The sequence below is a fragment of the Manacus vitellinus genome, unplaced genomic scaffold, assembly GCF_001715985.3.
Source record: "Manacus vitellinus isolate BGI_N305 unplaced genomic scaffold, ASM171598v3 scaffold_44_pilon, whole genome shotgun sequence".
Lineage (NCBI taxonomy): Eukaryota > Metazoa > Chordata > Aves > Passeriformes > Pipridae > Manacus > Manacus vitellinus.
The window spans coordinates 5,119,382-5,263,560 of record NW_021940565.1 but is presented as its reverse complement, the minus strand read 5'-3'; the positions used below and the strand labels follow the sequence as shown (position 1 = coordinate 5,263,560).

The following is a 144,179-nucleotide window of genomic DNA, read 5'->3' as shown; positions in this document are numbered from 1 at the left end:
ACTTTATTTGAGTTTTGATGGCTAAAATTAACAAAATATTCTTGGTATACCTTTTTGGACCACTCTAGTCTAAACACTTTTTCCAGCTCTAGTTTAAACTTCTGTCAAGCACTTCCCTGATGCCAGTTGTTTGACTTGAACTTTATAAAGTTATCTTCTATGGCAGAAGCATGATCTGGTCTCAAACAGGAAATTGTGTATGAGCAACTGCACAACCCATACCATCCATTTAGCTATAGAAATGTCTATTTCAAGTCTATGTGCACTTAACAAAATGAAAATAAACAATCCTTAAAAAATATTGATACCAGAATTATAGCATAACAGTCTTACAGAGCATGGTTACCATCTGAAAAGTGCAACAAAGGACTAGTGGAAAATTAATAGTTAGTTTTAAGTACTTCATTAATATTCCAACAAGCATTACAATTTCAGATCTCTGGCACATCTGAAATACAAAAATCTAAATGGGTTTTTAGATCTTTATGCATTGTCCTGTGCTGAGGCTGGGCACAGCTGCACTGTGGTAGGAAGGCAGTGGTTTCCCTACAATACAAGCAAGACTGGGCTTTCCAAGAGGCTGTGGTAGCAGCACTCTCTCCCCTAGGTCTGCAAGTTACCATAGCAGTCCTTCTTGATACTAGCTTTCCAGTAATTGAACAAGGTCCATTCTCATAAAAATCTTGAGTGTTATCTTTTGTTTGTCTCTTACAAAAGGGCCCTGTCTGGATTCTTACTTTTCTGAACTGGAGGCTATTACCTGCAATACTGAAATATTCATCCATTCCTATGTTGCTGGTATATTGCTACTATCCATTAGGGGAAAAGCATACATGTTCTGCATAGAAATACTGTCAGATTGAATATTTAGCATATTGGACATACTTTCAGGAAATAGTGAATGAGAAAGACTACAGACTTATGGGGAATCTGAGATCAGCTGCCTATTAGTTTGTAATGGTTAGTAGTATAAAAATATATCTTAATTTTTTTGCTTTATTGTCTTTTCTTTGCACTCTTATGTAATTGGTTTGTGCTTGGTTTTGGTGAAGCACATATTTATATTACACACTAATTAGAACAGAATACAAGATATTGCCAAAGGTAACCCCTTCAGTTGAATGGTCATTAACTATGAATGGAATGTCTGAATACTGAAATACAGCTGAAGTAGTTATAGTATGGCTGCACAATGGCCAATGATCAACACAGTTCATTTTAGCTATGGGTCTTTGGCTGAGATGCTGGAAATTATTTTCTGCCTATTTCCACTTCACTGCAACTTCTTAATTCCACTTGCTCTCAACTTTGTCAGTCTGATTTATATTAAGGGTTTTCCATCTGTGTGGTCTGTGAACTTCAGGTCTGTTACCAGCTGAATTCTGTGTCTTCTGTTGTAGTCCCATCCCCTTTTTGATCTTCACAGTCTGTTCATCCTTGAAGTCTCTCTTTTCTTCTTCCATTTTGCCCTTTTCGGAAAGATGCTTGCTTTATCCTGACTGGGAGGCATATGGTCCACCTCTGTGTTTTCAGATGCTTGTTGATTCTTCAAAGTGGAGAGAAGATGGAATTATGCCACAAACCACCCAGGATTCTGTGTCACCAAATCACAGCATAGTTCACCTTATATGTCATATGATAGTATTTAATAATAAATATGATTAACAAGACCTCTCTTCTTCATGCTGAAAGATCTATTTCTGACATAATCATAGTTCAGTTTTGAAACCCTACCGGTCATGTTTCTTTAGAGCGAGAGTTTAATCAGCTATTTCTTTCAAATGTTCCTGTTCATTTATAAAATGCACACGTGCTAAAATCCTCAGCTGAATGTAACAGGGCTCTCATTCAAGAATTCTGTTCTTAGATCTGTATCTGTTTGGATACAGATTTCTAATTATAATTTTCTTTTTCTTGAGGACTTCTCCTACAGAGGAGCCTCACTGAGGCTTTTCTTTTTTTGGTGTCTAGCTCATGGTCCAATTCTTACCTATATTTCTCCAATACAGTAACATCCATCTCACTGCTTTTGCATTTCTGTTCCTCCCCCCTCAGAAAAAAAATTCTGCTTTCATAGCTTAGATTCATAACCAGCCTTGCAGTTGGCTTCAGTAACAGATGGGTTCTGGGCTGTCATATTCCACAAACCGCCAAATTGGATTGTATATTATTTTTCATAAAAGAAGTTGCTGTGTGCAGAAGAACATGGTGAATCTTTGGCAAATGATTTACTTCAGTAAGAAAGCTGCTTTGAATAATTTATTGGCATTCTTGAATTTGCTGAGTGATTTTTCCTGAAAATAAAAGGATGTTAAAACCAGTTTTGATCTTTTGAAAGGCTAGATTTTTCAAAAGACCTGGTTCCCTTTGAAAACTGTGGAGATGAAGCTGGATGCTTACACTACACACATTTTATATGGAAAACACTTCTACAGGACAGCTTGTAAAAAATCAACCCAGCTAGAGCCCAGTGTGTCAAGTGGGTGAATTCTGTGGCAAGTAGAGGAATGTATCAGGTTTCTTCTGGCTATATAACTATCCCAGTCACTGGACTGATTGAGTCATTGACTTTTTCACTAGTTTTGTAAATATCGCTAATGTCCCTTCTCTTTCATTATTGAAAGTATCTGAAAATGAAACAGACCGTTTATATTTGCTGTATATTCTGAGTTGTTTCGTGACCATCATGATGAAATTTTTCTTTCACTTTGGCTGCTGGGGAAGGGAGCAGAAAAAAAAGTGGGAACTCAGTGATTAACGCAAGTTTTTCACCTGTTAATTCAGTCAGGTTTTGTTAACTTGTGATTGTAACAGTAAACTATGTAATAAAATGTTTCATAAACACCTGTTCACCAGTCCGTAGTCTTACCAGCTGTGTTAAATAGCAACACAAAATTAGAAAATATCCTACCTGGTGAAGCTGTGACATGTTCAAAGCTGGTAAATAATTTGCTTCAGAGGAGGGGAGAAAAGAGGATGTTTGTCTTAGGTGCCCATGTAAGTTTTGGAAAGATACAATGAAGAAGTTTTTACATACATATATAGTTAAGGTGTATTAAACCTTAGGACATTATAGGTGTAAAGAAAGTATTGTAAGTTAAAAATAAAAAAGCATTTACATGCTGTCCGTATCACTGCCTTTTTTAGTAAGATCTTTAGTATCTTGCAGAATGCAATTTACCTCACATTTATTAAATCATTTATGTACAGTTGTTTAATCTTTTCTTTAGAAGCTTCTAAAGCCATAAAAATTGCATTTGTTTTAGTGAGTTCTAGGAAGCCAGGAATGTTTTCCACCATTGAAGCATGACTGCTTATTCTAGTGAACTGTTCAAATTTTCCTTTGTGTGCTCTGGCCAGAGCCAGCAGCCAAAAATGTCTTGAACTGTGCAGTGCCTAGGAATGGTTTGGTAGCTTGGGTGTCCAAGGAAACAACACAAGCAGATAAGTTGTGTGTAGTCCAACCCCCACCTTCAAAGCATCAGATTTCATAACTTTTCTATATGCTGTTGCAAGATATGTTTACAATTTCAGTCATGGAACAAAAATTTACATTTTCCAATTCTGTAATGTTTTTTCTATTCTGTAAATATGTAACAAGAACATTAACTGGAACTGGAAATACATTTCAAATCCTGCTCCTGTATTGAGATGAAAATTTGAGTCATTTTGCTACAGTATATACTTTAATTATAAAACTATAGAGCTAAATTTTACCTTTGTGCAAGAACTGTTCTTACACTGAGTACTTATAGGATTAAATTAAAATCAGCTTTCCATTCTGGTGTGCTTACTGCATAAATGAACATTACCACCTATCTGGAAAGGAAAGAGATTCAGATAATAGCACACCTCCACACATCACTTGGACAATTGTACACTGCTGGCTGTCATATTGACTAGTGACTCTCAAGGAACAACTCCTGACTGTAAATCTCAGAAGGCACTTTAACAGTCATTTGTCACACTGTGAATTAGTGAGTAAAGCCCTCCCTTTGCCCTTCCTTTTGGAAATCACCTGAGACTGTTGAACTAAAAGGGGATAAAAAGCCCACACATTTCTCATTCAAGTGATTTAAAATAACTGAGTCTAGATTCAACTCGTATAAAAATTCTATCATAATTTCCTCAAAAGAAAATTCTATTATGGTTTCTTCAAAATAATCCTCCTCTTTCCTTCAAAAATACTTTAGTCAAATTGGCCTTCTCATTTTAGAAAACATTTTTATAAATTCTTTCATTTAACAGAGGCCAGAAATAAAAGGGCTTGAGCAGATATTGTCAAATTGATCTTGATTTCTCCTTGTAAGTAAATTTTCAAAATACGTGAAGTGATCAAGAAGCCTAAATTCTATTGTAAAAGCTTGTTTTTTTTTTTCTTTTTTAATTGTTCAAGATCTTAACAAGTCTATTTCACTAAGAGAACAAGGGCTTTCGTATCTGCAATGAGGCTCTGCACAGTAATAGTTAAAAAGTTTGAGTTGCCCTAAACCCTGAAGAGAATTGCTGCATGTACAGGCCAAGCCATTTCTCACTCCTTAAAAAAATGATTCAAGAAAAATATTGGCATTTGTAGAAGTGCTGCATCTCCACACCAAGAGGCCTGAGTTTACACTCTTGTGGCAGGTTTAGGTACCGTCCCACATGAGTGAACTGTTAATATATCTCCATACTCACCTTCCTTCTAAATTTATCTTAGGACTTGATCCCTATTATAGACAAAAGAGGGAATCAACTCACTTGTGTGGAAGGAAGAGGAAGTAATGCTTTGTAGAAGGCAGTTCCATAAGCTTCACGCAAATTTCTGTTTTACCATCATTCTTGCAGCAAAAATGGAGGCAAAAATGCATTGCTTCTATATTCCACTTAAACTAGCACACTGGAATTAGGGAAGGACATGCAAAGAGAAGAGTAATGTTTCACTGCTGGTATAACTGGGTCTGTCCAAGGAACACTGTGGTAGCATGCCCCAACAAAAGTTTTATATGGCAGAAGAGTTTAATAATCTCATCTTAAAAACTCCCAGAAACCAAGTAGTCTTCCTCCTCTGGGACAACATGATGCACAGTTTGTAAACATGCTTGGTACTTCAGTCATTACTTAATTATACATTTATTACCAAAGCACTTATTTTTCCATCTACAACTTGACACATACTACTGTACATCTGGCAGACACTATAATACCCCATGGGAAACTGAAGCAGTTCTTTCCCAAATGGTTTCTCTCTTAATTTTTTTATTATTATTCTATCACAGTCAGTGATTATGACTATTTATTTTATAGTAGTAAACTCTATGCTGCACTGTGTTACTCTCAGAATGACACTTCTATAACAAATGATAACATTGATTCCTATTGTCTCCCTTTTATCCTGTAGGAAGGAAATAGATCACTTGGAGCATGAGAAATGTCTGCACTTTCTTTTGTAAAAGTAAAGTTGTAAAATAAATCTGCCAACCATTCTAGCACTATACATTCAGCTTCTAGACTTCACAATTAAAGGTGATCTTTAGTACTGAATTCTGATGCTTACAGTATGGCCAAATGCTTATACTAATCCACTAAATTCTTTAAAAGTGGATTCTTCATTTTTTTTTCAAGTAAATGAGCAAGTTAAGTCCTTCCTGGAGCCTCCACTCCATGGTCCCATAATCTGTCATTGGAGAGAACGTCATTCAAAAGATGTAAATGTTCTGCAGCACAGATTTGGTACAGAATGCCTTAAAACAGCTGTTAAAGATTTCAGCCTCCCCCATGCAATCATCTGCTAATTATGTTAGCAGTCAACTTCCTGGTGGGAAGTAGCAATAAAACAGAAACAGTCATTAGGAGACAAAACCCAGTGTTTATACTCACAGATAAAACCAGTGATATTATTATTTACTCAGAAGTATCTCGAGGGACAAATCCTGCCTCCACTTACGGAGATATCTGTTGGGAAGTGCTGTACTTCTGTGGTGGAAAGCAGGTTGCTAAATCTGACATCTTTGTGCCTGACTTGCCAAGTACCAAGCTATGGAAGATGTGGAGGGCAGGCATTAGGTTAAAATCAGTGGAAGTTGTCTACTGAGCTAGCAAAAAGGACAAAGCTTTGCCCATCCCTCTGCCTGGGTCTTACAAGTCTCCTGCTAGCTTTAGCCATTAATAACTGCATATCTAACCGGGAGCACAAGGATCACATGCCTGGCAAGGGCAGTGACACGATTCGAGCAACAGTCCTCACTATGGATTACCTCTGCCAGGAAAGTCCAGCCCTGCCTCCTAGGTTCTGTACCCTGAATCAAACCCCCTTTGGCTTTTTGCGCAGAAAAGAGTTTGCCCTTTAGTTTTTTATGATGTTAAAGTTAAAAGCATTTACTGTATTTGTAGCCTAAAGTTACACAGTTCCTTCACAGTATAGTGATTGAATATAGTGATATTCAATAAGAAGTAAACATTATGAAATAGCCTCACTCTTCTATTGTTCTAAATGACCAGAAACTTCTAGAGATTTTATGTTTTTCTCACTTTGTTTTCTCTTCCTTTTGAGACTCAAGAAAACTGCAGTACAGACAAAACCAGTGTTACCAAACCGAATCTTAAATACAGATGGGAAAAAAACCCAACAAGCTGCACTGCAAAAGGAAACCTGAGGTTATATTTGTTCCTTATGAATAACACCTGTTAATACACAACATTCCCTGACTCTGGAAGGGGATTTAGCTTCTCATCTTCACACCAAATTCAAAAGAAGCTAAGGGCACTGGTCACTTATCACTATGGCCTTGTGGTTCTCACCATTGAGCACGGACAGCTATAACAGAGGGACTAAAGGCTAAGCTCTATATTTAGCTGAATGTACCCTTTGGAAAAGTGAGTAAGCTATATTTTCACTGTGTACAACAATCTAGCATTTGTTCATTGTTCAGAGGGGTTTAATCAGTTAAACAAATATCTTTTGGAAAGGCATTATTGTAGATATTGTCCAGTTTTTAATTACTGTTTTATTTTCTCAGTAGTAATTCAAATATAAACACAAAAAGTGGAACAAACTATTCTGTAATGTGCAAATGTTGATTAGTCAAGACTATCAAAATCTAAGTAGATTTTTCACCTACCTAAGAGTATCATAAAAATGAAGCTTATCTCACAAGTGTAGTTCCAGATGCCATGTATCTCGTTGGCACTGAGGAATTCATTTACAAAGTGTATTCAGTGACCCACACGATCATTTATTTTTGTACTGAGATCGACCGCAGATTGCATGAAAATTACAATTTAGCTAAAATGATACAAACAACATTCCAAATGCACTGAATTAATTTTAAAGTCTTGATTAGTTTTTGCTTCCCATTTTTCCTATTTTTTGTCAGTTCACAGATCACAGTCTGAGTCCAGCAAAAAACCCCAACGAAGTAAGTTAAATTTGTACTGACATTATGAATCCATTTAATACAATTAATTGTGGCAGTTACTGTTTGTGACTAGCTGCTGATTCAGAATGTTGGGATTCTAGTGTGGTGTTGGCAGAGCAGTGTGTGTGGTAGGAAGAACACGGCTGGCTACTTGAAATGTTTCAGAGTATGGAGGAAGTATCTCTGAGGGTGTAAGAGAGAGGAAACTTTCAGGAGCCTCTAAAAGGTCATCTTCGGGAATATACCTTGAGCTAGTCTGAGACCATTGTGCAAGACCTCAAGTTTTGCTCTTAATTTCAGATAAAAATGAGCTGTTAGAAGATCACCATTATGAGGTGAAGGTCTTCTTCTAAGGCAGAGATGAAGGGGATGTTGAGTCCTGTAGCAGCCTGCTGCTACTTGACTTTAGGCTAAGGTGAACTGAGCATTTAGAACTGTTTTTCCTTTCTAAGGTGGCAGAGCCACTTTACAGTGATAGAAATGGCCATATGGAGAGAAGGAAGAGCTAGAAGAAGGCACAGTAGTATTTCTATCACCCTAGACATCTGACAATTGGTTATCAGACCTCCTGACATCAATACAGCAAATGCAGTCCATAAACACAGATATCTCCTTGTTGTAGCCATATATTCCACCTAAGTGTGATCAGCTTTAAGATCTATATAAGACTTAAAAACAAGATGGCAGAACAATACTGGTCCTAAACCCGCCTCACCAGTACAGTTAGATAAAGAGATCTTCAATAACCTGACTCTCACAAAAGCCAGCAAACCCTGAAATTTCTGCACTCATCTGGGAAGTCCTATTTAAGAGGAAAAAGTAGTGTTTACATCAACTAGGCCAGTTTTCAACTAGGCCAGTTAAATGATTTTCCAAACACACACAGGACACATTTTGAAAGTGTGAAGTTATGATTCCAGAAAATTAAATACTGGGCAAACTATTCTACCAGCCATATGACTATGAGCAGCATTTTACTTCAGGGAGTACTAAGTGTTATTTAATATGAATAAAGATGATAGAATTAAACTTTTAAAATATTGTGAAACTTGATATTTTAAATTTTTCTTACTCTAATGAAGAGATAATTAAAACCATGCCTTATGATTAATCAGGAAGTGTAATAGCTCACTCTGAGTAAGGAGACTGAGATTTATATGAAGTCAGTAATTATATGTACCCTGTTAGCTGTGGAGAGAACAGTATCAGACAGGTGACATTTTAGAGATAATAATGACTTCTAAAACACTTGTTCAATTATGTGTTCAAAGTTCTTGAATCATTGCCACTCCTTAATGAGACATTTAGAATTAGTATTAAAATTTTGTAATTCTTTTTCATGTAAAACAATAATCATATACTGTGGTTGATGCTGTGCATCAAGATGCATTTGAAAGGAAAAAATCAATTCCACAGCACTGTTAGATATATTACACTGTATACATATGTTAAGCTGTAAGTATTACCTCAGAAATCCTACATATTTTATCCTCCATCTGGATGTCAACACTGGAGCCGAAGCGGCTTTAAATACTAGAGAATGAAGACAGATATGTATCAAGGTGCAATTCTTTTGGAAGGAGTCATCAGCAGGAAATGTCATCAACACTCCTCTGTTGATTTGGTGGAGTAAATGGAGTCTCCAACGTTTCCTCTGTGGGAAGCGTCAGGCGAGACACCTACTCTCAAGTATTGGGCTTTTGTTTTATGTCTTTTTCTGAGTCTCTGCCTAAATGCTTCTCTTTGTATTTATCAGTTAAATACTCACCTTTTGCGGAACTGCTAAACACGTGATTGTGGGAGACTGGAAGCGTGTACAGCTCCTGTAATTTCAGGGAAATTGTTATAATCTGATATTCAGCTCTATGTTACCTCCCAGAATTGTTGGCGTTCTAATGACAGCTTTTGGGGTATTGTCTAAGTGTTTCCAGATTGCAAGTGTGGACTTGTGTTACTTGTGTTACTTGTCTGAACAAGTAACTTTAAAAAGACACTCCTTTTTATAAAGTTACCCTGATCCTGGGCATGTGTAAAAAGCATATGCAATATCATTTTTTTTCTTTTTCACTTTTTAACACTTCAGCTATATATGTAATCTCAGATATGTTCTTTCTAGGCCTGTTAAGGTATCTGTGGGAAGTTCCTGACAAATTTAATTTGACTTTTGACTACTTTTTTCCTTAAAGATTGGGCATGGTTCCTATAATTTCTTACCCTGTAATAAACAAATATTGTTAATCTAAGTAAAGCTGTAGATAGGTGGGGAATTGAGCTGAGTTCAGTAAAAAAAAAAAAGACTTAAAGTTCTAAACAAATTTCATTTATTGGTTGGGATGTCATATTCTTGCTTCCTAGCTAACTCAATATTACTTCTATCAGTAGAAGAAAAAATGTAGCTTGCAGAAGAAATAAATGCACAAGAAAAATTTATTTTAAATTGTCTGATGTAATGTCACTCCATGCTTTAGCATGTTTTGTGATAATAATCAGTACGTATTTTTGGAATACAATCCAAAAGATAATGGCATAATATTTTTAGTCACTAAAAATTCTAAAAATAGTAAATGTAGCATCATTACCTTTAAGTGTGCTATTATTAACTAGTGATATTTCTCCTTTGGGAATACTGCTGGCTATGACTAGAATCAAAAAAGAGTGATAAAAACTAAACTTCATTGTATATTGTTGTGGGTGTTTTTCCTCACAAATAGAGTGATAGGAAGGTGAGGGAAAACCAGAATTAGGGAGATACTTATTGTAGGTAAAAAGCACTATGCTCATTTGCTACACTATTTCATCAGTAAATTCCATAATGACTTTCAGTAACTCTGACAAGGCTGTTTTAATCCTTCCCTCAAAAGAAACTGAAGAAAGGCTAAATTATTATACCGAGTAATGGTTTGATGAGAATTAGCACAAAGCTTGCTTTTAATTGGAATTCTAATCTCTACAAAGCTGAAAAACTTTTTCAGGTACCTTTCTGCTTCTCTGATCAAGTGAAGATTCACAATCCAAGAAGTTCTATATAAATTTTCATTTTAGGAAAAAAAGAAATTTCAGCATTAATCCCCTATTGCAAAACCTAATGTAGATATAACATGTAAAAGGCATTGCTCCTTAGAAATCACACCTAAATGGAAGAACCCAAAACAAATACCAGCTCTATTCCTTATTTGCCATGCTGTTCTCTTCTCCTAATTACTCCTTCACCTCCAACAGATTTGTAGTTGAAACTATATTGTGCAAGCCAAACACCAATGTTTTTTCCTGAGATTGCCATACCACCTAAAGTGGATTTGTACAAATTCTGATTTGTACAGCAAGACTGTAGAATACTACATCAGTATTGTACATTATCGTTTTGGCCAGGGTTGTATTCGCTGTGTCATTAAGCAGTCATCAAAATACTGTAAAACCACTAAACCTAAATGAAGAAAGTCAGCCAAAAAGTGTTCTGACAGTTCTGGAGGATTGGGAATCACATGCATGAGCCACAACTTCTTTTTAAGTAACTTGCAGAGAGATTTTCATCTTTTCACATTGAATATCACCTCCTTCTAAAGAGTGGTGCTGTTTATTTCAGTGGGAATGTCTATGGGTCTTAAACCAAGTAGAAGAGGTTCTTTTCCTTTGAAGAGAAAGCATAGCAGGCAATACAGTGTCAAGACTTATGAGTAATTTAAATTATTGCACCTTGTTGCAGTGTAACTTATTAAGGCAGCAGATATAACTGCAGAGATTTTCAAATATATGGAAAATTCAAAGCTAGCTTCAATTCCCTTTATCTCTGTAATAAGTATAGGCATAATAGGTAAAATATAAGCACAATATAAACAAATTTCCTGTAAATTCATATGCTGATTTTTTCATTATTAAATGTGAAATAATAGCTATTCCATTTGAAGTCTCAGTTTGATAAATAACATGTATGTCTATATTTTCATCCCCTACAAAGTTGGGCTTTATGTGTTGTACAACTAATAATGACTGTTCCCCATTCTGTGCTACTCTGTATTGAGGTTCCTGGACCATTATGCCAGCAAACCCCTCTTATTCTATGTATTTTAAATGGCAGTACTACCAATGCATACTGTTAGTTCACTGTTAGAGTATTTCAGGTGACATCTTAGTGACCAGTGTTTGACAATCTGAAAATATTCTAGAAGACTGAGAAGTTCACAGTATCAGTCCAAATATTGAAAATAATATATTAATTTTTTGTCATTCGTTATTTTAAGGACGGAGATGCTTCGAGTGTTTCTGTAAATACAGCTTCTCTACAAGTCCATTGCTAGACAAAAAGCAGATGCAAAAATGATAACTGTATATCATTGCACTTGGTTTTCTCAAAAATCTTAGCACCAGGTTCCATTTCAAGTACTCTTGCCCTTTTCTAAGAGAATGTAAACTGGCTAATATGGAGTATCAGGAGTCTGGGAAATTTAGTTAAATTATGAACCAAAGCATGTCCAGTATTTCTTTTAATTTCATTTATTTTATTTTGGAAAGTGCCCCGGGCTGAAGTTTACAGTGCCAAATAATGAACTGAAACATTTTTTTTTTGTGTAAAGCTTTATATCAAAATGTAGTTTATTGGAGATAAGCTAGCATTAGAGTAGGTGACTAAGAGGAAGCTTTGATCTCATTAACCTTACAAGGAAAGTTCTCATAAATTACTACATCGTTCTCTAGTCATATACAGAAGATCTAAAATTTACTCTGAAGTCTGAGTGAGAATTTGACAAGATGTTACAAAGATAAGCATAAAAAAAATCATATGTCAAGTTGATATTCAGAATAAAAAAAATTGTAGTCATATGTGTTTAAAGTTAATTCAGTAAATTCATTGAAAGTCTGGTGACTTTTAAAGGCACGACAGAGAAAAGCCAGAGTGGTATAGGAAATATCCCATTGGTATTTGATCATCTCACCCATTATATGGTAGCATAAGTTGGATTGCTGGATAAATGCTGAAATACTGACATCAATAGACTCCACAAATAGAGTAGGAATGCTATTTAACAGTATATTTGAATATATTTGAGATATACTTTTACATTTCCAGTGGAGAAATAGTTCAACGCAGTCAACTGGAATAAAGTTATTCTATTGATAAACCATATTAATTTTCTCTTCAACTGTGCAGACTTGAAAACAATGAACAAAAAAAAAAAAGATTCTGAGAAAAACAAAACCAAAACCTCCAGGTAGACTAATTTATTTAAGCTCTCAGTCTAGACTGAATTGGCTACAGCTTTCTCATCAAATTTCCCCAAGCCAGTCATTATTCCATGGCTTTACTGATGATAAGAATCTGGACCATTTTGAAGACGAGACATTTTACACTCCATCATTTTAACTGAGACTGTTTCATTCACACTAATGATTACGATGTATATTTCACAGCACTCTGAGGTATGAAAGCATGATTTTATCACTTTTACCTGTTTGTAGTTTTTGTGGTAACATTTCAGAGTTTAAAAGTAGAGTGCTGAAATAAGCAAGTGACCACAGAAAATACGAGAAGCCCAGGCTACAGCAGAGATTTGAATGAGGATCTCAAAGACACAAAAGAGAAGGCCATGTTTTCTCTTACTACTTATCATTAGATGAGTACATTAGATGTTGGCATATTTAAAATGTAGGAAGCAGAATAACCATAGCCTTTTTGCTCTTCCAGTGGAGGTGGTAAACCAGAAGTCCTAAGCTTTGAATTGTCTTTTAGGTAATTTCTCAAACTTCCAACTGTAACAATGAGATTTCAGACCCTTTAGTTCAGTCACAGAGGTGCAAGGAGGAGAAGATGGATACATGCAGTTAGAGCTATTAGAAAGGCGGGGGGGGGGGAAGGATTAAAGGCCTCGGAACTCTTGATTTTCCAAATCACACAGTCCTAGAAACTGTTCATACTTCTTTTCTCTTTCCCTATTAAAAATATATATCCTCCATTTTCAGTATAAAATAAAATCATAGAACAGAGTGAATGCAGTAGAATATTAGGAAACCTGAGTTTGGAAAGTTACTGAAATAGGTTCATTTCCTTCTAACAAAGAGATGAAGATTGAAAAGTGAGCACAAATCAAAGTTCTTATATCTGCTCTTGCCTTACACGATATAAGGATGGATTCTTAGCCTGTAGTGAGACAAACTGCAAAAATCTCATTTAATGGAGCAGGATATATATCTGTATATGGGGAGAATGTATATGGGTCTTTTTACCTTCTCTGTGACCAGATGTACAGAAGTCAGAGTCTGATTAATAAATGTCGATGAACACATTTTTACCTAAACAATTAATATATTCACACCATAGAAAGAGAGGTGAAGTACCTGAATTTACAGTTGCTTTCAGTTGCAACTAATTTGCAAAATATTTATTCACTTCTTTTAGTTATTATAGTGCTCTCTTTGTCTGGTTTCAAGGCAAATAAAGAATAATTTTGCCTTGCTTAGCCTACTTCTGCTTTATAGGTGCAACTGCCTCTGCCTCAAAAAGAAGTTATCTGGCTTATTCTATTAGAAGTCTCTCTGTTCTATCTGTATGTTCCTTTATGACAAAGGATTTTGTAATATATTATTTTTCAAGTTGTTATCTTCCTATTCAGTAGATTCTTTTCCTCCTTGACTTTCAAGCTGATTTATTATATTAAAAATGTGAAAAAATGGTATGTTTCTGTAGCCATAATAGTATTTTTTATGATACATTTTTTAAAAAAAAAAGTTTTCTGTGAGGATAGGTACTCACTTCACATTATATCATAACATGTTTATTTTACTTTTTGGGTTGTTTACTTCTTTTTCTTTATATGAGCATTGGATTTTTTTACCTTTGGTATCAATCTCCAGAGAACCTTTTCAAATGCCTTATAAAAATTTTAGTACATGATGTTCACTTCAGACTTCCCCCTTATCTATCTCTTCCAATTATCTCATAATGGAGCAGAGTGCTACAGCTCATAGTCTATTTATATCTGTCATTCGCTTCATTCTTAGGTTGTTCCCAGGCTAAATCCAACTTGTAGATCGTGGCATGGGTGCCATTTAATCTTTTTTTCATCTTTTGCTGACATGCTAACTAGTACTTTATTTTTATCATTCTTAATGTATATTATAAGAATATTTTAGTTTGCCTTTTGCCACGATTTTATTTACCTGCTATTTTTGACTTTACTCTTATCTGTAACACTGTGGTTACTAAATATGTCAATTCAGTATCTGGCATTGTAGCCTGGACTCTGTGCCTGGAAACTCCGTAACATTTTAGCAGTGTTAGGAGTAGGATGACTGGAATATATAAAAATAAGCAGAATTAGTATATCATTGAATAACATTAACCATATATCTGAGACTATTATACCCATGCATGGTATTCACATCCAATTAGAAATTGTGGGAACATACTTGTGCTAGGAACATGGCTGTATGCAATTCCACAGAAATTGAAATCACTCCACACTGAGCATTATCTCCTGTCCCTTTAAACTATTAAGGTGGTCTCCAATGTAAGTTACTATAGAATTGTATCCTTGAGAACCTTATATTTAATTTTTGAAACAAGGCATTCTTAGGAGTTCAGAAAGAGAACAATGGGAGGAACAAAAGAGCATTGGAAGGAAAGTGCTGTGATAAAAAAAAAAAATCTAATTTTGAACTTCATAAATACTTGCCTCATATTTTTATTTCTAATTGTGTTTTGATACAATCCAGAGACCTTGATTCTAGGTCAGGCCATTGTAGAAAAAGCACTGTAGAGAAACAGAGCAGCGTATGATTCCCCTTTCAAAAAGAATGTGGCAGAAGTCAAGCAATGTGCAGCAGGTAGATGGAGCACAGGACCAGGATATATACATCAAATATGAATCAAACAATGAAGAACTCAGGGTACTGAGCTACCCTTAATCCTGAAGACATATACAAGACTGATACTTGAGAGACACTTTTAGAGTGTTTTGAGGTTTGTTTGATTTTTAGAGACATTTGAAGGCAGCAAACATGGAAGAATGAATAAAGGAAAAATAGACAAGGTTACAGCAATAAATGGAACACAGCCTTCCTCTAGACAGAACAGTGGCTTCATATGTAGATATTTGTTTGTGTGGTAGGGTAGGACAGGGGATTCACCTACTGACTGTGGGTAGCTGCTACTTCTCCAGAATCAGTTTACCACAAAAATATGACCCATAAAAGCCTCCTTTTGGGAATTCTGTGTTTATGCATTTTCTGACTTGTATTTCTGCCTATGCCTATGTAAAAGGATCAATTTTGATTTTATAAACACTACGAATTGAAATAGGGATTTACAGTATGCTTTATTTTAGCAAGCTAGCAGTACATAATGCTGTTTCAGTTGATGGTGTAAATTTATACAGTTGAAATGTAATATTCTAAGTTTCCCAACTGCCGTTGTTAAAAGGATGAAAGCTCTTACAATATCCTTTTTTTTTTTTTTTTTTGCCAGCCATACCTGTCTTTGCTTGATTAGGTTTCTTTTAAAATTGAAGAGTGTCTGCACTGAGGCAGACTTAGTCTGTTACTTAGCAGATTGAACTGGTCTGTTTGGTCATTTATTTAGCAGACAGTGGTAAGTGATAAGACAAAATAATGTAAGAGCAGAGCAAGTAACACACTGTTGCTTATTTTAATATAGTTTCATTCTGGTATACCCCCTTTTCAAACATTTCCCTCCATCAACACTCATCTAATTCCCATGCATATTTCCATATTATCCTAATTTTGTTCTTAGCATCAACACAGTTATTATTGAAACAAATAATCAGCATTTCCCCAATGATACCAAAGTGGTCCTGATGCTGTGTTCGGAAATGCTAAAATGTGCTCTGGAACTTTTGTATTAGTTAACATTTACAAAATGTTATTAGACAGCCTAATACAGGGAGTGTCATTAAGAAAAGGTTGCAGAGAAACATCTGTAGCATCTTAGACAGAAGTAACTTATGTTTGTGAAATGGGCTTTGACTGGAGGATTATTAGCATGACCAAATAAACAAGCGATATATTCTGCATCACCTGCCCATTTGGAAGCTCTAACATCCAAACAGAGATATGATTTTTTTTCATAATCCATCATTTTTTAAAAAGACTCAATTGAATATAGCCCCACATACCTATATTCACATTTATGAATGCAATTCCATGAACAACACACTGTACAATCCTAGACCAGAGCTGTCGGTTGTCGTTTCCCCACCCACCCTTTCTTACCAGTATTTTGTGTATCTAGGCTTCTAAAGAATCAGTACCTTAACTTTGTGGCATCAAATTCATACTGTCTTTTACACCAATACAACGAGATAGTTTTTAATCACTGTAAGTTGGTCAAACACTGCAGCTGCACTAAGGTCCTGCCTTCTACACTATCCCAGAGCGCTCACATCTGCTATGCCTTTTCATTCGGTATAATAATCACAGTGAGAAAGATAAGTCTGATGAACCGAGTGATCCAATTGAAAACTCTCTCCTCAAAAGAAAGAATATAGTCATCAATTAGAACAAAGTCCTAGTCAGACTAATCTAGAAGTCACCCCCTCATAAGGGTGATGTGAGCAGAGACACTCCCCTCCTCCTTGTACAGATGGCAGCTTCTTCCACTGGTCATAAACAACATCCTAACTTGACAATGTATCTACTGCTGTCTGCCAACAGTCAGCACAACCCTATTTTACATGGTTGACAGATAAGTGATTTTGTGTTTATATCTAGTTTGTACACAAACCTATATCAGTGGTTGATTTGGTAATAGGCAAATCTGTTGGTCAGTACCGAGATATTTAATGATAGTTGGCAAGCAATTGCGTTGTTGAGAGCAATGAACTATGTGTTCATATATAAACAACTGTCTAGTTCCAAACATAAATCAAACAGCTACTGCATCTATGAAATAAAAATTGCCTATATGACTGTCCTGAAAGCCAGTAGTAAGCTGATAAATACCAAACATGATTCAGTGAAGCCACGCAGCTGACTATTCCTTAATGATTTTGCTGCTTTTGCAGAGATCCCAAATCTAAAAGGCTCCATGCTGAACACGTACATATTTTCCATGTTGTGTATACACTTGACTGCAAGTTTGTCAGTCATACACCACAACATCAAAGAGTGCATCTGGTTCAAACTGAAACTCTTAGACCTGGAAGTGCAGTCAAGGTTTAGCCTCATGTCCTAAACACCTCTGAACAGCCAGGTCTGACAGCAGCTCTTTCTCCAAAGTGTGAGTTAACAGTAATCTCGAACCACAGCCCCAGGCTTGGGTCTCTCCTCCTTTCAGGGCTGCTCCTCTCTCCTCTGCAGGTTGCAAAAGTAAGGAAACTAAGCTCCCCTCTGTTCCACCAGTCTGAGCCCTCTGGCTTTGTGTTCTTGCTACTACTGACACTGGAAACCTGGGCAGCTGCTTTTATTTACCACATTGTGAGGCTTGGCCACCCCTTTACTCCAGCCTGTGCTTAAGCTTCATTGTGTTGGTTGCTGTCTATCTCTCCTTTGTAACAATTACTTCTTGTTCTTCTGGTTTTGTTTGTGTTTTCTTTTAGTTGTGAGGGGTTTGTTTGTTTTTGGTGGGTCGGTTTTTTGTTTGGTTGTTTTTTTGGTGTTTTCATTTGTTTGTTTGTGTTTGGTTTTTGTTGTTGTTGTTGCTGTTGTTTTAAAGACACTACTGGAGAAATAATAAGTGTGATTGTTTGGTCTTTGTGGATTACTACTACAATAGTGATTTGGACTGGCAGACTTTTATTTACACTCCATTGCACTGTAAGGCACCTGGCAAATACAGTTGTCAGGCAATTTCTGTGCAAGTGCAATAATTTTAACTTGTTAGTCCTATATAAATAAGCATACTTATGTTTACAGTGCTACCTAGATGCGTACAAGGATTTACCTTCCATGTAGCACAAGACTCAGCCAGCCTTCTTCATGCTGTATAAACTGCTCCCAGTGAGTTTGCTGCACAGGGAGAGCAGCCTTGGCACTTATTCCACACTCATCATATCCTTCTCTGGAGGGGATTAGAAGGTGACAAAGCAAACTGTGGTGACAGCTGGGGGTGGCAAGAGGAAGTTGTGAGGATTAGGGCTGGAAGGAAAGGAGTAAGTGGCAAAGGCGGTAACAGAAAGCAAAATTGAGCTCTTTCCTTCCTTCACATCTCCTAAGCTGAAGAAACATCCTCCAATTTTGCTGAAGGAAACAGCCAAGAGGTCAAATAATCAAGGAATCAAAGATGTGTCACAGGTATAGAGATGCCCATACAGACTGCAGATGATCTCACTGGAGACTAAAATTAGCAACAACTTCATTCTGGTGAAGTAAGGTCTAAATATTTGAAGGTTCAAGTGTCTCAGGAATTTCACAGCTTACTTTGCTGTGACTTGTTTCTGCAAATGTAATTCATACCTGGATTGCCTTTGCAGAATGGGCACATACGAGTTGTAGACTGAGTGCCAAATTTTCATTGACTGGAGATGAATTTTACCTGCAAGGCTTTTTCTGTAGTAGACATAACATTTTTTGAGGGACTTGTGATTCAAGTTTTGAGGCATCGTGCTAGTATCACAGCACAGGAAATATAGAAGGCATGTTCTGTTTTAATTGGGTCAAAAATCCCAAATAGCACCAGAATTCAAATGAAAATAAAACTACACTTTGGGTTAATGAATGCATTTTCCTTGGAAAAAATAAAAATATTTTCTACTTAAAGAACAGTAAAGGAAATATAAAATATAATAAATCTTACTGAACAAATTTTTCAGAGGGGAAAAAGGACGTGTTTTTGACATGACATGTTGACATTTCTATCTTAGAACTGAGAACATTGCATTTCTGAAACTTCTCTCCTTATGAAATGTTAATCAGTGAGTAAGACTCCATACAGAAATCATGTAAATTCATCTGTTTATATTGAATGCTATAATTTAAGACCACTTTTCATAAACTTCTATTTCCTTTTGGGTAGGTGCACTTAATGCTTCCCTATAGTTTACTAAGTCATGGGTAAAAATGTAGATTAATTTACTGAATCCCAGTATTTCAGTTTGGAAAAAAAAAAAACAACCAAAAACAAAGACCCTTAAAAATTCTTTTTCTGACTTGATATAACTATGCTGTGAATTTTTTCAGGAAACACTGAATAAATTGTTGGCTATAATTGAAGTTGGCTAAGTATAACTAGCATAATACAGTAAAAAAGAACAAAAGCAGAAAAGTCATCAAGCAGAAGTAATAATAAAACAAGATGGTGACAGTAAAAAGCTGTGGAATTATATTGGAGAAGAGTCAATATATATATATGCTCTACTGAATCTCACATTGACCTCCCAGTTTTATGTAAAATACATTGTATAATTGAAATAGGAAGAAAATTACTTTCATTTTTGGAGAGAAATACTAATTAAATACTTAAAACAGTAGAAAAATAATTAGTTTGCATATTTTTACTATTTGATTATTTTACTCAGCTCTAAGTGAATAGAATATTTTCATTGATTTAAGTAGGTGTTGGATCAAATGTACTAGGAAGCTGGCTCTGTGTTTCAGGTAACATATTAATGAGTCCTATTTAAAATTATATTTTACACTTGGTCATGTGATACTTAAAAAATGACAGATTGGGAATTCACCCACAAAGGTGTTTTTTTTTCCTTTTTTTGATTTTTTTAATCCATCTGTTCTTTTTTCCTTCTCCCTTCTGCTGCATTTTCAGAAAACTAAATCTTAATTTCTTATTTTTTAAGTAAAAATAAAACTGAGATTAGCCGTCTAATCTATGAGGATATTATGTACGGACAGCTCTCAGCTTTGTTCTACTGTCTGTTTTTGCGAAGATGAAATCTTGAAAAATAAGAAGTAAAAGATAACTTGCAGAAGAGCAGTAACAGAACGGCCACTTACATTTGTCTTACAAATTAGAAATAGAGTTTAAGTGAATAGAGATTTGAATTTCTCTGGTAATCAGAGACTAACTCGAGTCACTTGCAAAGGACCAAACCAGAGAATCATAGAAATAACCAGGTTGGAAAAGACCTCTGAGATCAAGTCCAACCCTTGATCCAACACTGCCGTGGTTACTAGACCGTGGCACTGAGTGCCACAAAAGAGAAGAGTGTTTGCTCAAAATTTCCTTAAAGTCAAGACATGGGCTCATCCTTTCTCTCATTAAACACGAGACCCATGTTCAGACAGTGTTTTTTGCTGTTTTAAGCTCTGGACTACCACACCTACAGACAAAAAAACCCCAAAACCCCAACCCCAACCAAACAAAAAAAACAAGCAAAAATGACATGTTTCATTCACAGGTATTTTTTTATATGCAAGAAGGGTATGTGGACTTGTGAACTGCCACAGCTAAAGTAAGCAATGAGTCTTTAAGATTTTTATTTATTTAATATTCTACTCTATGACAAAATCTACCAGAAGTGTTTAAGGCTGCTATTTATCTGAACACCTGTTTCTATCTTTATCTGGTTAATCTCCATGACAATGTCCCTCATAGTGTTTACTGCTTGCTTTGTAAGACAAAACTGTTAAATGGGGAACATGCAAACTGAATCCAAACTTAGTAAAATACAATCTACAGAGAAATAACATCACATTGTAAGTGCTGAAGTAGGAGTGACACAACTCCATCACTACCATCCATTTATTTTGAACACACAGTGGATACTTCCATAAGTGGTCACCATTAAGTTTCTGTTGGCTTGAGAAAGTAGTATCTTTTAAGGGCCATAGCACCAACATTAAGAGGCACATACAGTGCCTACAGAGTCTATGCAGTGCTGCAGAGTTTGTTTATTAAAGCCTTGATATTTATGGGCTGTCCTAATGTGCAATACTGGAAGTAGACAAAGTTGATGAAATAATTTAAGAGGAGAGGAAAGGTAAGCATCTCAAAAACAGATTTCTCAAGGTCACAAAACAATAACTTTGAAAGTAGTGAAGTTCAGAGGTACCTGTCACACAGGCCAAGATTTTTTACACTAGAAATTTAGAAGGAAAAGAATGACCTTTAGCTTTACTATTAAGCTAAAAGATACAGTGACAGGAGACGATGGATGATGAAAAGGGACAAGTTGCCAGAGGTAACACTAAATTAGTGACACTTGTTACAGTAACAAAGAACCATGAAATTGTTTCCAGTAACATGGAAGGAGATCTAGAGACAGAAGACTATACATTCTGTTTTGACTGTCATTAGAGTTAGAGATAGTGGTTTTAGGGGAGAGAATGAGTTCGTCCTGCAAAACAAAAAGCAGAAGTAAAAGTAGGAGAATGAGGCTTGGACCAGAGGGAAGGGAAGTTAACAAAAGAGAACAGAAAATGAAAAAGAGTCCTGAGATTCCAGATGGTGAGAGTGTAAAGGCATGTTAAAAGCAAAGGTCCGTGTAGGGAATTAGAGCAAAGGAAAACACTCCAGAAGTGGGACAGTATGCCATTTCCTCAGTGTTTTCAAGTGAAATAGTGAAATTCTGTAGTACCTAGAGGAAGAAAGAACAGGTGAATTCTGAAAGGAACTAGAGAAAAGGAACTATTTAAGGAGGAACTGGAAATACTCTTAAAATTTGGATGGAAAAGGAGGAAGATGGAGGATGAGAGCTGCGCATGGAGTAGCAGGAGAAAGGTCTCAGAGGACCAAAGAAAGAGGCTGGGGGTAAGAAGGTAAATAGATGGAGGGTTCCAAAACTCCTAAAACTAACTGACCCTGCAGACTGCCTTCAGTGAAGACACAAGTGTACCTATTTGGGGAAATAATTAAGGGGCTTTTTTTTTTTTGAGAGAACATGAATCTTAGTAAGGTAACAATTACTGAGCAGTATTACAAGGAGACAATTTTGGAAAGCATCAATAAATATCTTCAAATAAAAGCTTTGCAATGATTAGCTTTAAAATACTGCAGTAGAAATGCTTTAAATTTACATCAACAGCTTGAGGCGTGTTGTTACTCCAAGAACAGTAATTTCTAATTCATTTCTACAATGTGTGCAGGGTACTAAGGTGAGAAGCTTGACCCTATGTATGCCTCACCTATCAGAGTCAAAGAATAGGCTGGATCTGTCATCTAACCTTTGTTTTAGAAGATCCATAAGTGATAGGGACATACAGTTGTGATGCAGAGGAACAGGGCATTTTAGACACATGAATTGTCCTCCTCCTAATGAAGATTTGTTACTCCTGAATCACCAACTGTCCCCTTGCCTTTCATAGTGAAGCAACCTTTCCCTTAAAACCAAACTTAAATGTTTGTTGAAGGGCAAAGTTGGTACAGAAGAATAATTTCAGGAAAGCAACAGAGAAATCATCCAGATGAACAGATAATAAAATTTGAGCAGGAAAAAAAAAGTAGTTACAATGTGTTATTACGTATTTTGATCCTAACACTCCAATGTAGAGTTAAATCCAGGCTGACAGAGACTGAAAGGTGTTATCACAATATGCTTGATATTCAACAAGTTTGTTTCAAGTTTCTTTTTGACAAGTAGTTGCCACCATTAAAAAAAAAATCCAACAAAAAAGGCAACAAATTAACATTTTTGTTATTCAGGTCTGGTTAATTGGCACAACTACTTACAACAGTGCCTGGAATCAAACTCATGAAGCATATCCCATTTCTGAGTTCTTTGATATTCAGACTTGAGCAATGGAAATCCTTGCATAATGGATTTCCATTGCAGTAGCTCTGTTCTGTATATATATCCTACATGTGAATTATTTTTGCCCAGAAGTGAAAAAGAGCTATTTTCACATGCAATAAAATCACTTTAAAATATCTATTTCCCCACCTTGTATGCTTTGGGGGGGGAAAAAAAAGTTTTAAATGAAGTTTTACTAAATTTATCAAATATCTTCCTTCAGTGATTTTCTTTCAAAATTTAGCTGTCAAATGCCCTGTTTCTTAATGCATCATTCATGTTTGATTTATTAACTTTCTCGCCTTAGGCAATAGTTTGCAACAGAAAAGTATATTTGCAGTAAAAAGTCAAGTGTGTGAGGGAGATTACTCTGAGATTTCTTTTCCCCGTAGTAAAACTTCATAGTATTTTCTCCTTTAAAAAAGTTCTAATGACAAATAATACAGAATGTAAATTCATTTTTTATTACTGCACCATTACTAGAATGGTGAATTTCTCACTGGTTTTCATGAGTCCAGGACTGAGATAATAATTTCCTTTTTGAATATGGAAGACTATGAATGGGGGATTTTTAAAAAAAAGTATTACTAATTGATTGAAAAGCATGCATACTACCAATTTCCCTTAAAAATCTTTCCCTCAAAGGAATGAAAATCTGAAGATATTTTCCACAGAGATGTTTGAAAAATAAATGTCATTTCCTATCTCTACTGCTGTAATATTAAATTGCTGCCATGGACCTATATTGGTTTCACAAAGACAGTTTTATGTAACTGAGGCCAGCTGATTGTAAAAAGGAACGTGAAGCTGGCTCACAATCAGATTTTAAAATACATTTCTGTTTATATACATAAAAATATAGACATACTTATACTATTTCAATTGTAAGGAAAAAAATCAATTCAGGGATGAAATTTTTAGCACTTGGCTTTTGAACAGTTAGGTAAAGTTTGCTTTTACATAGAAGGGTTTTCTTCTGATTGCAGGTACAAAATTTTACTTTGTGCAACTTGAAAAATTCAGTTTGGCCAGTTTTCTGATACTGTTAGAATTGTTTCAAGTGAAACAAGCAGCACTTATGGGAAAAATACATAAAAAAGAATTTGAGCACAACATACAGTTCTAAGCTCTAAAGAGTTTTTTGCATCCTTAATCCTTTTTCTATAACTTGTGATCGGGCTGAACTCAGCTCATGCTATTTCTTACTTCATTAATGCAGAGGATTTTTACAGTGACACTGGTAACACCTGATCTCTGTAAATCCATTAGTTATGTTAACATCCAATTACATAATCCAGTGAATATAGATATGACTGGAAAAACATCACTAGATAGATTAACTCAGGTTTACTGATATAAAAGGGAGTTTTTAAGCAAGTACACCTGTAGAAAGAAAAGAACAAAAGAAACGCCCAGGTGCAGATGTCATAGCACACACTCTAAGGATTAAGATAACCCAACATGTCTTTGTGACATTACAGTTCAAATTTGAGACAGACAATTGCACTGCATTAAGTGTTTTAGAGAAGTATTTGTTTTGGGAAAATTAGAGACACTAGGCAATCCTGCATACTACAGTTAGAAAGTGTGGAACCTGTGTTCTGTCATGTACTTTCACAGTGCTGGATATCATAAAGGATCTACAAGAAAATATTGCACGAACACAGTTCTGCAGAGATCTTGGAAATATTCATTGCGTTATTCATAATAAACTGATAAATTCCCCATCACAAAAGGACCTCATACCTGTCAGTTTTAGTTATTCTACACTCGTTAGAATCATCTTTAAGAAAGTGCAGGGCCATATTGCAAGAGTTAGATTTCATCAGCATAGTCCTAAAAAGATGGATTTAAATAAATTTATGTAGTTTTTCTCCAAATTGAATCTGTTCGTACAGTTAATGCCATTTCTTCATTCCAACATCAATAAATAGTAAGCATGAACATTTACAGCTCTTGGCATGCACATAGCAAGAAATCCAACTCATACTTTCATTTTTGAAGTGATTATATCTGCCAAATCTACTGCTTTCTGGCACAAAAGGATAATTTGTGGATTTGAGGGTGCACGGCGATATTGTTACTAAAGTGTGGCTATGGAGTTAGAATGGCATTGTAAATAGCAATGGAAAAATGCAGGCAAAATGAGTTAAGTAACTAGAGTGCAGACAGATGGATCCCAGTGTTTTACAGCCATCAGAAGTGCTTTGCATTAGTGTCCCTGACCTGAATTAGGATTTTTCTGCTATACTTTGTATTACATTAAAATGTTCTACTCAAATTACATCGTAACTGAATTATAAGAATGCAGAGTATACTTGTACTTTGGGTATTCAAGATGCCTCTTACAGTTTGAAAGATCCACTGACATCACTGTTCTTTGGGTTTAAACTAGTGAATACCACTATCAATGGTATTTAATTTTTAGAAGATTAAGACCACTACACTGTGTTTGCAAGACAATCATATAACTTCAGGTTGCCACAGGTATATCAGGTATTTGTGCATTTTCAACAAAGCTGAAGCAAGAGTCAGTAAAGCATAAGAACTGTTCTTTAACCTCCAAACCCAGCATTTCACGGAACATTCAATGCCTACTACATGCACAGAAAAATTCAGAAGTGATTAACTGACTGCATACACAATCCTTATGTTCATCAAATTTCTGTCCCTGTAACCATCATCAAGGGATAACATTTTAATCCTTCAGCTTGATTTCCTTTGGTTAGGGTAGACTGTACTACAGCTCTTTTACAGGAAAATAATAAACATGAAGCAAAAATTGTTTAAACTACACTTTTAAATTACCTACGCTATAAATGCAGAGTAAACCCAAATCTATTCTGTACATCAGATGATCTACATATACATACACTTTCACACAGATCTGCTTGTGTGCCATTTCATCAAAACCATTTGCTTGGAATCAAATTCCAGATAGCACTTACCCTGCAATGGAGTAATCACGTTTTTCATGTCACAATCAATTTCACTCACTCACTTACTTCCTTGTACTAATTAGGTCCAGAAAAAGCTTGTTCAAGCCCTTCACTTCTACTGCTGTCAAATGATCTTAATATTTCAGTGGAGGATCAGAAGTTATTTGTGGTACATTCTCAGAGTACTCCTAGGTTACGCTTCATAGTGGGAAAAATACAGAAAAGAGCAAATACACAAGGTAAAATATTAACCATTAAAAGATTACAAGTGTTCAAGTAGAATGAGTGTTCTCCCTAGAAATGAAAAGCAGAGTCAATATGTGGAGATTTCTGTCCTTATCCCTGCCAGTAGCTCCTTCAGCCATTCACACTTAGCTTTACTTTGCAAACAGTAACCTTAAAGAAACAAAGTGAAATATTCTCTGTCTGGTAGCCAGAGCATAACGAGGGTACATTGATTATAAGTGCATGACAGTGTATTTTCTGCAAATGTGGAAGGCCACTACAATTTTAACTAAAGAAAATCAGGGGGAGAAGGAGCCACAAAAGTGGTATTAGCAGTATTTGTAATCCATTTTGCTATGGAAACTGTTACTTTGTGGAATCCCAGTCTGCTGTGAGCAGAGGTTACCAGGAAAGAAAAACAGACAGCTGTTAGAAGGCTATCAGTGCAATTCATAATGGTAGTGATAGGAGGGTGATTAGCTCCCACATCCTCTTTCCTTTTTATCATTAAATCATGGCATACTGTTAACATGTTGCTTTTTCATAAGTGAAAATTACTGCAATTTTCCAACAGAAAACTCTGAGAGATTAGTTTAGAATGTGTAAAAAGAAAAGAAGGAAAAGAACACCAATACTATGCCTCCTTTAATAACAACCCGTACTTCAATAGCTTGTGCCACTTTGTTTACCTACTGAAATATATCCTTGAAGATTAAGTATATACACTTAGCATGTGGCAGCTGCCAAATCATGGAAGATGTTTCCCACTAAAACTGTCACTGCATTAATGACAGTAAGTACCTTGGAAAATATAGATTCTTAAAAATAAGGTTATGGTTTTGCTTCCTCTGAATAGGAAGCAGTGTAATCACCCATTCTAAAAGGAACACTACAATAAAACAAACCAAAGGTAAATGACTAGTTAAAATTAACCAACCTCACTGAGTGAATCAGACTCTTCTTTATATGACCCTGTCCAACAAACTTCTATGTCTAAACTTCTGGTAATAAGCAGAAGTTTAGAAAAGGTCCCATTAGCTGAGACTGCACCCATTCTAGGCCCATATACCATAAATAATCCTCCAATTCCATAAGTGTACGGAAATATATGGTATAGACAAGTACTTGAGGGGAAGAGAGACACTGTAGGTAACTAGATTATACAAAAATTGTTTCAGCATAGGCTTCACATGCAAGAAGGGAAAAACTAAAGTCAGGATCGTGCTAGAAAAATATGACAGTACATATATACATAAGTAATTGAAGTACACTTATCTGAAGAAAGACTGCTGAAATAAAGTTCAAGCACGCTTATGAACAGAAAAAGTATATGCAGTTGTGCAACAAATGATGATATATAGAAGAAGTGAGATGTGAGGGTCACTTGTGTGATGTCACTTTATTCTTTAGCAATAACAGAACAGTTCTCAAACCGGGGACTGACTTCAGGGAGGGACAGAAATTGTGCCACAGTAGAGATTCATTGCTGGAGGAGAACTGGGCTGGTGATGGAGGTTCAGTAAGTTGGGTAGAGCGGGGACTTCGTGAAAATGAGACTAATACTGCACTCATCCTACAGCGAGCAGTACCCCTCCACAACTCTGGAACAGCCAAAGTTTTTCTATACAACTAATGCACACCTGCTTCCCTTGCCAGTCCCTGCAGCAGTTTTCTCTTCTAGTCTGTATAACTATTGCATGAGTTGTACTCAGACTGAATTGAGGGACAGAAAGATGAAATACATCCTGGCAGATCTGAGGGGAATGGAGGAAAAAAAAAAGATGTTACTGTTGCTGTAATATAATCAGGAGGGGAGTTATTTTCTGTACAATATTGGGAGATTGCACTATAATTTTGCTTTTGGATCTCAGTATTTTATTGTGACAAAAACAAAGTTCAGAGAGAGCAGTTAATTTGGTGCATGAACATTTGATTAAAGGTGAATACAAACAAGTGAACAGAGACATGAATGCTTAACAGAGATGTGAACAAGGCAGAAAAAAGAAGAATCATTAAAATCTCAGTTTTACGGGAAGGGAGTTAAACTGAGATGGAAGGCTTAACCTGAACATCAAGGAAATCTTCCCTACCAAGATAGAAATTTGAGAACAGTCATCCAGTGAAAATACCAAAAGCATAGATGCTTCTTATTTTGCAGTATAGACTGTCCAAGTAATATGAAAGTGATTCTGCATGTAAAGGGGATAAACAAAGAGGTTTTTGTTTGCTGATTTTGTGGTTGTTGTTGTTTTGTTTTTTTGTTTTTTAAATCTTTTAACATGAGTCATTCAAAGCCAAATGCGCTTTTGGCTGAACACTCTATATGTTCCTCTAGTTTTATATAAAGAAATAGAGAACAAATAGAGAAACAAATTTCTTTGAAATATTAATTTATTATCTTTCATATCCAATTCTAATATTTCCTTTTATATTTCAGGGTGCAAGTTGAATTCTATATGAATGAAAATACATTTAAAGAGAGACTAAAGCTCTTCTTCATCAAAAACCAAAGATCAAGTAAGCAATTGCATTAATTGTTAAGCATATCTGTGACACTTTGAGTAAAATCCAGTTCAGTTGAAGGCAATAATATGGGCTTTGGAATTAATTGCTGTTTTTTAACTGGAGAAACAGGTTTAAGAAAGCTTCAAGAGTTTCATCCACAGGGAATGCATTATTTATTACACTTACATAGACAGACATGGGAAATTCATCTTAATTTAAAATAAAAAAAAAAATAAAAACCCCCAAAACAAAGTAGTAAGAATTAGTAAGTTCAAACACTCCTTCTGCTTATCTTACTTCATGTACAAATACTCAGAGCCAGAATCCCCCAAAATATAATCTCCAAAAACCTGCTTCTGACATAGTCACCTGCCACTCATTGACGTGAACTCATTCAATCCTCCCTTGACACTGGAGGGATCTACTGCCCAGTGGTATGAGGGAGCTGGTAAGCAAAGATATTAGATCTTAGTCTGTATTTGGTGAGAGTACTGAAACCCTTCCTTCACAAATTAAAGATGTACGTGCTGTCATTGAGAAAACTGTCACTAGTAGCAGCAATTTTTCAGATAGTATAACTAAATCAAACACGTTCACCAAACAGTTTTTGCTTAATATCAAATGGTTTTGTCAATCAGAGCAGTCAATTCTAGAATTTATATGAGTTTTCTACAGAATACTGTTCTCATCTAAATCACATACAGGCCAGTAGCTTGAAATATCAACTGTTTTATTCATTATTTTTCTGGTTTAAACTGATAAAACAAGCCTTCATATATGTCTAATGTCAACTTAGCTTTCACTCAATCTTCTGCAAGCAAATGTCTAACCAAGTTCAAACAATGTATGAAAAAAAAGAGAAAGATGACATATTTGTATGACTTGCTTGTACTTGCCAAGATCACACACTGCATTATCACAGCCTAAAATAAGTCTTAAAGGGAAAAAATAAGTGAAGTTTCAATTCAGTAAAGAGGGAATAAAAGATAACCATCACTGAGATATAAATTATTAACAGTATATTTTGGCCCAACTCCTAAAGCCAGCTGCTACTGAGATGATTTTGCTAAAACCCAGAAATGTATTAGTGATTTATAAAAGAGGAATAATGGAAGGTGATTGTAAAATTCTCATCTGGTATCTCTGTCACTCTGTTTAGATCAGCTCTCTAAATCTGACAAATAATCTCCAAAAATGCTTGCGAGGAAAGCATCAAGAGTTTATAATAAAAGTGAAAGTCACAGTCAGAACTAGTGAATGCCTGCAAAAACAGCAAATACTTGTTCAAACCAAGCAGGAAACATTAAGATTTGACATAGTTATATTTAGTTCACAAAACAAATAGATAATAACAATTCAAAATCTATTCTTCTTTTAAAGAAAACAAAAATATGTAACAACTTGGTCACATAGACACAGTGAAATTACATTCTCATTAAAAAACAAATAACTGAATAACAGTGTATGATTGATGTAGCTGAATACAAGTTTCTGGCACCCATGTCAAAATACAGAGATATTCTGTGCAAATGACCCTGCTACTTGAAAAATCTGGCTGTGAATGAAGAAAAAGAAATTAAGTCAAGCAGACCATGTTGACAGCATGTGAAATAGAGAACAAAAATAGACAGCAAGCAAACAGACATATGAAATGCTTCCTTTGTAAGAGAATAATAACTGAAAATCTATTTTAGATGCCTTCTCTGGTGATCATCCCCCTCTTTGCCACATTTGAAATCCTAGATCTCCACGACAGTGGAACACACGCTTTGCTTCCAACTCACACGTGACATCCCCAACTATGAGGCTACAGAAGACTTCTACTAGAGAAAAAATACTTCTATTAGTCCTACACTAATTCCCAAAACTTTAGCAAGGGTAACTACATGTGCTCCCTCTGACAGCACACTCTGTTTCTAAAGGCTAAGGCAAACAGAACTAGGAGGGGTGACCTTCTGAAACAGTACAGACTTGAAGCCTGTTCTTTCATATTTGTGTTTTAATGACTAACCTGATCAAGGTACAGGACCTATACTATTGCCCTACTTTATATATAACCCCAGCCATGATATGCACACTGACCAGAACCCTGAGATGAAAGCATGTCTAGTGTGAAAACCTTGCCTCACATTCTGGGAACAGCCATTCCTGTGGAGATATCCAAAGCCTGAGTTGCAGATCTATCAGAACTAAGGTTTGAGGGTTAAGAATTTAAGGCAGCAAGCAGGAACATTGGTCCCTTATACTGATGTAGTTTTTAATCAGAAAAGCACCATTTTCTTTTGGCATTTAAACCAACATGAAATTTCAAATGATGATTAGAAACTGATGTAGAAAACAAGTGTTTCACCCCAAGATTAACATTCACAGAGCAAAAAACCAGAAGAAAAACAACGGACTTCTGTACTCAGAGAAAGTTAAACAACACAAAATTGGCGAGGAAAAGAATTCCTGATAGGCTTTTTTTGTTCGTTAGGTTTTGTTTTTTATTTTTTAAACATTATCTGCTTTTCTAGTTGTAATAGCCTAGTTGTTATGGCAACCATTCATACTCCAACAGACTTCCACAAAAGGGTTAGGACAAACAAACAACTCATGTTTTCTTCACCAACAGTTCAAAAAAGCTGCAAACAAGGATCATAGCGCTCTCCAAGTCAAATACTAGGATGACAACACCTTACACACATTACTTACTTACTTCCTTCCTTCATGCAGCCTCCCATTCCACTTACTACTTCACTCCCTTCACTGTTAGGGAATAAATTGCCCGTGGCTAATTACTCTTGATAGGACAGCAGGAATCATTAGGTTAATGTTCTCAAATCAAATTGCCAGTAACAGCTGTGGGACTTCTCATGGTCCATGGGATTTTAACCCCTAGAATGAAGATGCAATAAAAATCCATGCAGTTCTTATGTGATGACTGCAACTTCACAGTTAAAAATAGTAAGGAGTTTTGTATAATAAACTAAGATTTCTTCCAGCAATTGCATGGTAGTATACTTAAGACTCTGTTTTCTATTTTTCTGTGTTTGTAGCAGATTTAAGTTTTAAAGGGAAAGGAACCAGTAGATATAAGAAGTGATTTATCAGTTTTACCTATAGGGTGCTGATTTTGAACTTAAGACCGAGTAAAGTCAAAAAATATGTAATATAATATAATTATGATTCTTTCCTTAAAAGGAAATGTATGCACACATAAGTAATTATATTGAGTTCAGCAGACCTGCTGAAGTATTTGCAGCACAACAATAATACTGTCCGTACTATGACTAGGTGCAAATGTAGTCACATCTGGGTAAGGCTCAGTCAACAGTATTCTGCTTTGGGCAGAAGGGTTCAGCTGTGCAGAAGTGGACTCTCAGTCCACAAGACTGAAAAAACAATTAATGCTTAAAGTGATCTCCACCCATTTAACATTAGTCAACTAGCAGTTTTAACTTAATTAGTGAATGAAAGCTTAAAACTAAGAGTCAGATGCAAATATTTACACTATCAAAAAAGTCTATTGAATTTAATAGCAATACTGAAAATTTAAACTCTAATCCTCTAATGACTGCAAAATTGCAGAAAAATACAGTGAAGTTCCACTGTAGCAGAAAATGTCTCCAATGAGCCCGTGTGATAGGAGTAAGTGTCCATGTGAATCCCTTTAAAGGAAAATCCTGTCTTTGTGCAGTAGACCTATGTTTGTGGGAAGTACTGTAATATTTTGTGATAGTATTTGTGGTATATCCTTTCAGCTAGAACATTTCAATATTCACATGGTCTGTAGAACAAGTTGTTGATTCAGTTCAGTTGTGCATTCAGCATGACTTTCAGATGTCCTGATTCTTGAATGCATAATGATTCAACTTCAACATTAAATAACTACAGTTAAATATTTTATAAGTTGGAGTAGAATTAATATATTCTGTATGTGAAGCTACTGCATGAGGACTTTCAGATATTAATATTTAAATACTTTCCATTGTATATCCTCTGCCTATGGTTGAAAGTATGTTTTCTTCATGTTTCTGTATCTTGCATCTCAAAAAGCATTATCTAGTTCTGGTTCCCCTTTAAAGGCCCAAAAATGGCATCAGTAAAGATGAATGGCATAGAGTAGTTTTCAAACAAATGCCTGAGTAGTTATTTACGTTAAAACTGACTGAGATTTCTGGAAGATGGAAAAGTGCACATTTGTGTATCCAACATGTCTATTCTTGCATTCCTCCATGTGATGTGCCAATTATCAGGGACAGGTTACTAGCTAAATGGATCTTTGCTTTGTTACCCCATGGCTATTCCAGTTCCTTTTAGTTTTACCTTAAAGGTGGGTTTAAAAACCTGGATTTATTTCATTATTTTCTTTTGTCTTCAAAATAGGTCTGAGAATACGATTATTCAATTTCTCTCTCAAGCTACTAAGTTGTTTCTTATACATAGTTCGTGTGCTCCTGGATGACCCTACACAAGGACTTGGATGGTAATGTTTGGGGTTTTTTCTCATTTCTGCTCTTAAAGCATTGTTTAAGTTATAAGAAATAAATTAACAAATACATGCTTGATATTCTGTCAACAGGGATTTGGTTTTATGTCTTGCAGATATTTTGAATGAATTATAAAGCTAGTCTTACACTGTGAATGGAAATAAGAATTAAAATAACAATACTATTTTTTTCACTTTACTGCTAAAATAATCCTGGCTCTCTGCTTAGATACTGTGCATCAGATATAATTGTGCAAACATATATTTTGGTTGTATTATATTACATATATTGTATATATACGTGTATATATAATACATATATTGTATTATATATATTTTATATATATATATATATATAACATTTCTATGTAAAATTGCAAATATCTGATGGCTAGTTTATGTAACAATTCTTTTAGGATTTTACTTTAGGGCCATGAAAAAGTCTCCCTGAAAAACAAGACCTTCAAAGACCTGTTTTTTACTTTACATGTATCTTAGAATGTCTCTCCAATAAGAGGAAATGGAGGGTGGAAACAAGCAGTAAAGTTTTTGCAAAATTTTTCACAGTGATGGAGAAGAGAAAATCCATCCTTAGAAATTTAGGCATATTAAGCACAGCAACTCAGGGACTTAAAAGTTTACATCTAATCATAGTTTCTGGCATGCTGCTATTCTTTTGTCATGAGACCTCTAGTGAGCCCAAATGAGCATGTTATACTGCAGGTGATGTCTGGGTATGCAGGACAGGTTAGAGCATCAGTACTGCCACAGGTATACTTTGATATTTTCGTGTTTATTGGCAAAGATGCATATTCATAGTCATCTGCAGACTGCTGAATTCCTCACACCTTTCCTAACATGTTTGTTCCTGCAAACCAAATATTTAACAATTCACCAGCTAGAGACCGTATTTATATTTTCTATAGATGTTATTCCCTTATATTGTGTTCTGGTACATTTAAGAGACTAGTTAGTTTGTTCTGTCTCTGAATAACATTTGTCTGGCTCAGAAGTTTCAGACAAGTCCTTCTGCATGCTCACTAAGACCCCAGTCCTAGAAGCTGTGCCAGAAAAACCAACCCTGTGCCCAAATTTTACCCCATTAATATCAATGGTTTTATCCATAGAGATCCTGAGGGCTTGATGCCAAAACTACCACTTGGATGCATTCTTAAAAATGAGGTAATATGAAAGAAAAAATAATTCCTAGATACTGTGTCACAGCCCGGTGAAAGAAACTACTCAGTGTGCCGACATCGTGGCCACAGAAAACATTTTTGCCTTGTTCTTTTTAAAGTGACAAATCCAGGAGGAATATTTCTCATCAGATTTATTTCCTGTTTTTTCAGAAATGCCTGCACAAGTTGGTAGATTTCATTTACTCCTTCAGGCACAGCAGGTGGTACAGGAAAGAGCTTAAGACATAAAGCATCCTTATTAATGGATACAATTTACCACCTGTCCACTGATAGTTGATAAAAATACAGTTGTTGCTAATCTGTGGTCTACAGATCCCTTTCTTTCCCACTGACCTTGCTTGCCAAGCATAAGCAAGGATATTTTTCCTCATTTTGAGAAGTATATATTCCCACATCCTCACATGACCATTTGAGAGGAGGATTTGTTCTAGCAATTCAGGGCAAGTTAACCTCATATGTGTATAGCAGCCAATTTTTTTTATAATTGGGTATCAGTAATTTTGTACTTGAATTACTGCTGCATTAATCTCCGGCTCTCCTCACATCCTCAAAAGAGGATATCAAGTGGAGTTTGCTGCAGTCTTTCCTGCTGAGAGTGTGGCAGGTATATGTGCTCTTTCTATCACAGCCTATCCATGTGATAGGTTTTCTAGTATCTCTTGATCTTCATTATATATTGTATACTTGGTTCAGCTTTACAAAGTATAATTTCAGTTGTTTTGTTTGTAAATTAGAACATATTTGAAGACAAATCTTTAAAAAATGTAACCTGAAATGTTTCATAGTCCTTTATCTATAGATGTGGAGGCACATACAGTTGTCCTTTCTAAAAGCTTCTTTACTTTCAAAAATGTCTGTATCCATTGCCTAGAATTTCAAACTATTGCACATATTTTATAGAATACTTAATAATATAATTAATATCCCTTTCCTCCCATATGTTTTTATGACTGTCTTCCCATATACATTTGATACTGGAAATGGCCTTTGCATGGATGGTGTGATGGTATGACAACATCAGTAAGGAATTAAATCGGAGTTGTTCCACCAATCAAAACTACACACCTGGAACGATTGATTGGTAAGTTCCTAATTTACAAAAGCAAACCAAAAGTCTGCATAATGGTGGGAAGGGGAGGAAAACAGGAAGACAAATCCATTTCCATCTGGAATGGTGACATGTTAACATATAATAGTGATGTTTCTATAACTCTCAAGCAATTGTGTTTCTGACTGTTCAAAACTGCCTTTAATATTGTAATTGTTTCTCTGATAGCATAAATGACCTGTTGGACTGGATACTCTTGTGAGATCTGATGCTTATACATTGCAGTACACCTTGCTGCTCTAATTTCCAGTCACATGTACAACTTTTTTTTCTTTTTTGTTCAAAATACCAGATTTTGATTAATTTCATGTTTATTTTCTTATTTTAATGAACAGGTCTCCCATTATTTGGGTGAACCGAAGCTTACCTTTATGGGGATTACAGGTAATATGTAAATGACCAATTCAATGATTTCCATTTAATAACTAGATGATATTGATTTACAGCATTTGTAGCAATGTTAAAGTTGATATTAGCAAGGAAATCTACTTGAACACCAAGTACAGCAAAAAATAAGCTTATCTGAACTAACTGATTTGAATTTATATGGCTTTACAATATATTTGCAATGTATTGAAGCTTATTAAAAAAGTAGAATTAGATGGTCTTTCTCCTAGAATTATCAAGCTCTGTTGAGTCAAGTAGTCACTGTTTACTCTAGTGATGAGTTTAAATTTCACAGTTGCTTATGAGTAGCCTTTGACATGCTTCATGGACTTCCTTGTTAGATACACTAGATACCTAAAATTACTCCATAATATAGAAGCTTACACATGTAGAGGGGTATGTCACAAAAGAGGCACAACATCAGTACTTTGTGGGAGATGTCATGAAGTTTGTAGTTCAATCCTCAGTGTCCTGAGGCCTGCTCATTTTAGGAACACTTTTTTTTTTTTTTTAAACTTGAGAACAGTGCTGTTGGAATTCTCCCTGTGAAATGTGTTTTTCTACTAAGAATTAATTAAGTTTCCAGAATGGTTATACCATTCCAGTATATACCCCATTATATTCTTTCACCATTACTGGTGCAATGCCATTATGACAATTTTTACCTCTATAAAACACAATTTTTCTAAGGGAAGAATCCCTTAATGAAAATATCTTTCAATTCCTTGCTTAGAGTATACACAGTTTGAATCATTTTTGACCTACACATTTAGATTACTGTAAATTTAATTAAAAAATACTGAGATTTATTTGCTTATGAATAGTCTTATTCTAGTAAGTTTATTTGATAAAGAGGAATTTATACCTAAGTTTATGTGTATGCATGTGTAAATACACATGCATTCCTAATAGATTATGTACAACAGTTGCAAAAAAAGATGTGTTTTTTATTGGAAAATATAACCTGTTTATATAAAACAGTAATAATCACTTGGAGAAACTGATCTACTTTGATTGGATATATTAATCATTTTCCAATCCATAGCATCTTTTTTAACTCCAGCTAATGATATTGTGAGTGCAAATAATGCACTCTTCCAAATTTTCAGTAATAGTGAGCATTAATTTAAAATGAGAAATCATGAGGCTTAATGCTCCAGCTAAATTTGTACATCTTGATAGAATATTCCCACAATATGCATTAAAATATAAGTACCTGCTATACAAATAAGTTTTATAGTTATTTAATATCTCTGAAGCTCTAAGTATTTTTTTTTTACTATTTTCATATTTGACTATTTAAATATTTTTAAATTACGTAATACATACACTAACAATATATAGTCTAAGCGAAGGCTGGTAAGTTGATCTCAGCTGCATTTAAATATTAAAATCAATAATGATTCATCTGTATGATTTTTCAACTTTCTGAATTATACACAGTAAGAAGAGTGTTTGCTTTTCCACACATTCGTAACATCTTTACAGGAAAGTAAAGAGGTGACTGGCTTGCATTTTATACAGCTTCCTTCTTCTCTTTCTCTGTCCTATGAAAAGGTCTTGCTACCTTTTAGGAACAGACAAATGAAACTTGAGAAACTTGAGAAACAATCTGACAGACTGTGTATGCAGCTCTCTGAACACTGTGGAAAGGCCATGCTGCTGGATCTCTGGAGTGTTGTACTTGGAAAAGAGTAATGAGACTCAAGATGCAGCCTGTGTTTTACTCAGAAAAATAACAATATCTAAGCTTCATGCTAAATGCTGTTATGTTTTCAGAGGATACACAGAAAAGCTATTTTATATTATTTTTTATTTTCATTGTAATGCTTAATAGCATATATTCTATAGAAGCCAGTATTAATACTCATATTTTTTCACTTCACTGAAGGTGTCTGTGGCTGTAATAAGTCTCTTTGAAACTCTACTGCTAAGTTATCTGAGCTACAAGGTAAGTACTTTTAGTTTCTCTTAGGCATAATTCATTACAAAAGGTAACTAAGTTAAATGTTTCAGTATAAAGTTCATGTGCCTGTGCCCACACTGATGAACAAGCAAAAAGTTGAGAAAAACACACTTCTAGAGCCTAGTTATTGTCACAGGAAGCCCTGTTTCCTAAATTTATGAGCAAACTCTAATATCTAGAGAGTAAGTGCAAGTCAGAAATTAAATTTTCCTTATTTTCCATTGTCCACTGGCACACTGTAATTTAAAAACACATTCTCTGAAGTGATCTTTATTCTTTGATACTGATTTTTCAGTTGCACAGTTTTTTCTGTCTATCCATAATGCATTGCACACAATTCCCATTGGTGCCAAAGCTATAGCTACTCAATATGTATAACTCAAGTCTCAGGCCTCTAAAACTGCACACCAAAAAAACTAGGCCAAGACAGTACTTTAAAAAAAAAAAAAATCATGGATATCTACATACTTGTGTCATCCATCTCGCTGATGCTACTGGAACATCTTTGCAAAATGCCCTGAAACCATTTGAAGTGAATACGATGAATTTTTGTATTTGCATTCTCCTTTATGTTTTTCCAATGTTTTTATTCAGTTTTCATAGTTTCATTTTCATATGTTCTATCCTAGTGTGTTTTAGGTTCTCTGCATTTTTAGTACCTTCAGGATAAAAGTACTAAAATCATTTAAAATCATTTATCAAAGAAAATACAAAAAGATTTGGTTTATAAAGCTGAAAATATCTTGGAGCATCATCTTTTTTAATTATTATTTTTCATATTACTGACATTCAGTAGCTATCAGAGCCACCACTGAATTTAGAGACTTGTTCTTTAGTTTACTCATCAAGTGATTATGCCATAAATGTTTCCTGTAGTGCCCAATAATACTAAGAAGCTGTCTAAAAATTATTCTTCTTAATCCTTGGAGCACGTATTATTTAGGAGCTGGTGGTTACAAATGCAAACCACTTATAGGCAGAAACTATCCAAAATTTACATGCCTAGTGGCAAAATAGTAAAGGGCAATCACGATTTGTACTTTTCCTGAGTTTATTGGGCAGCATTTTATCCTTATTCATTCTGCTTGTGATCTGCACTAATTTCAATGAGTAGAGAAGATGAGAGAAATGCTGGCAAGTCATCTTCCGTGAGAAGTCACTTACTAGAGTGTGATGGATGTAAAGCTCTGCTGCCCTGATTTGCTGCATATACCTGTCACAGAAGTTAAGGCAATTTTATGATAGCTGTATTTCCACTCCCCACAAGGGGAGGATTTATATCTAAGGACTAAGCTAAGGAAAAATAAAAGTACTGAAATGCAGTTTTGCAATCCACCTGATGCAAAACACCCTCTTTCCTCTAGTCCTATTTTCTTAGTGTTACAGCAGTCTCTCAAAGCCAAGAAGGCTCTTATTTCACCCACTGTAAGACTTGGTCACAGGGTGACCAAAGGTATCTTGGTTCATGTAAATTTGTGACAGATTACTTATTTTATGCCAGCACTTTCAAGACTTCTACAATTTAGGTGTAAGTCAGAGAATTAGACAGGAAGAAAACAACAAGAAAGAGATGACTGTGTTTGTATTCATGTGCACATTAGCAGGATTTCACAAATAACCTGTAAAATAAATAAAGCAAGAGAATAATAAGAGAATACTCTAAGGAATTTACCTTTCTGATACCTGGTTGATGACATATGAGAAATGATTCAACATGCAGAATAGCAAGGACATAGTAGTGTATCATGCTACTACTGTACAGTGAATTTGCATTTGTTATTGCCTTTGTACGGGGAGGAATCCAAAGAACGTAGAACTGTGTTATAGTGCTGATCACTTGGATCCAAGAAGGAGTGGTTTACAATCTGCTTTCTCACAGTTTAAACCACTACACGAGGGTTTGCCCTTGGCCAGAACCCTGAAAGATGTCTGCATCAGAAATCTCCATTGTCAAAACCTGTCACAGACATCTGGCAATCCTACCCTATCACTTGTGCAGAAGCAGTCTTAGCTGCTTTTGGCAGTACCACACATTCTCACTGCAAAAGGCAGATTTGCAGACATGATGCATTTTTATGTGGAAGCCAGAATCTTACAGCTGCACGCATCTCTAATTACCTGGAGCCCATCCACACAGGCATTTTGCCTGCACAAGTGAATTATGTGACATTTCTTCTCTATAATGCAAAGAAGAAAGCTCTTAACATTAAAAACAAGGAAATTAGTGAAATTATGAAATGGATCAGTTTGAAAAATCAGATTTTATTTTGATTATTCTTACCAAAACCCCTCAGTTTACAGCCTCATAATTTCACTGGTATATCTGACTCCCACCAATTACAATTACATGGAAGATGACAATCCTTGCCTCTTAGGTACAATGGCTTCCAGGTGTGACAATTGAAAAATGGGAAAAGAATTTTATTTGCTATGGAGTTTGTATTTAATTTTCAGTGGTTATATCAGATGGTTATTTTAACAGGAAAGAATATGTTATTGCAACTGAAAATGTAATGTTCTACTGCAAATTCTTCTAATACTGCCATGGTATATCATGCATTGTTATTGCTTCACCTATGATGGAGTCTTGATATACAGCATTTGTAAAGCTGTAAGTCACTGAAGTTCAACTACCTTCTTTTTTAAATCTATGGATTTTCATCCCAAAATTTAATCATCCACAGCCAATGCTCAGACACAGAAAAAGAAGTAGTATTATCCTCATCCTATTGCTAGCAGTAAGCAACTTAAGAGACTAATACCAGTTTCATTGAAGTATGTGATAAGACCTCTAATTTCATGTGAGCAAGATCAAGTTCCAAAAAGCCCTGAAATGTACTGAAGTGTCTGTGGCAGAGATACAGAACTCGATGTTGTAGTCCTAATTCAAATATTAAACATTAGATTTTTTTCCTTATTTCCCTCTCCAAAACAAAAGGCAGAGAAAAAATACTGAGTAATGATAATGCAAAGGAAGGAAGGACTCACTATAGAATACTTCTATCTTTCCCTCACCTATCTTCATTCCTCTTTTTAATACTTAATAAGTTAATATCTTAATAGCAGGATTAGCAGTAATAAAGAGGAAGAAAAAGAGTAATAAAGAGTAATAAAAACTCTGGAATATCCAGACCTCTGTGACTGGCATGCTAATGTGACTACCAAATGCTCATGAAACAAGATTAAGAGAAAAGCCGGTATTTTTTCTTTGGAAAATATGACATATTTGCATATTTTGACACAAACTTCTATCAGAAGGATGTACAAGGCATGGCTCATCATTCATAACAAACATGAGTATGGACTACAGGGCAGTGACATGTGTATAGGGGTAATTCGAGCAGTTGATCTGATGTTAAAATTTTCTGAGCAGAGCATTTCCTTTGCACGTATGTCTCTGCAACTCTTAATGGTGTATTGGGGCTTTGTCTCTAGTTTTAAGATGTTCCAAGTCAATAAACGTTATGATAAGAAAAAAATTGGCACAATCAAAAGCTAAAGCCTTGCAATGTAGGATTTTAAAGCTTTAGAGGCTTCCAAGAAAAAGAAGTAGAAATAGTTGTAGATAAAAGAGTTTGCCAGCAAAATAGTCAGTTACTTGTATGAAGATTCACTGAAAAGCAAGAATTATTAAAAAGATAAATTCCTTAGGACAGGAACCTCACCTCCTTATCTGTAGGTGTGCACGTAAAAATAAAAGTAAACTAACCTTTAAAGAATGAAAAAGCAGAGACAGAATGTCTGTGTGTGATTCCAAGGTACCTAAAAGAGCAATAGAATACAAGAGCTTATTATTCTCTGAAAAAATGAAAACTTAATTTAATGAAGCTCTTCATTAGCTGAGTGAATGCGTTGACTAGTTAAGGCAATTAGAATTCATTTAAGTTTACTAACTAGGTCATAGCAAGGAAATATATTGGCATATGGAATCAGAGAATTGCTCTAGTAAAAATATAAATTTAAAAGTATGTGAGGTACATTATGATCAACAGTAAGAAAAAGAATTCAGAGTGGTCTATATTCTATATTCACATCCGTCATATGTGTTTAAATCAGAGATGAATTATCTTCCTGAATTTCAGGTAGTGGGAGAGATTCCATATGTTTCATTGGAATATCACATATATTTCTCATCAGAACTATATGTAATCCTACTGTGACATTGTGGGTTTTTTTCCTTTTCTTTGAAGGGAAATATCTGGGAACAAATTCTGAGAATACCCTTTCTCCTGGAAATAATTAATGCTGTCCCTTTCATCATCACGGTAAACATATTTGAATTAATATATTTGCACATTACACTTTTATAGCTGCACAAATTTCTTTTAAAAGTAAATTTGAATCTTAGGTGGATGGTGAGTTTGTGCCTTTGGGAACAGAAATTTGTCAACAAGATACTTTGCTACTTGAGTGAAGTAATAATACAGATCCCTTTCCTCCTTCCTTTTTGATAGAGCACAAACAAACCCAAAACCCTCTAACACAAACTACAGCACAATCAATAAAAAAAGCCAGCTGATTATAAAAATGTAAGAATCACTCATGTCTGCAGTGAAAACTGATTGTTTTTATTTTATCAAATAATCTTGCATGCAGTTAATCACAAAGGAAGAAAAAATTATATTTAAAGCCATATCTCACACTAGAAACCCATTAATAGTAAGTATTTTTACTAAGTGTTTCATTGCTGCTTGGACAGAAAAGCTCTATTCCTCAGAATATTCCTAGAAAAGCTTGTAATTAATTTGTTAATTTCTTTCAGATTTTCTGGCCAGTCCTAAGAAACCTGTTTATTCCTGTATTTTTAAACTGTTGGCTGGCAAAGCATGCTTTAGAGAATATGATTGTAAGTATGTAAAGGAAATAAATATTTTAGAGTTTCTATTTTTTTTTAGTATATTGTCTTTAGCGGGATTTTGGCAGTACAGTCTAACCTTAATAGGAAGCTAACCAGATCTGTATTTAGATTATACAAATGGTCAACCATTACTAAACTGCTTTGCATCAAAATTAGAAAAAAAATAAGACATGAAATGAAATCTCAATTAGGATAAATTGTTACTGTGCCAATAAAGGAAATGGCAGTGGATGGTTCTTTTGCTACTCAGCCATTCATGCACAATTGCAGGGAACTCAACTGTTAGGCCTTAATTGGTCCTTGCAGCCTGTAATTTGTAAGCTAGACATGAGCAGACAGACCTTAAGGCAGCTTGCACTAGTATCAAAATTGTGCCAGGATGAACAAAGAACCAGTTAAATAATCACAGAATCACAGCTGGCTCTTTTGCACCCTTCTATATTTTCAGCAAATTCTAAGTGCATTTGAATGACTGCATTTCTATAATTCCTCTATAGAATCAGCTCATGGCTTAGTAATTCAAAACCAAAAATAACACCTATTTTCCATTAACACAGAATGATCTTCACCGAGCCATCCAACGCACACAGTCCGCAATGTTTAATCAAGTCCTCATTTTAATATCCACCTTATTATGTCTTATCTTCACTTGGTAAGTGGCCAAAACCCCTTTGTTTTTATTATATATATATTGGCATTGTTTTCTTTACTCCATGGTGATAAAACAGACCTTGTGGAAACCGTGCATTGAAATAAAATGAATAATATACTTCAGTGAAAGTGTTAACTAGCACCTGGCACTGCTGGGGTTTAGATACACTGGGTTTGGAAATAGAATGTGCAGGCACAGGAAAGGGACTCATTCTCACTGTAAGGAAGGAAATACAGATGATGCAAAAACACAGGATAAAGGCGTAGGGGAAAATTTACATATGCACCAAGAGTGCAATCTCAGCAGAAAAGTCACTCAGATGGGAAGAGTACCAACAGAATTATATTGGCCCATACCAAGGTCATCTTCCTCTGACCGGTGTAACAGAGACATGAAAAGTATGCAATTAACACTTTGACCAAGGTTCCCATAAGAAGTACAGGGGATTATTAATAGGTGTTAATAATCCAGATTACAGAAAGTGTAGGATTTATTAATCTAGAATACTGATAGTAGTAGATGGTAGGTTCAAACAACCAAAATGTGTTACTCTGAAGAACATTTTGCTGAAAGACCTGAAAAACTTAAATTTACATGAGTTTGGGAAGCAAGGAGAAAAATCTATGAGGGCATTAAATACAAATAAACTTGGTTAATGAAATTCATGAGCTGCAGATGAGGAGGAAATGGTCTACAGGAAACACCACTTTATTGTCCCATTTTTATAGTATGGCTTAGGGATCTGCTGTTAACCAGGGCTGGAGGCAGATAAAGTAGACTAGGTGAGTCTTTGTTCTGGTTATAAAGTAGCTCAGTAGCTTACTAAACATACAGAATTTTCTCATCAGTAGTGCCTGAGAAGTGAGTTTTGTACACAGGGGGAACACAAGATGGTGTACAGTGTGAAACAAGATGGTATACAAGGGGACAGTAAACAGAGATGATGATTCTGCGTGGAAAGGCTAAATCACCTGTATTTATTTTGCCAGACAAGATGCCTTTAGGTCAGCATACTGATAAAGTTTGGTGTGTCATTTTGGAGACAGTGATTTGATTTTCTCTTACTTTATTTCTCTAGCTTGTGTTTCTGATAGTCACTATTATGTGCTGCCTAACACTTTTGGTAATAACAGTGTAAAATAGCACACGGCCTTTTCTAGTCTTGTCCCTCTCAATCCTTTTTTCAAGAAGAGGAGTTTGCTCTAGCCTGCAGCTAAATGAATGGTCCAGTTTTACCCTTTGTCTTAGGGTGACACATCTGCATAATGACAAATGCTGCCTGTTCTATACACTAATGAACTTTTGTGATATTTAATTTCCTATTGAATATTATGGCCCTTTAATACAAAAATTTATATGAATGAGGACTACAGTAGTTGAATAAGAATGCATAAAATTCTATCATGTAGAACTTGGACATTTTTAAATTACTCTAATTTTGCTTTTTATTTTTTTACAATACAGGGTGGTATTGAGTAAATAAGCCTGCACCTTTTTTACCTACCTACTTCAATATTTTTACTGAACTGCTGCAAAAAATATGTATTATGGTGACCAACAGGCATTGTGGTAACTGACAGTAAAACATGCAGAACATGGCAAGCTCACTTACCATAATTATGTCTGGGGTAAACAGCTGTGGCTACTACCTTATTATGGATCATTATTTACTGACCTAGAACTGATCCTGCTAGACTGCAAAATAAGCCAAGTAAGATGAAAACACCCAGTAATGCAATAACTAAGGAAATGAAGCATTTTTGGAATGACTAAGAATAGTAGTTCAAACATCTGCAGCTTGCCTAAGACTTGAATTCTGTTTAGGTAATTGTTGCTATTGTTTACAAGAATACACATTATTAATGTGCATTTTTGCACATTATTACTTTATATTACTGATTATATATTTAAATTATTAAAAATTATCAAAATTAATTAACTTAATGTCCGATTATGTTAAATCTGTGATGAATTTGAGACAGCGTTTAATTTTAAGAGACATCATCTAGAGCTTACATGAGTTTCTTCATGCTGAGGGAGGACCAAAGTCCATTGCTGGGATCTGTCCACGTAAGAATGTCTTTCACCAGGCTGATCTTTCATATTTTCTGCAGTGGCAAGCAGTAACCAATTATATTGCCCCCAAACACATATTGGAGCCAGCACTAGATTTATCAATACCTTTAATGTAGCACAAAAGACTGGTGCTCACTCAAAAGTTTTGTGTGTTTTCATAACCGTGTTCTGGTTACATTTAGAAATAGTACCCTGGTCCATTAATAAACCCAGATTAGTAGCTTGAATACAGTTTCAGAACACTTTCCCCTCAGAGTATGAGGGACATGCCCATGGTGTCCTTTTGGCACCACTGATACCTGCCCTCATTGTGCCTCCCTGATGACCAGCGACTTTAAGGCGCTGTATGGGTTAAATTGAAACACCACAGCCCTCCTTGGCTCCTGGTTTACAAGCTTGCTTGTACCATCTGCTTCAATAGCAACATTGGCTACTCAGCACTTGTGAAGTCAATGTAACTTCATAAAAGAGGGTTCTGTTCAAAGCCACATTTTTTAACAGACGCCTGGAAAGAGACACAGTGTAGCTTCGTGTGGGAATTACACCATTTTATAAGAAGTCCAAAAGGCTATGAGAAACTCCTCATTGACTTTGCTCCTGTCTGCATATAAGTATTTTCAAAATAACTTTTACCATGTCTAGCAGAAAACCCATAGAAAATTAATTAAATTTCACCTCATGCATCACCTGTAAACCCATCATTTATGTCTCCACATGACAGTCCTATGGTGGTAACACATATAAACACATTCCAACTTATGCCTTATAACTCAGGTGTAAGCTTTCCAATGAAAACAACTAATTGGCTAATCTCACAATTTTAAGATATCATTATTCCAGCTGTCCTTTGCACTCAGGAAAAAGGTCCTTCGTATTTCTGTATACAGTTTACAATTTTCAATATTATTACAGAACAAACAGTAATCACACCGAAGTTTATGCTCTACTCCACTCTTGGATCTTTGGTGATAATTGTTTATGGATTGGGGGTTGGAACTCATTTGCAGATCAATAAATTTGTAAGACCAATTCCATGGATCTGTAGTTTACAGATTACATACAAGGATTTTTTTTTCTCTTTTCTTCTGACTTTAAAGACGGATTAGGCTATCTAATTATTTTTCTTTCTTTAAACACCTCAGTGGCCTTGTGACCAGAGCAATTATACATCTACTAAAACACGTGTACTTCTACATTGCAGACTGTTCAGCAGTTACTATTGATAGAGCACTAGTGAAAGTTACAGACCTAGTCAAAATATATATTGTGTCATTTAGCTAATGGATGTTTGCACTTGTTTGTCAAATGGAATACTTATTATTTCTGTAAACTGTTCAAGAAGACAAATAACAGTGAATGACTATTTCAGGCATCTTTCTGTGACACAGTGAATCATCTATTAAGACCTATTTTGAATTCTAAAGCAGTGTTAGTCATATACCACCGTTGTAGAGGGATTAGCTTGCAAAGAACGTGGCCACGAACTGTTTGAGATGGACATGTATTTTTTTCATACTGAAGTCTGCACAAACTTTGTTTATGCTTTCCTTGAAAGCTCACTGAGGTCAATCAACATTTTTTACACTTCAGTGCTTTCAGCATCAGAAAATAGGGATGTTTCCACAATAATTTACAGCATAAATGTAGAATGTCAGCACTGTAGCCTCAATGTTGATTACACAGTCACAATTCTCATCTTAGTATGACTAAGTTGCTTGCAAGAATGAAAACAAATCCAGACAATGATCTAGTCCAAACAAAACAAATCAAGACCTTGGGATTTGGAACACTGTGTCAGTGAAAAAAAAATGACCAACCAAAAAAGGATTAATCACACAAAATATTAAACAGAAAAAAGCCATCTCAGTGCTCCAGTTCCCCTTATTATCAATAAGTAGATACAAGCAACTCAAAGGTGATCTGAAGGGAACTAAATCACCACATGGAGGTCTGTGCTTCTCTACCCTTCTGTGTTGATCAGGAGCCCACAATGGCAGTTCTCCAAGAAAGATGCCTAACCTTAAGTAGGATGAAGAGTGTTGGTGGATTATGTAAGGTAGAATAAAATGTCGCTTTTTGGGTCTACAGTTCTGTCTGTGAAGTTATGTTTTGTTGTACAGCAGTCTCAGTGCTCAGGACCAATCTCAGTTTGATTTAGAGGGCGGTTTTATGCATTCAAGGACAGCACAAAATAGAACTGTGATTCTGTCTTTTAAAACCTAGGGATTCTAGGGTTGTAAAGTACATAAAGTCTCAGGACCTAACAGACTAAACAGGAGTTGCAGAATTTAAATCCTAGAATATTATACAAGATTAATTGACGTTCTAAGTAACTGTAAATAATACAAAATAAATTATTCAACTATTACAAGAATCCCACAAAGTACTGAAATAATAGTGGTTGTGCTTTTCTTTCTCTGAAATAAAGAAGATCTGTCAGGAACTTGCTTCTTTCAAACAAGGGATCTCTGTTTTCTGTTTTGAAATATTCCTGTGCAGTGCTCTCCAAAGATAAGAAAACAGATCTAGAAGTAGGCCAGGTAGCACATGCAGTACCTTCCACATCCATTGTACCAGCTCCCACCCTTGTCCTGCTTCTCAGCTGCTGGAATCAGGGCAGCCTGTTTGGGTAGTTTTCCTGTGCGTGTGTGCAGTTAGAGCTGAGCTCTATTTCAGACCTTACCTTAACACCTCCACGTGTGACGGAACAATGGCAAGGCTGTGCAGCTTCTGGGAGGTCAACAGCAAAACATTGCTCAAAATATCCATTTGTTATTTGTGAGCACACAACCTGTAAATTCGATTAGAGTTTATGTGAAATACTGCCTTCTGGGAAAAGCTGTGCCTGAACACAAGGACAACACTCTTGTCAGCTTTGGTAGGAAGAACATACTGTATACAGAGTTTATATTTTTTAGGTATAGAAATTTGTAAGGTGGCTTTGCTAAAATCTGCTGGACAAGAAGCATGGGAAAGCAGTGTTGCCACAAACAGTTGGCAATCTAGACTATTTAAATGAAACAAAGTCAGCTAAAAGTCTTAGGGTTTCTTTTGGAATATGAACTTGTGTGATGGGCTGCAATTTTTTCACTTACTGGCACAGGGGACCATTTGCTTACATCCATATGATTAGTACTTAAGAGCCAAAGCCTTTCAGAAGGTGAGCAAGTATAATGAAAAATTACAATGACAAAATGTAATAAAACCTACAACTTGTTTCTTAGATTAATTTTTCTTATTTTTATGGAACTACTGCATTATGACAACACAGAAATATCACCATACACAAATTTTTTTCTTCGTTGACAGCGTGGTATTTGTAATAGCACATTTTAAAAAAATATTTTTACATGTTTAAGTTCAAGAGTTCAGATCTTAAAAAATCATATGGTTGATTAGTTCTCTTGAAGAGTGCTGCTTAAGGAATATAGGATATGGATGTATGCTACCAAAAAACTAGTTAGTTCTTTGTGAAAGGCAGATCAGAAATCGTGTGTATTATAGGGAGAGCAGAAGTAGTGAAGCCCAATCAGAAGTCTTTTTGGCTATCCATCAAACATAGTTTCTATGGAAACCTAGATAATTATACAGTGATTTTCATGCTATTTTAGTTATTAATTTGGTAGTGACATAATATTTCCTTTGTTAATCTTTTTAGATGTTTCTACATAGTTATTTCTAAAACAATTAGGTCAGCATCTTTCCCATGCCTCATGCAGGGAATTCTTTGTGCAACTGATGTAATGGAATATGTAAAACTAGACAGACACACCAGTGAAATTAATAACAATCTGAATAGCCTATTTACTGTGGTCTGTAAAACAAATCATAAAGGTTAAAAAGTTCGATCTCAATTATCTTCTTAGTGTGAGTAGTCATCTTCTTAAAATAACAAATAATCAGATAGACTAAATGATAGCTCAGAGAGCTGCCCTTCACAAAGCCTCTCTAAAATGGACTATTAAGAACAGATTATTTATAAGCAAATCTGCCTATTTTTAATATATATAGAAATATTAAATTAAGCCAGTAAACAATATGATTGAGAGATTTCTGTTGTTCTGTTTCACCCTGGAAAATGAGTCAGGGCTTCACACACTTGTGATCTTTCCAAGTTACAAGCAAACTTTGCTGATTTTCTAGCACAGGTTGCAGATCATTCATTAATCTGAAAATCAGTAGTTCCAAACTGAATTTAGATAGAGGTGGGCCAAGTTAAATTTGAATAAATTTGAAAGACAAAATAAAGTTATGCACATTTTTTGTTCTTTATTGCTGTACCACATGATATTTCAGTATTTCATATGGTGTGTACTCCTACATTATAGGTCAGGTAAATCATCCTTTGACAATTAATGTGATTGCAATTTCACAGTCTAGTAGTGTATTCTATAAATCAATATTTTAAATTGACACTAGTAAGAATTTTCAGTCCGTCTTGCAAGACCTTTATTCTTTGTGGGAGTTAGACATTGAATTACTTTCCATTCTGAAAGTTCCAGCCTCTATCCTGTGAATCATCTTTGATCTTTCTCTTCTAATAATTTTTTTCTGCCATGCGAAGGTACTGAAAATTCAGTAATCAAAATATGCATATTTAAGTAAAGTGTAAAAATAGATTCAAAACCAAACTCCTGCTCAAGAAGGAAATAAAATTTCTTTCAGGTTCTTTCCCAATATTTTCCCCAGTAAGTTCTATGGGATGTAAAAATGTCTCTCAAATACCAAATGCTCCTAATACTTACATCAATAATCTTTTCATTAAAGATGTATTGAGAATATTCAGGAGACACAATATTTTGGAAAACATTATACACTCTGAATATGCCATTGGGAGAACAAATTTTCAGCCTTTATTATCATGACATCTTGTAATACAGTAATAATATTACCAGATACCATGACAAGCAGAGGTTGTTCTGGCAGCAAAGACCAATTACCATTACAAACAGAGGAAAAACATAAACGATTTTGAGTCATATAACATTTGAACTGTTAGAAATACAATTCTAAGAGGCTGCATCTCCATGGTATCCTTTCTTCAGCAATCATATTTTGAATTTTGTGGGCTATAATAGAATCAAGCAATTGCTAATATTAACTAATTAAGGCTTGCCAACACATGTAAAGCAACACATAAAATTCCTCTTAGTCTGAATGCACTCCTGTCCTTGCTCTTTTGCAGGAACATAGCACAAGACAGAGTGACTGTAAGGAATACTTGAAGTCTTAGTAAAATTAGAAATAAAACTGGCAAAATGTGCTTTAATTTTCTGTGTTGGAAAGAGGGGTTTGGGAAAAATATGGAAGGGATTGTCCAAAGAGCGAGATCAAATAAGGAATGTCAAAGAAAAAAATTCCATTAAAAATAATACCACATTTTAATATGCACAATATGCATTTCAGATATGTGTGTTTTCAAAAGTATCAGCACTTGAAAAAGATCCACAGAAAAAATGCAGCCAGAGAAAAGGATTTGAGGATTAAGACATAGGGAGCTAGGCAGGTAAACTCAACAGGCACACAAATTATTGCGATGTGGGTTTTCTACTAAGCTTTCCATTGGTTTGTAAACACACATGCACACATACACACAGACTTGAAATATCTACAGACTTGTAGATACCTTGTGGGAAAATATAATGTTATCTATGCAAAAGATGTATGTTACCTTTGTAACAGGGGTGACAAGAATAACTTAAGTAAAATAGACCGCTAGAATGAAAATTGATCTGGAATATTACCAGAGTCTGCAGGATGGGAAATACTCTATCATCATATTAGTAAAATAAATCTTAGGTTTTGCTTTGGTTTTGGGAGGACTTAAATAAAAGCATGTAAAGTTCCCCTTAAAGGGGCTATTCAATATATGTTTTAAACCTCTGTTTTCCACCTCTTTCATAACAGGAAGGCATTACATTTCCCATGCTTCATTTTATCTTTCCAGTAAAAAGAAAAACCTGATACTCACATGCTGTCTTTAAGAACCTTCTATCACTTTAGACAGTAGCAACTAAAATGCCACATGTAACAATGATGACTAACTATGTTGAGAATGTTACCTCATCATTCAATGGCTGGCAGCAAACCATCATCACTCACAGGTCCTGGCTCAAAAATGAAGTTGTCATTAGCATGCAGACCTAAAAAAATAAATATATCTTTCATTGACTGATTCATTAGACTGACAAACTATTTATTTTACTTTACAAAGATTTGGTGTTCGTGGTGGTTTATGATAACAGACTAAACTGTATTATTAGATGCTATGAGTTATTCTGGTTCTCCAACAAGCGGTAACTCATTATGGTGATTTGTAAACAGCAGCATAACTCTTTAGTGATATGTTCACTTTTAATGTCTGTTTCACATTCCAACTATATTTTAAGGGTGTGAAGTTTAGCAAAGTTCATATTTCTCAAATCAGAAAGTGACGAGTTAAAAAAGATGTTGATGTAACTTTGGCCATACTAACAGAGCTTGGCACCACTAGAAACTTGGCACTCACTCTCTGTTTACATTAGGCATAGCTTTATGGAATGTTGAAAGGACATTCAGAGGTTTTGGCAGAGCTCAGGTTGTGATATGAAATCATCTAAAAAGGATTTTAGTGCATTTACAATGGATTTTGAAAGAAAAAAATCACTTCTAAAATGAATTTTTAAAAGAAAAAAAGTTTATCTTCTGCGTACTTGGTATTCCATTAGAAATTACTATAACTTTTAGACAGATCTTTTTCAAAGAATTGAAGACTAAAGGCATAGTCAGCCATACAGTGTCACACCTGGGTGAAAAAATATGTAAATGCCCATGTACAGGCAGGACAGAGGTACCACCAATTTACAACATGTATGCATATGAAAGAATGATGGCAAATTTATACACATAGCAACCAAAATATTGAAGACAAATACTCATAATGATAACAAAGACCATTGATGAGTCAGTGATTTCATAGCGCAGTTTGAAATGTGAGAAGTGTACACCCCTGCCCTCAGGTGATCTGACTGCAGCCCTTCACCTTAAACACTCTTTCTACATTTAAGTTTTCCAGAAGGGAGAACAATAGAAAGTTTCCCATTACCCAAAGTCCTCACCCACAGAGGTGTGTTTTATCCAACATCCAGAGACGCAGAAAACAGATATGTCCATCTGACTTGTGACTTGGAGAACAAATCTGTCTGCTTGCTTGATTTTAATAAACAGAAAGGGGTTACCACATTTTAGAACAGCACGACCTTATAATTTAAATAATATGCAGCACTGTTATTTTCACTGAAACTTCCAGTTACTATTAAAAATGCTGGACAACGTGTTTATGTTTATTGTATGGTATCTTTAACATTTATTTGAAATACCACCTTTATTTCATAAAAATATACATGTCTACTTAAAAGGTAAATAATAGTGCAGTAATAAAATTGAAAATGGAGTAGTTAATATGCTCATTTAAGTTATCATAAAGTTTTTGCATTCACTGATCTGTAAGTATTCACCTGCAAGAATGAACTCCTTATTGTAAGTGTAAACACTGTCCAATAGAAGCTGCTCATCAGATTACTCTCTCTATGTTCCTTCATACTTGTAACATTTCCTAGTCGTCTTCACATGGGCTTCTGAAAATGTTCAAATTATTCCATCATATTCCATCTGTCTCCTATTCATATCTGCAAACTTCTCTCCTTTGTTCTTGGAAAGATTATATAAAGCACAGCAAGCAGCTGCCATGAGAGAGAGAGATTTCTCATCACTTTCTAGCCTACGTGTCTGGGTCTTCTATTTATTCACCCTTTAGTCTTTCAAATGCACATTCTGTTGTTTTTCTCCAGAAGTGCTTTTCTCTCTTTTGGGTGCCTCATAAAAGCATCCATAAACTCAGTATCACAGAATCACAGAATCATAGAATCAGCTGGGTTAGAAAAGACCTCTGAGATCATCAAGTCCAACCCTTGATCCCACACAGCTGTGGTTACTAGTAAACACTTGAAAAGTTGTTTCTAGGAAATGATAGCCCATGACTAGTTTTTCTTGCTTTGGTTATACATCACATACAAAACCAGTGCTATATGGAATAGTCACTCCACAAGGTAGACTTGCAGGACCTGGAATTAGAAAGGAAGAATTTGTGAGGTAGGTAAACTATAATTCAGGGGGGCCTCAGAGCTCAGGAAGAGCTAACTTTCTGATACCCGTCTTAGTTCTCCACGTCTTCTAATGGTGAAAGTTACCATTACAATCATTATACTGTGAAGTCCTTTTAGATAATTGGAGATGAAAACAAATGTGAATGAAAATTTCTGGAAAAAGATGAGCTTAGTGCAGACCATGAGGGTTGGCTGCAATATCATTTTAAAATATTATGAGATATGAATATGGGAGGGAGAAAGCAGTTTATTCTATGTCTACAAGTAAAATTCTCTTTATATAACTCTGCAACAGAATATATGTTTTATGGAAATTTAAGCTGGGAAGGAAAATATCACTGGTGAGCTTTCCAAAGGGCTGCACACCTAATGGCTATGGGTAAAGGAAATAAGACAAGTGGTATTTGCTTTGAATCGCAAGTTTTAGACCACTCCAGCCTGTATTTGCTATTGGTTTGTGTTTCACAGCAGGATAAGCAGTGCAAGAAAGACCACTCTTCCTGAGTATTGCCTATCTGTTAATTTCTAAGAAATTATTTTTGTTATGGTATTAGCAACCTGAAAATGCTGCAGCTGGAGTAAGGTAACTTGGTTTGTCCTGGAACAGTTGTTTTAATAGCAGCAATGAGAGCAGCAAAAAGCAATTGCACTCAAAAGTGCAGGCAGATGAGAGGCTGTCAAGGAGATGTAAAAATGGATAGAAGTGTAAGGAAGATTCATGTCTTTAAAAATCAAATGAAAAGGCAAAATCTGAAAAGGAGAGAATTTTGACTTAACAATAAAATTAAATCCATTTGTCATTAAAATGTGCTATGACTTGAGTTAGGTTGAGAATTAACAAAAGGTTTCTGTCAGTAGCTTATAGACTATTCTGCACACTGGGTTAGTTTTTTTCTTATGCACATTTAGCAAATATGCAGATAATGAATCTTTCAATTGTTAGTTCAGTTTGATTGAGGGAGCGTGGGTGGTTTGCATAACAACTGTTAGACCCTAAGAATGTTTCAAAACTATTGCAAGAAACATTAAACATGATGTTCCAAAGCATAACATATTGAGTGTATTAAGTTAGAGGTTTGCATTCAAATTTTCCAGCCTAGCACATCTAACTTTTGAATATTATAAATAGATTACCTGATGAATCTTCCTGAGAAAGGATAGGTATGTAATATAACCTAATTCTGTACACACCCTGACGATGAATAGTATCTGGTGTTTAAGTTCTGACTGCATGATTCTGTTTCCTCAATACTGACTCCTTGTGTGAGCAATCCAGAACCTCAGACTCCACAGCAGGCTCTCAGCTGCCAACAGTATTGACACAGTATTGAAGCTGAACTGCCAGACTTTGTTTACCATCAAAGCTCTGGGGCAGGCTGAAAGCATAGAAAAAATACAGGTATTCCTTTGGACTTACAGACTGAAGTGTGTACAGACCTTTTTATGGAAGTACAGAGCTGAATGCTGCCCACAGTGGGGCTCTACTTGTGCAGTCTCAATGACCACAGCCAGTTAATTACAGCTCCACTTCTCATTTCACAAAACACAGCAGCAGGAGTAGAAAGGTTCTCACTCAGATTCAACAAATATTTATATACAGATGGTAATTTCATAATATCCTATTCTGCTTAACAAGATGTTCTTCAGTTTCTGGAAGTCACGAGTTCCTAGAGGAAGAGTTTATTTTTATAAGTTGAGCTTTTGCAACCATTAGCTGTATGTAACATTCTGATCTTTGGGGAAGGAAAATGTTTATGAAAGACCCCATGGGTAATAATCACATAATCAAACACCATCGTGTGGGATAAGGATACAATTGTAATACAAACAAAAGTGACCTTTCCAGCTGAAGGGAAATTCAGAATTAATTTCTGACATGGTGGCATTGCTGTGTAGTGAAAGTTTTGCACTCTTACCTCAACTTGTGTTCCAAGTCCCCCAGAAGTGAAGTTTGATTCAAAGCCTGTCTTTTCCTTCACTATTGTGATTCTGAAAAAACAAAAAGAGGGGGGTGTTGTATGAAAATATACACTGAAAAGAATATATCTGGAAAAATAGAAAGATTCACATTGGACTGTCTGATGCAGTGGCATTAGAGCTGCAAAAATATCTGAGACTTGTTACAACATTAACTTTGTCCTTGAATATTAAGAAGCCACAACGTCCAGCCCTTTTTTTTTTGTCCAGTCAGTGAATACATTTGAGCATGATCTACTGCATTCATAGGATCATTTGTTGCCACCTAAGAATAGCAAGTGTATTTCTCCACTGACTTACTTTAAAGGCAGCAAAACAACCTTCATTCTTTCCAATCAGCAGTTCTCCCTCATTTATTGCCTACTGTCTTGTGTGCAATTAGTAATTTCTATGTCTTGGAATTCCATTATTCCCACAGCATTAAAGCCTTCTATGTGGAATGAAAGGTGAAAATAGGAAATTCTCTTAGTAATGCTTAAATTTGATATATTTTATGTGATATATTGTACCAGATTCTGTCATTTTAACATTTTGAAAATTGTATATCTATTTAAAACTAATAATTTTTTTTTCTGTTTGAATATTGTTTATGGAAAATTGCTTTTCACAAAATAAATTAGCAAAAGACACAGGCCTTATAAATGACCTGAGAAATCATCACAAGGCTTGGAAAAAATGGAAGCATTTGGTTTTTAGCAAGCTAAAACCTCAGCTCCAGGGTGTTTGGATGGGATTGACATTTTATTATTGGTCAGAGTATTTTCTGATTGTTGCTTCACTCTTGCTGCAGTTTCTACTCATCCCTTTTTCTTTGCCTCTTCATTATTTACACAAGAATCACGGGCTCTGTCAGAAAGCATTAGGCTTTTAGGTCACAGATATGTGATTAGCTGCACCTTCACCTTCTGTAAGGACCAGATTACACAGCTCAGTAGTGTCTCAGAGGAAAAAGGTAATTAAAATTCAGGGGACATGTGTTGTCATTCAGAAGTCAACAGACAGCGTTCCCATATGCATCTGATAGAATGAATGAGAAAAAAAATGCTACTTTAATGTCACTCCAGTTATATCAGTATTCAAGCCAGAGTTTGTGAAGTGTAAATTGAGTGTTTAATGATTGTATGGATACCTAGTTCTACAAGCTTTTCCAATAATGTCTAATTTTAAAATATGGGACAAAACTGCATCTGGCTCTACATGAATGCTCTAGAGAAGACTGAACACCCCACAGAGACAATTTCTAGTATGAAAAACTGTTTTCCTCTGTGCAAAGCAGGGCATTCTCCAGATACTGCATTAGTCCTAACATCACCTTCAGTTCAAGGACTTAAAACTGGCACCAGCTTAATATTAATATCTTTGGCAAGTAGTTAGCGCTTTTTGCTGATTTTAAGCAAAACCTCTATGCATTTATCAGACTTCTGAGAGATGTCACATGCCTCCTAGAGTCAGACTGAAGTATGAACTGTTTGATTTGGTGTAAAGATGGAGGAAGTTTCCTTAAGCAGATAGTTACAGACACCACAGTGGTAAAATATGTCTTGAATGCCTGTCTGTGTATTTCCTGGGAAGTTAACATGGTCCTTTTCTTCAGTATTTTGCTATATTTGAATTTTACCCGTAGATATTTGCTACAGTTGGTGGTCTATCAACAATTTTGCTGACTGATAGTTCATACCAATTCTTGTCATAAAGAAAAAAAAATCTGTGATAGTAGCATTAGAAACTTTTAAAATAATATAAACAGCAACTGGCAGTACAGAACAATCAAATCACTGGGATTTAATTTATAATTAGTTTTAACATCACCATTCTTTGGTAGGATATGAGGAAATTGTAAAGAGTTTTGGGTGTGAGAAACTACTTGGGAAAACTTGCTTAAGCAGAATTGCTGTATTTCTGACTTATTTCAGGTGTAACTTCTGTAGTATAAAAGCACTGAGCTCTTACCACAGAATCACACTGAATCTGATAAAATTAGTCCATGTTGATTTCAACACAGTCATTAGCTAGTCTCTACATAAGCAGCTCTGACTTTGGGCTCAGCATCTGGTGCATTATGTTAGACCTGAAGGGGTTGTACCTGTAAACAATAAAAAAAAAAAATTAAAATAATAATTTAGAAATCAAACATATTTGCCAACACCGAGTAATGAATATATATGCTGATATCAAATAGATTGTAAACAAATGATCATAAATAAGGATGGTTAATGTACAGTATTTGCAAATTACTATCCAAATGGTTCTTGTTGTGTCCATTTCTGTGACGTGCTTCTGCAGCATGACAAAAAGCTGACAATTTCAGGGGTTATTTTACTTTACAGTACTTCTGTATTGCATGTGGAGACAGGTTATTTACAAACAGTAGTTAGTTTTGGCACATAAATACTCAAGCAAACAAGGATTCCTGGAACTAGAAAGAAAACTTCCCGTAAAACGAAGATTGAACTCTCAAAAGTTCAAATAATACCTAAACTAAACATTACTAATCTTCAGAGGTTACGTGTTGTTTTCCTTACCTTCTGGTTTTCAAGTGCAGTGGTAGCAGAGTATTTAAAATCATACTTCTGTTCTCTGTAAGTTTGTAAAATGTTTTCTGATAGGGACTTTCTGTGTACTAATTATTACAGTGATTTATTTTCTGCACAAAACCAAGTTGATATGAGCATTGCCTTTACTGAACATTCCTTTCTTGCTTGAAATCATTACATTTTTCCAGGGATGACCAAAGAAACTATTGTTTCTTCGGGCAATGAAAGAGGAAGAGGAAGCAAACAAGAACAAGGAGATTAAAATACCACTAAAAATATGACAGCAGGCAAAACATGAAGCCCAAATTACTGCACATTTCATTATGTCAGTAAACATAAGAATGCAGAAAAGAGCATATGTATTGTTACGTGCAGTATTTATGCTAAAAGCAATGCTTAACACTTAATTTATGAGGAAAAAAAAGAAGCTGATACTACTATTCATCTAAAGAATTAGGTTGTATTAAAAGATGTCAGTAAGTCGTGGGGAATGGAGTAACTAATCCATGTGGACTTGGTTTCATGGACAGCCACTGACATTGGCCTGCACTCTCTATGCAGTATAACCTGGTAACCCAAACAGAGGGGGACATGCTGGAAACACTGAGTAACATTCCTTTAAAGGCATGGGTGGTGAGATGAAAGTATAATATTCTTGGGAAACAGTACCAGAGCAATATTTTATTTGTTAATTAGGCTCCCATAAAATTGTCTCTTTAAAGTCAGGTTTTTCTGCAGTCTTGTGATCTCTGGTTCTGTTGAAGACTAATGGCAGAGCATCAAAACACCCAATCCAAGTATGACTTGGTAACCTGAGTTGGATTTATCATTCCCTCGTTTTCAGGGTTAGGGCTTCAAATACAGTTTAGTGGAACTGCAAATGAGGTGCAAATAATTTTGAGGAAAGTAATTAATTTGATCAACAAGTTGTTAGGAGAGCTGAATTTCTTCCTCAGCAAAGAAGAAATAGCCCCCATGTCTTAGTGACTTTAATATTGTTAACTAAATGTGAGAAGCCCTGGCTCATGCCCACTAAATTCAGTGAGAAACATCTTGAATCCAAAAGATTTTGGATCAGGCACATTATTTTGATAGCTTTAAGATATAGGAATATATAGGACTGTAAGGGAGTAGAGCTGGTAAAATGAAATCTTGATTTCACTAAATTCAATAGGAATTCTACTGTTCACTTAGAAAAAGCTGAAATGGTTCATGATATATTACCTTAGTTAACTAAAGTACGATTGGGTGGGCTAGCTATGGAAAACTCGTGTATAATAATAGTAATTACTGTTATAAAGAAAATAACTCATTCATGAAGACCTGAATTTTCCTACCAGCAAGCTATTAAGAAATTTGTTAAGGTTTTACAAAAAGAACAAAGAAGGAAGAAACAATTCTAATTCCTCAAAAATGTAAAAAAAACCCCACCAGCCTAAGAGGTTTTCATTTTGATCCATCCTGTCAGATACAAAGAGTAAAACTGACCCTTTTGCATATACAAACACCAAGCAATTTCAGAGGCATCATCAGCAGAAAAAATACATTTCTACCAATGATAGGATCATGCATTATCCTTCAATACAACCTCATCTGCAGATAGTAAATACATTGGATGAAGTGGTGTAATAGTCCTGTTACATGGGAGTCGTATCACTGGCTCAGTGAAACTGCTGCTTTCCTGGCTCTTATGGCCTTAATTCCTGAAGTCAAAGTTATGTGTTTGAGGGATATACCCAAAAAAGACAACTAAAGGGAAGAAAATGTACCAAGGCGATCAGGAATAATAACAATAAAAAAATCCATAACATTCTGCTTTTAAAACTACATGTAACTTATGTGAATACTGTTATTAAAATGGGTTGTTTTTCTATACTTTGATGCCTCTACAGTATATTTCATTATTTCAAATTAATACTGGAAGAGGCTTTAGCTGAAAAACTTCCTTGATCTGAGACCAAAAGAAAGCATCATTAGCATAATTTCTTACAGTCCTTCTGTTAGTATTTTCAGGGACAAAAATATAATTATCTTTTTTGTAAAAAAAATTTAAAAAAAAAAACAACAAAAATCACAAAAAAAAAAATCCCCAGAAAAACTGTGAACATAGTGAAATTATGGAAGATCTAGATTACAACTCCAGTGAAAAATGTGGGACGAATTGGATAGAATATAAATATCAGTTCTGACTGAAGCATGAAACTTAGGCAAACAACAGGGAAAAAACCCCACCCTTTTTAGAACATTTTGAGATGTGTGAAAACTACAAATGCTAGAACTGTGAAAAGGAAACTGGGAATTTGATCCATATGTTCTGGAAATGCCACTGCCCACAGCTAAATTATTTTTGGAGAACAGAACAGAGAACAGAAGAACAACTGCTAACACTGTTATAAACACAGGGTCTTCCTGGTGATGCAAAGATCTTACCATGGCAGATATTAGGGAGTTACTGTTACCATTTGGATACCATATATGAAGAGACTATATTTAGTATGTTCTAGAGTAATTACTGTGGCCTGTGATATAATTTATCAATATTTATCTAATTCTCTGAGGACAAATCATTCTGCTGACTCCAAGGGGGAAAACCGCTATTCTGGGTGGTTTGCACTGCAATTGATTTTTTTTTTTAATATAGGTGAATATAATTAAAAAGCCTGAACTCATCTAAACAATTCTACTGTGTCAGAGAAGATCACATTTTAAGCTTGGGAAGCTCTTTATCATGGTATATTTTTACGAAGTGAAATATTTTTAAAATCTACAACATATGAAATAGCAGTATGACCTGGGGACAGATTCTCCTACTGCTTCTCAAAACCAAAAGCACATCATGCTGATTACAAGAGAAGTAACTACCAGTTAACTTGGGCTACCATTTAGTTGTTCTCAGGAATGTGTGACTGGAAGGGATGAACTTGACTTGTTCTGCTGTTAAAGACAACCAAATCCCATATTTCTATTCTGTACTTTTAGCAAGCAGGCTCTTCTTACCAATTGTCATCTTCCACTTTCTGCCTGAAGGCTGACCCTGGATGCTTTTTCCTCTGACAATTCAGTAGCCTGCAATTCTCACATTCTAATTTATTCTAGACAGTCAGTACCCATTTGTATCAACAGTATTCAGATATGCAACACATTCTCATAACTAGTTCACACTAGTAACTCTTGCCACCCAAAGGGGTAGAGACCAACATAAAGAGGGATAGATTTAAAGTATGTACATTTTTCTTGGCCATACCAGCAAACTCTCCCTATAAAAGTTGAAAGATAAATATAAAAAATTTTGAATGGTGGCAGCTATATACCATCTGTTTTGTTCTGGTTTAGAAAGGAATTTCATCAATCCATAATGTTCTATATACCACCTCTTCCTCACAACAGCCACTAAGCAAAGCCTAGCAACAGTTGTGCCTATCATATTGGAATAATCAAAAAATGAGTTTCTTTTATTACAAATGACATTTGGAAATTATATCAATAATGCACTTCTGTTCTGATACTAATTTTTACTCTACTTTGAAAAAATGTCTTTGCTAAGCAATTTATGAATTCTGAAAATAAATAGTTCTCTGCACATATAATCATCAAGCTTGAACAGTTTTTATTTTTCATGTCTTTATTCATTCTTTTCTACATAGTATTTGTGGAATTCAGCATCTGGAACGAGCAGGAAACAGGTTGACTCTCTTTGACTCCCTTTATTTCTGCATAGTGACATTTTCCACTGTGGGCTTTGGGGATGTTACACCCAAGATATGGCCTTCAAAGCTGCTTGTTGTCATTATGATCTGTGTTGCTCTTGTGGTGCTGCCCATCCAGGTAAATTTGGATTTTTCTTCTCTTTAGAATTGTTTTTAAAACAAAAGAATAATAATTGAAATAATTTATTGTTACTATTATTATTGCATAAAAAATGTCAGAAAAAAGAACCATCTTCTATTTTTTTTTCTTTTTCCTGTATGTTCTCCTATATTCTAGATTTATACTTAAAACCAGAGCACTAATAACAGTTTTCAAATGCTGATGAAAGCTTTCTGCTCCCATCATGTACCACAGAGCCCTTCTTTTATCCTGAGATACGGGTTTGTTATTAATGGAGCAATTTAAAAAAAAAGGCACAACAGTAGCCAGCACTTTCTTTATGAGTGTAGCATTTCCTCAGCAGGCTCTCCCTGTTTCTAATCTTGGTTCTCTCCACTTCCTCTCTTACTCTTACAGCTCAGTGCTAACTTGAAAAAAATCTCATTAAATCTGCAACTCCAGCAAACTGGGTTCACAGCTGTGTATGGTACACACACACACAGAGCCAAAAGCACAGTTAGGAATTTTTCATGCCTACTTAGGTTTAGGATTTTCTAACAGTTTTAACAGGAAAAGACTGATTTGTGAAAATCCAAATATTTCAAGGATTCAAAGGGCTTTGTTAAATTTGCACCAAGCATTTTCCAGCTCATTAGGTGAGGCTGGATGACAGAAACTCTGAGGTTACATGGGAAGCCCTGCCAAGATGTTCATTGTTCCACTGATCACCCAGACCTTGTGATAGAAAGAGAGGGTGTGGGGAGACACTGAGCATTTTCATCAAAGCTTATGGTAGACCTGCTAGACCATGAAGCTCCAAAGTTTCTCACACAGGCAGTTTCCAGACTCAACTTCTTTGACAGTGAACTAAAGCTCACTGTGAGCAGATAACACAGAAACTCCGGGAGGCTGGAAGCTCAAGCTCTTAGCATTAATTTTACTGAAGTTATTTGAATGCTTTAATTATAACCTAAATATTTAATGTCTGTATTCACAGATGTATGCGCTAATACAATTATATTCTCCCTCAGTGAAAAATTAGTAAAATATATATTCTATTGAAAACTAAAAGGTGCTCTGCTTAAGAAATTTGCAATTTCCTAGAATATAGATATTTCATCTTTCATACTTCAGAAATAAGACGTCTACATTAGCAGTAAATAATCTAGAATCTACTGGCCTTTCACATAAATTTACCTATTATTAGCTACTTTCTTTTATAACTGTAGTGATAATGGGGCTTCCTTCAGTTTTCCATACACAGAATGTGGGAGGCATTCTTTCCTGAGCTTTTGTCCTGCTATGATATGCAATCAGTTATTATTCATGATTCAACTTCCCCATCAGTTGAACGTGGATGAGAAAAAGCAGCTATCACAGAAACATATAGTTAAATTGAGCTCAGTATTAAGCATGTATTACTTATAAGAAGCTTTGAAATGGTGTTTGTATGTTTTATTACAGACTGCTACAGTATTCTCTTTAGTCTCAGGGATTCAGACTAGTAATATTTACTGTTAGCCTGCCTATATTGTTCAGGTGACAAAAGCAAATTTGCTGTATTAACAGCTGCTGTGTTTTCTGTGGTTTTAAATTGTATCTAAATTTATAAGACAGACTAGGGAGTATACAGTAGGTCACCTTCAGAACATTATAAAATCTCTGGGAAGAGTTATTGCCCAAACTAAGTCAAATGGTGCTTCTATCCAAGTAACGTGTGAAAATTTAACCTTTCATATGAGGGAACCACTTATGTCACATGGCACTAGATAAAGAGAGCCCAGAGGTATAAAATACTTAAAGAAATAAGGTACCAGCCTTCATTCTTTTCCAAAATCTTAAGATTTAATGTAATCTCATGATATTTTAATGAACTTTCACTGCTATTTGTGTGTGGTGGATTCTGGCACTACTGCCATGTTTAACAATCACCCTGTTATTCGTCTCATACACTTGAACATTTTACAAAGAAAAAGACATTGTGGGCTAAGGGCAGCTTTTTATAGAGGCATGAGTCTGAATGATGCAACATTGTCAAGTCATTATACAGTTGTACTGCACACCTACTTGTCTATATTCCACTGACAATTGGCATCTCTTGCAGTTTGAACAGCTGGCATATTTATGGATGGAGAGACAAAAGTCCGGTGGAAACTACAGTCGATATAGAGCTCAGACAGAAAAACATGTTGTGCTGTGTGTAAGCTCTCTGAAGATTGACTTACTTATGGATTTCTTAAATGAATTCTATGCTCACCCCAGATTGCAGGTACTGAGAGTTAAAAAAAAAAAAAAATTAAAAAAATAAGAAACGCAAAATACTGATTTATTTTTTTTTTCCCCAGAAAGGCTTCTGAAATGGTCTTTAATTTGTAAAACTGAATTTGGGAATAGCTAGCAGAATTGGGAATCTATAACTGCAGTAAGAAGCTGAGGTATAGAATTTTAAATTGAGGTAAATAGACTAAAAAGGTAGAATTACTGTCTTGTTGAATTATGCCAGTCCTTTTAGAAACATGAATTTCCATGCAAATTCCTTAGATTCTATCCCAAAGTAGAAAATAAATGAAAGTGGTTTTTTCCCCATTATTTTGGGACTGGATCAAAAAATCCTCATAAGTCAAAGCATCTTTTGGTTTTCATGTTTTGCTTTGTTTTTTGCCAGTGTTTGGAATCAGAATAGGTGAGATTGAAAGGGACCACAGTGGGTCATCTGGTCCAACTTCCCTGCTCAAGCAGGGTCATCCTAGAGCACCCTGCACAGGATTTTAAAGATTAGATCCTTTTGGAATTGTGGAAATTAGGAAATAAGTATTTGTACTTTAAAGGACAAAGACCTTAAAAAATTACACAGAAGAGATTTTCTTAGTGTACACATATTCCCTGGTTACTGCAAACTTGTCATATGACTTGTTTGGAACATCTGAAAGCCTATTTACATGAGACAGCAATTTGGATTTGTTATCATTACCTTTGCTACAGACTATTTCTTTTACTAAATCTTCTCTATGCCTTTTACTAAGTTACCTGTGTACCATGCTTCATTAACTAGTGCAAAAAAATCACACAAATACAATCCTCAATTGGCTGAGCAACAATTTGCCGAATCCCAAATCCAAAATATTCCCCAAAATAATTAGCTAGCAAGAGCCATAAGCAAATGCACAAAGAAATCACATTTTTCATAGATGCAAACACAAATTGAAATCCAAAATTTAGTCAACTAACCTGAAGAATGAGTCAGGTTCTGTGATACACTGGAGACAAAGAAGAAAAGTCCAAATACTACATAGGAAGAATAAAAGAGCTTATATACATTCCCTTCACAGCTGAAATCAAGTTTGACTCAATGATCTTAGAGATCTTTTCCAACCTTAATGATTCTATGAACTGGGAAGCTGAAGGATGCAGGTGCACTGCATTCAGTGCACAAAGCTTTCCACAAACCCTGAGTGTCCCAAGGAAGACTTCTGTGACAGGCCTGTCCTAAGCTCTCAGTTTCTCCTCTCATGTTCCATTTACCCCTCCTTTTAATCTCTGCACACATGTATGCTTCAGACCAACCTTTCTTTTCCTAACAAGGACTACCTGTAGCACAGGAACCAGAGTATGGAATCACCCATTAATGTAAAGGAAAAAAAAAAAGGGGAAATCAGCTCTGACTATCAGTGACTATCAGAGACATTTTTGACATCCCAAGTCACTACTGACTCATTCTCCAGCAATAATAAATGGTAACATAGGAAAATAAGATGACTATTCTCCCTTTTTTTTTATTGACAGGACTATTATGTCGTTATTTTGTGCCCTACTGAGATGGATGCTCAGGTGCGAAGGGTGTTACAAATCCCAATGTGGTCCCAAAGAGTTATCTACCTGCAAGGCTCAGCACTAAAAGATCAAGACCTGCTGAGAGCCAAGTAGGCAAATATTGATCATGTTTTTTTGCTTTTGTTTCACTCATATTGTTTGATAAATAGTTTTAACAAACAACAAAAGCTGTGCTAGAAGGAAATGTGTATTTAGAATGTGTATTTAGAAAGCAAAGCAAAGCTCTTTGATATAATTAGTTTTCCTTAATATCTGAAATTTTTCAAGGAACAAATATCTGTGAGCATTTTCATTTGGCTGGATTTTTTTTACTGTCTTTCTGTCTTAGTGTTTAAAGGTATTGAAACAGAATGCTTGTGATTTCCTCTGAAAAAGCAGAACAGTATATTCCAAAATGACAGTAATGATAGAATATGTCTCTATTTCTTGAGAAAATACGGTAAATGTGATGGTAGTTCTCCTGACCAACTAAAGAGAAAAAAAGGAAACATAATTAATTATCACCCTTTGAACCCACTGTACAGTTTTGCTTTCTTCTTAAGTTCAGCCCGGCAATATTAAGCACCTATTCTGCCTCCATATAGTCTTCCTTCAGGGCCCTCCTCTTACCACATACATCCACCCCTTCTAAGAAATGCTCTCTGCTCTCCGCTAGTTAATAGTGAATGGCGCTTACCAAAACACATCAGTCACACACAGTTCCTCACACACACCTCCCCCCCATTCCTCAATCAGTCGAGCCTGTGAAGGAATTCTTAGTGGAATTCACATAGAATGATTGTCTCTCTACACTCTCCAGAGAGAAAGTTGATTCTTAGCAAATAACTGAGTTAACCTATCGGCATTGCTCTATAATGTAGATGTTGAAAAATGAAGCCAATAGCTGTCTATTTGTGTCATTCAGCCTTCTTTACCCAAAGGGAGTTATTTCCAAGAATCTCATCTGTGAGAAGCCTCATGAGCAGTGTTATCTTCTCAGACTTCTGTCACTGAAAAAACAGCTACTTCTACATCTGTTTAAAATTTGACAAGACAATAAAGCTTTTTTCAGGAATAGAAATTTTCTTTTAGCGAAATTCCTTTTTTTTTTTTTTTTATTCTTGCTGATTTTGAGAAGGAATTCATGTGTGGATTTAGCTGACATTTGTTCCACACATTAGGAGAAGAAAAATTAGGCTGTTCCCTAAATATAATCTTGATATTCACTTATAATAACCTGGAGGTAGTCAGCTGTGGAACTGTGCTTTTTTCCTGCAGAACATGTAATTGAATGTACCTGTCACAGAATAATTTTCAGCCTCTCCTGAGAGAAGCAGCATACTGGGAATTTAATAGAACATTTAATATGAAATATAACCCAGTACCAAGACGTTTGCTGCATTTCTTTTTAATGAGAACATAATGTGCTGAGAAGATAACAAGGCACATGGTAAACTTATTCTAATAAATAATGGTTAAAAGCAACAACAAAACTATTAAGAAGTATCTCATTATCAAAATTTATACATATATTATTTGTGAAATCCAATGTGAAAATAACATGATGGAGGTCACACCACAAAGTAAAGGAATATCAAAAATTGGCTGATTGTGTAAGTAGGGAGTAGTCAGTTAATAAAAGACTGTATTTTTCTTTCTATGCCCTAGTACACAATTTGACTTTAGAAAAATGATACTCATTCTTTCTTCCTGTCTTTGAAGGCATCACTTTGCAAACTTTTGGTGTTCTCTGAACAGTGTTTATGTGTGCAGCTTTAACAAAGAAACTGAATAAATTCTGTCATGAGGTGCCACACTGTTCATTAGCATGACTGGAGACTTTACAGCTACTTCAGCCACTGAAACAACACAGTAACTGGTTAAAACAGTTCTCATTCTCCATGTAGACTAGCACTAGACAGTGAATAACACTACCATGCTTGATTTCTTTCCCCTACAGCTTTCTTCCATATTCTGTCATGACCTCAAATATTTTTTCTCTCTGCCCTCCACTTTCTTAGGTGAACCATATTAATTCTTTTTCTTTGGCTTATACTTTTTTCATTCACAAATTTCTCTTCTGTATATGAAGTCCCTTTAATTTCTGCCATCCCTAAGCAACAGAACTGTTGGGTTTTTTTGCCTCAGAGTCAGTTTACTGGCATGTAAAAATGGTATAATTGACAAAGCTTTTTTAGTTTTAAGGACATTTAATAACACTTCTCTCATACTCTGCGTTCTAATAAATGTTTTCAACACATATGTCATTAATGTTTCTGTTGTCTAAATTAATGACATTCACAGATGTTAGTTGCTGGTTATTATCCTTGTCATATGTGGCTGAAGTGATTCAAGAATTTACAAAAAAACATTGGGGAAAAAGATGAATATGTTCACATAAGGTTTCATTTCCTTATGAAATCATCTATATATACTGTCATCCAAGTTACCTCATCAGCTCTCATCAAAATCTCATCTAATTTCCTACAATTTTGGTAAAGACCCTATCTTCCCAATACTGCTCCCATATTTAGCTGAAATTACTCATACAGCTCCCATAATTTCTTCCTAATCAAAAATGCCATGAACTGAAAATAGTTCATTTAATGCATACATACACAGAAATGTTTTTTAACCCAAACACATTATTCTTGGATGTCTACCCAACTTCCTGCTATCGCTAGGCAAGACAAGTCTATATTAAGTTACCTGCCCCATCTTTTTCATTCTTATCAATAATAACTTGGGCATATCATACCCTTACACACTAGGCAGACTGGTGCTATTTATCCACCTTTTATACTCACAGCAGATACTTATTTTGCAGATTAAGCACGCTTGAGGTCACTCTGCTTTTATTAGTTTGGCACGGCTTCTACTGGCACCAGGGAAAGAAATGAGAACAGAGAGACTAAACTTTCTCTGTGTTCTGTTTTTATATGCAAGATTAGGAACTGTGAAACACGAGTCCATGTAAATACTCTGTTGGAATGTAACAGTCTTGTCTCCTCTCTTCTAGAATGGATGATGCTGAAGCTTGTTTCATACTGAGCAGCCGCTGTGAGGTGGACAGGACAGCAGCTGTGAGTTTGGAAGAAATAACTAGGAATGAATGTGCATGTTGTTATACTGATACTGCCCTTTAGATACTAAATTACATGACTTACCTACCAAAGAAGTTCAGATTTTACACTGTTTTAGTTACACATTTTTTTTAAAAAAGTGGAAATTTATACATTCTTACAAACTTTAAAAAACTTCAAAAAAACAATTTTCACACTGAATAAAGTAAATTTTTATCAGGTTTTTTTTTATGCAACAATGGCAGAATAGCATAGAAGCACTATCATAGTACCTTGTAGATAAATTGATAATTGGTCATTAATCACTCCTAAGAATAGTAGTTTGTCAAAAGATTTCTATTCAAATCACCTGGACTAATATCAGTGTTTGCTCTAGATATTCAATTCAAAGAATTATAGTTATTAAAAAGAGATATATATCACCTGACTGGTATTTTCGTACAGAACTATCGAAGAAGTATTAAAAGTTTACCACTAACAAAGTAAAGACTGAATTCAACTTACAAATTCATATGTGACTAACACCAAAAAAACCAATATATCTGAGAGTATTTGACTATTTTTCATATTGGCCAATTTCAAAAATACAAATGGCAGGACTCAGTTTGTATGGCTTTGCCCGTGCTACTAGTTACTTGCAATCAATTAAGTTAGTGTCCAAAAAGGAAGACTGCTAATACGAATCTTTATTCTGTGATAAAAGAAAAAAACTATTTTAATATAAACTAGAACCCTTCCAGCTCATGAAATTAATTATTGATCACAAAAATCCAGGAAAAAAGTCCACTGAGGAAGGATTTATGAACATAACTTTAAATTTTTCACCACAAGCTATACACAAAATTATTGAATGCTTGCCTCTAATCAGTTCCATCTCAAACTCCAAAGGAAGTTCAGAATAAATCTGAATATTCCCAAAGATGCTTAAAAATTGCCTAACAAGACTGAACCAGTTTATAATTCAGTAAGTAAGATTTAAGCAATCTCAATTAGAAATACTGGTTTGCTGCTACATTATAAGGAATAGCAATTATTTTTCTAAATGTTAAAAATAGAGACAGTAAAACACGGGAAATGAGGGGTTTGCATTACATATCCAGTATTTCTTAATATACTCTCTGTCTGCTATGAAAAGGTAGTTGTTTCCATACCTGCACATGCAGCATATCAGAGAAGGGAGAACAATAAAAGCAACATAAGCTGCAGCTAGCAAGAAAAAAGGATATTTCCTTGTTAGGCAAGTGAACCCTCAGAACAAATTTTATCAAACATAATTTATTTTCCATAGACTATCAGCATGCTGTAAAAAAATATTTTATTCAAGGCTAAAGATCCTGTTCTGGTCCCATCGCTTGCAGAAAGTCACTGAACTCCTTGACAAATAAATCCTTGCTCCTACTAAAACACTGAAACTTAATGAGCTAAGAGCTTTGAATTTGATTCATCAGCACTGGACTCCTGCAAATGCAATAGTGAAAGCCAGTGAACTGGCAGCAAGTAATCCTGGAGTAGTCAAGCAAGGCAAGCACACTGTTTGGAAGGGACAGAGGGTCTGGGTACTTAGGGACAAGAATACCTGGGAAAATACTGGTAACTTCTGAGAGACTGAAAAGTATCAAAAAAGCCAAGCTCACTTGCCTAAATTAGCCATGAGTTCAGAAAAAGTCAGCAACAACATCTCATCTCACAACGTGAGATACATGACAGTTGCGCAGTGGTTAGAAATGAGAAATCCCGTATATAAGCAGAGCACGTGACTTACATTGCACTTGGTAGGTTTATGCAGCATTAAGGACAGCTACATCAGCTGTTCATCTCTGCTCATAACTGCTCCAGAATTTATGCAAAGACAAGACAATTTTCACCTCTGCTGAACCATACCATAGAGCAGACAGTGGACTCTACATACAGCTCACAGAGCTTCCATCCATTCTGGCCAGCACTGTCTAGTTTGGGCTTTGGAGTCATGGTCAGCTCCATCTCTCTCTAGGCAGCCTTTCTGTTCTCAAGGACTGGTGTTTTCCTCAGGAAACACCAAACTGGTATGAGGCACATTTCAGCTGCCAGTACAGACTATTATCAGATCTCATTTATCTTTGCATCTGAAGCATACCAACAGGCATATCTTACCAAGGACACAATCCTGTTACCTTCTTCTGGGACAGAGTGCCCTGCTGGAGGGCTGGCTGGCCAGTCATAATAGTGCAGTATCTCAGCTCTAGCAATGATATTCTGAGGGCCAGTGGGATCTGAAGCTTTTAAACAAGGTGTCACCTCCCTGTCTTGTTTTCTTTTTTATTGTCAGATTACTTTTTCACAGGGAATGCAATTATTTATACTGCAAGTAGAAAACAGGACAATTTTTTGTTTAGTTAGTTTTATTTTACTGCCCCCTAGAGCTTTGAAATGAAATGGATTTAATTTCCTACGTTGTTCCAGCTCTAGTCTTTACTAACAACTTTAGTTGTTAGTTACAGTTTGTCACTGGGCTGAAGGAAGTTCAGCTGTTATCCCAGAATCAATCTTTATAACTACAACTGATTTTTCACCCTGTTGTCATGAAGCTAACAAACTGATTAAGACAGTCTTGGATCCTCTCCTATATCTGACAACTGTCAAAATAAAAGGAGGAGATTCCTGACCAGAACAGCTGTTGCTACTCAAGTGATTTTTCGAAGTCCCTGAGAGTTTTTCTCTCCCCAGCTACAGTCCTCAAGCAGAGGATCTACTCATTTGCCATGGATACTTGACTGCAATGGCTGTTCATTGCTTGCTATTTCATTAGTAAATAAGTTTTAATGACAACATTTTTTCAACTAACAGCTTTGTTCTGATGCTTTCTGAAAATTCAAAGATGGTCTGGTTCAAGCTTGCACCTTTTTTCCCCCTCTTCCATTAATCAAATTGTGTGACACTACTGTACTGGCAATCTAAGTTACACTGTCTTAAGAGCATCAAAATACGGATGCAGACATAGGAGGATATAACTAATTTATCAAGTTGCGTGGCAAGAAGATGATTAAATTAACAGATTTATTTTAAAATATTACATGTATTTCTTTGAGTTCGGGTGATTAAATTCCTGTTGCACCCACTTTAAAACTTAAACAGCTTTTCATACATAAAATTCATTATCACCCCTATATAAACCACCATTTGTAACAGTGGTATCACCAATACTATACGGAGAGACTGAATCTAAGAAATCACTTGAAGTGCCTAACTGTATTTTTGGCTCTCTCTCTCCTTGAGTGCTTCTTCAGGGTAGAATTTGGGAGAATAACTGGGCAAAAAAACTCAGAAACACTGATAACCAGCTTTTGTACACAAACATCTGTATATACTAAGTGAAAAGAGAGAAAAAGAAGCAATAATGCAAGTTATTAGATGAACAGCACATACGCTGAGTTCATTGTATGAAGCTGTACAGGGCATTTAAGTATCCGTTTTATATATATTACATGTTTGTAGACTGTTGCTTCAGTGAGTTAGCAAATGGAATGCAAGGCATATTTTGCAGTGTTACGACTGCAAATGTGCCAAAAAATCATCAAGAGATCCTAATTTTGAAATCTTTTGCTTTTCTATACAATTGCATAAAAATATTTTATGTTGAGATTCCTACTTTTAGTTTTATGACACCCACGTCTATTGATCTATGTTTGTTTGGGTTTTTAATAAAATAGCATCATTTGAATAATTTTATGAAACAATCTTCATTCTTATATTTAACAATTATTGCACATTATGAAAAAACCAGGCTTTTTAGACAAAATAATAAAAAAAAATCAAGAAAATATCTAACATAGAAGTAACTATACTTCTAGGCATGTGGCATACAGAAAACAGCCTCTTCTCACCACTTTTGCCAGCCAGAGTGGTCTGAATGATTACTATGGAAAGAAACGGAGGAAACTGGTAATGGCAAACCCTGTGTCATTAAGCCACACCATCACTGCAAGTGACTGCTTCCCTGATACCTTTTGCATAAAAAGATTAAGTAACATCTTCAACAACACATGATTTTCAAATCTGTCCCTAGTCCACTCCCAAGCCTCTTACTATTCCTGTAATGTATCCATATGACTGCCATCCATCATATGACCCAGCCATTTGCTATTTCTACAGTGTGTTGGCATTTCATCACATTAAGACAAAACAGCAAAACCCCTAATGACCAAAAAAAAAAAAAAATCCTAAGGAGGATAAGAAAAAGTGACTGTATACATGGAAAACTTACAGCAGGTTACATCCAAGTTCTGGAATCTCCTGAATGCGCACAGCAATCCTACATCTATGAAACTATTAATAAGAAAAAAGAGAAATAATGTATTTTACTATTCTCAAAAGGTCTTCCTCTTATGACTCCATTTTAGTATTTCTAGTAGAAAAAGTACTTGCTAACATCTCAATTGACATTAAAATATTATGGTTTGAAAATGTCAATTACGCCCTGTTCCAGGCAGAGATTTTCCCTTGTGTTCAGGAGTCTGAAAGCTTTTCTTATTGCTGATGCTGCAAATATAATGAATCATTCTTTATATTTTATCTTTTAATACCACCAATGCCATGACTAGGCAAGGCATTTCAATCCAAGTATTGTTTCCTAGATGCAGCTCTTATATTCCTTTTTGGTTTTGAAATAACTAAAAACTGATGGCTGATACACTGAATTTAGTCTTATTTCACAAAATTCAAAATATTAATGTATTATCACATAGATTATTCTCTAGGATAGCAGTATTCGTCCTTGCCATAGGACAAAAATAACAGGCTGAGAAATCTCTTGGAATCTTTGGTCAGTAGCCGGCAAAATTCTGACGTCAGTTGTGCAAATGTTTTAGTTGCACGAAAACGTAGATCTGCTTTTAATTAAACTGTTATTTTTTAGATTTAGCCACAATTTTAAACCCTCACTTCCTGATGTCCTCATTTAAGGCTATTTTAATTTTGAGTCTCTTTGGAAAGACATCTCTGCTACATCATTCTTGATTAATTAGACATGACTCATCACTGCCATCTAAGTTTTCACACAATTCTTCCACATCCAAATGTCACCCCTTTCCAAATGACATGATCCCTTGATGACACTTGCAGAAAGATAGGAGACGGTCAAAATACCTTATTAGTGGAAGATTTCTGTAAACAAGCTCTCTATTCTGCGTTCCAACCAATATAATATATTACACTAGGATCCTAGGATTACAAACATTAGAGGAAAGCTGAGGAGGTCTCTAATCTGACAGTCAGTTATGAATGCAGACCATGTCACTCAGGGTTTTACTTAGGTTCGTGTGGAATTTTCCGAGGGAGCAGATAGCATAGCAGGAACTTCACTGTCTGTTTTCATGGGCAAAAGGGTTCTTGTATCCAGCCTGAATCTTTCTTCTCAGTTTACAGCCATTGTCTCTTGTCTTCCAGCCATGCAACATTGTGCACAGCCTGGCTCCATCTGCTCAATAACCATCCCATAGATAATGGAGGTTGCTGTTTCCCCCCCTGAAGCCATCTCTTCTGCAGGCTGAACAGGCTCCCTTCCCTCACCCTCTGCTCACAGGGTCTCTGATTCTGCCTGACCTCCTTGGTGATTCTCTGCTGAACTCAATCCAACTTATACTGCTGTATTGAGGGCCTGCAAGCTGGATGCAATGTCTAGATTCAATCTAACTTGTGCTGAGTAGAGGGGGATAATCACTGCTCTCCACCTACTCACTGTGCTTCTGTTAAAGCAGCCCAGGATGCTGCCAGACCATACTCAGCTCACTCTCTGCTGGGACCCCCAGGTCTTCGCCAGCAGAGCTGCTGCTGCCAGTCAGCCCCCAGCCTGTGCCAGTGCAGGGGGTTACTCAGTCTCAGAGACATGACTGTGCTTGTGCTCTTGCGGAATTTTATGAGGTTCTTGTCCGCCCATTCCTCCATCTTGTCTTGGTCCATGTGAATGACAGTCCTGGCCTCAAGTGTTTTGACAGTTCCTTCCAGTTTGGTGTCATTTGCAAATCTGCTAACCACGCACTCTTACCCCTCCTCCAGGTCACGGGTGAAGATGTTTAGCAGTACAGGTTCCAGTAGAGATCCCTGTGGCACTCCCATTTGCCCCAGGACTTTGGGCAGAGTTCATGCCCTAAGACTCCAGTCATCATTTATCCACATAAATTTTGCACTCCTCCAGACTGTAATGTCTGAACATGGAGGAGAGAATACAGATTTTTCTGGTGTTGTTGGAGACTTCACCTTTCAAAGATAAGAATGCAACTCTTCAAGGACATTGGTCAGCTCTGTCTGTACCCATCTGATGCTGCAGGCTCTTATGGGCTGGTCTCTGAAGCAATCCCTGTCAAGATCATCCCCTCCTGGTGATCCTCCTCCTGCTTGAGCCTGCCTCAAAGCAGAGGCCTGAGAGAACACAGAGTGCCTCAGCCTTGTCCACATCTGCAGAATCACTGGATAGTTTGTCTATGTGTATATGTAATTATGTAATACACATAATATGTAATATTACTTATATAAGGTGTACATAAACATCCACACCAGCTGGTATATAATTACTAGTCTTAAAATGAGTTTTCCTCAGTGGAGTCAGTCTGATAATAGATTCTTTTTCTAATGTGACATGGTTATTTGTCATCACCTCATACTTTTTATTCTAGGATCATCAAACCATTTTAAGAGCCTGGGCAGTTAAAGACTTTGCTCCAAATTGTCCTTTGTATGTCCAGATATTGAAACCTGAGAATAAATTCCACATTAAGTTTGCAGGTAAGTGTGAGATTTCAGTAATTGAAGCACTTGTTAGTATTTGGCAGTTTGTTTCATAAACACACAAGCAAAGTGAGAATCCCTGGACATATTTACTGGTTAGAAGCTGATTAAGAGTGCAGTGTTGTAAAATAACATGTGCTGTATGTGTCCTATCAATGGTAAAATGTCATGTTTTACATTAAACACTTAGTTGTAAGCACTTTTAAGAATTATTAGTCTTATGTCACATAATGAAGAGAGTAGAATTCTTTCATTATAACACATTGCTACTCCTTAATTATAGATCCAGCTAGGTCTCCAGCTTACTATATCCATGTCTGTAAGTCATTTCTGTCTAAAAATCATACTAAGGGATATATAAGAAAATCTACGCAGAAAAGGCCAGATTTAATTCAACAAACAAGTAGGGGAAAAAATCTTCTCATTGGACTATTTTTTTCTAAGTGGTATGGAAAACATTATTTTAATTACTTGCAAACATTTTGGAAAGAGACATATAATTTAATTCTACATCCAGTAAAATGCATGCCTTAGAAACTGGCATAAAATGCAAACTGATGCTAGAAAATTTTAAAAAATTCACTCATATAAAAAGACATTACCAGCTTTAATTTGACAAACTTTCTCTGCAATATGTAGGTAGGTCTCTCTTTCTCTGTCTATATACAAATACATATGTACATACAGACATAAATATGCTTATGTGCAAAAACACAACAATACTTTTATAATGAACTAATATATAATGAGTCTCTCTGAAGTAGAGGAAAAGTTTTCCTTTTCAGCTTTAATTTTGAAAATTCAGTTTTATTGACAGATATTCTAAGGAAGAAAAGATTGCTGATTCATGCAAAAATCAAAACAACTCTATGGAAAAATATTAATCTCCTCCATCATACCAGAATGTGATAAAAAAGTAAATTCTAGTGCAGAACAGTCCCAGAGCAACAGTTAAAGCTGTAATTTTAAAAGCTACTGAATTTACCACTAAGTTAGAAAGAAAAAAAAAAAGCATCAATAGCAGTTCTGAAGTTATAAAAGTGTAATCTCAAACTATGAGATGGCACAGCAGGGAATAAGGCTCATGCTGTGACAGGAATGATAATGCTTTTTCATCTCTCCTTTAAAACCACATAACACAAACATAATCTCTTCTCCCTACCCATGGCCACTTTTCTTTATCAGTAACTGTGTTAATTTGTTGTTCCAAATTGTGTTTTTAAGAGAGTTTCATTATCCTTAATGGCTTGTCTCTGTAGGAACTTACATAAAACTAGACTTGCAAAACAGAGGTAATTTTTTATATCTCTTCTAAGTCTAGGATAGAGAATTTGGACCAAAACAACCAACCAATCAATCCCCCCCCCCAAACCTCTTTTGGTCATATTTCCTTCAACTGAACTTCAGCATCACCACTGGATGCTTCCCTACTGCAAGGGGTTAGGGCACTGACAGAGCCGTGAGAGCAACATTTAATTGCATACATTTTCCTAAGAGGACTCTCCTGTTATTCATCTCATCCAACTCCTCTTCATTCTGAAATATGTATCCAGTGGGAGCTGCAGACAATAGACCTATCCAGAGTGCTTACAAATAAAATTTGTCATAACCATTCGGAACGTTTTTCTAAGTGCTTTTCCTATTATGATTCAAGACTGCTTTTTTACTGCCTTAATGCAAAAGCTTCTTTTAAATTTAATATTCCTTTAAAAAATGACTTCTTTCTTCTGGAAGTTTCCCCAAATAATATTGTGCATTTTTATGGACTGAAATATTCAGTAATAGGATTTCTTTTTCTTTTTTTTTTTCCCCCTCTTTATGCACAGTTTTAGAGGCTATAACTGTCAAAAATAAAGTTTCTGAATTTAGAAAAAATACAACCAAATAGTTCCAGAAAGTCCTCCTAACTAAAGTTGACTTTTAACTACATTGAAAATTTATAAAACACTATAAGCCCAGTTTCTCAGCAGCTTAGATTAGGCTGACCAGTCTTCCTAGATGGTATGAGACAGTCCTGAAATTTAGACCCTGACTGCCTTTACCCAAACAATAGCATCCTGGAGATCTTCTGCCTTTGGCATCAGAAATAGTATATAGGCAGATAATTGTTATAATTTATTCACACACAGAAAACAAGACTTACAGATTCTTCCTGTCTTTAATGAGAGCATGAAAACTTATTTTTGTCATCAAAACAAGAAAATTGAGTTACTTTTGCCAGGGTCATATGGCCTGTCAGAAAGGCAGGTTTCCTGGTTTCTCACCTGAGGCTGGACATACATCCTTGCATTCTGTGCCTTCTGTTAATTTTTACAATGGATTTTAACTACTTCATTTAAAATGGTAACTTATGCTTCTATTAATACAGTGGCATAAGCGTTTGTCCCAGCAAACCCCACTGCAAGTTTAAGGTATGAACCCTCTAAATACACAGTCACTCTAACATGAAAGTTGTCAGATGGGCAAGGAAACACTGTCTTACCTCTTAAACTGAAATTCTTTGATTTCTCCTTAGAAATTTCCAATATATAAATGCCTTGACATGCCCAGGTTTTCTGTCAGTAATACTGCATTTTCCTTTGTTGGCAGTTACATATAGTTTTCTTATGTTTCATATGCTTATGTTCCCACTTTTTCTTCAAACACATGGGGCTACAAAAGGCTATGTATCCTTACTGCATGTCTGGCCTTGCATTTCAGCACAAATGGGAAACTAAAATTGTCCTTGGCAGAGCGATATATGCAATTCAGAGACTGGACTAAATCACATATTTTCTGAGTTGAACTTAAAACTTTTATATATATTTATATATATATATATATATATGCTAGAAAATAAATTAATTACCTTTACCTTGACTGTTTAGAAATTATGCATAATTACAATTCCAGGAAATGGGGATACATTTTGACATTCTCTATTTATTCAAAACGCACCAATGAATTAGCACAGATTGTTGAAGTCTGACGTTAAACCTTCAGTAGTTTATTTGAAAGGAACATAGTCCAGATTCACCGAAATGGATATTGAATGCATCTGATGATTAATCTATCCAATTACAGATAAAAATAGTCTCCAGGTAATGGATGGGCATTTTTCCCTATCTGGTCTGGTAGTGGTTATGTTAATTTATTAAATTGACAAAACTAAGGTTTCTCAGAATAACCGTGCCAGGTCTAGGACATGCTTACCACATGGCTGCTGCTGCAGTCATAAATCAGTATTCTGACTCTGTTTTATGGTCAATAACATTACATAAACCATAACTCACCACACTGCATTACTACATCTGTTTGAGACAGCCTTAGAAACATAATTTCTGTCGAAATATATTTTCAACAGAAACTACAGCTTCTGGAAATTCTAAATGGAATATTTCATTTGTACAAATGCAATCACAGTATTTCTTTTTGGTAAACTGATTTGACATATTTATTATTCATTTCAAGATAAACCCAAGTTTTCCTTGGCTGCTTTACTGTCACCCCAAATGAGCAATTTGCTGATTCTGGTACTTGCTGTCAGAGGACCTGAATGGTGTCCAAGACCTGAGGAGTGGGACAGCTGTCACCCAGCTTCCTCCCTTCTCACTTTAGAAGATAAAGCAGCAGATAAAGTTCTGAATAGTCCTCACCACAGCTCCACAGTGAGTCCTGAACATACATACAAAACAGGGTAATGTTATAGACAAGTTATAATCTGTCAATGAATTGGAGAAATGAGCAAAGTATTTTTTACCTGATCTGTGGCTTATACAAGAACTTAACTGCACCCAAGAGGAGAAACCCATAGTACCTCTCTTTGTGTTTCAAATGGCTACAATATTTCTAGTAGAGGTAATTAGATCACTGAAGAAGCTTTCACATGGTGGTGTCAGAGTACCTCTGAGAAGTCAAAAGCATCAAAACACTTCTGAAGTCTGTGGGGTGTTATTTTCATATACCTATTTTACAGATGCTTAACAAGTCATGAAAGGCATAATTAACTCACACAAGGTCAAAGTCTACAACTGGTGTAGAAATAGTCCTACAAGTCCCAGCATCATGGCTCTTGATGAAAAAACACTTGACAGCACAATGTGGATCTCTTAGACATACAAGATTAGAATGGTTGTTGTAGGACAGCAGTCTCTGTTTGCTGTATACTATATCCTTTGTTAGATAATACTTTACATAAAATCTGTCCAAAAAGTCCACCACATATTGTAGAGAGTATAGAACATACAGAGGATTTAAGTCTAAGTTATACTTTTCATTTGCATTGTGCTATCCATGATACTTTAATTTTCTTTTATATATATTAAATCATCATGTCCAATTTGGCTCAAGTATGTGATCTGAAATAACAATGAAATAATTTTCTTGTGTATTTTTTCTTGCTTGTATTTTCAAAATTATTAGCTATAGTATAAAAACATTCTAAACAGAAAAAATAAGGGGAGATTATTTAGCCAAATCCTATACAAATTAAAAAAATATGTAAAATTCTCATTCCTTCATTACGAGGAAGTTGGTATTCACTTTCATAAATCTTTGCCATCTGACTGATGGTAACAGAATGCAGATATTCCATCCAACCACTAGACTATGTCTTACTCTCTCAAAATCTCTGGTTTGAAATTCAAATAGATTTATTAATGGCATAAGGTCAACTAAAAGAACGTATTTCTATCTGAAATATTTTCTGCAGAAATATTTAATTGCTATAAGTGAAATACATTTACAGGAGGAAAAATCTTATTTTGTCTTATATTTGACAGTGTCTTTATATAACTAAATTCATCCCTTCCCTATGACATTTAAATAGGCCTTGATCTTCAGAAAATGACAGAATTAATTTCTCCTTTCAGTAGTCAATGATTCTGTTACTGAAAAGCCTCTTGATATTTCAAAACAATAGGGAACAAAGAAGGCATACTTTGTAGGCCTTCACTTTAATTTTCAGTAAGTGTCATGCTTATAGCTATATTCTGACTAGAAAGTATATTAGGCAAGGTGGTCCTAAGGATTTCAATGATATATTAATGAAACTAGAAGCATATCTATGTAGATAGCTCAGATCTAGGTGGGGAAATTATTTGCTTACTTTTACTCAGCAATTTTCATATGGCTTATCTTTTGGTAATCAGCTGTACTACTTGTAATATTCTTTCTAATCAGAAGCTAATTCTTCTCCCATTGAAAGGACATAGACTGAATCAAACACTAAATTCAGAAGAAAAACTGACTTAGCATGCAATAATAATTCATATGACACTGAAAGCACATACAGATTTGGCAGTTTAAGTGCAGAAGATACAAACCAGACTATGCTTCGTAGCTTACTCCTACAGCTAGTGCAACAGGAGAGTGGAAGTGGGATTCACAGAGCCACTGCATCCTCTCCATGTGTAAACCCAGGACAGACAGCACAAACTGGATGCAAACCTCGTGCAGTCTGAGAGATAGCAAAGACGGGGTAAATCATACACACCTCATTTCCAAGGTTCAAGTGGAAGATGAAGATCCTGAAGCAAGTGGATAATACATCTTCACTGATTTCCTAGACAAGGAAGTGATAATTCTGTTCAATTGAAAGTATTTTTGTAAAACAATTTATATCTTCTTTTTTTTCCTACAGATCATGTTGTGTGTGAAGAGGAATTCAAATATGCTATGCTAGCTCTAAATTGTATATGCCCAGCTACTTCTACATTAATCACACTGTTGGTTCATACATCTAGGGGACAGTAAGTATTTAGTACCATAAAACCCAAACAACTTGTAAAAGTCATAGCTGATATTCTTTGGAAAACAGCTTACCCTGAATTCCTAAACAACTGCAGTTTTAAAAAAGAAGAAGGAACTTTCTGCACAATAAAAGCACCAAGATATTTCAGTCATGGCATTATAATGTCAAAGGGACACCCCTCCTCCAATATTTAAGTTTGTTGCATGCTGTTGTGCCACTTCTACAACATAAAATATGAAAAAAAATTCCATTTCTAATTTAGTAGATTGAATTGTGGATCTATGCCAAAGTTCTACTTAAGAACACCAGCAAAACCCTATTTCAATATGTTAATTTGCAGGTCTGTTTCACTGAGCTCAAAAAATGTTTTTCTGATAACATATATTATTTGCTATTCAGTTCCTGTACATTAAGAAGCAAACAAACATACATGGTTTTTAATATAACCACACTGCTGGAAGGATACAGAATTACAGTGTCTCTACAGACTGATTAGTCACAGTAGCACTTCTATGTACTTACTAAACTAATGTTACCACATCTGGTATATCTCTGTTATGCTATATTCTTGGAATCATAAGGTATTCTTAATAAAATGTTGTGGGCAGACAGGTGCTTTAAAAAGTAAATCTCAAAATATATCTGTAGAGATGGAATACCTGAATATAGGTACGATATTCAAGTATTTACAAGACTACACAAGTCTTGTAAAAATGCTAACTTTTTTCCAAGTTACCATGGACCAGTAATATCATGATATTTACAAGAAGAGTTATTTAACCTTCTGTGTGGCATTTGTAGTATTCCCCTGTGCCCTGAATGGGGAAAACAGAAATTCTTGCCAGAACTTTTACTATCAAGAACAACAGATGTCAAGATTTTAATGGCACTGTCTGTACCAGGCTTTGTTAAGAAGACAACAACAAAATACTGTTTCCATACCTCCTGAGCACCAAGATGAAATACATTCTTCATCTGCCTACCTTTATCTGACAAGCACAGAATACAGAGCCTTTTTTAGTTATTTCATATGACATGCACATAAAAGAAAAACAGTATTCCTAACAGCTATCAGAGAATTTTCCATCAGCACAAATTCAGACATGTGAAAGGGACTACCTTGTATCTTATTTATAATCTTATTATTGATCTCAATATTATAATCTTATCTTTAAATGTTATCTCATTATCTAATTCAGTAATAGGACTTTATTAGGGTTTGTATTATGACACAAAATATTGACTGACTTGTACCTAATGTGATCTTTGCAGAACAGCTCCATGGGAAGCTTTTAGACAACTAACTGGAACCAAGCAGACTTTAAACAGGTGAACATTTTATTTTAGGGGGAAAAGTCAAATATGGAAAAGTTTTCTGTAATTTCATTTCTAGTTCTGCTGTTCTACACCAAGTGCACTGTTTGTTAAAACTGCTGCAGTAAAAATGGTTTACTTATTTCCATCCTGAAACAAAATGTTTTCACACTGAAGGTGGAGAAACATGGTAAACTGAAGAAAAACAGAAATTGTGTTAAGATATTGAAAACGTACAAATAAGCAAAAAGAAGCATTTCCCAATACCTTGAGATCTTCACTCCAACTGGCAAAACACAGAACATATTTGTCAGTTTTATGACCTATCTGCACTTACATATGTCTAGTCTATATATGTATCCATTACATCCAGTAAAACTCAGGCAGGCAGAACCTTGTTTCACCATGAAACTCTAATAAAAAAGTTCACAGAAGCCCCAGGGCTACAAGTTTTGTTGTTAGCTGAGGTTTGGAACATTTCCACTAAGCACTCCATTTGGATAAAGAACATTAGCTGCACAGAGTAAAGGGTCATATGCTTATTCTCTTGCACTAGAGAAAAGAAGATATATACTTGTAATACTATACAAGATACAGTAACTAAAAATGTCCATAGGATAAAGATCACCGATATGCAAATGCAAAAAATCTTTCTTACAGATAAAGTGACCAAAGAGAAATTACTCTATCTTATGTAAGTTATTATTAATGATTCTTTACCTACTTCAAACAGGAACCAGACAGTCTGCTACAAAGCATCTGAAGACACTGTCTTTATGAGTAGAATGAGCATGCTGGTGGTTTCACCTGTCATCTTTAGATTGCAATGAATCTACTTATTATGGTGTGAATTTAAAGTAATTCAGCTATCTCTCTCCTGATATTAAAGTACATAATCTTATATGCCTATTACTTAGCAGAAAATGCTCTTTAATTCATTAAAATAAACTCTGTACTTACAGTATTACCAGGCTTTGATCTCAAATATTTCTTTCAGATCAGCCTAATGGACCTTTTTAACAGACATTTGTAGTTTCTATTGCCATGAAATACTGTTGTGATTAATAAGAATTTTACATTATATTTTAAATTATTCTGTTTATCTGTACATGTTTCAGGGAGTGTCAGCAGTCACCAGAACAATGGCAGAAAATGTATGGCAGATGCTCTGGTAACGAAGTGTATCATATTAACCTGGAAGAAAGTACTTTTTTTGCTGAATACGAGGGGAAGAGCTTCACATATGCTTCTTTCCATGCACATAAAAAGTATGTTTATTTTCCTGTCAACAGTTAAAAGTTCAAACAAATAATTGCTTGTTTTGTCTGCAACACAGCTATGCACTCAAACACACAGTAATACACATTACTCTGTACCTGGCCACGCATATGGGTATATTTCTGTAAGTTATAGCTGGTCAGGTAAAAGCTCATGTTCATTCTGTACAGGCCTTCTCAGTCTGAGAGAATAGAATGTAAAGGATATAAAGCATAAGCTGGACAGTCAGAAAAAAAAAATGAACCTTAGAGAGGTTTTATGAGAACATCAGTCCTTTTCCATGCCCAAAACAATCTAGAAAAGAATGAGGGGGAGGGTGTGGGGTTTTTATTTATTTAGGACTCAGCTGGAAATCTGGCTTCCTTTGTGGCATAACCATTTTATGCAACATGTTCAATTTAAATGTGGCATATGGTACATTCTGGTGATTGTTCGGAAATAAACCCGTATTTTTTTCCATTAGATGATAACATATCTTCTTTAAGTTCCAGATGATGCATCACTTATTTGATGCTGCTCTATGAGGTAAACACATAAAATAAACACAAATTGCCTATGTTTGTATATATTTAACAAAATGAACATTTATCAAACGCTGAATACAGAGTTTATTCTCATACTTAATGAGTGAAAGATTAGGTTTTTTGCTGTAATTCCTTATTTTCTATCACTAATCGAATACATTTCTAGAAGTGAATCGCAAAAATGAATTAGGAAAATGGTTTCCATTACTTATGAATAATGCAACAATTTAACATGATTAATACTTTTTCATGTTATATATCCATCTTTCTACTAATATTTTCCCAGAAGGGACTATTCATCTGATAGGAAAAAAAAAACAACTAGAACAACATTAGAAGAATATTATGGGGATTAAGAAAACCATTCGATTCAACTGCCTAGAAATTCATGAGCTCATAAAAACTGCTTGATCAGAAGTGGCCTATTTAGCAGACAACATTTTTCAAACATACTTGTCATCCAAAAATCTGCAAATATTCATAATGTGCAAAATATAAAAATATACCCGAGGTTCATTTTTGACAATGGAAATTCTGGTATATGCAGGACTATGCAAAATGAACCATGCCTTTCCTTTTCTAATTAAGGTTTGGAGTCTGTCTGATTGGTGTTAGAAAGGAAGATAACAAAAACATTTTGCTGAATCCAGGTCCTCGATATATCATGAGTTCTACAGATATATGCTTTTATATAAATATCACCAAAGAAGAGAATTCTGCTTTTAAGAAGCAAGAAAAGCATAGAAAAAACCACGAATCAAAATTATCTTACCATGGAGCTTCCAGGCTACCAGTACACAGTATAATAGCCAGCATGGGTAAGTAAAATAAAAAAACCCTCACAACAAATTCTTATTCAATATATAGTACATTAGTATGTTTTAAACCATATTCCTAAAATTTCAAAAACCTATAATCATGTAAATAAACTAAAACATGTAAAAATATTCAACACTTGCCCTCATATTTACAAAAATCCCACAACAACAAAAACCAAAACAAATGGAATTTGGGTATCTTTTTCTTTTACTTGACAATATGGTATTAAACTGGTTAAGAATGGTGTATAATAAAGTAATATTAAAGTGAATGCAAAGCAAAACAATTGGGTAAATCACATGAGTACTTTGGCATTCCTACCTGGTTGTCTGTAGTAAGTTTTCATAAGCGTCTTTGATTAAAAAAATGCCCTTAGGAAAATCTACAGGTTGTTGATGTATATTAGTATGGATTCTTATATAAGGTGTCATTTTAAAAGGGTAGTTAACAAGACAACATATATTAACAGTCAGAAAAAGTGCTTTCCTCAAGTATAGTTTTAATATTTGTTATATTTTAATGTAATAAACACAATCAATATAGTATTACTTTCAATCTTTGGCCATGTAGTTAGAATCCCCACTAAATATGGGAATCTCACTGAAATGTTTTGACAAGCACACTGAGGAAATGTTTTCAATGCTACCTCAGGGACCGTGGCTATCGATCTGCAAGACACAGGATGCCGAGCGTCCAGCGGAGCTACGCTGGCCCTTCCTCCTGACGGAGGGAAGGAGGGCAGACGGCCCAGCATAGCACCAGTTTTGGAGGTTGCAGACTCATCCTCACTTCAGACGTGTGACCTGCTAAGTGACCAGTCAGAAGATGAAACTACCCCATCAGATGATGAAGTCTCTGCAGGCTTAGAGTATGTGTATTAAATATAATTTGAAAAGCCACTATTATGTGAAAGGCATCTATCGATTTTTTTGACATGCAGATCAATCTGAGAAGTTGCAGGAAGCAAGACCCATAAAGCCCAGTTATGGAATTATTCCCTTTTATGAAATGCTATTTTCTGCTAGCAGAATGCCATAAGCCTATTTTGAAATAAAGAAAGCCCCAACAGGTTAACTCTTCTATTTGCTGGAGATTTTCTATCTGCTGTTATAAAAGATCTAGTTGTGTCTGAAATTTTTCCATAGCATTTTTTATGGTCATTTAGTTACTAAGTTAGCACTCAACTAATTTGGAGACAGATAAGTACTCCTGCCATGAGAATGCATTGATAATCAGATCATCTAACAGGCTTGTTGAATGCTGGGGTGAGGTGTCTGACTTCCAAATGTAGGAATGACAAAAAAACCAGTATGAGACAAAATTATCATGTCTAATTTAAAATACTCGTTAACGTATTACTGAGACCAATGATGCATTACCCAGATAAACCCAAAAGATTGAATCATGTAACTGCCATATAGATAAGCAATTATGTTTATTGGGATTGCTGACAGGGATGTTAAAAGTGAAATACACAATTAAGCCAGTGGCTCACCTACCAGTTTCCCATCTCCAACACTGGCAAGCATGAGAAACCCCAGGGAATATTATACAGTTCTAAGGAAAAAAATAATAGAACAAGTCATCTTAAATCTGCAGAATGAAATCTCGGGATTTAAAAGGCCTCTTGCAAAAAACTAAGGCAAATTAGAAATTTCATCTTATCAGCAAGAGGATTTGCCATTTAAAATTTATTTCAGCCATTTTGAAAGTATTTTAATAAAGCAAAAAGGTAATGACTTCACTCATTCTTGATAAGTATTCGAAAGTAAAATTAGAGAAGGAAGAGCAGAAATACAGTTATTGCTATTTCTTTTCTTTCCTTTTTTAACTTCCTCAGAAGTTTCCAGTTCAAAACACTAGGAGAGCACACTATGATATATCAGCCTATTTTCAAAACCCGAAGCAAAATTTCTTTGGTCCACAGAAGCATGACAGCTTTCACTAAGCTGTAGTGAATTCATGGAAACAGCAAAATATATTCCTTTGACCTTTATTAAACAGTTCATTTCACATACTTGACTCTGCAAAACTTAGACATATGTATAAACATCCCATAAAATAGTAGTACAGTCAGCTGTGTTTCAGTTAATTTGCTCTACTGAAAAATGTTTGTTCTATTCTAGGTATGCCAAAGGCTATCCTCCTTACTCTCCATATATTGGAAGTTCTCCCACATTTTGTCATCTTCTGCATGAAAAAGTACCCTTCTGTTGTCTAAGACTGGATAAGGTAAAGGAAGTTTCTCTTACTGGATAACACTGCATTCTCATTTGTCTCTGGCATCTGAACAGAGGTAAATTCTTATTTCTGCTTAGGGATAGGGTTTCTTCAGCACTTGCTGAGCTCTGTTTTCTTTTTCTCCTCCTTTTCATCACCAAGTGTTTATTTATGTCTAACCAGGTCTATATCAGGTCATCTGGTACAATATTCACATCCACTGAACTTGTTTCTTATTTTGATTTTAGGGATGCCAACATAACTACTATGAAGATGCCAAAGCCTATGGATTCAAAAATAAATTGATTATAGTTGCAGCAGAAACTGCTGGCAATGGCTTATATAACTTTATTGTTCCACTCAGAGCTTATTACCGACCAAAGAAAGAACTGAACCCCATTGTGTTACTCCTGGATAACCCGTAAGTAGATTTTTTTTTTCTTTGACAAGTTTTAAACTCATTTTACCATTACTTCAATAGATACTTTTCATATGGCCAACTTAAAATCAAGAATATTATGGCACATTTATCTCTGAGGAAAGTTACTGACAAAAATAATACCCTATGTTCATTGTCATATACAAAATTGAGCTTTTACTGACTGTAAATAGCCATAGTAAATTTAAATGTTGTTATTCTTCACAGCTAATGTTTCAGCTAAGTTTTTCTTAAAAATACCCCAAATAATGTGAATAATACTTTTAAAATCAAAATAATTTTATAAACACTGTAAAAAGTAAGCTGTGTAACAGTTTCACAGCTACATAATTGCACTAACCTCCTTAACACAATGCACTTACTGGCCTGAACCAGCTAGGTATACTTTTAATAATTCTAGACTCAAAGATAAACAGTTATTTAAGCCAGGAGAACACCCACAGACACCCTTTGTCTACAATTATATAAAATCATGGAAGGAAATTAAAACCTGCAATATAGTTGTCACTACTATATCTGTCTGGGGATCACTGGAATTTTTAGGCTTTCTTGCATTAGCTGTTCAAAATTTCAGACAAATTCTACTCTGTCAAGACTGGTACATTTATAATCTGACAATGAAATTTATTTTTTTTCCACACTTTAGTACTTCTCAAGTACTTAAAATCACAATTTGAAAGACACAAAAATGGAGGTTAGCTGTATACAGAAAATTAGAACAAGCTATGACTCTAAGAAAGGACAGCAGCAAAAACGTCTTGTAGGCTGTGATTCCAGGGCTGACACATCCCTTTGTATAGATATGTTCCAGGTTAAGGGATTATTTTTTTTCTACAAAAGCCTGCTGTGAAGTGTCCCACTTTCCCTCAGGCAGCTCTTCAGTCACCTGTGTTTGCAAAACAGAAGGTTTATGTTCATACTATGGCATACAGTGAATTACACAAGTTGGTAGAAGCCTAAATGAGGCTAAATCACTTTGCAATGTCAGACTGAAGCCGTGAGCACACGATGCCCTCTAGTGCTTGCTCTTTTTGCCAGCAGAGTGCCTGAGTTTACACATTTGAATGCTGTTGTGATATTTAATGGCTAAAACAACTTTTGATTGACATAAAGTAAAAGCTATGCTTACTAATTAAACTAATACCCTTAGTGTTGTGTCTCTCTATGCAGTGTTTGCAGTGACTCCTCTAAAAGGAGGTAGAACTCAGGCTGCCATTCAAGTCAATTGGAATTTTTTAATTTACTTCATTGGACTTGGGAATTCAACTATCTCCAATGAACATATATTCATGTTATATTCCTGTTTTCTCTGCTTATCAAGGCTATTTATTACAGTGTGCCTGTTCTGATACCTGTACATCATCTGCATTCTAAGATTTCCAATGTTTCTTGGTATTGTAAGAGGAAACACAGTAAAAGTTATGATTAAAGAAACCATGCAATAAAATATAGTATCTTAGTTTTCACATTCCATTTTAAAAATTAAGTTTCATCTAATATTGTCTCATTGGCTTGAATGGAGTAGGTGTCGCAAAACCCTAATGATGATTTGATTTCCACTTCACATTTTAATTAAGAATTGTTGCTGCTTGTTTTAAGTACTCCTAAGACATGCATTGGAGTATAAGTTGGTAGTGTGTCCTTGACATCAGTCATTCATTCTTACACTTGGAATTGTCCTGTGCCATAAAATTGCTGATTTTAGAGGAGCATTTATTAATATAAGCGTGTTACTTCTGATCCTTCTTTATGATCACAGCAAACTGTTGATTCATAGCTATCTACGAACCTTTCTCCTGCTTAAAGCGATATTATAATGTCAAAGTTTAAAGAAGTTATTTTTTAAAAAAAACTACCAGTTTATTGAAATATTTTAGAAGAGATGCTGGTGTTGTGATACTGTGTTTCATTTTGTAATCCCATCTGCTGCTTAGGCCAGATATGCATTTTCTGGATGCAATCTGTTGGTTTCCAATGGTTTACTACATGGTTGGCTCTATCGACAAGTAGGTGAAATAACTGTTAGAAAACTTAACATTGTAGTTCTCAGTGGTTTGTTGTGTGTATCGTGATTGCATGTTTCAGTCTGTGTTGTAGTTGAAGATGATCTTTTTGCATGCATGGTTTGTGTCTGTGTGCTATAATTTGGGGTTTCAAATTTCTGATTTATAAGGGTATCATTAGTGAAAAGTGTGGCAGGGACCACAAGTTAATATCTTTAAAACATAAAATTAATACTTATTCAGGTGCATTAATATGTCCCTTTAAATGAACAGATTATAGCTCTTATTCCAGTGTTATTCTGTACTGAGTTATAAATGGTTTGAATTTATTGACTCAGGTTTTGTAAAGATAGCTACAGAATGTAAACAGTCATGAATGTGTCCAACAGCTTTCATTTTCCACCACTTAAAATATCACTTACTCCTACATTTCTGTCTTCACCTCTACTAATATGTTTACATATAGGTTTAGCAACATTGATTTAATGTAAAAATCAGACAGAAACAGGAGAAGAGGAAGGGCTCATGAGTATGTTAGTAAATGCCTGTGTGTAGAGTGTAAATTTAAAAAACTACTTCACAGCACAACTAATACCAAATTGGGAATACAATTATTAATTCCCTTTGGAGAGATCAAAAAACTTACTTGTTCTCTTGAATTAACAGAATCCAGTTTTTTTATAAACTTGGCACTGAAATTTCAGTATATGCTGCTATTTTCAAGGATCAACTGAAAGTCTGAAAAAGCAGAAATACAAATTACTCAGAAAAGGTTTGGAGTTCTACTTGTCCACTGAAATTGTTAGTATAGATCATATAATATCAACCTTTCTTTTCTTGTAGTCAACCATCGGTGATATTGCACAGTTTCAAAAATAATTATATATATTCTTCCAAACACGATGTTAAAAAGCACCACATATTTCTAGTTTTCCTTACTCAAATTTTCAAACATAATTTACAACGTGTTACATAAATTTAGGAACCTAAGAAGATCATTACTGAAAAGAAAAATTGGACAATTTGGAAAAGGAAAAAAGGACATTAAGACTTAGTTAATATTGTAAGATTACCTAATAAGAAGCAATTATGATGTCAAAACAGCTCCACCTTGTAAGTAAACAGAATGATGCAGAAATTCAGTTTTCCATTTTCCCTTGGAAACTATGAAATTCACCCCTTATTTCACTTACTTAAATTTTGCTAGGTTTCTGGAGTCTTTATTGTTACAGAAAAGTACTTTCTAAACTTGCCAAAAAACGCTTGGGGTCTCTGGAAAATATTATTGTTAAAACAGCTGAAACATGCTTTATTTTGGAAACAAAGCTACAAGGCGTGATGAGAACCATAACTCAGTTGTCTGTGAGTGTGTTCTGTGATCAGGCTTCAGAGAAACATAGTCCGGCAGCGTGTAAAGTTACTGCTGATCCACAACCGCTCCTAAAAGCATCATGAGAACACTCCAACTCATAGGTTAACCTAAAAGATTAATGTCTTAGATACCCTGGTAGAACTTTTAGTAACATTTTGAAACTGAAATAAACTTGTGGGGAAGAGCAACCCAGAGCATTTATTTGGGTCTTTTTATTGTCTAAAGTAATTGTCATGGAGCAAGTTGTTGCAGCATATTGTCTTCCACAGTAACCTTTAAAGGCTCATTTAAAAAAAAAAAATAAAAAAGAAAGAAATTTATCATTTAGCAAACAGAGAGGGACTGTAACAATCTACTAAAGTAGATTCTGTATTCTGTCAAGTAATTGAGATGTTTTACTTAATATAGATTATATTAGAAGTTATGATATGTACATGGAAATGAAGGGGACTGAGCTGATCTGCAAATGCCAACCATCACCAATCCTTTAAGTGTTCCATATTTAAGTTGCTTGTTTCTTTTTCCCCCTCTTTCTCCTCATAAAAGCCTAGATGACTTATTAAGATGTGGGGTCACCTTTGCAGCTAATATGGTGGTGGTGGACAAAGAAAGTACAATGAGTGCTGAAGAAGACTACATGGCAGATGCCAAGACTATTGTAAATGTTCAAACTCTCTTCAGGTAAGGCATTTTTGCAACCTATCTTTACATCCTCATTACTGTGAAATACTTGATGCTTTTTGTGCTGAAATAAGAAATTCTTTTTTCTTCTGCTGAAGTTTTCCATTAAATCAATTTGTTTCTTACACGAGCAGACTTTTCTCATCTTGTTCAGCAATACACTAAGAATCCTGAGGTATTCTCCTGAAACCTGAGATGAAATTCTTTGCATCCCAAAACCAGATGATCATTTTAAAAGTTAACTGTCAGGTTTACAGGAAGGCAAAGAAAGCTACTTTTGAACACTTAGGGCAAAAGGTAGTTGAGAAAAGAAGTTTTTTCCACAGTGCACCAGTCTTTCACAATAATGCTACAGCCAGTATGAAAAGCAGATCCCTCTAATGCTACAAGGTAAGCAATGAAGTTAGTAGTAAGTGTTCACATTTTGAATGTTTAGTTTTGAACAAAAATTAGGTTTTAAGGCACATACAGGCAACACTAGATATGAAAACAACATGCTAAGGGCCATGAAGGAATAAAATGATCAGTCTAGTGAAGAGGCTGAGGAGGCCATGATGAAAAGCTAAACCTGTTCCTTTAGAGCATCTCCTCATTAAAACCTTTGTGTTAAATATCTTGGTTCAACAAGTGTGAAAAGATGCATGTCTCTGAACTGTGAAAAGTATTATTTGCTTAACAAAAACATCAAAAAAATCTCACACAAAACAAAACACACTACCCAGTCAACTATGAAATGCCTCCCCGATTTGGGGCTCAGCACATCCTAGTGTTCATTCTAATAAAAACTGGAAAAAAATTAAGTCTTTCCTTAGGGGATTGAGTATCATTCAGTATTGCTTTTATTGCAATTACGTCTTTTCTGTGTCAAGCCTTCCAAATAAAACTAGAGAGAGGTGCACAGTAAAAGTCTTTTGAATCTGTCAGTGTCTTAGAAAACTGAGCTCATTAAAATACAGGTATTTCAACTGAGCTTTTTTTTGTAAATGCAGCTCTGTGAGAATGCAGTTAAATGTTGTTAGCATTTCTTCATGGGCTCAAAAGAAGCAAAATCTGTTGCACAAGAAAATTTAGTTCTGTCTTTTGGTATCTTTGGGTTTTTGAATTGGTACCCGATACTAACACAAGTGTGTGTGTTTAATAATCACACTGATTAAATTTGGGTTTGAAACCATAGTCAGACTTAATCTGTGCATCATTCAGGTCTACTTTTAACCTGCTGGGTTAAAACACCTGCGAGGGTGTCTCGCTGAGGATTTTCACATACATCGCTTTTTCAGAAATGCATTTCCCCCCCAAATATAAAACAGAAAAATGAGTCAAATAAAAAATAAAACTTGCAAAGTACCAGTTGGTTTTTCCTGTAGCTGTGTTCTACTTTGTAAAAGATCATAGTAGCAAACTACATACTATAGGTATCCAGCTAGATCTTACTATATTCTCCTTCAGTTGTCTTGCACAATGCTTGCAACTAGATGGCAGCTTTAACTCACGTACAAGCCACATATCTGGTTCAGTATCAGACTGCATGGTACTATTCACAGTCAAAATAAACCATAATAAATAGCTTGGTTTAAGGCTTATCAATACTTTTTCATAAAACTCTGTAATCTTTCACAAAGAGTGTATTGTATACATTTTTTTTCTACTTTTTTTCCCTAGAACACGTACAATAATTACACTGCATTTTTATATTACTTAAAAGCATAGAAATAAGCAAGCTTTGGGAAGAGGCATAAGGTAGTGACACATACCTGCTCTACAGAATAAACTACATTCATTGCACTAAGGTATATAGTTTTGTAAATTACCTTTAAAAATATATTTAAAGCTTTTTCATTACTTAATAATAGCTAATTATATAAAAAACTAATGAAGAAGAGACCAAACATGGTGGAGAGCAACTGCACTTAACACAAACTGTAGTTTTAAAGAAGGATTTTAAACCACAGGAGTTAATATATGCTGTTCTCAAAGATATCACAGTAGAGATTCCACTTAAGTCTCACCAAGTGAAATCATTCAGAGGACACAGGCTAATCTAACCCTCACTCATCTACTCAGGCCTGAAACAGTGATGTGAGCGAGCTGCAGTACTGTTTGGCCTATGCTGGCAGTTCTCATATATCTGTTCTGACATTATTGCTTGATTTACATAAATTATAATCCTGCTTTGCCAGAAGAGTGTGTCCTGCTGCCCTGCCTTAGAAGACAGACAAATTCTTTATAAGGACAGGGTTATGAGCACCTTTAAGGCTAGAAGCTGTTCCATACCAATTAAAACTGTCACAACACTAGCTTACCTGACTTAATTATAGTTAAAAGGAGTAAAGAAGTGTGACTCAAATGGGCACACTGACTAAGAAAGGAAATCTTTAATCCTTTGGATGGGAAAGAACAAGTTATCACAGTTTAAAAATGAAAGAAGAATTTAATACTCTGGGACTATGCCTTAAGATGCTTTTCACTTTTTAAAATGAAAAGCCAATCACTGAGTTGAGACAGTTCCGAGTCCACCTCAGAAAAGCTGGGTTTCCTCAGGCAGTAGGTCTGTACTAGAAGTGTTTATATCTACTCTTGCTCTAATAATTAAAAGCTTTAAATGGTGGTGTTTGGGAGGCCCTGTTTTAAAGTTTTACTAGCTAATGTCTTGAAGGCTCTGTTTGAAATCCTGCAAGAAGCTTTTGACTGCTGTACACCTAACAAGTCAATAGTTTGGCTGGTATCTAGCTGTCAGCACCAGTTTAGAGATAAACTAAATGAGGCATTATGACGGCATTACATTGTTTTCTTGGTTTACCATTTTGGTTCAGGAAAGAACTAAATGTATCTCTTGCTTGTCTGATTTTCAACTGCCTGTTCAACAGCAACCCATGCCTTCCATCAGGCTGATGAGGGCATTCTCTGCCCCATCCAGTCTTTCTTACGAGAATAGGATAGAAGAGAGGGATCTTTGCACAGAAGCAGCCTGCTCCAGTGCTGAAAGCTTGCAGGCAGTGTGCCTTGCACCCAGGGCAAGAGGCAATCTGTCCCAGACTACCTGGAGAGTAATTTCCCCTAATTCAGCTAGAAGGCACTCGTAAGTAAAATATGAATTTTACCAATACCAGTTTTGAAACTGATTTCCTAATATAAATCAGTTCTCATATCTTGGTGATAAACTGAACCCATCTTTAATGGAAACCTAGCAACCTGCATTTTTTTTCCTGTAAATTTTGTATATTTTATCATTAGATCAGCTTTTAATTTCCTGTTACTCTTAGTTCTGAATGTTATTGTTAGTTTTCAAATATGAATGCATGACCTTTAATACAGCAATACAAGAAAACATCCAGCCAGCAGAAACTTAAATAATTCAATACTACATGGTACAGAATCAATGCAGAGGAAAATTATTCTCCTTCCTCTGAACTTGAACACATTTGTTAAGCTACTTTATAAGTCCAAGTTTATACCTACAAGTGTGATACTTTCATGAGCACTGGCAGGTTTTTGTAACACACAGCATACAAGTGAAGATTATTTCACAGTTGCATCCCAAGGGTTTGGTTATCATCTCTTTAATCTGTGCATGTAGGCTCCATCCCTAAGTACTTAATCTTTAGTAGGACAGAAGTAGATTGTATAACAGTACAAAGGTACAGAAATTCCTGAAATGCCTTTCCAGCAACAGTGCACACAAATGCTCATTGTTAAGTGATCCATGTTCTCACCCAGTTTGCCAAGTCCATTTTGCCTCATATGATCACATTTAACATCTATCGTCATGCATAGATAAGTACTGTCAGGATCAGCAGAAGAGATTACAAATACACATCTTATTTTCTGACACTCTAGAGGAAATACTCAAATAATAATCTGAGTTCTATTCCAAATTGTTTAGTATTTACATAGCATAAACTATGATTTTCTTCCTAGTTCTTAGAGCCCTGAGTGCAGAGGAGGGGCTCCTTGGTCTCCTTCTTGAAAACCTGTGTACTTCAGTCAGATCACGGTTAAACTTTCCTCACTGCTTTTTGTTACTAGAAGCTTGACTTGGTGTTAGTGTTTAATATTTTGTATATGTAAATATTTCAAAGTGACAACACAGGTATACATAAACATACATTTTCTCAGCCACTCCCACAAGTGTCAGTTTTCATCTGTGTTGCTCAGTCTCCAGTCACAGCATACAAAGAGGACTCAAGCAAAGATATCAAATGGAAAGAGTATATAAACCAGTAGCAGTTTACATGCAACCAGGCACTAAGTGAAGGCTGTATAACTTTGCATTTCCTGTTGTTTCATACAGATTAGTGTCATTTTAGAAATCATTTAATAAAACCTCTGGCAATGAAATTAAGTGGTTTCTCTCTAGCCGTTAACCGTTTGAATGTATATGTGTTTCTTTGTGAATTCTACAGAGAATGTTTTGTAGTCTCCTCTGCTATTGTACTAGCATTTCATTGTGCCACAACCCACCAGAGGTTTCAGGGACTTCATTAAAAACATGGACATGAGCACAAGCTGTAGCATTACGTAGAGTCTTACATTTGTGAATTGTTATAATTAGAGGTATAACTGTTACATTCTTTTAAAATACAGGTTGTTCTCAAGCCTAAGCATTATCACAGAATTAACTCACCCAGCCAACATGAGATTCATGCAGTTCAGAGCCAAAGACTGCTATTCTCTTGCTCTATCCAAATTAGAAAAGGTAAGGAGATTTGCCTCCACTCCTACCCCCAATTTAAATGTTATAATTTTACTCCTTTTTCTGATTTTGTAACAATCATTTCAAAACAAGTGGAAACAGTGAAATGGTTTATGGTTGTAGAGAGCTACTGTCAAAGATATTTTTTTCAAAACTCTACCCTTATTTAAGAATGAAGCATGATTTGATTTCCATTACTTTACAATATAATATTAATCAACCAACCAATCTCAAGGAAAAGTGAATATTTTTTGATAATTGAATATTCAGAGCTAATATGGTTTTCCAAGAGGCTGATACAGGCAATTAACATGAAAAACCTTTTCATTAACTAAACACTTAAAACATACAGCTTTTATTATATTTTTTTATTCCACATCACTTTAAAGGCACTAAAACTTTATCTTCTGTATGCATTACCCTGTATCTGTATGAGATATTTGGTGCTGCTGTGACAGTTTGAGAACAGCAATTGTTCTCTGTCAAAGGACAGTCCTAGTGCCAGTAAGGATAGTGACACCACTTAATTGCTATATAAAACATTCATATTCTATGCACTGACATGCATACATTGGCATTTGTGAGCTGTGGAACAGGAAGGCTATGGGAAGATAAATTTAATATGCTTGTTCAAAACACTATTGTTAAAACATTAGATGGAGCATATGAAGTAATACTGTGCATCTGTTTAAGTTGGTAAACTCAAGGACAACCCTCTTTTCCAGAGAACTTCACTGGTGATCTGACCTACCCACGTCTGCACTGCACAAAACTTATAGTGTCACCTTCATGATCTTTCTGGCCATTTTCTGAGTTTATGAGAGTAAGACAAATAATGTCACTGTGACAGTCTTCAAAGACAGAAATCTTTCACTCCAGTCATCTCTTTTTCCCCTTGCTATTTATCTATCTATCTTACTGCTAGGTTCTCTTGTGTAGCCTCCAAATCTCTGCACCTCAGGTATCTTACATATCTTGGCAAATTTGAATTCGTGCTAAAATCATTACCATCATACAGAATTAACATATAATTTCCATTTTCTAGACGTACAATAAATTTCCTAGATTGGGGGGATTTCATATGGTTAACTATTTATTGTATAATATTCATGGAGTTAATTTTTACATAATGGAAAAGAGCTTCTTCTAGAAACTTACCTTCACAGTCCAGTTTCTTACAGAGGAATCAAATTCTGCAAAAATTCAGCCTGTGTAGGTGAGATGGGATAAGTTACTCAGTTGACTGTCATGCTTACATATCGGCCACAAGATGTAAATATATGGGTGATCTTTTGTGATTTGTTGACCTTTGCCTGTAATAGCATGAAGGCTCAATCTTATTTGGGTGGTATTCTGACAAGTGCATAAGGTGGAGAACTGTGAAGGAGCCAGACAAAAGTTGTTAAGCAAAGAGAGGAGCTGTTTGCAGCAGGAGGCACAGCTTTATTTGGATTATGCCACTCCCACTATACATTAAGGTTTGCACCTGTGGCTCCTCGATTTTAGCACTCCCTCCCTCAATAGTAAATTCAGGAAGGATAAGCTGAAACTGGCTGGAATCACGCGTTGCCAATTTATTCAGGGCAACAAGTGCCAGCACCTGGATGGTGCCCTCCAGACTGTTCCAACCTAACTCAGTTCCTTGGTGTGCAATGACCTACAGGGTTTTTTAAATTATTTTTTAACATATTCTCTTAATTAATTTCAGTTGCTTCTGGAATACTCTCTGGACTGTAGCCTGTCTACTTCCATGCAGTGAAAACAGGATATTTATCTCAATTCTTTTTTGCTTTACATAGGCTCCTCTATTTTTTCCAGCAGAAGTTCTGGAAATAATTAAAAATATTTTAAATTCTTCCCTATATTTATTAGTTTATTGTGCAGATGTAAAGTTGTGAATATAGGCTGGAAGCTAAACAGTTAATGAACTTCCTATCCAAATTATGTTCTGCTGAAATAGAGGTAGATAAATTACCTTAAAGAAAGAACATTTTCTTCATTGCTGTTGCAGTTGCCTGCTGTTGATATTTCCCTGTCATTTCATCTTAACATTTGCAGGAAGAACTTCGCAGGTGGTGTTGTAGTTCATTTGATGTTTCAGAACTCCCTCATGCAAAATGAAAGGCAATTAAAAACTCCAGTAAAAATTATCTAATGCAGTGAAACGTATAGTTGCTTGTTATTTTTGCATTAAGCGCCTCATTTTCAGAAAGACTGAAAACGTCAGGAAAGTTGCCTTGAGGTAACACTGAAACACATTTGCAAAATTGGCTTTTCAACCCAGTGGGCTGCAGAAGAAAGATACACAAATCAGTTGTCCATCTGCTGTTGCAGCTGCAACTTTTCTCATTTTCAAGATAAATAAATCTGACAGTAAACTCAGTACTGACATAGGAGAAAGCAGCAACCCTTTTACAACAGAGAAAAGGAAAACCAAAACACCTATGGTCTAAAAATTATAATTATTTAATTAACATCTATTAAAATCTATGTTCTCCATTTGTCTTAGATAAGAAAACAAGTGAGGTAACCACTCCCTCTTCCTTGAAAGAAAGGATTTATAATGTTTGGGATAAGATTCCCACTTTAGTTTTCTATGGGTTTTTTTTTCCTAGTAAATATTGTGGGTGTTAACTGAAGGATAAAAATTCTAAACCTTCAAGGCATCATTTTGAAATAAGTACAAGCTCTATATCTTCTAATCAAACCAATACTGTAATTTTGTATCTTCCGTGGGGATAAGCATATAGATGTTAGGTGAGCAGAAATCTATCTGGGATGGCCCAGTATATTTGCAGTGATATACACAAAGCCAGGCTGCTTTTTTAACCTTCAGTTAAGGACAGGGCATACCCTCTCCATTTTTTGTTTTTAATATTGTTCAGGTATTAAGCAGATTTGAATTAACATGAAGTAACAGCAAGTAATAATGACGTGGTTTATAAAAACAGATTGGTACCTCTTAATTGGTGTCTTATTTTACATGGATCTCTAATGATTTACATCAGCTACAATTCTATAACTTTACAAACCATTAGCATACACATTTGGCTGTTGAACTGATGGGATTTTAGGAAATTGCTCCAGATCAACAACAGGAAATTAATCTGTCTTGACAAAAGGTCAGGATAGAACCAAAACCAACTGCACTGACTGTTCCCTGTAACAAGCCACTACCTCTGTCACCTCTGTATGTTCTTGCATGACCAACACTGCCCCCCACTTCTTGTATGTTCACTGGAGCAGCTTTGCATTGTTGTTACACAACAGTTACAGCCTCTCATGGCCTCTCCCATATTACTGCCTGTATCAGAGATGGGCCCTACATCTCTTTCATCCACTGACAGAGTGGCTGAGACAGGGTTTCACATTAATTTGGGGCTGGTGATTTGTTATTGGTATGACAGAATTTACTGTTATGAAGAAATAGGTATTTATGTAGAATAGTAAAAATATAAAAGCATGATAAAGAACCATAAAAAAGATTTGGCACAAATATAAATGTAGGTAGAAAAGAGGGGAAAAAACCTGAAAAGTGTATGAACTTGACCTTCTGTGTAGATATTCTCTGTTATTCTGACAACATGCAAACCCCAAAGGAAATAATTAATTAACTTTAAATTAAATAGAGGAAGCACATGCTAACAAGTTCTTAAAAGCACAGGAGTACACCTGTAATTACTTAGAAAGCAGTAAAAATTCTATACTTCATCACTTGAGCAAAGTCACAAACATAGGAAGATTGAGGATTAAGTAAAGATCTCCATCTACTAATAGCTGTGCCTTAAAATGCCATATATATATGAAGTTCTACGGAACACACTCATGCCATGATCTTTTATTTATGTTCCTAGAAATAATCTATGATTGTCTTTAAGTAGTTATATCCCCTTCCTCATTAATTCCAAAAAGTGTCAGTAAAGGAGATGCTGGGCATCACACTTATTGTGGAATAAAACTGCTGGCACATTCTGGCACATTCCTGGCTTCTACATCCACAGTATTCTATCCTTCTATCCTTTTTAAATTGATCTGGTAGAATATGCCCACACGATTTGAAATGTGATGACTGAAACAATATATACAATTGAAACAATATATACAATAATCAAAATCTTTCAACCTGAAAAACTGTATGAACTGGACAAAGATGCTGCATACTTGTAGAAAGCAACTATATAGAGATTAAAGGGATTTTACACTATTGATCTCTTTCAAGGTAATATGAATTTTGTGTTTTTATTACAGTCCTTCCAAAACCATCATTAAAAGTATTTTCTATTTTTTAATTCCTTAACAGAAAGAGCGGGAGAAGGGATCTAATCTTGCATTTATGTTTCGACTGCCCTTTGCTGCTGGCAGGGTTTTCAGCATCAGTATGTTGGATACATTGCTTTATCAGGTACTGTGAACAATAATGTGACTTAAAACAAATATTACCACCTATTCTATTGTACTTAATTGTTAAATAACCCTATTTTCCTACATATGATCCATTAAAGTGTGTGTCTATACCAGAAACAACCCAAGGCAAAAGATAATAGAGCATGTTCTACACGATGGTATTAGTTCAGTTATCAGTGCCAAAAGCACCCTGACCTTGCACAAAATCTGTTGTTAAATAGTAAAATACTGTTTATGAACCTCTCCACAGTCAAACAGTTTTGATAAGGCCTACATAAATTACAGATTATACAGACTAACACTTGTACTCTGCAACAAAAAGTGCCCATTACCACAAAGTAGTGTCTCTAACAAAACAAATCAAAAAAACCCAACAGAATTACTTTAATGTATAATTTATCAGTCATCTGCATTTGCTCATAAAGGCCTCAATTATGCCATTGTGGCCCGTCCTCTTACTTGTGTTGACTAGACCTCCAGAGGACCAGTTATTTTAAAGTAAGGTATTCACATCCTAACATGGAATATATTCAGTGGTTACTGAATGGGGGAAGAAAAGGCAGCACTCAACCTTGTTACCCAGAATCCAGGATGGAGCTCCTCGTGCAAAAGGTAGTGATGCCAGTCAGTGGGAATAAGGGAAGGGCAACAGCCTCAGACAGTTGAAGAGAAAATATCAGAAAGTACAGAGTCAGGGTAAATGAAGGTAGTAGTTTCTAGTTTCAGGGTGGAAAAATAGGACAATATTGCTTGCTCTTCAGCAGTGACCATGTTGCTGCACACCCTGATACATCAGGATGACCAAACAGCAGCCCCCAGCACTTGCTTTCAAGGATCAAGGTAGACACAATAAGCAGCAACACCACCATGGCCCATGTAATCTGCTCACCTAAAGCAGCTACCTACTTTGTTCCTAGAAACAGGCTGTTGACAGCTTTTGTATTCAGGTGTGAAACACTGTTGCAGGGAACTTAGTAATTTTGTACATGAAAGATATTCTTTCATTGCAATTCTACTTCCAATAAATTTCCTGTAGGCAACTTCAACATAAATAGAATTACTGTAGCTAAACTTCTGTCAAGAAGTCATTAATATGGAAACCAGTCATGTATATGGACATATACATTCTAGATGCTCTAGAAACAGGTGTATTTGCATATAAAACATCTTCATAATCATGACCCAGAATATCAACATCACATACTGCAAAACTAAAAAAAAAAAAAAAAAAAAAGAATATGAAGACACTTATAAACAAATCTGTCATTACCAACAACTCCTGCCAGCAAATCACTTCAATATTTTATATTTCCTCCTAGATGTGAACAGTCATGCTATGACTTGACAGACTAACACCATTCATACAAAGTGTTTAAAACAAAAGGACCCACACACTTATTCTCACTTAAATTCCATGTCCTTTCTTTGAGCTCCTACTGCTCATGGGTGAACTGTCATTGTTCTAGAATTATCTTCCTTATTCCAAGTTAGAAATGCTATGAAAGCAACTCTGTTCTTTTTCATGGTTCCATCCTTTTCTGTACAGCATTTTTATCTTCTGCATACAAAGAACAGAGTAAATGACATGAAGAACAGCAGGATTCATCTGGGGCTTCCTGTTACAGGCCAAAAGAAAACCCTTTGAATTATCTTTAGGGCACTGACTGAAAAATGAAAACTTGGCCTGGCAAATCCTGGTGAATACACTTAGTAATCTAACAAAAATTTCACAGCATAAATGATGCAGCCAAGATAAACAATAAGTGAAAGTTACAAAAAAAATTTCTTCAAGATGCTCATTAGCATTTAGCCCATCACACTGGAAGATTACCAGTGTAAAAATTAAAATAGTTGAATCACTGTGTATCAAATTAAATCTGTCTAGCTTCTGAGTTTAAACAAATTCAGATTCCATAAAGGATTTATAGAATACCTTTGTAAGGTATTTCTTTATGAAAACCTATTTGCTAGCTCTCTGTTTGCATGAAGCCAAAACAGTTAACTGTACGTTGTGTTCCAACAAGGACTGACAGCCAGCCCTGAATCCTGCCCTGCTACACCCAAGAGGTGGCAATGAACAGTTTTACCACAGCTAGAAGAGCACCCACATGGCCCTCTAATTCCAGCATCCGAACTCATGAGGAAAAATATTTGTGATTTTTAGCTGATCTAATGTCAGCTAATTCCCAGCCTTAGCCTACACTTCTACATTGAGCTTAATTTCTGCCTTTTAACCAATAGCAACACACTTCTGTTAGCACAGCAACAAGCCTGGGCTGAGACAAGACAGATGAACCCTTAAAAAACCATAAAATTACTCATTTGAATTAAACTAATAGCAGTTTCATCTCAGTATTACCCACTTCTCAGACCCATTTAGCATATGACAGCATTTCTTTTGCACAGAAGAGTTCATTATAATTTCACACCTGGTAAGGCTAAGACTTTACTTCCATTGATCTTATGTCTACACTCATCTTTGCTTTTATGGTGCCTTATTATGCCTCGGTCTTCTGAATCCTGAATGTACACTGCATGCACATGCAGAGCCAAACTAGAAAACTTAACTTTATGTAAGTAAATTCAGCAAAAAAAAAGGAATAGCTATTTCCACAGTGATAAGATACTTAAAGAGATGGATTGTAAAAACAGATGTTCAATTTCTTTGAAATTCATACATGGTGCTAATGGTTACCTGCTCATCTGTTCATTAAAGCTTTTTTCTTTCTTTTCCGTCTCTCCTGTTAAAAAATCTGGCAGTCATTTGTGAAAGATTATATGATTTCTATTACAAGACTTCTGCTGGGACTTGATACCACACCAGGATCTGGGTTTCTTTGTTCTGTAAGTTATTAAAAAAAATAAAAAATTAGTACAGAGTACCAGAGAAGATTCTCTGCTGTCTGCAATGTCTTTGTATGGCATTTCCTTTTGTGTAAGTCCAAGAAAGGCCATCTGTTTCCTTTTTCACCAGGGGAAAAGACAGGAAAATTTGATAGAAAACACACATTTTTAGTTCCATAGCAAAAAACACCTCCCAAGAAAATACAATATAGTTTATAAAGCAAAGAGGAAAATAGGAAAGTCAGGAAAACACAGGAAAAGTGCATTTTGTATGACGTGGCAATGGCAGTTTAGCAAACAACTTAAAAATTAAGTATATAAACCCCAGGAAGCACTATCTATATTGCACAGTCTGGCTATGTATGTCAGTATTCCCCAGTGCAATTTTTATGTGTATATACACACATGAAAAATAAAATCACTAACATTATTATTAAAATAAACCCCACCCTTCTGTTTTCTCCCACACCCATCATTCCCTAGCTGGTAAACAGATCAATTCAAGTTGCTTTCTAGGGACCTAAAAAGAATTGCAGGATGTTGTACTCTAAAAGGAAGTTATCAATGATGGTTTACAAAAGCTGCTTCAATAGAAACCAATTATGTATTTCTTGGTCAATCATTAAGCTTTGTTACAGTGAATGTAAGAGAATTGAATCTCTAAAAAGGAGCTCATTTTCATCTTGAAATAAGGCTGGTGTCATAGTAATGAAATAATTGAGCTTCATTTAAGACTTCCTTATGCCATTTATGCTTAGTGTATTACTTCCTCCCCACTCTCTTCTCCCCAGATATTCAGCCTGCAGTCTAGTGAACAGTGAATTTGGCTGCATTCAAAATCCTCATGCACTCTGGAGTCTGTCCATCACCAGCTTCTTACTGCTGCCAATATTTAGTTCATTCTTTTATATTTTACTCAAATATGAACACTGGATGAAGGATACCATGTAAGTTTTTAAGTAACTTGAAAACAAGACCAGAAGTTCGTAAGACTGAACTGCTTGCACTGCAATGTCCTCTAAACAGGGAGAAAGCAAAAGAAACAGTATTACAAACTCAGTGGAAGTTCCAGATTTGTTGTGGAGCAAAGGTGCAATACTACAATATGATAATTACCAGTTAGTGTTTAGTTTTTTTTTTTTTTTTCATGCGTAGCATGGTGAACAAGTGATAAGCCCTCAAGATTTAAAAGTTCTCCCTCCTATTATTATTTGTTCAGATGAAAATCACAGAAGAGGATCTATGGATTAGGACATATGCCAGACTGTATCAGAAACTTTGTTCTTCTACAGGAGACATTCCAATTGGAGTCTATAGGACAGAATCCCAAAAGCTTTCAACATCCGAGGTACGTCAGTTTACTGTGCTTTCCTTTGGATTTGATTACAAAGTATACAAGGCCTCCCTCTGCTGACACATACGTGGTCACACTAACTCTGGCACAGCTGGGACAGGCTCTGGTTTGAACATGCAGGTGGTGACTAATGGCAGTGTGTGTAACAAGCTCTATAACCAGGTCCTCTGTCAGGTCTGGCAAGAATATCAACATTGTATCGAAACAGGTGGCATTTCACTATTCACACAACTTTTTAATTTAGTCTCTTGTTGCTCATTTCTAGTTAGTGTTATTAAAAGTATTGTGGGATATCTCTAAATATAGCAGCCAAACAGTGGCAATTTTTGAAATATGTATTCATGTGTTTACTGAATATACGTATAAAGAATGACAAAAGAACTTTTCCCCGACTACTTAACATACTTTTTTGTTTGTTTGGGCAGCTCTTATTTCTGTCATGTATTAGCCATTTGTTTATGTGACCATTGGTACATCTCATTAAACCATGGCTCCAAAGCAGCTCTAAAATATAACACTGAGCAACAACTTCCTCCTTCCTTCTGAAATACTCAGACATAGTTTACACTGATTTCTGAGGCAGGCAATTTGTATTTTTTTTCCATATTTTGGAAAAATATTAGAAAACACTAAGGCATATAATGCTTAACTGCAAGACTTATCCTGAAGTAAGTAAAAACATTCAGATGAAGTTAATTTGAAAAAAAGAGAGAAAAAAAATCTATGCAAGATTCCACCCGGTTCCCAGTGTCTCTCTTTGGGGACCACCACTGTCTCTGCAGGTGGCTTTTACTGCTTAGCCAGTGGACTGTGTCACTGCAATAATGTCAAATGATTTTTTAAATATAGCAGCATTAACATAATCCATCAAAATCATTCCTTGGGGAAGAATGTAGTCAGTCTCACTGCTAACATAAAAAAAAGTCTGTCATAGCTTTCAGGAAAACACAGGAGATATCAGATTTTAAGAATTCATTAAATAAGGATAAGATAAAATTCATGGCGATGCTTTATCCTCATGTTCTGAGAGAATAGGGTTGGCTATTTAACTTCAGGTACAAAAAAGAGAATGAAAAAAAGTTGAACTGTGAGTATACAACATATTGTGAAGAGTGCATTTTTGGTGCCCTTAGTTTTTATCTTTCTGCATTTTCATAAGATTTCAAATATACAGGCTGACTGGCAAATAGGATTTGCACAGGGGAGGGGTAACTACAAGAGTAACCCTCATCTTTTCTACGTGAACTTTTATATTTTTTTGGCAGGATGTTCAGGGGGCAAGCATATACACTCAAATTCATCTTCTGAGACAAGCTTAACTGATAAATTAAAGATCTTTCAAATATTTTCAATATTTTCATTGGGAACCGCTGGAGCCTGTACACATGCAGCTGCTCAAGAGCCTGGATACTTGATTAGACCAGACCCAGATTTAGCTGGAGGTAGTAATTTTCTTTTGCAAAGAAGCAGTTTGTTAAAACATTCAGACACTCAAATCAGCCTGGAAGCCTCTGTCTGGTAGATAAGAGTTCTATATTAGGTCCTACCACCTTTCACAGGTGAAGAATTTGATTTAGATCAGATAGATGATGCAGAAGGAGGTTGGAGAAATCTCCTGGTTAAATTTTCTAATTGTCAAGTACTGGACAAATGTGGAAGAGTGGCACTGCTTGTTTATTATGTGACAAAAAAAGCAGCTGTTGATATTTTTAAGCTGAAGGAATTTTTGACTGATTTCCCTAATCAAATAATATTAGCGTGGCCTACCATTTTAGCTTTTCAATACATTAAGCCATTGGATGAGATCTTTAAAATGGAAGTTAGAGAAAAGTAAATTGCTCTGTTACTCAGGAATATGGATTTTAACCATAAACTTGAAGGTTTGTTACTCAGAGAACCTCCAACATGAATATCAATTTGAGTTTAAACAGACTTTTGGAACTTCATTTTTACTGCACAGTAACACAGTAACTGTCAGTTAATGGTTAACTCGAGTCACAGGAACAATATATGCCAATATTAATATTTTTATATCTACAATTTATCATTTGGCACCTCCTTTTTTTACTATGCAAAAGAGAAGCCCTCACCTCACTGACAGATAATTCCTTTCAAAATAAAGCGAGGTTTCAGTGATTTGGTAACTAAATAACAAGTGAATCTAGCCTGCCTCTCAATGACCGTCACACCTATGATTCAAACCATTTCCATTTCATTAAAAAAAAATAAAAATAAAAAAGAGAGATGAAATCTTTTTTTTACTACCTCAGTAGGTGATTTTCTGTGATTCCTGGTAAATGGTCCATGTCTGTTTCTTTACATTCACTTCTGTTTAAATTGTCTTTTGTTTTCTTTTTCCCCTTCATTTGTCAGTCCCGAGAAATGGCTTCACAAGTAAGTATTAACTGATTGTCTGCCTGTTGCTGGGTGTCATGGTTTAAGCCCGGGAGGCAGTAAACCCCCCACAGCCACTCGCTTGCTCGCTCTCCCCAAGGTGCAACGGGGGAGAAAACTGAAAGGGTAAAAGTGGGAAAACTCGTGGGCTAAGATAAAGGCAGTTCAATAAGTTAAGCACTGTTTCCATCACAAATCCAAAACACTGTCCCATACAGGCTACTGTGAAGAAATTTAACTCAATCCCAGCCAGAAATAGCGTGTAAAGTTAAACTGGGGGAATAAAGTCCTTACAGAAAATGGAACTGTACAGGGGATCATCCTTGGGTAAATAGATCTTAAAGCAGAATTGTTCTAGACACAAACGTCTTACTGAAAATCTGGAAGCTGACAGACTGGGGCTTTCAAAAAGTATTTTTAAATGAAATTTGAGGCTGATTAAAACAGAGGGGGACACAAAGAAGTACTCTGTGCTGTGCTTTTATCTTCTGTGTATTTAACAGCTGCCACTGGGAGACACTTCCGTGCTGCTTCTGAAAGAGAGTCTGGGGTTCTTTGGTTTTGTTTTGTTGTTAAACAGTTGAACTTTTTCCTCTTGCATAAAGCAAAGGGCCATTCTGCACAGCTTTATCAACATAATGCTCATCTAAGTAAATACTTAACTGTTATGATGATGATTGGTCTCTGCCTTTTCAGTACTACAGTCCAGATGACTGTTTTATCAGAAGCTGGACAAGGAAAGCTACCAATGCAGGCAGGAAGAAAGGCAAAACAAGACCATCCTTTATACTCAGTTTGTATCTGATTTGTTCACACCAAATAGCTCCATCCTATCCATAAGTAGCACCTTATCATATGGAATATAGTCTGCCTACCTTAATCCTTACTGTAAAATATGCACAAAACCAAAATGACAATTTAACAAACAGCAACAAAATCAAATAGCATTCCTGTACAAAGGGATCTAGGGTTCTCTTTTATGCCCTTCCCAAAACAACATCAGCTGAGTCAGTAACAAAACTTCAAAGATCATATCGTCTTAAGAAAAAAACAACAAATAATCTCTTTTCTATTGCAGACTACGCTGAAGAGCCTCAATAAATTAGATGGTCTTTGCATGAGGTTTATTACAACATCCTAGTCTAGATTATTAAAAATGTGATTTTATTGAAGTGCTACAACACTCAAACATTTGTAGTGTTTGTTTTGATTGTTTTGCTGTCTGTTTGGGTTTGTTTGTTGCCTTTTTTTTTTTTTTTTACACAGATAAAAGCTAGTTTGTGCAAAAGTGAAATATTTAAGTATCTTTCACACTCTATACAACTGACTCATATCAAATACTGTTTTATGGACTCCAGGAACCTTACAGATTCTATGTGGGAAAGGCTGGTGAGCCTCTTAAAGAAAGCTTGTATTAAACACTGATGAGATAAGCAGATTCTTGCTTTCAGATTTCACATTAATGGGAAAAGGCCATTAAATAGCTCTTGGTTTAAATTTTCTTTATTCAATGATAACTTTCAGCATATTGTGAATTCTTTCTCTTCTAGGGGATTCGTATAAACTCAGCCAGTTCATTTACATAATCTTTGTTTTATACTTCATACTTTCATATGTGCCTGGGAATTTGAGATACAGTTAACAGGCACATTCTACCTGTGGTCTTAAAAGAGTGCTGAAAACGGTGCAGCCAAAGTTGAACTATTACTTAATGAATCCACCACATACATCTAAAAAGCAGTTACGGAATTGAATTTCTGGCCGCAAATATGCAGACTGGGAAGGAAGTGGAGAAGTCATTCAGAAAAGATTCCTAGATTCAGGAAGGGCAGTGTCAGGCTAGAGTTGCTCTTCTCAGAATCAAAGTGGAATCAAGCATTAAATAACACAACTTTGACAAACATATTTGTATCATAAATGAGCTTTTTACATAAAAATTCAAAGCCTAATTAAAGAATGCCCATTCAGGAACACTTGCTAAGTACTGCAACCAAAACACACGTTCAACTGCACTGCTGAAAAGAGGAGAGAACATCTTAATCTGCTTCCATTTTGTAAAGCCCTTAATCTCTCTTGTTGTTTTCCTTTCAAGTCTCAAATCTCTATCAGCGTGGAAGAATGGGAAGACACGAAAGACACCAAAGAACAGTTTAGTTATCGCGGTAACCATCGGAACTCAACCTCCAGTGACCAGTCTGACCATCCCCTGCTGCGACGGAAGAGCATGCAGTGGGCGCGGCGGCTGAGCAGGAGAGCACCCAGGCACTCGGGGAAAACAGCAGAGAAGATCAACCAGCAGCGAATGAACCTTTACAGGAGGTCAGAAAGACAGGAGCTTGCTGAGCTTGTGAAAAACAGAATGAAGCATCTGGGCCTTTCTCCAGCAGGATACGGTATTGCTATTATAATACTTCAATAACATTAGCATTATGCAAGCTGAGCTCATTTTTAAGAACTGAGGGTGCCATAAGCAAAATATTAACTTTATGATAATGTTTTTGTTCTGTTGGTTTAGGGTCTTTTTTTTTTCGTTTACCAAGAGTAACAGAATGTTTTTAGTCCATTCTATTATCACTCATTCCTGTGTTCATATGGAAAGCTCAGAAGGCAGCATGTCAGTCACATTTATGTTTAGCATATGACATGTATATGCTGAATGTACATTACCCTGTCATTGAACAGCTGCACCTTATTTCCACAAACATGTTCAAATACAGATGAAGGCAGAACTGTTGTAAAAGTTCACTCACATGTCAAGGTGGGGAGTTTTCATATGTGAAGGATACTGCATTTTCTCCACAATTCTTAAAAATAGCGCCAAATTGTCACATTACAGTAATTTTTTATGAAGCATATTTCATTAGGTCTTTAACATTTTTATCCATCAAGTCCTTCTCCAACAAGGCTGATGTTGGGTTGCTTTTTAGTTTGTTCCATTTTAGTTTGTAGGTTTGCTTTTTTTAAGCTATTGACAAGAGCTCTGCAACACTTATTAATACATGCACCACAGCTGCCTGGGTTGCCTTTCTATGGCCTTGACCCCAGAACTATGGATTCTAGTTTCCTAGAAACACCAAGTATTTCTAGATCCCAGCTTATTAGTCTGCACAGTAAGTCCAATGTGCAACTTGGTGCTTTCTACTTCTGAAGCAGCAACACTGGGGTTCCCATGCTCAATTTTCACTTAAGGAATCCAAAATGTTCTCTTTTACAAAAGCATTACTCTTCATTTTTCAACATAATTATTTTTAAATTTGACTTATCCATAAAATATCCATCTGCTGAAGGTAAATGGGGTATTTCCTGCAGAATGGATAGTTTTATTTGTCTGTTTAACAATAAACATTCTTAATGCACGTTCAAAACATCAATAACCAATGGCAATAACCAATTTTGATATCAATAGCAATGTACAACCCAACAGTAGTCATTATTGTTAGTACCAACACAAAATCAACTTAACTGCAAGAGAAGGCTGCTACAGAATATATAGCTGTAGTTTTGCTTAATATCTACATATCAAATATGTAAATACAGTATCTTTTTTTCCACAGTCCAAATGGATAATTACTATTCCTTCTTTCTTTGTGTATTCTATACAACTCTCTGCAGAAAGATTCAGGACTCAATATTTTCCAGGAGTTTCACAGGCCACAATAACATTTGATCAAGCACAGAGAAGTTTTGTAAATTTGATTCATATTTACGGTAATAACAAGAAAACTTTGTTGTACTACTGCTTCTGCTGTCAAATCCTAGTTAAAAGCTGAAAGTAAGCATTTGTTTCATTAGTCAGATTTAGGATGATTATGTACCGTCTATAGAACAGCAAAAACCTTAAAAAAAAAAGTCAGCCTTCATTTTCAACACATCAGTAGAAGAATAATGAAAAATGCAAGGAAGGCATACCAATTTCCATTCATACAGCCTTCACATTTCAAGCCGTTGGCACAGGTGGTAAAAGAGAAATGCTTGCTAGATATATGGAAAAAGAGAAAAGAGGTTTATGTTGACCAAATCTGGAAATGAATGAGAGTGCCATACACCTGCACTTAACCTTGATCACTTGAACTCAATGCCAGCTGAGGATGGAAGTCACTACTTCCCACATACTTACCTATGCTGCAGGGCAGGCTGGTAAATCACCTTAAAGTTGGGTTACATTCAGAACTGTTATGACTGAAAAAAGAAAAAGAAGATTTTTAAAACATTCAGAAAGAAACCAGGATATTTTTTGAGCTAGTAACTCAAAAGATAACATGTCAGTTCCAATTCAAGTACAGTTGAAAAGAAGTTGCTAAACTTATTTGAAATCACTCTGACAATCAGACACTTTTTGACAGCTTTCTGAACCAAAGAAGATCTTTTATCAAATTAGTTTGTCAGAAATACTACTTTTCACAATTCATTTGTAAATATAATTCATTTGGTACATTTTTTTCTGTTCTCTAGATGAAATGAATGATCATCAGAACACCCTTTCTTACATCCTGATCAATCCTTCTCCAGATACAAGATTAGAGCTGAATGATATAGTGTAAGTTAAAGCGTCCACATAAAAAAAAATAAAGTTACAAGACCTGCAAAATTTCTGGTTTGCACTTTCTGCCTGAATTCCTTTTATTATCTTTCTGCTGGAAAAGAACTCCAAATGTTCCCATACATCTGCAAAAAAAAAAAAAAAAGAAACTTCTATTTAAATAGCCATCTAATTATACTATGTGTGTACATATTAAAAATTAATATTTATTCTCCTTAAACTTTTGCCTGTAATTTAGCTACCCAGTCTTAATAGGAAGATGAACCCCTTAAAATCAGTATTTTCAAGTAGGATTTTATTACATAGATCCGAAGATTATTAAAGCAAATAGAAGTCTTCCCCTGAATATCATGTGATATTCATGCTTAATGGCATGACCTTAACACAGGAAATGTTTTCCCCTGCTTACCAGGAATTTTTGCAGGCTACATGAGAAAAAAATGAACACAAATTTGAACTGTCAAAAAAGTTTTGAAAGCCAAGAATTTTAGTTATCTAAGCATTGTTTCTTATTGAAGAATATGTGACAGCTGTGTTAAGGTCCTGAGCCATTTCTGTCTTTGGTTTGCTCTACTAACATGCCCCATCTGCTCCATGGGCAAGAGACCAGAGAGCCCAGCTGTGCAGGGGCCTCCACGTCACTGCTGACCCACCTCATTGCTTGCTCACAAGGAGGAAAAGCTGTTAGAGAAAGAATCCAGCTCCAGAATGTCAGCCTACACCAAGATTATCAACATCTGGCTTTTAATAATTGAGCACAATGACAAGAACTATCCATTGTTTTCTTTTAGAAACAACTCTGTGGACTGCTTGTTTATTCTTTAAGGTATAATGAATAAAGGCAATGCATTGACACATACAGTTCTTAGCAAAGCAGCTGTCAGTTCAAGTAAGTTTTCACTGTGCCTGGTACATATACATAATGTCTGGGTAGCCAAAATGTGAAAAACCTTTGTTATTAGCTCCTAAAGTGAGTGATGCTACTGAGTGTCCAAGTTACCCAGCAGGAATTAGATTAAGCACCTTCAAAGTAAGTCTCTAAGTCTTCCTCAGATCTTTTCAACATTACAACTCTATGCACTTATCCCTGCTTGCACCACATTGTTTTAATAACAGTTATAATTTCTTTTTGTAGATACTTGATCCGACCTGATCCATTGACTTATGTTCCAAATGCTGCACCCAGCCGAAAAGACAGCTTCTGCAATACAGTGGGACAAGACACCAGGGAGGAAACACAACTTTGATTTGTAATTCATCACAAAATTAAGAGACAATTTTATACACATGTTGTTTCCACTAACCATTTTGAAAACTGAGTGGTATATTTTATTCAGATTTTGGAAACAAAATGACAGTGGGTAAGTGACCAAATGTAGAAATGTGGTGCCTAGAAACTCTTAATTTCAGGGATTGTCAGGCTTGTGGCCTGTTGAGTATGATAGTTGAACTTTGTCAGCCTAACAGAATTATGACACCTGTTTGCTATTTAACCAATATGAACAAATGTCAGATTTCATCATATGTTTTGCTTAGATGCTTCTAAGCGTATTTATCAAGGTGACAGCATGTCAGTGACTAAGCTTCTGATCTACATCAGATTATCTGATGCCCACAGAGAGACAATGGATAATTTGTAGTAGAAAATACATTAATACCTAAAGCTGCCAGCAAGGCTCTGCGTGTCAAGAATTCAGTCTTTGAAATATTTTTCAATCTCAGCCTGTCATCCGTTTGTATTAGAACAGGTTAGTTTAGGTCCCATTTTAGCCTCCAGGACCTGAGCATTAGTTCTTTGGGTTTACACAGATCAGGTTGAATGACATAACCCAGTCGCTCTGCAGAGGTTGAGATCTGAGACACATCCACTGAAAGAGGAGCCCAGCTGGAGGAAAATCCCTGTCATCTCACACAGGCAACCCCCCAGACTTGCAAAAAACTGGGAAGGTACAATCTGTGTGAAGCTGCATACAATGGTAGCTCAGGTGAAATGTAATCCTTTGAACCTTAGCGAGTTTGCCTAGAGAAGCCTGAATAGACAATAATACAGAAGTGAGAACATCCCTCTAGGGAATGATTCCTACCGCAAGTCCTTTCCATTTTTGTGAATATGCCAGAACTGAAACTGCCCAAAGCATGTACATGCCCAGTCATCCAGATTACCCAAATGTGATACATTTTCATATGAAATGATGTATCCCACTGAAAATTAAAGAAATTTTTATCCCATTCCATAAAATGAATGTAATTCCACATTATGTGAAAAAGCATTATGGATTTAAAACCTCTGTTTTGGCATGAAGTACCCAAGAAAGCATCTGCTTGTATATGAAACACCTGGAGCTGCTACAGAATCTCCAGTCTGTATGCCACAACTGGTCAAGCTTTTTATGAAATTAAGCATACCTGTACAGGATCATCCAAAATCATGTTCTTGCTCTGCCATCTGTCACAAACTGGGAAGAACATACTTAAGGTTTAAAAAACCCTACTGTTACACTTACCTACATAGAACCAGTACAAGAAATTTGGCAGTCTACTGTCTGATTATTCTTTGAACATCCTTGATGTCCTACTTGTACCAAAAAATCAGTCAGAATTATTTAGATTCTATTCTATATTCATCGATAGAACTACATTCTATTTCTGGATAAAAAAAAACCAAAAAATACCCCCACAGCCAAGTTGCCAAGTGAGCAACTCATGGATTTGAGTATATTTATCAGCATTGTAAGGATGTTGTAATCAAGTCATGTTCATATTAGGAATGACATCAAATCTACTGTTAACGCCTCCCTTCCTCTTCATTCTTCCAAAATTTAAAAAATCTGTTCCATCTTAATTCAGAAATCCTAAAGCTACAGTTACAAAAAACCACAGAGGTCTCAGACTGGACTGCAGCTCTCAGAAGACCAAGAGTACCAGTTTTAACAGGAAAAAGGATAAGTGGAAAGAAGTTTCCCAGCAGGTTTTTTTTTTTACATTGACATATTGAAGTAGCATCATGGTCCAGAAGGGTTTCAGTGGTTCTCCTTAGAGTCCATTATTATTCATAGTGTTTTTTCCACACACACTAGTAATTTATCAGATTATTCTGATGAAATATTTCAAATGGGCACTGTGGGAGGAAAAAAGAAAATTGAAACAGCTGCACAGACTGAAGTCTACAGTTTTTTTTTAAAAAACATATATGGTACAGGATCTTGTCCAAGACCTGTCATACAAGTTATCCCAGAAAAGTCTGTGTGTGCACTGTGAATAACTTTCTATTTTCCATGTCTCTGGGGAGAAGACAGTATTCCAGATCCATATTTAAAAAAAAATACAAATTTCTTATAAGTGTTCACTCCAAAATATTAGGAAGATCTTTTGTTTCATACCAAAGGCTTTTCTAACAGAGTCTCAAGGAGGCAGGCAGGATTCCAGAAACATGGCTACCCTCCAGCAGGCATATAGCCTGCTTTTAGGGTGATTCACACACTGTTTCACAGGCATTCCCTGTACACTGCCTATAATGCACCACAGATTTAAGGACACTCTGCTGAAAGGATCTATAGCTAGGACTGGAGTCCTCACATTTAACAGCCAATAAAGCAGTATAAACAAGCAGTCAGGTGTGTCCGTTTTCCCACTCAACTCAGCAGAATTGCTGCTCAGCTAGATGTGAAGAGTAGCATCTAATGTGTCCTGATATTTCTCCAGGCCTAATGGATTTCTAATTGCTCATTAGCCTCAGAAGATTTGCTAAAGCAAACACAAAGACAGCTGGAGACACTTACAGTCTCTAAAATGAGTGCAAGACAACCTTTCTGAACAAAATACTTAGTTCTCTTCAAAATCTACTGGAAGACAAGCAAGGTAATAAAAATTAACAACAACATCTTATGAAGCAGAAGTTCTAATAACCCATGAATAATATACCACAAAGTTCAGTTATTCAGAATAATACTGCCCTTCACATTGAAAGCAGAACAGCTTTGCTTCCTCTGGAATATCCTCACAGATACTTTGTTCTAGTGGGATTTAGATCTTTCAAAAACCATCCCAAGTACCATATGAATGAGACAGTATGCACTTTCCTTCAGTGACCAGGGAGGCAATTCTTTTATGGTCATCCTACAGGCAATCTTATGTTCACATGCCTTCTTTCCTCGTGATTATCAGAAACATAATACAAGCCTAACTGGACTGGAGACCAGACTGAGGAACAGTAATCTTTATGCTCGGAGCTGGAGAAGAGATAATGAAGCTCTAGAACAAGCAGGGTCAGATGACTATTGAGCAGAGGAGTTTGATCTGGCAACAATTCACTCAGTAAAGAGAAAAATCTAGAGCTATGAAAAAAAGACTATTTCTATCTGTGCTTAAATGAATGCATTTTTCCTCCTGACACACTTCTATCAGCAGCTCCAAGATGTCCAGCTTTCCCAACACTATCTTAACACAGACCAAGCAGTTTGGTACCCACAGTCACAGTCCCAGTGAGGGAAGTTCTAGCAATTAATAACTGCTTCATTCTCAGAAGAGAATGCTCAAGCAAAGCCAGACCTACCTATGAAAATGTGTTACCTAGTCTGCAATAAAAAGTCACAAGAACTGTTTTAATGGAATGCAGTGTGTTTCCTTAACTATTTCGCTCCAATTCCACAACATGCTTTAATTCACATACAAAGTAAAAAGCACAGAGTTTGAGTTTTTAAAGCCTGCAGTACAGTGAGTTAATGAACTTGTCATGAAATTATGTCTTGGAAATTAAAAGAATTCCCAGCATACATGCTTCCACTCTCACAAACGACTTCCTACTACAACTACTCTTAAACAATTTTAAAGTATACAAAAATATATCACTGAATGTTTCTTACACGTCTTTATTTACCAATGAACCAAAAACCACTAACAAATAAATTCCAGCATCAAGTGCACCAGAAGTAACTCACAATTGTGTGTTACTGGCCCTGTAATACACAAGGACTGACAGCAACTGTTCTGTAATTTTGAAACACTGATGCATGAGATTTTGCTTCACTGAATTCCACTTGATATCCAGCAGAAACCAGTCACTAGAATCTGGAAATCAACAACAAGAAGCAGCTCTGTGCAGGTACATCAAGTTGTACAAAGTTATTAAAATACTTTTTCAAGGCAGTGCTATAAATGCAGAATTCATAAAATAAAACAATCTGCATAAAATATGGTTGCATATTCTTGATACTATATTAGAAACAGCCCACTCCCACTTTGAAACAGCCATACATTGAATAAATGTCTAAAGAATGACACTTCAAATTTTCAGCCACTCTTCCTTATGCTTGATACAGGATATGCACTGTAGGGATACAGGATAAGAGTTACTAATTTATAATCAGTTATGACAGGTGACCAAAAGTTTGCTTTTGAAGTTAATCCAAAATATCAATGATGATTTTGTTATATACTTCATTATCACCTACACTACCAATGCAAGAATGTCAGTAATGGTAATTCAACACAAGTATAAACTCCCCTGACCTCTGAAGAAGCTTGAAATATTTCACTTAATGAAGTTAGAGACAAACGCTTGAAGTTTTTGAGCTCTCTATGAACTAAAGTTTTCTATATGTTCTGCAAAATCCAGACTTTATACTGTTATGATTTTTAAGTGGCTCGTTCCAACCAAGGAGAGAGACTGGGAGATAAACCATAGAAATAAAAGAGTAAATACTTTATGTGCGTGAGGTATCCCAGACAAATTGGGGCACTCCAAATGTGATTATGTTTAAAGCATACAGGTACAACATGATTTGACTAATCACTAACACCCACACTACCAATTACTAATAATAGTAAAACTTCTCTAGATCATTTCCTATTTCTTTTGTCCTTTCATCAGTAGGGGGTGGCTGATGAACTACTTAATGTCTCTGGAAACTCTGTAGCTTTGAACAGGTTGGTACTTACTCCTGCTAGGGGTTATAAACCCTCACTGCTTCCATAACTGTACAGTGGTATGGCAGACTCCAAATAAAACCAGAGAATTGGTATATTTATAGTCTATTATTTGGACTACTGGCAAGTCTTTGTTAAGGCAACCAATTCTGCTGCTTGTGCACTCAGCTTCAGGCTGTGGTGAAGACTCTATTACTTTACCTTACAGAATCATGGAATTATTAAGATTGGAAAATACCTCCAAGATCATTGAGTCCAACCTTTGATTGAACAAGAGCATGTCAACTAAACCATAGCACTAAGTGCCACGTCCAGTCATTTCTTGAACACTTACAGGGATGGTGACTCCACCGCTTCCCTGGGCAGCCCATTCCAATGCTTGACAACCGTTGCAGTGAAGAAATTCTTCCTGATATCCAAACTGAACCTCCTCTGGCACAACCATTTCCTCTTGTCCTATCATTCGTTGCCTGGGAGAAGAGGCTGACTCCCACCTGGCTACAAGCTCCTGTCAGGTGGTTGTAGAGAGTGATGAGGTCTTCCCTGAGCCTCCTTTTCTCCTGCCTAAACACCCCCAGCTCCCTCAGTCACTCCTCATCAGACTTGTGCTCCAGACCCTTCCCCAGGTTTGTTGTCCTTCTCTGAACTCACTCCAGTACCTCAAAGTCTTCCTTGTAGTGAGGGGCCCAGAACAGGACACACTGTTCAAGGTGTGTCCTCACCAGTGCCCCGTACTGTGGGACAGTCACTGGTTCTGGCTACGCTATTTCTGATACGGGCCAGGATGCCAGTGGCCTTTGTGACCACCTGGGCACACATTGGCTCATGTTCAGCTGGTGTTGATCAAACCACCCCCCGTCCTTTTCTGCTGGGCTGCTGCCTTCAGTAGCTACTAAATAACCTGGAACTTCATTACCATTCAGATAATATGAGGCCCAGCCCACCCATAGTTTAAAGCACAAAGGTACCACTGGTCATTTAAAATTTGATAGAGAGTTGAAAGTGATTGTCTAGGCTGTATAAAATGTTAATGCAGATAGAGAGTTAGCATTTCCAGAGGCGAACTTAGCCTGGAAAAAGGTGTTAGTTAACTGTATTGAATGTTTTTCACAAACTGATCTCTAAAGAGATACCTGTATTTGAAAGGGAACTGCAAAAGTACAGTAAGTCAGAGTTTTTCAATTTTTTTGTGCCAAAACACTACTTAACAGATGCCACATATAGCTCACAATCAAAATGCAAATATCAACACATTGTATTTTTTACAGATTCTTTAGCAGTTTCTTGCTATTTCACAAAGAAATGATAGATTTAGAAGGACTAAAATAGTCAGGAATCCTACCTTGTGCCCACAGAGAACCTGAGAACAAGCTTGTAGGCCCTAGAATTTCTGTTCTAAGTATTTTCCAGAGAAATCATGAGTTAACACAAAGAAAAATGGAGCAGGACACTCTCCGTTCTATTTGAAAAGGTAAAAACACTCTGCCACTTGTAGCAATGAAGAGACAGCCTATGAAACGAGATTGGATTGAACCATTTTAGAATATGCAATAGAAATGTAAAGTAAGAATTAATTCATGCTAAATTATAATGTAATCTGGATCAGATAGATACCATATAATCTGAATGTAGATGTGTGGTGGATTACTCTTGGCCAGCATCCAAACACTCACCCACCTACTCCGTCCTCAAGTGGACAAGGGGAGAAAAGAGGATGGAAAAGTTCATGGGTCAAGATAAAGAACAGGAAGATCACTTACTGGATAACCATCAAGGACAGAAAAAACTTGGGCAAGACTAATTTAAATATATTGCTGATTAAAATACATTTGGATAGGAAGAAACAGAGATGAAAATAGAAAGCAATACCTCCTCCCCATCTTTTCCTGGGCTCAACTTAACTTCTTGTTCTGCCCCTGCAGCAGCAGAAAAGGGTTGGGGGTTAAGGTCTCTCCCTACTCCTCCTCCTGTTCAAAAACATGTGCTCCAGTGTGAGCTCTTGAAGGGCCACAGTATCTTCAGAAAATGTCCAGCTGCTGTAGGTTGAGAAAAAAAGGGCATAAGCATATTCTGTGATAAATTGGTCAATAGTTTAACTAACTCACAAACCTATAAAACATTAAGAACACAGCGAGCAATGGCTTAGCTCTAGCAATCTTCCCTCTTATCTTTATAGCTCTTTAAAAACTGTGCATTTTGACATAATACATATTAAACATCCAGTATTCAAAAAAACAGAGTAAAATTAATTTAAGAAAGAACACAGGCAGTGTGACATCAGAAGGTAAGAGCCATTTCTGTATCCATTAATTGCTGTGCTGCTATTTGAAATATGAGAACTTCAGCACATGAAAATAAGAGCGCAAAAGGTAATATCCAGTGTTCTACGTGTACTTCTGCATGTCAATTTTCTTGATTAAGCTAAAAATATTTTGTAAAAGTCTTTGACTTCTGTTTGTTTTGATAAAGCAATTCTGTTAGATGAAATCCTGGTTCCATTGTGGAAAGAACAGGAACTTCTCTCTAAGAAGATTTTCCTAACAAGCTACTAGAATATTTATTGTTTCAAGTTTGATTGAATTGCATTGAGTCATTACAAGATTAGTGGAGAATTTATACTGCAGAAAAGCAAAAAGTACCTATGTCTGAAAAAATAATTATAGTTTATCTTGCTTATGACTTTTTGAAATGCCAAGAAGCTCTCAAATACAATACTCCTTTTCTTTTAAAATTTTTTCCAGGAAAAAGAAAAATAGTTTAAAAATAAATTCTTATCCACAATAATTACCCATACTATTAAACCAAAACAACTACAGTCAATGAAAATTATTTTTCTAAAACCAACTGTGTAGCAAAATGCCATGTATACTAAGTTGCCTTGGGACACACTGGCTATTTAGATTCACAGGCATTTAACTGCATTCAGAATTTAAAATTACTTCACATGTGCTGAAAAAAAAGCCAGAATTAGGCCTTATTAAAATAATAAAAAGGATGAAGAAGAATAAAATGGAGTAGAGAAAAACAGGAAAGGAATTAGAAAAAAGAAGAAAGGAAATTAATATGCTACTCCTTGTTTCCACTCCTGTTTATGTTATCTTTTTCTTATTTATCTGAAAAAGACAGATTTGACAGCTCATGAGTGAAAATCTACATCACCACGTTCTAATTTCTAGCCTGTCTCATCTGAGATTTTTGGAAGAATTTAAAAATAAGACGAACCAACCCCTCACATTCTAGCAGTGCTTTGATATTTTCCCAGCTTTTTCAAGTAATGAGTTTTGAAGTCCAGTCCTTTCAAGGTGGTCCCACAAATGGCAAATTTCAAAGTAATCTTTTGAGAAGATGATACATGTGTTTGAAGATGCAAACTGAAGGCTGCCAGAAAGCACGAGATAGCTTATTTAATTTAAAATTTCCAGTGGGCAAAGTGGATCATAGTATCTCAGCTACTTAGTTTCAGTTTAGTTAAGCCAGCTTTTAGGCAAATCAACTAAACATATACAAAAGGATGAGCTGGGAAGTGAGAAAGGAGCGGGAGGTGCACCCACCCAAATTAAAGGCAGCCTTTTTCTGAAGAGCAGCTCAGCTCAGGGTTCTGCCATCTCTCTCTTGGGAAAACTGGGCTGCATAAAGTCCCGGGCCCACCCTCCTGCTTGACCTGTAAGAGCTCCCAGGGACCAACGTGGAGTTAACAAGATGAACCAATAACAAACAGTTTCACCCCTCTTTTTTCAAACCTGTGTTTCATTTCAAACATACATACTGCAGTATTTGGAGGATTAATCTGGGCATCTCGGTGGTTATAAAGAGAAGCAGGGATATTGCAGTTTCTGTCTGTACTAATTTATTCTTGGGTTACAGGTAAAAAAAAAAAAAAAGCCTTACAACCACACAAGGACCATAAATCTAGTTGTACTCCCTTTTACCTGCACCACTTGGTTTCCCAGAGAACCCAGGCAATCCTACCACGGTTTATACACATAAACTCACACAAATGTGTCTTGCTGAGGTGTGATGTGAATTAGTGACAGAGGGAAGATAGTGAGGAAGAAAAAAAAATTATCTTGGTAGGCATTATTGGAAATATATACATTCAGTTATTTTAAAATTTGAAATAAGGTTTGATTTTGCGTAAAATGTGTGGTATGTGCATCTTTAAAACCACTTTCTCCTACAATGATTACAGCAATTTGAACAGTGAATGGATTAATAAACTGTGAAGGGAATTAAGCACTTTACATAAAGTACTGAAGTATATTAATAACAATTTAAATTATATAAAGAACATATGGAATCAATCTAAAAAATGTATAAAGTATTTGTTTTATAGTGTTCTGTAAAATCTCTGTATATGTACTTTTCTGAGTTAATCTCATCAAAATGCTACCAAACAGAAATAGTACTTTTTTTTTTCTCTGCAATATTTATATATTTAAAAAAAAACCAACAGGAATATATGAAAAACTAAAGAAGAATTTTAAGTTCTTTTTCTCTTTACGGAAGTGCACTTCAAATTTAAAAATAGCTTTCAAGGAGAATTTAAGAGCAACAGCTATACTAGGATTTGCTTGTCTCTAGATAGCTGCTATATAATTTACTTCTTCAAGTACATACAGGAATATGGCTGCTAAATACTTAATCACATATAAACAGCACAATTCCCTCCCTGTTTCCTGTTTTTATGTAAGCGAAGCGCAATAAAATTTGTCATGGGACAAAAAGGGAACACACTGCATGTGAAGAGCCAAGAATTTCTTGTTAGTCTAACAAAACTGTCCTATCAAAAACGGTTACTAGTTTAAATTAATTATTATTTGCAAAAGGTGGTGTGGAGAGGGTGGGGGAAAATAATTCTACACACAGTCCCTGTTATCTCCCTCTCTCATGTCATCCTCACCTTTTTTAATGCTTCTCTAGTGGGGTCCTATGAGTCAGTGGTGCCAGATTTTCTCAAGGAGGTGGAGCAGTTTGTGGCACACTGAGAATGCCCCACATTCTCTATCAGAAGGAACCCTGATTCTCTACCAGAAGGGATTCTGATGCTGATGGCAGTCTTCCCTATCCCAGAATCCAGTAGTGCTAATTTCCATCTGTTTTCCAAGACAAAGCTTCCATTTCTTCCTTGGTTGTCAGTGCTCCATGAAACCTTATTTTATTATGCGTTGTGTGTTTACTTTGAGTATTTCCTCCTTGTGTTCTTTGTTATGGCAAATCCAGTTTTACCCAGCTCCCAGCGGTGCCTTCTTATAGCAATAAGTACGTACTTACTGGTCACACTTTCTTGTTTATCATCCCATATCTACAATCCCCTGTATTACACTATACTTTCAGGTCAAGAGTCATAAAAGGTATTCAACACAGAATGGCTATTTGCTGCAGAAATAGAGAAAAGTTACCATCATAAATAGGTGTTATGCCACATAGTTGTGGAAAGCCAAACTAAAGCTAAAACTACTTGAGTAACAGTAACCAATTCACCACACAATTTCCTGTTACAGCTTTAAAAAGCTAGAACAAAGCTCCAGCCCCTATCCTGTTAACTGACCTGAAGAAGGAAACAGTGTGTATCTTCATATGAAATTCAAGCAAGGGTGTGCTTAGGAGCACAGTACAGAGGATGATCTTAGTCATGCCGTGGCAATTTGCTATGTTGTATCTGTGGGGTTTTTTTAATTAAATTTATTTTTTAAAATTAAGTAGACTGTTTTGTCAGCAATCACTAACAACATGCAGATAGGAGGAAACTGATTCATACCTACAGGAATCACATGGGAATTTCTATGAAAGGTCCCAGTTGCCCTGTCTCCCTTAGAAAATTACACCGTTCTTACCAGCAAAGATGATGAGCACTGGGGAGCAGCAGTTCTGAAGGAAGACAGCCTCCACAGTTTTAGGTTCTTTGGCAGATGCAAACAGAATATATTTATTCATTTAGATAAAGAGAGAGGTTGAGTATGAGAGTTTGGTGAGCTGTTTGTCAACAGATATCCATAGAAAACTGAACAGAGACCTTAACATGACTTCTAGACCACAAGTTTCCCCAAAACAGTATCAGTTTTAACCAAGTCATTTCTGATAAATGTCTGCTTGTACTTTCCTAAACTGCATTTAAATAATTTAAACCCCCTAACCTTCCAAAGCATCTATTTAATGCTTCATTACTTTGCCTATTTCCCTAATCCAAACTGATATGCCCATGCTACTTGAATTCATTACCTCTTGAAGCACTGAAAATAAATAGTCTTTTTCTCTGTGATAGCTTTTACCCTGTCCCTTCTCAGATTTCACTTGACATGTTTTCTGAACTTCCAACAATTCACATTCCTCCTCCCCAGTTCTCTCCAACGGATTGGTATCTCCCTGAAAGGATTAAGGGGACTCATTACCTCAAGTGAAGCCTTACCCTGGGGGAGAAGAATAGAAGGATTACCTCATGGCAGTTTCTTCTGCCCTATAGCTCCTTATCCAGTGCTTCTGCCCCACTCTAACACCTGTGACAAGCACCCTGTCATTAGATCATTGGCTGCTTATCCAAAAATGTGAGCATAGTGATTGTGAGCCCCTTATTTCTGACAAAGCAATAAGTATCTTCAGTGAGCTTGCAGTGCTTTTACATAAATTATGGAACTGCTGTAGCTTCCATTGTAGTCACTTTAGGCCCCTTTCTGAGTTTGGCTTTAGAAACCTGTGTGATCATTGTGTCAGATCTGCAGATGGAGCATAACCACCCTGGGAATATTTCTTATCTATATGCTACTTCACATAAGATACTTGACACTTTAAAGATATACATAAATACATTATTTCATGGAATAATTCAAAGGCAAACAGAGTTGCTTGTATTTAAGCCATAAATACTCTCATATGTCTAAGTAAAGGCAAAACAGATAAAACTTTCCTACATATAAAACTCTAGTTTTTTGATGGGAAGGGTTTTGTAATGATGCCATCTTGTGATCATGGCCAAAATGACACTGTCTACAACTACAGCATTGTTTCATTTTATCTACTTCAGGCTCAGGAAACTAGTGAATAGACAATGTCAGGAACAAACTGATGGCAGCAAGTATTTTCACCAGGTATCTGGATCTTCAACAGATAGTCCAAACAGAAGGTGCCAAACACAACTCCCCATAGTCTATGAGTCTTAATAAACCCACAAACTTATTTGCATACTGGAACTGCCACTGGAATTTTCTTTAAAAACTATACATCATACAGAGCCTTCTAACCAGATTTATTTATGAATTTAAAGATACCATTTCAACAGGGAAACTGTGTCTTTGCAAGGATACTACTTCACTACGCACAACCACCTCAGGTATCTGAATTTTACGGTAATTAACTAGACATGTAGATAGGGGAGTGTGAGAAATTCAGTTTAAGATCTGGAATCAGCAGAGAGAGAGTTTATATTTTAAACTAAACAAGTAGCTTACACACAGGTTGGAAATGGCACATAAGGTTCAATATTTGCTTGTTTGCTGCAATTGTGTATGGATTTTTAACTAAATTTATCATTGGCAGAAGAATGAAAACCACATCAGTTTTCTTTATTAACCTTAGCACTTAGCTGGGTTTTTATAGGAATTAGAATAAATTAGAATAGCAATTTATATTAGAGATGTTTGGCTAATTGATATTTTATAATTAAAAGTTCTGACAATAAGGAGTTACATAGAGCAATTACTACAAAAATTAACATAAATTTAATTATGGGTGTTTATGTGTGGGTAGTTCATAAACAATTAGTCTGCAAGATTAGCGTCACTTAATGCTTTATGTGGAATCCTGTAAAAGCTGCAGAACATTGAAGTCTTTCTTCCCTCATCTCTTGGTTAATCATGAACTTGTATAATTCAATTCAGCTAAAAGTGACATTTATAAAGCTTTATCACATAAAGATCCTTACTGTGTCTCCACGGGGGGATATGCATATGGAAAGTCTTGAGCCTTTCTGTTCAGCAGCCACTGGCTGTAATTCAAGGGCCTTGTTCACTGCAGGGATCAGGAATGTTTTTTCACCAATGTAACTGTGTGGGTCTCATGTTCTTTCCTACATGGATTCACCACAGGGAGTCAAAACATAGGAGAGGTAACCCAGAACCCCCTCTATCTGAATAAGGCACTGAATCAACTCTTTCCTCTCCTGGAGAGAGTGATACCTTCATCTCCTATGGCTGCTGCCACAGTTTCTGATGTCACTCTTACATATCAGGCACAAGCAACGAATGCTCATCAGTCTTCAAAGAATGAAATCAAAATACATCTGAATTTCACATGAATCTTCCTTTATACAGTCTATGTTCTGTTGCATTTGGTAAAATGCTTTCACTATCTAAAGCTACATTGTATTTCGAGGAGACTAAGGTGATGTTGACCACTGGAGCACTGGGGCTTGCAGGATTGTTGGGGACTATCTGATCCAGGCAAAGGTTTTACGATCATTATTTTAGGTTTATGGTTCTTTTCTAAACCCCTATAAGGTTTAAGGCAGATGAGCTGTCTTAAATGAGGGGGGAAATCACTTTCATTCAGGGCTTGTTAAGAAAAATCAGCCTATATAAAGAATTATATCATGCCAAGGAATCTATGCCATGAATTCCACACATTAAATCCTCATTTTTAGACAATTTTAAAGAAATACCAGCATAGTGATCTACTTACTGCTCATCATCTAACTTGGCCAAAGATATCTGTAAATCCAGATGTGAGGGTGTTTGTTCCTCTGGTGTAACTGTTTCAAAACCACATCATCATTTTTCAGTTCTAAAATAATGAGAAGATGCAAACAGCAGGGTTAAATACAATTTTAAAGTGACTTTACTTTCCTTAGTGAGAATATCTAAACTATGCCCTACCTGGCAAACCCTTCACCTTTCTGCTAGATCCCCAGGAATTTACTCTCAGTCCTGACAGTCAAGGGGGATTCCTTCAGAAGACATTTAGCAAGTGGTCGTAGATTTGTCACTGTCAGGCAGCTGCACTGTCACACTTGGAGAACTTCCAGCAAAATGGACCTTAAAAGGGTAAAATTTTGGTTATGCAAAAGGACCTTCGAAACAGTAACTTCTTACAATTATCCTTAAAACCAAAATGCCTTCTGAGACAATTTGTTTAAGAAATTCTGGGAAAGAAGATTTTCTCTTGATTTGACTTAACATTTCAAGGGGAAACAAGATTATGCACTGTATCTTAAATCCTCCATTAGGCCTAACACAAGCATGCATTAAAATGATCATATTAATCATAATTGGCTGAATGATAAGTACAAACAGGATTCACTTTTCTGGCACTTGTACCAATGTTCAGGTTACACAGTATAGACAACAGTTTTCACTGGTATGGAAAAGCTTTGCTGAAATGCTCTAGAAGTTGTACTGTGGTTACACATAACAAGTTCAAAGTAGTTCTATGTATTAGCTCAAAGACTGATAACCGTTCTGTAGGTGTAACAGGTATTCCTTTATCATAGCTTAATCTTAGCTGGGCCTCTAGATGGTAGTGTAACACCACTAATGACATCAGGGAGGTATTCTAGTGGAATATGAGCATATTCACTTTTATCACTGACCGGTACTCAGCTCATGTCACAAAGTAGTCCTAAAATCCATGTGTTATCAGTCTCCATCAGTCTCAATAAAACCTACTTCAGGTTTTATTGAAAAATTGTCTGGTTTACAGCATCTAAGTTTGCATTCTTATTGTCCATAACATTATTCCCTAGAACAGATCAAGGCAAAAACACTCCACTGTATTTTTTTTTATGTTCCTGTAGAAGAAAAAATTAAAATTGTCATTTTAGTCTGGCACCTAAACAAAAATTACTTTTATGTCAGCAATCTTTTAAAAAGTAGCCTTGTGGGAAAACAAATTCTGAGAGGATTTAGAATGTGTCGTAGTCTTTTCACTTCATATTTTTATGTACTTTAAACAAGAGCAGAAAAACAAAGAAATTTTGATTATTTACCAATAAACTTAACCAGTTCATAATAAATTTACGCGTAAATTGCACCAGAAAAACTTCATGTGTCTTCTATGTTAAACATTGGGCTATGATGACTGAGCTGACTGCATTGAAACGATGTAATGGTTATTTTTGATTCATAAAATTTACTTCCTGTGGACAGAGTTGCTGAGTTAAGGAACTGAATTTTTGAAATCACTTCTACAACACTTAAAGTGTAGTTTTCTAGTCATTAAGGATAACACAGTAGATAAACTGAACCTTTATCAAGACACACACTACATTGTACCTAATATAATGAGATATTTTTCAACTCTTTGATCATCTCTCAGACTGGATTCTGAAATGAAGAATAAGATATTTTTCTTTATGTCATAGTATTTGCAATGAAGAAGGTTCCCAGAACGGTGTTTCATGGGATCCTCTTGACTGGATTGGAATTCGCATCACAGGAATTTATAAAAGTGTTATAAAAGTCTGGTTAGTTCGCATTATTTGTAAACAAATGAAGTGGGTTTAATCCACAGTTTTCTCAAGCACAAGACATGTAACTGCAAAAAAATCACTCTGTGTCTAGAAGATGGATTCAATGCCTTTGGAAGGATATATGTTGTTCCTGTGCTCTGTAATTGTCTTGGGTTCTGTGCTTCTGAAGCAAACCAAATATCAAGTAATCACAGTCCTGAAAAACAGATACACTTCAGTGCCACATAACATAGGAAAAGTTGTGAAATCAAGATAAATAGCAACACAGACTCCTAAAACAAAAACTTTACTCCTGAAGACAATAAATAGAAAAGCAAAAGTTCAGATTACTTCAGTCACTAAAAATATCTGGCTTTCAAACGCAAAGTTAAACTGTTATTTCCCTGTCAAATACTCAGAACGTTTTCATCACAGCACTGCATTACATTGTTATGTTTGAAAGACAAAATTATGATGGCTGCTAGGAAAATATGTGAGCTACAGAAAGTTAAGACAAATTTATTACAACATATTTGATGTACATAGCTGACCTAGGAAAGCAATAATATCTGCAACTGTCTAAAATTAGTATACAAAGTGGTAAAAACCTATTACTATGGGTATAAATTGCATTCTTCTTCAGTTATACTCTCCATGTTTCACTTACTGATTTCTGCTTCACCAAATAATATAGTAGCTGAAAAAAATATAATTGAAAATTGCCTCAAGGCAATTACAAAAAGAAGTATTTAGACATGCAAAATCTTTTTTTCACTGAGTTCTAATGTTCTTCCATTTGCTACCATACCTTGAGCTCCTATATTATTTTTATGTGGGTTTTTAAATCAGTTTTGCAGAACCCTTCTGCAAGTTGGTCTGTCGTATATAAATAGAATCATAGTTTTGAACTGTAACAGTTATTTGTCATAGCGTGGAAATAGCATATATGATGTACCAAAAGGGAAGCTACACTCAGCAGCAAAAGCAGTGGAAAGCAAAATTAGTAATACTGCATACAGAGTTTTAACAGTTTTTTGAATAGTACTTTGTTATGCATTTCCCTCATACTCAAAAGAGTTCAAACGTTCTCCGCTATCCTCAGAGGATCAAGTCATCTAAAAAGGAAATGCTCCCAGAACTATATGACCACTTGCAAGTTTATTCCTTAGTTTGTAAGCAACGAGATATTTTCAGATTTTGCATTGCTATCTGAAATACAACATACAGGGGGAACGGGGATAGAGAGTTGAGATCTGAAACAACACTAGTGTGTGCTAAGATGAAAGTTAAGCAGGTCATTCTAAACAAAGGGCCAAGACCTCTGGAAAACCTGGCAACATTTTAGCATGTTTATTTTTTATGGTTAGGACTGAGGTACATAAAATCTTATGGGAGTAATAAAGCATTATATTGCTTTATATGTGGGAAGAATAAGAATCAATTGGAAGCTTCTGTCTCTAAATTTTGATGAAAAAAGCATATGCTTTTTACAAACTGTCTGTTCACTTTACCTGTGCATGTAGGAGAGTTGCTTAATTTGTCTGCTTTGGTACTGTCTTAGGAAAGAACTTTTCCCTCCAAAACAAACTGAACCTGAGTTTCACACATCCCAGGGTATTGCTTCAGTTACTGAACTAATACATACACACACTCAAGGGTTTTTTTTCTTCTTTTTATCTTGTATTTTACGTTTGCAGAGGGGAAAAAATAATTTTCAAATCAATTTAAAAGGCTCCGATTGTTTATTGGTGCAGCTGAAACATTTTGATAGTGGGTAAAGTTTCCAGGAGACTGTCAGCACTAGTAAAAATAATTGAGGCATGTTCATAAATCCTGTCAAACCAAATTGCCTCTAAGAGCATAGTATGAAGGAATGCAGTTTTGTCCCTCCTTTTCCTCATACCTTGTTTCTGAAGTGTGGGAAATAACCAAATTTCTAACAGAACCCCCCCATTTTTTTATGCACAGCTACACAAAGTCCATGATTTAAAGCAGTGCTTATGTTTTCCTTCGTTATAGAAGTTGGCATAGTCACTCTATTTCCTTATAGAAATAGTTATACCCTAAATTATTTATTTCCTTCTTTGTAACTAATAGTAAATGGTTCTTCTGATAGGCAATTCAGATTATTGCTCACAAGGGCCATCAAGTTATGGATGTATTAAAGTGCAGCAGGAATGAAATATCTATCACCTTAGAGCTTATGATGTGCCCAAAAATCTTGGAAATTTTAATAGGCTGTGAAATATTTTGCCACTGCAAGTCACTTTCACAGCACGCTGTGCAACAAATGATTTAACTATTGCCAATCTATTCTTGGGTATCAAAGGCATTAATTAAAATGCAACTGCATGCCCTTTCTTGATGTATGCAATGCTTTCCTCCCATCCTCTCATAAGTAGAAATGTATGCTAAAGAAATCCCTCTTCAGTGTGAACTTCAGCTAGCAGAGTGAGAACTAGTTTGACAAGCTCTTGAAATAGCCCTGAAAAAATGTCACACAAGCATTACTTAAGCACTAAAGTGGTGTCTGTGTTTATGTCTGAAAATATTTTGTAGACTATGGAACTAGTAAAACTCTTATTTGAGTCAACTACCATTTTATTTTCCTCATGCTTCTGCTTAGAGATTTCCTTTTCTTTATCCAATTTTAATTTAGCCTTTATGACTTGTGTAAGAATATTTATTTGAAATTGAAATCCTACTCTCTGTTAAGAGGATACAGCCTCCTCCAAAGCCAATACTCTTAGCAGTTTTTAAATTTGGTATGGAAAAAAACAACCCCAAAAGATGTCTTTTGTGCACATACAGTAAAATGTGCAAACCACTCTATAACCTAATGCATTAACTTTATTTCCTACCTGTCTAACTGTATTGCGACCTGGTATACTTTACATTAGCTATTATTTCTGCACATTCTCATTTTCTCTGTCAAATGATGCATGAAAGCTAGAATCACTACGGCTTAATGGAATAAGCCTCTTATCAGTGCTATATATCAAAGGCATCTCTCTCCGAACACCTAAGGACAGAGGGATCATAAGTTCTAAAACAATTTCACTTGAATTCACAATAGGTCACTGGGTTTGAAGTTTTGCTGCAGCTGTTTACTAGGGGGACAATGGTCAGTGTTATGCTGTTATTTGTTCTTTACGGGCTCAAGTGTGCTGGAGGTCAGCATGGGATTACAGATAAGAAAGGATGTCGAGGGATTTCTTTGTCTCAAAGAAGCACTCGATTTGTCTCTATTACAGAAGTTTGAAAAAGAAAAAAAGCATGCATATTTTTAATAATTTATGTAATAATATCAACAGTTGATATAACAACATCAACAGTAATATGAATAATATAATAATGAATAATTGATATAAGAACAAAGAAGAGGATGAATATAGTTTTATAAATCCAGGGCTGCAGTCACAGAGGCTATGACCAAAAAACAGAAGCACAGGTTTGGGGTAAGCTACAAGGAACAATGAGGCAGGAGAGGGGAGAGAAAGAGAATTCAAGTCCATGACTACCTTGATCTGGACTGACTGTCTCCACATCACTTCTGAGTTTGTGGTAACAGTCCTTTGTAGATGCAAGGCAGTCAGGATCATTCAAGTGTCAGCCTGGAAAACAAAAAGCATATGAATGGTTGTGTATGAATGTATATGAAGGTATATGAATGGTTGTGTCCTTGCTTAATGAAAATCAAATAAATATTCCCAAATTACTTTTGGGGAGGGCAGGGGAAGTCCAGAACTGTATAAAAGGTTCCAAACAGGACAGTAAGAATCAAATCAGAAAACTTTTCATCCACGTCTTCTTCCACATTGTCTAAAGTCAAACTTCAGTTTTCATTTTCTTTAATCATATCATGCTTATGATATTATGGGAGAAAGTGAGTCTAACGAAGTATTCAGGTAGCTGCCAGCTATTACTTCCTTTCCAAAAGTCCCCCAAAGCTGCATCTTATCTAGATCTTCTAACTATATGGAGAATTACCTCTGTGCTTCATCTTCTTAGTTGCATCCTGGTATTCAGCCAAGTGGTATTTGGTTTTTTTTTCATGAGAAGATGATTATCTTATTATATTGACTTTCACATTCTTGTAGCACTAGAAAACTGTGCTTATGAGTATTCAGCTCACAGATGAAGCACATGAGCAAGAATGGGACACAGATGAAAAAGTGCTGACAGAGGGCAGGTACACAGACTTCTTGCCCATGTATGAAGGGACAGTACAGCTGGAGGCACAGAATTGATATCAATTCATTTCTTTATGAGGCCATGGAGGTTTTATTTTTCTAACCCTTTATTTTTAGTGCAAAGGACATTTGACAAGGACTGACTCAGTGAACCAATCTTTTTAGTGTAATTTATGGAATTAATCCATGAATCTTCAAACCTGATGATATAAATTATACCTTCAAAGTATCACGGCTTGCTGAATATTATGTTACTTTCCAGTTTTAAAAGTTCTGAAGTAGAGAGCAAAAACTATGTGATGTATAGTATCAATTACACAACACAAAATCGACACTTTATCCTATAGATCATACGTGACTTTGGACTCTATGTAAAGAGGATTTAAGCTGAAAGTTCAAGAATAGCACAACCAGATTACTATCAAAAAGGTTGAGAGTAGCCTTTTGATGCTTTCCCAGTACAGATACTAGTAATAAATACTGAAATATTTCCACCATGTTTAATGATCACACTTTTATTATTTAAAACATTTCTAAACATTGTTATCGTATTGAAAAAAAAGAGTTATTTCCTCTCCTATGCACATCTACTAATGTAAGGAAATGGCTGACAACCAACGTTCCTTTCAAAAGGCAGGTTACTTTTTACAGGATCTGCTTCCTCTGCAGGTGAAGTTGTCTTATCAGTTCATGGATACAAAGTGATAATGCTGCAATATTAAAACATCTAGTGTGCATAGCAGACACCATGGAAGACAGTTCAAAAGTACCAAATATAACTGTTACATTAAGCCCTTGATTAACTGTGTCTCATTTTGTGAGAATTAGCCCCTTGTCACAATGGAGGCCTATTTCCCCAAGTCCACCAGAAGCCCCCATGGACTTCAGATGCTCTGGGCAAGCCTAACCCTGTTTTGGTTTTTTTGGTTTGGGTTTTTCGTTTGTTTCTGTTTTGTTTTGACTACCATCTCTACCAGTTGAATCATTGTCAGACAGTTGTCACAAGTGCCCTGCAGGACACCCGTAACCCCCTATTTTCACTTCTTTACTTTTCAATTTACTTCTCCAACCCCACTATCAGCTATGTTTTTGTCCCCTTTTTTTTTTTCTCTATCTCCTAACTTCTAATCAGCTTCTGCCTCTGGTAGAGGCCATTAGAAACTCTTTATTCTCAGTGAGATAACAAATCTCTCAAAAATTTCAATCAGATGCCCATGAATTGTCTCTCCTCCTGCCTGACTTGAAACACACCTGAGGGAAGGTATGTACCTGCTCTCACAGTAGGGCTGCTGGATTTCTCCAACAGAAAAACATGAAAATGGGAAGTTTGAAGGAGATGTAAAATCATTCTTGTCAGGAGTTCCCCTCAGCTGCGCTCAGGTCTCTGCCTGGTTCTAACCAAAACCTTTTATCCTCCTGCCTTGCCCCAGGTATGCAGACAGCACACGTATCTAGAATCTAGAAATAAGGAGCATGGATAGAACAACTGCTGTTCCTTTCCCTGTGTTACTCACTGCAGTGACTAAACACTAATTATAAAAATTAAAAAGAAAAATAGTGATGTTTTTTGCTCTATCCCTCTGATTTCAGCAGGTATTTATCAGGGTTTAGAGAATAGGGAATGAAGGATTAGTGTAAATTGATAAATAAGTTGGAAAAACAGTTACGGACTTATCACCTGAGCTGATCTCCATCTTGCTATAAATTAAAATAAACAAACAAACAAATAAACAAAAAAAATACATAAAACTGAAGACAGAAGACTTCCATTGCTTTATACTGGTGGTCTCAAGCACCCAATGCCTCACTGGTGTCAGTGTGTTATCACTTCATAGAGATTGGAAAACACAAGAATTTTTTTTCACCTCACAGAAACATAAATTGTCATTTCAGATGGAGGGTCAATGGGTAATCAAGCCTGAAGGGGAAGCAGGGTGAGAAAGCAACAAGAGAAACAGATGACAGCAGGAAGCAAGAGCAAGCAGCTTATTTCGGTCAGGGATGTTGCTTACTCTTGCTCCTCTGCTGTCCCTTTTTGTCATCTAACATACTATCTTCTGCTATCTTACTGTCAGTATGACTACCATTGACTACCATAATTTTTCACCAAAATAATCTCTGGGATATCTGAGTATGGGAAAGATCTAATTTTCTCAAAACTCTGGTACCAAAATGAGCTACCTGGATGTGGATCACCCCTGGCTAGGACTAGGAAGAGGAATGTCTTGTTAGTTCTGACAAGAAAGAGCTTTCTGCAGTCACCGAACATGGCATAATCACTCTAAATAAAGTATATGACTTAATTTTCATTCTTAAGTGTCCAAATGTGCATGTCAACCCAAGGCAACAATTAATACCCGTAAACAATATTTGTTGTGATTACATTCATAACTCTGAACCATCACTGATGGAATTGCTAAAGTAAACAGTTTGTGGGGGTTTTTTTAACTCTTCCTCTGTGTTCATATAGCCCTGATTTCTTCAGATGCTGACATTTTATAAATGTCATAGTTTATGAGGAAATAATAAAACCCCAGATAACACCACACAACACTGTGACCTTTAGCTGAGGCATTGCTCTAAGTTCTTTAGTAAGCTCAGTAAAGAAATTTGGAGGTAAAAATTCAGGTTCTAGGAAGTAATTGAAGACTTCAAAGGTCACAGATTTTCTGTCTGTGAGTCAGAATCAGCCATATTTTTTTGTTAACCTGATGCTTGTGATTTGATTTTGCAAATGACCTGATTTAGCAACAAATTATAGAGAGCTTTACTTAAAAATTTGGAAATTTTCATTATTATTTGGAACTGATTTTTTTACAGTGTCTAGTCTAATCAAACCTAAAGGCATGCCAAGTATTAATTTTTTTGCTTAGGATATAGATTCTGTGAATATGATTCCATGACAGTATTTCTGGTAGATCCTCTTAACAGGTATGCGTTTGCATTTAATAAGCCATTCCCAAAATACAGTTAGAGAAAAATGTATTTTGCTGATATTTAAAAAAGATTATCAGAATTGTTTTGAAGACATTTGAGTGCTATCATAGCTTCAATAGGTGTTTTGACATTTAAGAATGTTATCATAGCTTGAATAGCTGTCATGAAAGACAGAGAATATCTATTGCTCTTCCCATGACCTATGCACATGTGTCCCAGCAGAATTACACAGATGTTTATTCCCCAGATTTCAAGAATTGAGGTGAGCGTACCAGTCCAGTTTATACTGCCTAGAAAATGGAACTAGACTCAGAATGTCAACCTATTTAGATTTTCTAATGGGACAGTCATTAAACCATATCTCATTGCTCAAAGAATTCATCTGAAGCGACACGAAACCCGGAGCTACAATAATCAGGAGCAGCAGAACAAAAAAACAGCTAAAAAATTAATACTTAGCCAACAAATCAATAGGTGCAGAAAAACAAGAAATAAAAATGATAATTTTTAAGTATTTGGGAACTTGATAAAGTGTATTTATCAAGTAAGTCAATGAAGTGCAGACTTACGGTAAGTGCAGTGGTAGTACTATAAAGGCAAAAACAGTCACTGTTTTTCTGTGTGCTGCATTTGAAACAAAAGGAGGAAGAACCTCTGTAAAGTTATGGGAACAGAAAACTTTGTTATAGGTAGCACAAGAGACATGTTCCAAAATTAAGTATTACTAATCCCAGAAAAGGCAGCGAAGATATCCAATGAGATATGTTTGTTGCAACAAATTTCACAGAGATTGGTGACACTGGAAAATGTGAACAAGGCAGTTTTAATTGCTCAAATGGTCTTAAACCCACAACTTGTGGTTTAACAGTCCTGGGAAGAGAAAATGTAAATTGTATCTTTGTTCGAATAGGAAATCTGAAATATACTCTCAAGTTATCCTGGACAATCATTGTGCACTCATATGAGAGTTGTATATTTTTAAAGTCATTGAATTTCTGAACACATATATAAAAAGAGATGTTTTCTTGTCTGTATACACAGCTCCCTCATACACTAATCCCGACTTCCAATAGATTCATTCTGCAATTTCAGAAAAGAAAGTAGCAATACAGAATGTAGTACAACAAAGTAATTCGCATTTGCCTTAGTTGAAGGTTTAAATGACTCAACTTATCTCCTAAAGCATCCTGATCACAATTGCCAGAATTCAAAAAATTTCCACAATTGACAGGTGGTGATAAGAAATTATTTGATCGAAGTCTGAAGTAAGCATTTTTTTTGCAAAGTCTGGCATCTGTTTAATTACTGTCATGCAAGAAGCATACAAGCTTCCTGCTAGAATGGTATGAACAGTGATACTCCTGACACATAACACTTAAGACGACTGTTAAAATATTAACAATTTTATAATAGAAAAGGAAACACTTGAGTAGTTTTAAATTCATTCTCCAATTAGCTATAAATGTTATTGCTGGTGTGAGCACTGTGGATCTCTGAACTCTCAAAGTAATAGTGCATTTAGGTAAGAACTGGGAAGTTAGTTCTAAAATAAATTTTAAAAAATTAAGAAAATACTTCTAGCACATATAGAAACACCTCAGCAGTAGGTTACTTGGCAGCTCCATGTAGAAATTGTAGTGCTTTGGTGAATTATGCATCCTGCAAAAAAATAGTAACAGCTGCTTCGCTGCAACTGTCTCTGAACTACAGTAGCACCATTTTGTAGCACAATTTATTACAAAATAATAGAAACCCATGAAACTTGACAGCTTCTTGAGTCATGTAGAATAATCTCCTAATGCCTCAACTGTAGAAAGAAATTTCTGTAAAGTTTCTAACTATGCTAAAAATTCTTCTTCGAAGTCTTTCTCCATTCACATTTTATGAGTGTCAATCTGTTGCAGCTCACAGTTTTAAATTTATTAAGTCTTGTTGGGGTTTTTTCGTCAAAAGCCCCAGTTCACGCTTAGAGGGTTTTTGCATGTCACTGCTGATTGAACTCCAGGAAAATGATATATCACTACATCTCAGTCCTCAGCTACCTACATATATAATGCATTTTAGAATAAAAGATTCATCAGAAACAGCTAAAACTCAGAGTAGATAAAATCATAGATTTTCCTGTCAATAATGGGAACTCCTGTACTCACATAGAATAATTTTAGGAAAAAGCCTATTTTATATCCAGATATAACTATCTCTTCATTAATCTTGAAAAAGAAATTTGCTATTCCAGTTACCTATTCTTAGATGTAAAATCCACTGAAAGTTATGATTACGATTGTACAATAAACAACATTAATACTGATAAATAATAAATGCTTTGCCAATGTAAAAATGCATTTTGTTTAAACTTAACATGCAATGATTACAAAAGACAGCACAGGACCTATCTCTACAGATTTAGCAGTGTGACTCATTTGTAATAACCGTCAACCTCTTGAACAAAAATCTGGTAAAAATTATTCTGTCATAGCAAAGAGTATTTGAAATACACTTTGCACATTTAACATCAATTTATAAATTCATTTTTTCTTCATACTTTGCACTTATATTGTACATCTTAAAAAAATGACCTCACGTGAACCCATGAAGTCAAGATCATATAAAAATTGTGACCGAATGCAATAATTGCTGGGTACTAGAAAGAAGTAAGACATCAGATTTCATATGTAGAGCAGCACGTGGAAAATATTAATTACAAGTTATTAGGAACCTAATCTGAGGGTCATTTAGGAAAGGTCAGCTGAAACTATTTCGAAGAGGAAATAGAAAGAATATGAACGCCTCTCTCCTTCCCTCTCCCGTCATTAAGCACTCGTTATGAGACACGATTAAGCAAAGTGTTTGAAATTCTGCAACTAGTAGTTCACTTAGTCTGTGCAGCAGCAGGTTAAAGATTGTTCTGCAGTAGATTGAGCCATCTAATGAGATAGTCTGATAAAGATTTCACGCAATAGGAATCGTGTTCTTCGAAAATCCTTAGAGACTGAATTTTCCCCTGTGCAGTTTTTTTTTCTAAAGAGAGAAAATGATGAATTTCTGTACAAAACCATTCATCCTTAAAAGAAACTAGCTTTTTAAGGTGCAGGGATCAGGAAAGTGAAATTCTCTTTTTGAGATTCACTAGTAAGAGAACCTGTTCAAGGTATTTCATTATTGCTTTGGAAAGAATACAGGGGAAATATACCTTGTTCTCATTCTTGAGGAAATCTTGCTTTGCAAAGATTTGCTGCAACAGCAAAGCAATACTCTGAAGCAGGATCAGGCAGGTCTGAGTTTTCTGATGAGCCATTGAGAGGTCTTAAGGTAGGGAGATGGAGAACTGATAACAGAGTTCCTATTAGGGCTTCTGATTCTGTTTCAGAAGGCTGTGGATCTAAGTGGAAATCTCTGCTTATCTCCTCACTGATCCATTAAATCCCTTCCTGGTTCACTGATCATCTTTGAGGGTAACTTCAAGAAGTTACTGTTGCTTGTAAGAGTTAATGGGTTCGACTCCCCAATACATCAGTTTGGGGTTTTTTAATTCCAAAAAGGCAGAAGCCAGCTGCTGTGAGAACCAATGGTGGGAATATCTCCTAGAAGTAACTTCAGTAATACTGCTGGGCTGCATTACCTTCTAGCTGTGGCTGTAAGAAACACAACCAAGGAAAAAAGGATGCAACTGGGACTCCTTCCTCAGGATCTCTCTTTTTAAGTGTCTTCTGTGGCCTGCTACAGGACTACAAAATAGACTTCAGTCTACTTGATTGATGGTGATGCCTGGGTCATGTTTACTGAATCTGTGGAAAAGCAATCACTACATAAACAGAAAAGGAAAAAAAAAAGAAGCCATGATCAACAAGCTTTGCCACGAATTTAAGAGTCCTGTCCTGTCCAGCTTCTAGGTGGAAGGGAATGTTTTTCAGTTATTTTTATATTCTATGTGTGCTACAGTAAACAAATAAACAACATAAACCAGTTCAAAGTGGCTTCAATTTGGTAACAATAACCAGTTCAAATGTAAAACTGAAAAGAACTGAAAAACAATCACTAAAACTATTGGCTCAAACTAAAGTTTAATTTTGTAATACTGTAAGATTTACAAAACACTTCCTTCAGTACAAAAATATCATAAATAACTCTCCGAGATTAAAAACTTAAAAACTTTATTTTTAGAAATTTAAAATTTGAAAATATGGAAGAAGTTTTTCCCACTTTTTTCCATTTCTTCCCATTTTCCTTCAACTAGGACAAGAACATTTGCCAGTTCACCTCTATAAACTCCTCAATACAAATCTATGGAAAAGAGGAATTTAAGGAGCAGACATGCCCCTGGCACACAATTTTGTTCTCAGTTTACTCGTAATTTATGAGGAAAAGAGCTTTTACTGTCTCACAAATGCAACAACCCACTTCAGCACTCATCATTTGGTTTGAAACAGCGAGATTACTCAGTCTCAAATGCACCACTGAAACAACCACTTCTGCCAAACATTTGCAACAATTTTTTCTTGAATGCCACTCAGAGATAAACAAAAAAACATAAAAGTCTCAAAATCAATACAAAGATTTAAAAATCCCTCAGCCTTCAGTTAAAGAGTTTTCTATTGCTGACAGCAGAATACAATTTTTTGTTTTGTTTTCTGTTTGTTTGTTTTTTTCTGGAGAAGTACCTCTGTCTTTCTCACAATTACCTTGAGCTTTATCCCATCTTCCTCTCCAAATGCTGTTCATATTTCCAGATTTTTCCTCAGGCCTAATTTTAAAGTGCAGGGCTGTTTGGAGAAGAATTCTTCTCGACTAAGATTTTGAGACTTCAAAACATAGTTTTGCTTTGATTCTAAAAAGAAACATTATAAACTCCATAAGGGAAATATATCTGTCTGAAGACAATTTGTTTTGCTTCAAACAGATGCTTTTTTCACTTTATATTTGGTATTATAACACAAAATATATATAACATTATATAACACACATGTAACATATATAGGAAATACACAATATTAAGCCTGACAGGTTTAATGTGAACAGAGTTACTGTAACTTATTTCACATGACCTTACATATTTTGGAAGTATCATTGCATAAACGTTAAAGGAGATAGAGGTACTACACGAAAAATGTTTTTCTACTCCACACACTGCAATGCTGTTATTAAATTGTTTTTTCCCAGTTTCCTATGCTCCTGAAATCACTTAAATTCATTCATATTTCACACATCACACTCCATACTCTTCTGAGTGACAAGTCTTTCTAACCCTGTAGAACACTGCTTGCTTGACTTAATACAAAAGTATAACTGGCACAAAGATATTGATAGTGGGAATGCCTTTTCAGTAAGATATCTTCATGTATTTAAGGAGTTTTTAAAGGTTTGTTTAATGGTACTTATCAGGTTTTGTGTATAAACTATATATTATAAGAATATCTAGAGTTACCCCTTTAAAAAACATCTTAAATTCTTCTATTATTTTGGGAGCATCAGGCAGTGACATACATACACTTGTATTTACTGTGCTCCATCACCACTGCATTCAGCATAAGTACACCTTTTTATTTATTTGTAAGCTTTGTTGCAAACTCACTAAGTCCAGCATGAAGGACTGTACTAAACAGACCTTGGTTCTGTACAAAGGCACCAACTCAAGCCCTTATCCAGCAACACTGCAAAATAAAATGCATGTTCCATGAATTAACACACTCATCTGTTTGCTTTAGAATTATACACGTGAGGCAAACTATGAAAAGTTACAAACTCAGAGTAAAACAGCAACGAATTTTTTTTTCTCAAATGATGATTAAGTATCCTTCTTCCAGGAATTGTTCACTAACTGCATGCAATCTGCATGTAGAAATATTCCAAAGATTACAGTCCCCTCAGTTCCATACACCAAATGATACATATTGCAAGCAGTAATCCAGAGTGTCCTCCTTCAGGTCTACCTATAGTTGGCCACAAATGGATTGCCAACGCCAAACCTGGCTTAATTATTTCATTGTTTTGTTTTCTCTCAAGCCATTGGAACTTTGTTACTATCAACTGTTCTACTTCTCAGAGCAAAGTCTTTACAGTAAGAAAGGATAAGACCCATCCTTGAAACATTCAAAACTCAGAGATTCTACTATAAATCAGGAAAACCTTTCCTTCCCTCACAACCGTTCACATAAAGATTTATAATGGGCCAGTAAAGAGAGTCTGAAAAGACAGTCTATAAAGATATAGCTCCCCACAGTAGCTTTTTAAGCTTTACCTCTTTATCTACAACAACCTAGGGATAGAGGATGCTATGTTTCCATGTAGAGGTACCTGACAGAAAGATGAACATTTTAGTTGCAGGGTCATATTCTCTTTGTCTGTTCAACACAAAGTATTTTTTTTTTTCATTAAAATTGCTATTTCCACCTAATGCACTTCCATCCATCTATATAATTTTCTTCTTATGCCTGCCTAGCACTTCTCCAGAAATAGTTGTTCTTTTATTTGGCTACTATTGTGCACTTTGGGAATGTTCTGCATTCTGCCTGAACTGTCTCTGATTTTTGTAAAGGGTTCTATTATGCCACGAACACAAGTCTTGAAATTGTATTACTGTCCCAAAGTGAATAATCATGACCCTTTGAAAAAAGGGCTTCCAAAGTTCTCTCTCTGTGGCATCCTGGTGTCTGTCACACATCAGCAACCATTTTCTGGGTAGAAGAAGAAACCAACTGTATTAGGGCTGATTTGTTCCACGAGATGCCACAACGTGACAAAGTATATCAAAGTGAAGATAATTTACAGTTATCAAGGTAGCACCTGTAATCTAAATAGTGATTAGTCACTCCAGAGGGAATGGCTCTTCAGTTACATCCTTGGAGTTAGAGGGAAATTCTCTTCCCATGTGTTGAAAAACTGGGCCTTATTAAAACCATTCTGAACTTACTTCTAATTCAGAAGGGCAATTAGTGCACTCCATGGCCACTCATTCTAATTATGAGAGGTACTAATCACCTCAAAAACCCAAGAATCCATTTCTCCATAGAAAACAAGGTAAGTTTTCAGTTAGCTTCAGGAATTCTAATTCTATGTCATTAATGTTTTTATCTACATAGTTTAGGCTACTTTACTTTGTTGCACATAAACCAACACACCACAGGTTTGACAATGCTTGTACTGAGCAGACAGACATACATCTTATTTTTAGACAGATTAATAAGAGTTTTTATGAAGGAGAGAGCTCATTTAGGAATTATGTCTGAGACTGTATTGCAAAGCCTTGTCTGTATGAGTACCTTAAAGGTGATAAAATATTTAAAACTACTTTAATGAATCTATTCTTATCTCTAAAAGAAAAGAAGGGGGGCTGCAATTCACACAGTTAGTGCTTAATGGAAAAGGTTTATGTACTGCTATTTGTGTGGCACAGCCATTTGTCAACCCTTTCTTCTACAGAAGGAAAAAAAAAAATTCTTAAAGGTCTCGCACCATTCCTTACGTGAAATTACCCATCCCCAACTTCAAGAATCCAATGTTAATTGTAAAATATGTGACTCTTAAGTTACTCCATCTGCTCACAGAATTTGAAAGTCTAATGAGGAAAACTACACCAAACAACTGAAAGAGCATTTAATGAGAGAGGCTGTTTTCCCCTGATGGGCATCTCTTGATGACCATAGTTCTGTTTTTCTTAATTTTCATAGCCTTTTTGCACTGTGCGAAAACTGCAGATAATATAGAGGGCACATTGACTTAAGTAAAGAGTCTTTTTCATTAGCTCTGGTGAAAAAAATAAAAAATGAGGGGGTTTTCATTAGCTTCAGTGGCAGTGCTTTTATCCCAAGGTAAATTTTGGTGGAAAAACTTCAGCCAAATTCACCTATATTTTAACTGAGAAAGACTGGCAAAAAATCAGCTCCTTTTCCTCTCACTTGGCTCATTCTTTTTCAACAATGTGTTTTCTGGTGTTGAACAGCCATTCTTTTTAAAATTTACACTATATTTATTCCCTGTTTTTATTAATTTTCTCCACGGTAGACTGGATTTTCCATCCAAATAATGCTGGGTTCTCATCTATGAAGAGAACTGTTCTGTACTTCTCTATGTGGCAGAAAGGTCTTAATGGTAACGAAAAACATATTTTTTCACATTAGAGTGAAGCACACTGTATCATTAAAGCAAGGAACTGAGAGTTAAATGATCGAGGTCATCGAGCAGATGCAGGCAAATCATTTAGAACAGCCTTCCCTAACTCATTAAATCAGACAGCCAATTTAGATTTCACATATGCAACATCCATGAAAATCAGGTCAATCATCTGAAGTGCCCATACCTGAGTTTATCACACATGCTTTATGAAATAAGATTAAAAATATTTTGGTTCTTTCACAAAGGTATATAGTAAGATTTAACTAATTAATTTAATGTATCACTATTACTAAGTAATTAAACCTCAAAGATCCACAGATGAAAGCTGCTAATGAAACTCTACCATTAAGAAGCTGGTGTTAAGAAATGTGCAGTTGATGGCAGCAATAGCAAGTAGTTCTAATGAGGTCACAACATACCCCTCTCACTTCTTATTGGGTGTAA

At 35.7% G+C, this 144,179-nt stretch overlaps 1 protein-coding gene across 3 annotated transcripts; it reads left to right on the top strand.

Annotated features, from left to right (window-relative positions):
- Positions 1-28,633: 28,633 nt before the first annotated feature.
- KCNT2 (potassium sodium-activated channel subfamily T member 2) lies at positions 28,634-116,823 on the top strand. Of its 3 annotated transcripts, XM_018079136.2 has the most exons (30): positions 28,634-28,710; positions 33,067-33,166; positions 35,390-35,449; positions 35,812-35,860; positions 37,755-37,814; positions 42,020-42,094; positions 42,592-42,675; positions 43,245-43,339; positions 61,715-61,895; positions 63,982-64,146; positions 65,661-65,797; positions 68,707-68,770; positions 75,418-75,526; positions 81,150-81,258; positions 82,533-82,589; positions 83,693-83,842; positions 84,965-85,194; positions 85,847-86,063; positions 87,322-87,427; positions 87,664-87,836; positions 89,789-89,860; positions 91,776-91,910; positions 96,492-96,603; positions 100,901-101,002; positions 103,765-103,848; positions 105,068-105,196; positions 107,576-107,596; positions 109,689-109,989; positions 112,049-112,133; positions 113,272-116,823. In XM_018079136.2, exons 1-30 carry the CDS (start codon positions 28,650-28,652, stop codon positions 113,381-113,383), a joined length of 3,435 nt encoding a protein of 1,144 aa, XP_017934625.1. In that variant the 5' UTR covers positions 28,634-28,649; the 3' UTR covers positions 113,384-116,823. The 3 variants fall into 3 exon arrangements, with proteins under 3 accessions (XP_017934625.1, XP_017934626.1, XP_017934628.1); XM_018079137.2 differs by lacking the exon at positions 107,576-107,596; XM_018079139.2 differs by lacking the exons at positions 89,789-89,860; positions 107,576-107,596.
- The last annotated feature ends 27,356 nt before the right edge of the window (positions 116,824-144,179 follow it).

What these genes read in the sequence shown, in the direction of transcription:
- KCNT2 (XM_018079136.2), top strand. Translation starts at nt 28,650, where the DNA reads ATGAATGAAAATACATTTAAAGAGAGACTAAAGCTCTTCTTCATCAAA. An exon ending in ATGCTCACCCCAGATTGCAG is followed by an intron (nt 64,147 to 65,660) that starts GTACTGAGAGTT and finishes TTTTATTGACAG; the next exon opens with GACTATTATGTCGTTATTTT. An exon ending in CTCTATCCAAATTAGAAAAG is followed by an intron (nt 96,604 to 100,900) that starts GTAAGGAGATTT and finishes ATTCCTTAACAG; the next exon opens with AAAGAGCGGGAGAAGGGATC.